At 43.5% G+C, this 144,179-nt stretch overlaps 1 protein-coding gene across 4 annotated transcripts; it reads right to left on the bottom strand.

Moving 5' to 3' along the window:
• Positions 1–31,543: 31,543 nt before the first annotated feature.
• Positions 31,544–69,916, bottom strand: MRAS (muscle RAS oncogene homolog). 4 transcript variants are annotated; one of them, XM_041408810.1, is made up of 7 exons: positions 69,522–69,916; positions 67,791–67,949; positions 48,980–49,193; positions 40,220–40,373; positions 36,876–36,975; positions 35,506–35,585; positions 31,544–32,497 (listed from the first exon to the last, which is right to left on the bottom strand). In XM_041408810.1, the coding sequence occupies exons 3-7, from the start codon at positions 49,170–49,172 to the stop codon at positions 32,398–32,400; spliced, it is 627 nt and encodes a 208-aa protein (XP_041264744.1). In that variant the 5' UTR covers positions 49,173–49,193; positions 67,791–67,949; positions 69,522–69,916; the 3' UTR covers positions 31,544–32,397. The 4 variants fall into 4 exon arrangements, with proteins under 4 accessions (XP_041264744.1, XP_041264737.1, XP_041264720.1 ...); XM_041408803.1 differs by having other exon boundaries at positions 48,980–49,190; XM_041408786.1 differs by lacking the exon at positions 67,791–67,949.
• Positions 69,917–144,179: the final 74,263 nt, after the last annotated feature.

Here is a 144,179-nt window from a genome sequence, read left to right as displayed (position 1 = left end):
AGAATGGTTTCAAAACTCATCCCAGATTCCATCTCCATTTCCTCTGCTTGAGGAACATCTGTTCAAGGGGAAGTGCCTTACAATGATTTAAAAAGTTCTCTCACTTTACTCATCCTTAATGCACACATGGCCACCTCACTCCTCCTACTGACCCCTGGGTTATTTTACCTGTGCCCCACGCCAGTGGCTCCTGCCCTGCAGCACCTTCTCCTGGGCTCTGTACCACACATGCCCATTTCCATCAGCTGCCAGCCAGCCCTGGGCACCACTGTTCCAAAAACAGGCAGCAGTTGCAAAGGTCGTTCTTAACTTCCACCTCTTGGAGGGTTTCACATGGCACTGCTGGAAAAAGCACCAGCAGCTCAGGTAATCCTTGGCACATTTTCCAGTGCTTTATGGTCCAGGCAACAGGAAAAGATGTCCCTGCACTTCCCAGCTAGTGAGTGAGAGGTTTGGCATGGGCATTGACTGGTGCATGTGATGAGAGAGTGGAGCAGATCACAAGCTGACAGAAAACAGCATGGGCTTAGCCCTGTCAGTTCTCCAGGGGTGGTTTCATATTGTCACCCTCATTGGCAGCACCTTATGCACTGAAACAATTAAGGAATGTGGAGGAGGCCACAGGGTTTTCTATCTGACAATTATTCTTAGGAGAAAGGCTTAAGCTTGGTACCAGAGAATCCCCTGATGGCACGGAGGGAGAAAGGGCAGCTGACAGAATGCCCATCTCTTGCTATTTTTCATCCACCAAAGCTGAATCTGATCCAGTTCCCTGTGAAGAGCTGTTGGACAGGCACTCGTGACTAATTTTCACTCACCTCTTCCCAAGTGACCTTCTCCTTCCAAAGAGGATGAGGAAATCGTCTGTCTCAGCAGCACTCTCTGGAAATATCTTTTGCAAACTTTAATTTATCTTCATTGAAATGAATTGTTTTCATTTGAATTTAGCTTCAAACTTGGCTGTGTGACTGGGAAGAGATTCACCGTAGTGCACAACAAACATTGTATCCTGTGCCTCTTCCATCTTTTAATATCTGCACAATAGCAGGACCTGGAAAGCAGAAACACTGAATCATCTTGGTCCAGGAGTGTCACTTGCTTCTCTAAGAGCAGCCTGCGGCATCACACATATCATGTAAGAAGTGAGCCCATTCTTGAGTGCACAGATCGCACACCATGGCTCATTTAACTTGCAAGCTCAATGCTTCATAAATGATACTTTCCTCCAGGGGCCGTTGCAGGAAGACATCAGAGCAGAGCGCTGTGTTTCAGGCCTCTGTTTTCTAAAGCTTTGTGCTAACCCAGAGAGTGTCCTCTCTTCCCAAGTACAAACAATAGCTCACTATAAATGTGTTCTTTACGGTTTTGTACCTGTTTAGATTTTATGGGAAATACCTCTGTTTGACACATGATGGTAAATGGTTTGTAGGGAATACTTCTGATTTTGCACAGTACTCTGGGAGTCATTATCTTTACTCTGGGAAAATAAAGAGCTTACTCTGGGAAGCCAAAAGAACTCAGGTTTATATTAGACATAAGGAAGAAATTCTTCACTGTGAGGGTGATGAGGCACTGGAACAGGTTGCCCAGAGAAGCTGGGGATGCCCCATCCCTAGAAATATTCAAGGCTGGTTTGGAATGGGGCTCTGAGCAGCCTGGTCTAGTAGAAGGTGGAGAGGTTGGAAAGAGATGATCTTTAAGGTCTCTTTCAACCCAAACCATTTGATGATTCTGTGATTAGAAAGTTCATTCAACAGCTAGTATTGAAAGCATTGGAATAGCATATTAGATATCCTAAAAATGCCCTCTAGGTTTAAGAGAGCAAAACATCAACACATTCTGTCTAAACAGAATTATACAAAGAGTCATGAATAAGTCAAAAATTAAAACCCCCTCCTCCTGATGCTATCCTGCTGCTCTGTGTTACTGTTCCTTGCTTGCACAGTGCACCTGCATAGCTGAGAGCAGGTAATGTTATCCACTTTGAAGGGCAGTCGGTAACTATGTGTAGGAGCAGAACAGGCATGAAGCCCTAGTTCTGTTTGTTTTATGAAGGCACTGTACATTTTAAGGACAAATTCTGAAGCAGAGAGTGCTGTGTTCTCTCACAGAAGTCACAACATCATGCTTTTGTGTGTACTTTCCTGGAAAGTCTAATTGTTATTTGGAGAAAATCCCAGGTACAGGAGGTCCTACAAACTGCCATGCTGGGAGTTGCTTGCGAAACACCACGGTGCTTCTGACCTGTAGTGTCTGTCCCCTTAGGTCCTCCAGCCTACTGCCCTCCAAGGGAAGGACTGACACAAAAATGTGGTTTGGAGGAGCATACTTGGAAATGCACACTGTGCACATCCCACTTTGATTGCCACCATCCCAAAAGATTCTTGATCCTGATAAATTTGCATTGCTATAACCTGAGCAGTGCACACAGGATGATGTGCTCTGTCTCTAGTATGGAGGATCAGGACAATTCTGCTGTCATCTTGGCCTTAAATTTGGATCCTTCTGGGCTTCTTTAAGTACCTTTTGGGTGTTACTTGATAAATAACTGAACTGGACTTAGCTCTCATGAAAATATTTGAGAACCTCTTAAGTGTATCTCTCTCTGATTAAAAATTTCCCAGCTTCATCAAGGGTCTAAGAGTAGAGATAATTTTTTAATAGAGAAGGATTCTGCAGTTCTGATAAAATAGCAGGTAAACATTGCAAAGAGAGAACAAAGTGACCTCCCTTCTGTTTTTCCTTGCAGCTTAGAGAGTAACATGTCTCATTCCACTTGCTGCTGAGAACCTCCCTCATGGACTAGCCACTTGATCACACCACATCCCACATGCACGAAATCTTCTCTCAGCACTGACAGAGGAGGAGGAGGAGGAGAAACACACCCAACATTTCTTTACCAGCCTATTTCCAATCCCAAATTAATCCTGCCTGGACATCCCAACAACTAATCAGATTTTCTGACTCAGCTTTAACAAAACCTTGAGTGGATGAGTATCCACTCCATTAATCCTCTGCTTGATGTCCCAGTGCACAGTCCTTATAAGCAAGAAGGGGCAGGCACACTTTGAAGGCATTAAGCTACAAGCCGTTTGCAAACAGATTTTCTCTCTTCCCCTAAACAGACAAGTGCTGAGGGCTGCTCAGCATCCCAATTCAGGATAATTATAGTGACCTCCCAGCTGTCACCGACAGAAGTGCGGCAAGGCGGATTATGCACATGAAGTCCTCTGCAGCTAAAGCTACCATATGTGCAGGTTTCACTGGGCATGTTTCACAAAGCCAACTTTCTCCAGGCTGAAAAAAGACTTTGGCCATTTGTCCTGAACTCGTTTGTGGCTGGAACCCCTCCCAGGCTGGCTGACATTTGGACTGGATCCATGAAGCACGCTCAAATCCCCTGCATATGCTGGCTTCAGATATGCTGGAATCACCATGTTTGTGCTGCCCATCTGCTGGAGCTGAGCCTGAGGGGCCTTGAAAAGTCAAAGAGAAAGGGAGCTTAAATCTTAGTGATGACAATTTTCATAAAGAGAGGGAAGTGAGAGCTCTCTCCTGCCTGCAGCTCCTGCAAGAGCTCCTGGCATGGGCAGGAGTGATTTGGGGCAAGAGGTAGAGCCTGAGCTCTTTGACAGGAGGCTCTTTCTCCAGACAGGAGCTATGTCCTGCATCACTGCTGCAAGGAGTGCTTCTGGCAAGCTGTGCCTGCACAGCCTCTCTGCACAGCTGCTACTGTGCTGAATGCCCCATGTGAGGGCCTGGCAGCCACAAAGATCTGGAGAACCGCAGTTTATTACAGCATCAGCTACATCTTGACTAGCAAATACCTTCTGCAATACACTGCCTGTAGCTCAGCTACAGATTCAAGAAGGTTTTTGACTGTAACTCTTGGGGTTTAAAAGGCCAACTGTATTCTTTCACCTCCCAGAGATTCATAGATGTCCTGCAGACATCTTAGCATAAAATGAAATCACCTCCCCTTGTCATGTCTTCATTGAAAGATTCAGGTTGGTGAGTCTTAACAAGTTTAATTCACCAGGAACTTTTTGAATGCTGACCCTGAAGAAATATTTGCTTAAGCTTTTATAAAAAAAAAAAATAAACCTATGCCAAGGAAACTGAGAAGAAAACAAACAATTAGAACATGCAGAGCTTGACTTTTTCCCTCCAGTGAAACAACACAGACATTTTAATAATTAAGCACCTTCATAATGTTTGTAGAGGGAAACAAAAGCTTATTGCTTTTGCTATTTCTATAAAGGCACAGGGCAAAGTGTAGGGGCTTGCAGAGGAGAAGACTTAGGGAAGGAAAAAAGTGATGATGCTGTAAGGTGAAAGAACAAATCTCTAAATCCCTAGGTAATATTTACAGTACTGCAGTGGGAATTCAGTTAAGAAACATGTGAGTCAGGGTTTGGGGCCTCATTTGGTAAACCAGTATTTTTGCACATGAGGAACTTGAGTGAGTGTGTGGTTTAAAGGAGATTCTTTAGGCCTAGCCCAATGAAAATTGGGTTGTGCAATTCTGACTCATATTTCAGGATCACTCATGCTCTAATTTAAACCAATGGGAATTTTTTATTGACTTGAATGAGAACAAGATTAAGCTTTTATTCCATTGTGATTCCTTCAGAGAATGTGGGACTAAGCTAAAATTAGCTGATTGTCACTAGAAGTATCAAAATCAAGTGATTACATCTTTCCTCAGAAAACATATGAATTGGGAGAAACACATTTTTAAAATTTCTTTAGACAGATGTACCCTTGAATTAAACTCCCTCAAAGTTAGGAAGATTATTCTGCTTTTGTATCTATGCAAGAGAAAGGCCGAATTGATTCAAGACATACAAAGCTAAGAAATTTAAACTCTGCCAGATCCTACATAGTGCTGAAATTGATACAGTATGTCTGGAATTGATTTTTCCTTGGATGCTTGCAGACAGATCTCAGAGATGTGTTGGTGCCTGCTCTGTAAATGAAGGAATGGCTGTAAGTTTACAGATACCTGGTTTGTACTTGCAGCATTTGGGAACAAAGAGAGGGAAAGAAATCCAAAGCATAAGCAGCAGATAATATGAAAAACAGGAAAAACACAGAGTAGCAACTGACAATTATAAAGCAAATGTAAGAGCCTGCTCCTGAAGGGTAGGAAACCACACTGCTCAACATCAAATTGACTGAAATAATACACAGCATGGTTGGGGAAGTTGAAGGAAATAAAATCAGCTAGATCCCAAGACAGACTGTTAATGGTGGAAATTTCAAATTTTTCTAGTTTTGTTTTTCTGATATAATTTCAAGGTTTTGTGTTTTTTTTTTTTTTTTTTTTTTTTTTTTTTTAATATAGTATGATGGAGCAGCTATTGCTGAAATAAATATTTCATTTCCAGCAAAAGAGATGACAGATCTCAACAAATCACATTTCAGATACAGAACTGCTTTACTTGTGCCCTCATTCCTGCACTGACTTTCTTGTACTTCTGTGAAGGATTTGTCTTGTCTGGGGGCATTGACCATAGAACTCCTGGGGCAGGGTCAGGTGTGGAAGTGCTGATGGACATCTGTCTTGTGACTTGGTGCCACTGAATGCAGTTGTGAATGGGCACAGTGGGAAAAGTTGAGCTGAGTCCTTAGATCCTCTCATATTCCTCTGATTCATTCTGTGCTTGGCAGAGTAACTTCCTATGTGCACATTCTGGTCTGGAAATAAATATACTTTATTGTACAGTAGGAAGCATGGGACTAAACCCTAATTTAGTAGCAACATAAGAGTAAACCCTAATTTAACAGAAGTTTGATCAGCCTTTCTTCCATCCAAAACATACAAAATGACATCAAATTACTTTTTTTTTTTTTTTTTTTTTGTGGTGGTAGTGGTAATTGTTTTTAAAGTCCAGGCTTCACTGTGTGTGCATTAGTATTTTATAGCGTAGTGTAAGAGGAACTCTTACTTGCTTGGCAAGAGTAGTTGAATCTCTGTGATGTGCTGCATTACAGTTTCCCAGAAGCCAATCCACTTTAAAAAAGTTTGAGGGCATAACCACAGGAAAAAGTTAAGTTAGCACACCTGAATGGGGTGAAGCACCTGTAGGTGGGGGCTTGAACTCATACAAACTTCTTGGACAGGCTTTGCTGCCAGAGCAATCCTGATGGGAAACCATCCCCTCAGTAGCAGAAGAGCCTTGTCACAGGGGCAATGAACTTTCTGCTGTGAAACATGATGAGGTGACAAAGCTGTAGGGAAACACAGATGTGCTTGCCTTGCAGCCTCAGTAAGTGAGATCCTGCTTTGACTGTAGTGCCAGATGTCAAAGCAATGGTGAATTACCAACCCAAGCTAACTAATGTCAGGGGGTGGGGGAGGAAGTGTGGAGTGCTGGCATGTAAGCATTATATAAAATGCACTTGCTCTGTAAAGGATAGGTCCCCAAAGGCCCATAGCAAATGCATGTACCTGCTTGGACAACATGGTCTGTGCAAGGATGCACACACTTGTTCAGACACTTCATCTTGTAGGAGGGGACCTGCAGTGAAAGAGTGTTTGGAGTATTTCTGTTTTAAGCATTGAAATACCTTTGGGATTGGAGTGAACAGAGGTGGTAAATGAGGGTTGCTCGCAATGTTCCTGGTGTTTATGCTTCTCTGGGGTAGGAAAAGGAGGAAAGAGTTGCTACTGCTGACAGGGGAAGAAAGTGGAGGAACAGAAACCCAGATGAACACATTCACTTGTTCGTGGTCCCATCAATGATCTGTGGAAATAATAGAGATTATAGCCCACATTAGGAGGATACCTTCTCAACTAAAATGTTAATTGGGGTGGGAAGAAAGCCATGCACAGAGACATCAAAGCCTGAGCGATGAAACCACAGACATGTTGTTCCTGAGGGTTCATGTACAGGCAGAGTTCCAGCATGGACCCTCCTAGATCTAGGAAGGGTCATCTCCATCCCAGCCTTCCCTTCCCCACCACAGCAAGCTGAGGTCCTTAATAGCATTTGTCTTCTGCCCTTATTTAATGAAATATGTGGGCACTACATAACATTTCAGATTCTATTTTCATCCCCTATCACTTGGTTTAAATTTGGGTGATACAGCTGATTGTGATAGGACTGGGAGAAGAAGGTGACAGTGTTGTTGCATAAGACTGTTTTCAAATGGTAACATGGCTGAAAACTGAGCAATCTGGTGTTTTGTATTGTCAGTTACAAAAGGCACCATCAAATCTCTGCCAATGAGGAGCACTACAAGGTGTTGAAATTGTCCATGTTTTTATCATAACAAATATCAATATAATAAAGTAGCCACTCTAGTGTGAGTGACTTTTGGTTGTTTAATTTAGATATCAGCATAGTTTTTACATAGGGGAGGATTGAGTTAATTATTAAAGCAGGTTCCCTTGCTGCATGTTCACCTTAGCAGAGAGATTATTGCAAAAATACTGGAGAAAAATTTTGAAGCCTGACCACCACCCTATTTTTTACGCCCTAATTATCTGGTTAAAAATCCTACTTTCCACTGAGTCAGTCTTTGAGATTAGTGGAAATGCTTTTGGTTTACAGTGAGATACGAATTATCCAGAATGTGCCCCAAGGACAGAGAGTGAATGCTATTTAATATCATTAAAAATAAGAAAGAGAAACTCAAATAGCTTTTGTCAGTGGCATAATGCTGTTCCCAAAGAGTTGTGACATCTCTGTATTTCCCAGGGCTACAAAGGCACAGTGTTTTTATATTTTGTCCTTCAGCTCCCCTTCCCCACTAACAACCTTTTTTCTGGGTTATAATAGCTCCAGATCCACTTCAAATTAGTTGAGACCTACTGAAAGGCAAAGCACTCAGTAGGGACATGGAATCTTTAAAGCTCCTCCTTCATCAGCAACCTGGGGATCCTGGCAGTGCAGGGGTTAACCTGAGGCCAGGGAAAGTGCTGGGAAGAGACAAACTGGGGAAGCCTTGAATGCCTGGAAAAGCCACAGCACAGAGAAGAGGAAAGCAGCAGCAGTGTGGGCAGGGTAAGGGTGCCTCACCACGAAGCAGCAGTACCAGCCCTGAGTGAGAGCAGCTCTGACAGAACCCTGACAGAGCCCTGATAGCTCTGACCCCTGGGCATCTGACAGTGTTACCAGCCTTCTGCCAGAAACTGTGAGGAATTCAAGCACAGACACAAGGCTTCCCATTTCAGTGCCAGTTGCTGGGATATGTTACTCCTTTCAACCAAATGGCAAATGAAGAAATAAGAAATCTGAATGTCGTGGCTAAAAGAGAAACACCAATTCCTAGAAAAGTTCCCAAGATTTTTCTGATTATCATTTGCTTGGGTCTGCTCCCCTCATAAATTGGGTAACAGCTGAGCAATTGGGGAAGAGAATGGAAACTTAGATTACACAGAAATTTGCCTTGAGGACTCTGATTCGAGATGTACTTTAACCCAGCCTTTCCCCTTACTTCATTTGCTTTCCCTGGTCCCTTTAAGCAGGTTGCCTTACCAATGCAGCCAGAACAAGGGACTTGCAGTGGGTTGAGAGGCTCCTGTTTTTTCCCTCTTTTGGAAATATCTCACAGCAACCATCTGTCAGTTCCCACCAGCCTGGAGAGCTGTTCTGAGAGCAGATACACGCAGCATCTCCCTGCTCAGCACTGGCACTGTGAGAGGAGGGGATGAGGGAAGCGTTGTGCAGGGCTTGGGAGCAGAGCTGAGGATTGCAGCTGGTGTGAGAGCTTTTTGCTGAAGTGAAAACCCACCAAATGGCTTTTCTCTTCCACATGCACCTGAAATGGCTTGTCTGCTACAGTCAATGAGTAGAGATTTCATTTACTGCTTTCTGTGAAGAAGGGAAGGGTGGTATGGCTGTCTGACAGCTACCTGTGCAGATTTGGTGAGATCTCCAGGGTTCATTGGAACGCCTCTCAAGTGAGCAGCATGCTGTAGGAAAGGGGCTGGTGGTGGCTGCCTCAGTGGTGAACTGACAAGAGATGAGAATCACAGGTTAATTATTTCTTGCATCCTAATGGGTTTTAGGTGAGAGTTTGCCAGAAAAGTGGATAAATAACATAACAGCAAAAAGCCAGTACCAAAGCCAATAAGCAGCAAAACATGATGAGTTTCTGCCGTGTTTATGAGGCACATGAACAGTGAGTCTGCTGTGCAGGAGTGAATGCCACTGCTGCACATGAAATGTCAGAAAACAAATCCTTTAGCAGTTTATGTAAGTATTTGTTCTAGAGGAGTTGTTGTAGTTATTCACTCAGGAAATGGAAATCTATCTTGCATTTTCTCTCTATCCCATAAAACTGCTTTTGAAGTTTGTAGCAATATGCTAATGGAGTACAATACGTCCAAAATTTGGTTACCAATAATTTACCAACAGCTTTACCTAATGCCAACAACAGGTTGGACATAAAAACCCCTCATGTTTTATATTTCAAACATTCCCCTCTAAAGTTTTAGCCAAACTCTACACTCTAAAGATTACACTAAGCCTTTATGCATTTTCCCTCCTGCCTGGAAGGTGATACCCATTTCCCTCCTTGGCTTCACATTCCCTGCTCCAACTGCTGTGTGAACAAATACAGTCTACAGCCGCTCATTTAACACAATCCAAGTCCTGCATCCAGACTAACAAAATTATCCTGAATTATCTTTGGCTCTAGGCTGCAAACAGTCAGCTGGCACTGGCTACCACTTGTTGGTGCTTTCGGTCTAGGGCTTGCACAGGTAAAGTCAGAGTGGATATTGCTGTGCCCAGGTGCTATAGATGCCACAATTGAAGCCCAGATAGCTTTTTTTCCAGTATGAGCTGAGAATACACATGCATTTCATGTGGCAATATGACTGCATATGGTCAGAGGCTCTAGGTTAATGCAATTTTTAAATCACTTTCTTTTTAGTGAAACTAATGCTGTGGAAATCCATGGAGGAAATAGAGTAAAAAGATCATACTAGATACAAGAAAAGCTCACTGATGTTTGATCTGTCTCTTGTAGCCTTTGGAAGCAGATATATTTATTTGCAGCACAATCTCAGCTCCACTGAAGTCAGCAGGAAGTCTGCCACCATCTTCACAGGCAGCAGGCTGTGCCTCGCAGGGCTGATGGGCTGAGCACGCTCCCCTGCCCTCTGCAGAACGAGCCACTAATGCGTGCCCTGGGCTGCCTGCTGTGCTAAACACATTTATCTGAACCATGGCAGCAGAAGAAGCAGTTTTAGTGATTAACCCCCTTTTACTGCTATAAAACTAATCAAGCTGCTTCTTTTTATTTACTGGTGGAGTCTGTTTTAAGTTCCCAGATGCTCAGTTGAAGTGGGGGAAAGTAAGTTTTGCATGTTTAAAATGGAGTATTGTATTCATTTAGGGAACAGGAGGGGAAGGGAGCCGCAAGTGATCTTTTCCCTGCCTGACGACTGACAGCCTGGCAGCCCCCAAAACAGAAAAGCCTTTGTTAGCTCATTCATGGCCACAGTGCCCACAGCTGTCAGGTCCAGTGCTCCCATACTGGCCAGCTCCTAATATTAGGAAAAACCACTGTATCCAAACTGTCAGGGACAAGCTGAGCAGATCCATCAAAACAGAGCACAGAGACAAGCCAACAGGCTTTCAGGCTGTTGAAATCAGGCAGCTGAATTCTTGAGATGGGAGACCCTGAAAATCCAGGAGGGTTAAGATGTTCAACACATCTGTAAGGCTGTGGAACAAATCTTCAAGGGAAATAACAATTTAGGAAAGCTCTCAGATGTTATGGAGGAGGATGATTGGAAGGTACTGCTTCTCTTTGAAGTGTGTTAGCAGAATTAAACATGCACTTTAAAAATCCTTTAATATCTGAAACAGTAACAGAACTCACTTCCAACTGTCCTTTGCTGTCTGGGGGACATGAGCAGCTGCTCCCTCCAGCAAACTGTGTGTGGATGGAAGGAGAGGTTGGGAGGTGAGGAAGTCCTAAACCATGTGCTTAATGTTTGTGTGAAAAAGTCCCAAGAGGTGCCAAGCTGAGTTACCCCTGCTGCACTGACAAACAAGAAGCAGAGCTCTTCAAGTTTCAATAATAAGAGGCCCTTAAAACACAACAGATCCTACCTATCCTCTGGATTTCTAGCAAGAGCAGTTCAGATGAGCACCCATGGGAACTCACAGCTCCCTTAGGGCCACAGGGCCCACCTTCCCCCCGCTTTGTAGCCCAGAAGAACACTGGTATTTCCTCTTGGCTGTAGGTGTGGTCTGCTGGAGGGGTTAAAGCTCTTTCCTCAGCTCTGGTTCCAAGCAGAACCTTGAGCCAGCATCTAAACAAAAGAGCTTTGCCTACAGCTCCCCTCAGCCAACTCCAAACTGCAGCTTACACAAACAGTCCCTGGCAGCGCCGCGAGCAGCGCCGCTCCCGGGCACGCAACCAGGACCTGCCCTGTGCCTTGCCAGCTGCCAGCTCAGTTAGTTGTGGAGTCCCCCTGCTTGCTCCTCATGTTTTCTAAAACACAGGGCACTTCTCCTGCCTCCCTTACCCCGTAGGAACCACGACAAACATCTATAGAAATACCAGTGAGACTTAACTCGCCAGAGCTGCCCCACTGCACTTGCTGCCCCTCAAGCATTCACCAGAGCATTTGTAGCAGCCCTGCTGCTCCTGTATTCCAGCTGGGTAACCATGTGCAAAACCAGTCTATCAAATACTGTCTTGAAAGCATTAAGGTCATTCCCAAGATTGGGACCTTTCAGAAAGACCCCAGCAAGCAAGCTGAGGGCAAAGATTTGCCTTGCAGTGGGCCAGTTGGCAAGAGCTCAGGCAGTAAGGTAAGCCCTGACCACAAATGCTGGCCTAGAGCGAGCCATTTGGAGTGCTTGCTAATAAAATAAAATGAAATAGAATAAAGTGAAATAAAATAAAATAATCAATAAAGTGGCACAAAGGGGAAGTTAATAGCCTTCCTGTATTTTAAACTCTGGAAATATGGAAGACAACTGATTTAGACCCTCTGTTGTTCTGTCCCCATTAGCTGCAAGTGTCAGCAAAACTGATGAAGATGGCAGTGGGAAAGCAGCTTTGTGTGTAACAGAAATTGGTTCTGAATTGCTTGACAATTCTGATATCTTTCAGCTGACTTGGACAAAGGGCCAAGTTATGGACACTACAGCAACACTGAAGTGAGATAAGGCAGTATGAAAAGGTGACAAATATATTATCAACCTTCTGAATGAAGAAAGCCCTACCATCACTTTCATAACCTTTCTGAGATGTCAAGCTGGTGCCCACAGCAGGGGTGAGAGGTCTGAGAAGCCCTGGTAGCACTCAGGAATTCCTTCCAGGAGCCACGGGCAAGGTTTCAGAAAGAGTTTGCCTAAAAGCAGCCGGCACATTGCTTGCTTTTGGGCTTTGAGGCCAGGTAGAGGCTAATGAGGTCTATCAATCTTCCACAAGAAGCAAACCCATTGGGAGTTCGTGGTCCATGCTCCTGCCCTGTCCCCTGCATTAGTCCATCTCTTTGTTGCTGCTCCCTGGGACATCCCAAAAAGCATACCCTGCTCCTCACGCCTCTCTGTGATATTTTCCCCATGTTTTTCTCTCATTTTTCTCATTTGTTCTTGTCTTTCACTCCATGATACAGCTTCTAAGCCAACTTCCCAGCTGCCTCCTTGCCCTCCATCATGTATTTTTCCTCTTGCCATGTCAAAAGGCATTGTGGGATTTGGCTGATCTTAAGCTACACAGGGCTAGCTGGCAATCAGCCATCAGCAAGCGGAGGGATGGCCCTCAATTTTCCCTCAGTAGAGTCATTAATAATTTTATCTTCTCTCCAGCCATAGATTTCTACATTGAGCTTATGGAAATCTCTCTTGGAAGCCTCAATTTGTCTGCCTAATGTGTTTATATGGACCAGAAATTCAGATCACCACAGGCAGGCAGAGGGACTGCATGGATACAGTTGTCTTAGGAAGCTGTGTTAAAAAGCTAGGATGTTATATTTATGTATGACTGAAAGAAAAAAAAAATTGTAATAAAATGCAGTCTTTACTAGCTTCAAAAGAAAGATTTCTGGCAGGTGGAAGAAAGATTGAAAAGAAAGATTGCTGACAGGTAACAAATAGCTTTATATGCATTGTCTAATATCTGGCAGGTGCCCCTAGAGAACAAAGTCCACATTTCTACGTGCTCTGTTCATTCTTTGGGAGACACTTCTTCCTCAGACTGACATTTTGGTTACTTTCATTCCCTGAGGCATTTTACAGGAAAACACAGGAGCATATTTGATTGTTCAGGAGGTATGGAACTTTACACAGATGAAATTTGGAAACACAGAGAGCTCACGCCTGGGAGTTCCAACTGCTCTGAAAGAAGCAACACTGCTGGGCTCAATTATTTAGAAATGTAAATTTGGGATGACAGTAATACCAAAACAGGGAGAGAAGTCAGCACTACTGGGTTACACTAACCTTGGCTGCAAAGCGTACTGGAATTTCACAGTAAAGTGCTAAAAATGAATGTTAGAGAAGATTTTTGTGGCAAAAGCCCACGTGAGGAAGGCGACCTTTCTTTGGGTGTATGAAGCCAAACTCCGAGAGTGCCATTGGGAAAACATCCTAATGAAGGTGAAATGCAAATGTTATAGGAAACCCAGGGCATTTCCAAGGTCCCAGTCCCAACAACAAAAATTAAAGTCATGCATTTTGGATCATGCCTTGGTTTAGCTGGCTGAGCTGGAGCAGAGTTTGAGGGAAGCACAGGCGCAGATACTTTGCCACTTGTTAGTCTCTGCAGAAGCATGAGTGTGAAGGAGAGGGGATCCAAATAACTTTTCACAGGTGAGAAGATGTGCCCAGTCAGCCTCTGTCCTGTGCTCAGCATTGTCAAACCACAGAAGAGCAGCAGGCAAATAATATCTTGTGCTGCCAACAGAAAAGACAAGCACACGCCCTGCAAAATGCAGTCACAGGAGAGCTACAGTGGCACAGGGAACTGGGCAAGCCAAAATCCCAAACCTGGGAGCAGCCCCAGAGATGTTTCATATTGTTGGGGTGAGTGGCCCCAAGGGGGGCTCAGTGCTACTGAAGAGAGGCAGCTCTGTGGTCAGAGGAAGGTGGAGGTTCCAGGGGAGACGCACCCTCCAGCCCCCAGAGGAGAAGGAGCAGCTGCACAAGCTGGCCAGCTTTGTCCAGGAGATGGGCCATGACCCAGGAAAAGAGCTGGATCATCATCACCCTGCACTTGCTTAAATGATCACTTGGGTTTCACCTGCTTCAGGCAAAGCTGCAGCCTGAAAAAAGGCACAGGCTGCTGGCCAGCATGAAAGGTTTTATTTGTGCCCAGTTTGTTCCAGTGGCCAGCAAATGCTGACAATTTGGCTCCATCACCTGCATTTACCCTGTCAGACCTGGCATGAATGGGAAGGCATAACACAGTACCATGAATTTACAGAAACTGGGGACAGAGGAGGGAGTCTCAAATGTAAAATCAAGATAGGGCATGTCTTTGTAAAATACACGTTTCTCACTTGCACACGCACGCACACATCCATATGGTCTCTCTCATTGCATCTCCCAATATATTCTTCTCCCCAGTAAAATCTCACCTCCCTTCTCCCCAGCCTGAGTGCAAATGGGTTTGTGAACTTTAGTACATCATTTAGAGCTGCTGTAAATCTGGAGCAATGTACACTATCAGATGTGCAGGTTTCATTTATAAAGCAGGATTTATGGTTTCACTCCTTAGATCTGCAGATGGGTTTTATTGTGATTTATGCCTGTGTCATGAAGGACCATATATAAGAATTACCTGATATTATCGAGGGACCTATTGTTTTTGGCCCTTATCTTTCTTCTGAAAGCAGAGACTACTTAATCACTGTTAGCTATATACTGAGTACAGTGTCCTTTGTGAATTATCGATATCCCTGTTCCCAGTATTATTAGCTTGTGATGTTAGGACTAACCCAATGAAATAGTCACAACAGATGCTGAATTGCAACTATATATACAATTTATAAATGGCTCTTTGGTGACTGTGTTGGTAAATTTAATTACAGTCTTTTTAAAAAAGACATTACATCAACATTAACTGAATGCCAGCCTCAAACTGAGGTATGAAAAAGGCTCTTTCAGTCCTCTGAGCAAAATATTTAGGTTTCTACTATTATTGTCAGAGGCTACACTGCAATAGCATAAATCATAGGGAAAATTTCTCATTTCTGAGAAAGGTGGAGACCAGATTTCTGAAAACATTCAGCCATCTCACCACCAGTGATTTTTAAGAGCATTGTAACACTCCAGGGCATCTTGCCTGAAGAAGGAGAGTGACACCTAGTAGAGTTTCACAATATCCCCTTTATTAGGCTCCCATGGTTTTTACCAGACCTGGAGACCCGAGGGTACCTTGTCCAAATGCCACTTAGGTTTCCACGTGCTGCTTCCAGTGCTAACACACCCCCAGAAATCAGACTGATAACGTGTTTTTCTTTGAAAGCTAGTAAGTCAGAAGAGATATTTTGATGTCTTACACTCACTAGAATCACCTCTGATGGCCTAGGTCTAACAGCATAAAAAGGATAACCTATGCCCCTTAGGTGGGTTTGAAATATCTGCAGCAGTTGCCAGAAGATGCTGCAGTATTTAAACAGATCTGTTTACTCTCAGTTATGCTAACAGCCAGGTGAAGGCCCTAAACATGAAGCTCCAGCATTCTGTCTAATTCTGTAAGTGCTCCTTGGCCATATAGGCCTGATAGTCCTTTTCTCTGCTGTTGATCCAGGAGAGATGGGAAATTTCTCCACTCAAAAATTCCTATAAATCTGGAACAAGGCGTTGCCTTGATAAGAGGTCTTTGAATCTCCTTTGGATCCTGCTTCTTGCTGATCCCAACATTAGGAAACTATACAAAATGTGGCATTGCTGCTGCCTTTCTAGCAGCTATAGTTATGTGTGAGAAGGGCTCAGGCATGTCTGTGACCCCTGCTGCAGAAACAGCTCTTGACAGGGCTTGAGCTCTCTGTTGGCCCTGACTGGTGAGAGCAGCAGCTCTTTGCAGTGCTGCCCCATTCCAGGGAAGGCATTAAAGTGATCTCAAGAAGCATTTTCCTCCCTTTGTCCCCCAGGATGTTTGTGAGAGCAGTGAGATAAGGATTGTAGGGAGCACCTTCTTATTAGCACCTACCAAAAGCTTTTTGCCTTGCTGGAAAATAACTTACCAGGCATTCATCCCTGTTCTTGCCTTGCCTGCTATGATGGTAGCTTCTTCTTCAACCATGTAGGAAAAGCCCCTGAACTCTGGAAACAAAATTTGAGAATTTGGATCAATCTAAGAGATTGTAGAGAGAATGTCAACATCTGATGGAATGGTTCATTTAAGTGAATTCAGCTTCAGGAAATGACTCTCATGATTTGAGTCCTGAGGGCTTTTTAACATCCACGTGAAAGTACGCGATGTGCCAAGACTTTGATCTCAAGAGCTGGCACAGGACCCACAGATGGTGGAACATCAGGCACTGGGCTTCACTTGCTGTGTTCCATGTGTGGATGCAACCTTTAGGAGGAAGTCTTTGTAGGAGCTCAGGAGTGGTCTAAGCTGCTCCCCTTTGTCTGAGGTATTCTTAGTGCTTGCCTACCAGGCTGAGCCTGTGCAACGAACTGGGGAAAAAATGCTAAATTTCTGGATCCCAAAGAGCTGTAGATTCACATGACATTCCTGAGCAGCTCAGCCTGGATAGGGTGGGAGCACTTTTGAGACCCAGAGATCAAAATGACTGTAAACATCTGGAGAGCTTTAAACAGGGAGGTACCTTTGGAGTTCATACACACTGAAAGTCTGGCAAAGGCTGCCTTCAGCATCACAGTATTAGATTTAGGCACCCACATCCCACTTCAGCTTTAAATCCTTAAGTAGCTCTAGTTCACAACACTCAAATTTCCTTAAAGAATTTTCTTATTCTGTGTGCAACTTCACAGTGACTGTTTCATTTGCTTTCAGGTTGACAGCCTAAAGCACCCCAGTTTAGATACTTAGCTGCTAAGTAATACATATTTTTCATCAAAGCAAGGAGAAAAGTTAAATGAGATATATAGATTCTTACCAAAAATTCAGCTTCCAGCAGTCATTGTTTCATCCATTAAAAAAAAAAGTGTAGGCAAAAGTTTTTAAAAGTGCAGAAGCTAATTTCTTCTTCAGATTCAAACAGCAATTTTAGAACTACATGACCCATTTTTTATACTTTCTATTACATCTCCCTATTTTTTCTCACACACAAAAATTTAAAAGCTAAAGTCTCAGCCCCAGAGGAGCATCCCACATAGCACAAGCACATGAAAATAAGAGACCTTGATGCTCGGTGTTTTGTAGCTTTCTAAATGGGCCTAGAAACATTTACAGCCTTAGCTAATCACATTACATTTGCTTAATTAATGGGAAGAGCCTATGCTCTCAAGCTGACAGGCTTTGATAGATGAATACAGCTGCCCTGGCTTTCAGCAGCATGTGTGACTGCTTAATGGGAAGAGGGTGGGGGACAGCAGGGGGGGCAAAGCAATGGAATAACTGTTCTGCATGCATACTCTTCGTGCTTACTCTGCACCTGAGATGGAGAGGTAGCTCCAGCCCCCGTTTGGGTTAGCTGTACCTGAGACACACCTCCCTGCCTGAGGAGGCAGCCCATTCCCTGGCACAGCCCAGACCCATCCTCGTGGGTCACCAGTCCCTCAGGGTGCTCCCACCCAATTTACATTGTTTTAGGCAGCTTGGGGCAGCCTTACTGTGAGAAAGAGATTTCTGTAAATGAGAGCTAGAGGATGGGGAGAACATCAGTGCTTTCCTAAGCAGAGAAAGAGAAATCCTGCTCTAGGTGGCCCAGGAAATCATCTGCCTTTTTCAGAACTTCTCCTGTACTTAAATCGGAAAACCATCCTTGTCTCCTGAATTATCTACTCCATTCCTGTCCAAGTGACTCGTCGTGTGCTTGCGTTGCAGTACACGAGCCCGAAACACATGATATAAGCAGCTGCCAGGCCAACTGCTCAGATGATAATTGAGCCAGTTGTACACACTTTTGTACATCATACCCCATTGCATCCAACTCTTACTCACCCTGTTGCCAACTGCTTCTTGTCTATTTTCTCCAGGAAACAGACTTCATCAGTGTAATTTGCAGGAAACCCTCCCAATCCCAGCTGGAAAGTCACACTCTCTCCCACCTCCCTTCCACCACTTTCTTCAGGGCTCTAAGTTGCTCAGCAGGGCCAATTAGGAATTCAAACCAGGTAGAAAGTAAATATAAAGTAGTGATAAGAGTCAGTGGCATGATTGATGATGCTTATACATATGCTTCTGGCTTGAAAAGCAGTGTCTGGGTTGATTCCAGGAGTTGGGTCTAATTTCAAAAGGATTTTCTGACAGAAAAAAAAAAAAAAAAGGGTTAGCAGCACATGCTATGGAAAGCAACTTCCACAGATTATTCCATCCCTAAAATATCAACCAATTACTAAGAGCAAAACTTGAGAGAGCTAACAAGAACTTTTACTCATACTGATCCTCCTGCACATTTACTGAAATAGAGCTGAGACTGTTTTTTCCTGTGGGTTTCCCAACATTCAGAGCTGAAGTGGTCTAAGGTTTTAAACTTACTTTGTTACATGTGTTAGGAATAAAGGCTTAAAATTTTGAAAACCTGGATAGCTATTAATCACAGTAAAAAAGCAAACACTGAATTTCCCACTGGATTTAAATAAATCTGTGCAATTTTTGGAGACAAGAGATTTTTGTATCAGCCTCTGATTTTTACTGACATTTGCTTGCAATGCCTGTGGGTCTGTGTTTGTGCACAGCTTTGACATAGTTAAACCAAAAACCCTCATTCCCTGCCTGTCCTTCCTCATCAGTCAATGGCTCTTCAGTACTGTCCTGGCACATCCCCTTCTGCCAGCCATGGCAGGAAGGGAACAGAAATCCTATGGAAAGATGTTGACCCAGATTTACCCTGGAAGCTGCCAAGCCCAGGAGCAACAGAAAATGAATGCAGGGCGAACGTCGAGGAAGTGTGTGGACCTGCCAGCTCCACAGTGGCACAGGCAGTGAGCTAGTGGATATCTGGATATTTGCCAGGCAGGCTGCTGGGCATCCAGACATCCTGGGAGAGGCAGAGGCACAAGAGGCTTGTGTTCCATGCACAGCAAGCCCAGTGCATTGGGATGCATCAGCCTTCTTCTATATGTGCAGAGGCTATTCAGAGCAAACTAGTTTGGGATGCTTTAAAACATGCTTCTGGGCCCAAAGGGGTGGTTAGAGTTGTACAGGCTGTGGAGGACTGGGAGAGCCCCAGAGGGCCAGTGCACAGCATTGGAAAAGTGGTCAAAAATGGACAAGGGAGCTGGAGGTCTCCACTAGTACCTGGTGCTGTGATGTGTATTTGCACAGCCCAAGCTGAGGCATTTAAATGAGGTGTCTGATTTTGGACTGTGGTCTCCAGAGCTCCTGTACATTCCTTGGAGAGTGGTAGACTTTCCTGCAGCATGATCTGCAGCAGTCTGTGTTACATGGCAGAGGAGCTCATCTCACCCAGCAGCTGCAGAGGGAGCCGTGGTAGTTTGGACCCTTCCCTTGCACACCTAAGCCAAACACAGAGTAAATGCTGTGACCAGCATGTCTGTCCAAGAGGGAAAGCTATAGTGTTGATGTGTTTAAGCAGGTATCTGGATGGGACAGGACATCCTTTGTCCTAGATGTAAGACCTGTAACCCTCACTGAACTGTATCCTCGTGCTCCAACAAGAATCACTTCCCTCTGGGTCACACCAGCAGGACTGCTGCTCCTGGCCTTGTTCTAGCTCTTGCCAGCAGGGTAAAACATGGTTTTCATATAGTCAGGTGTCTGAATCATCCTGGGATCTGACTGGCACTTATTACCCTCAGTCTGTGTGTGCTGCAGCTGGTCCAAGGCTCAGATGTGGGAGTTTCATCCTGCTGAGAAATGTTAACCACAGTAAGATGTCCCACCTCTCTAAAGGTGTTTGCTCCTTTGGTGACCTCTACTTCTTTGCCTTTAAAATGGGACTATCCTCAGCATCAGTAGACCTCTTCAAGTAGGTTTAGAGTTTTCAGGGTGCTGCCTGTTCTTTTATTTTGTAATCACTGAGCCACAGTCAGATGGATAATCACCAGTGCTTCGTTTAAGGCATTGTTGCATGTGGCAATTCATTAAGAAGCCCCAGGGAACAAGAATGAGTTGTTTTTTTTTAATTTTAAAAGCTATTATCTCTGGGGCATGCACAATATTCTCTCCCAACCCAGATTTGTCACAGCTGGCTGCTATGAAGTGCCATTCTCTGCTGTAAGCCATCTTCAATGTATTGTCATTATAATACACTACAGATTTTTTTCTTCAAGTGACACTCAAGGAGGATTGGAGGATGACAGCACATAGCAGAGTAAATATAGTTAGGGAAACATAGGAAGAGCTGCCTTTTCGCAGAGAGGCTGTGGCTGTCAGGCAGGAGTTTCTTTTTTTGTGTCTGAAATGGGATTAAGCCAAAAGGCTCATGGGTTTACTGCCATTCGTGCTCTGGTTCAAAACAAGTAAAACTGTCTATTTTCAATACACTAGATTAAGATCTGAGTTCACATTTTGCAGGGTTTGGGCATCAGAGCAAGTCCCTGGCAGGGCCTGGTGTGCACAGAAGGATTTGAGAGGCTGGGGAGAGGTGCCCACGCTGCTGCCCTGGGCTTTCTGCTGTGGTTATCAAGGACCACTGTCCCTTTCCAGACTGCTACATTTGTATGAAGGGGAGAGTCTCCAAATTTGGTTTTGGGGTTTAAACAATCACCCCCTGCCACTTATATTTCAGGCAAGAAGCATTAAGTTCTTCTGTGTAATTGCTGCCTGTCCTTCATGTGAAAGGCCCCTCTAACTCATCCAGCTGACTGAGACCCCTCCTGCCTTCAGAAAAAGCCCCTGCTCTGGTGCCACCTTACAGGCACAGCCCTGAGCAGGGCTGCAGTTTAGATACTACATTCAAAAGGCTTCAGCAAAGAAAAAACATTAAATGCCAGTAAATATTAAAGAAATGGAGAATCAGTGGCAAAACTACAACAGAGTACTCCAAAGTACTCCAGAAATGTGATGCAATGAATAAAGGCTCTTCTACCCACCATGATGGATAACATGGATAGAAGATGGAAAGGTAACAGCTGGAGGAGTAAAAGCAACAGCTAAGAGAAAGGCTGATTAGGAGAAAGAAAGTATGAAAGGAAAATTATCTGAGTGCTGATTTGTGGAGGCTCTTCTCTGTTTGAAAGTACCCTGCAGCAGCAATGCCAAGCATTTTTTGTGTAATGCATGCATTGGTGAGCACTCTGGATTATGTTGTAATGGCCTGCCCTAAGTCTCTTAAGGGTAACTTAGTGTACATTTAACTGTAAAGATTTTATGAGGGTGGCAGGTCAGGTGGACTACAGCCCCTCTGCAAACCAAGCTTCTTACAGTACTAAGCAGATACTACTTGTCCTGACATTGCTGTGGTCTTAGAGATTAAATACATCTCTGTTGAGTTTTGGATGGCACAAATGCAGAAAGCTCTTTTTATAGGCTACCTCTGCATGTCACTGTCATATGTATGTGGTCTGGTATTGCTGACCCAGTGAAGACAGGCTCTGTGAGTGAGCACAACACTATGCAAAGGAAACAAAAAGGTGATTCTTGAAGCACAAGAAATGACAAGATTCAGAGTACAGGCAAATAATAATAGCAAACCCCTCTTCTGTTTAAGAAAACTCACACTCATAAATAGACAGGTGATAAATTTACCTGCGTAAGTGTCTGCCTGGTTTTCAGGAAGATATTGCCAGATGAAGACAGGAATAAATCTTGTAGCAGAATTGAATCTTTTATGGAGAGGTCATTTCTTAATTGAAATTGTCCAGAAAGAAGAATGGCTATGAGTTAAGGTGTAATTTCAGGGCCACATGCCTTTTGTATGAATAAAGAAGCTGGTCACAGCTTTTCTGTCAAAATGATTACTGACTTGAAAATTATTGGTGAAGTTGGCATTTTTTGTGGAGTGTGTCTCCTTATACATAAGCATTCTCCATTTCTGTTGCTAGAAGCCTAAACCAGTGCAAGGTCTTAGACACTTCTTTCCCTTATGATGTCTAACTGAATCATATCTGATTTCTATTTTGTTGAAAATATGCTTGTTGAAAAGTCAATGTTTTTTCTGCATTTCTCTCCATTGATCTTGCCTGCTCACTGCTTATGAAGGGAGAAGCTGAGAAATAAAGGAGCTACAGAATGGAGCCTCCCAGTACCTCTGAATGGACAATGTGCTTTAGCAGTGACTGAGGGCTCCTTTGAAACGAACAATAAAAGCGTCTTTTCTGTCGAGGAGTACAAGGCTCACAGAGGCAAGAGACTTTAATGACACCATTATCTTTCAGGCAATTAGGACTCACTGGCACAATCCAGCACTGGTACAGGCACTGTTTTGATTGCACTGCAATGGCTCGGTGAAATGTAGACTGCTGAGACTTAGCAACACCGTAAATCTCTTTTAATCTCAAGCCACCATGGATCAAAATGTACTAACACAGGCATAATCAGAATTCACAGGCATATTTTCTCTTTTAAAAGCATATGCCTGGGAACAGAGGCCTCCCCTGCTCCCGTCAGCTCCCCACACACAGGCTGTGTGATGCTGATCCTCGCGCTTCTCTCCCGACGTGCTCGCCGCAGAAACGGGTCTGAGCCTGCCAGCTGTGGCCGTGCTTGTTGTCCCTTGTGGATTATATTTTAATGACATACCCTAAGCCTCTTAAACTTGAACAAATGTGCATTTAACTGTCTGTGCATTTGTGCCAGTTTATAAGGTAGAGGGTCAGCCAGCTTACCCCCCAGCTTCTCTGTGAGGGCACTGTTCAAGAATTTTAATGGAGATTTCAAAAGCCTCCTGTTATGCAAGGTGCCTTAATAGAGAGTCCTCCTGCCTCTGAAAGTTCCCTCTTGTTGCTAGACACAATGAAAGGCAAACCATAGTCTCTGTGGAGAGTGCCCAGATTTTTTCCAGTCGCAGTGTGTAGCTGGGATGCAAAGCACAGCTTGCTCTGCTCCCCTGCCACAACCAGGGGGATTCATTTCATTAGTTTGGAAAGCTATTTTAGAGCAAAGGGAGGTTATGTAGGTCATCAATTCATCCCTGCTGCCTTGAAAAAAGAATTCATTATGAAATTTCACTTTAATTAATGCAATGCACCAGCTTGTAATAGTATTTCATCAGGACATCTGGTAAAAGCACATTAGCTACAGTTTAATGTTAAGACATAATTGAACAGAGCTCCTGTTGGAGCTTGGCTTTTGCAATATGTTTTACTTCTGCTTCTCCTGCAAGCTGCCAAATAAAGAAATTGTGGGACTCCCTCATCAGAGGGTGATGGATCCTGACCCAAAGCCTGTTTGACATAACAGAAAGGCTCCAGCTAACATTTGCAGGCTCTGAAGTGCATCCCTGAGGAACAGATCCAGCATCTATCCTGTATTTACATTCCAGGTACTACTGGTACCTCCACTGATCTATAATCCCACTGATCTGTAATCCCAGCCTTGGTGTTTTGTTCCAGTTCTGTTTGAAAGGCCATGATCAAATGGTCTTTATAAACCATTTTCTATTGGTTTAACTTAGAATCTTTTCCTGTTCTAATTATATGTCTGCATAATTATTTGTTTTAATACTTATTTGATTATCTCAAATTAGTGTCAGTGCAGCAGCTTTCCAAATGCCGCATTAAATATTCACATCCAAATGGGATTTCTTTCTGCCCTTTGTTTTGCAGTGATCTGGACTATAAATGTGAGCTCTCAAAAGACTGTAGTTATTTAGTAAGTACTAGGTCATGATTATTTAAATCTAACTAACAGGCTAAAGAGTGTTTGGAAGATTAATATATTTTGAAAAAGTTTGTGGAGTGTTTGAAATCTGTTTGATTTGAGGCTGCTGTCTCCACTTCTCCTTTTCTTTTTTTGGGTAAGTGTTTGAGTAGCCAATAACAGTAATAAAAAACATCCACCACAGCACAAGTGCACATTGTAGTTTCTCTGTTACACTCTCCCCCTTCAGCATTTTAATCATTGTGTCTGGGACAGTTTTACTCCCAGCCCTCACTGAGAAGAGACACAAATACTAAGATGTTAGGGAAGCTTTCTTTGTCTGCTCCTTAGTTGCTCTTTGGGTTATTTTCTGTACCAATAGGCAAGAGAGGGAGGCAGGACTGATCTGGAAAAGCACAATGTGTCCTAACTAAAGACCCCAGTGCACTCCAAGTGGTGCTGAGCAGTCCTGCTGCCAGCACCTGCACTGCACACACATGAAGGGGTCCTGGGCTGTATTGACTTCCCTGCTCATGACAGATGCCCCCCACCCCGTGTGTGTGTTTGCTGCTGAACATTTTTGCAAGGGGCAGATGACTGACAGACTGGGCTGGGACAAGGCCAGTCCACATCTGGTAAGGTCATCTGTCATCGTAGATGCTCTCCTCAGGTTTAATCTATAGATAAACCACTTAATTCTGATACCACCTGAAAACATAGACAAATTCTTCCTGCCCTCAGCTGGTCAATGCAGATAATTAATTTCTTGTAAACAGCCAAATTGCCCCAAAGAGATGCTAAGATCCCCTTAATGATAGAGGCATGCAGCAGACACAAGCCCAGGCCCACACAATCAAATTCAAGGCACTTACCTCTCTCCAGGGAGCAGCAGCAGCTCTGTCCCACCTTTACAAAGCCTTTGGTAAAAGGCTGTTGCAGACAAGAGGCAGCTGGGCAGTAACAAAATGTTGTGCTGTGGCTAGACTGACTTTCCAGTGATTTTTCAGTGCTACAAGTCCCATACGAGTCATAGTAAGAGGAAATCCATCTTGGACTGTTGGTACACCTGACTAAGCCTGCAGTTTGGCATTAGTTGGCAATACAACATAAACAAATAGGCAGCAGCCTGGAGCATTGGTCAGGCTGGTGCTAAATCCTATCTCAGGAAGCAGAGGCAGTTTTTGCCACACAGGCATCAGTACCATTATTTACATGGCCAGGTCTGGTGGCCCTCTGGCTGCTGGGAGGAACAGTCCCTGGCATTAGATAGTGCCATCTCTTTGTTGTTGTCTTAGGACAACGTTATCACAGGACCTGTCATTTTAAAACTAAGCACTAGCCTCCAACCTTTGGCAACCCAAACCAGCAACTTATCTGTGGGCTCACACAGCTTCCACGTGGTGCTCACAGGCTTGGTTTCCTCAGGCAGCCCATCCTTGATCCTGTCACTGGTATTGAGGGCTCCATGGGACCAGCAGGAGTTAAGCTTTTGTTCTCTAAGAAAAACAAAAGCATGTAAAAAAGTCCAAAGGCATTTTACAAAGGGTATTTTTTTCCTCTAAATAAAGCAGAACTTGTGACCTTTTCCAGTTTTAGTTTATCTCTATGATGTGATAAGATGAATCCTAAATTAGGAAGGAAATAGATTGCTTAGGGGGGAAAAATAATTTGAAAATACTGAGAAAATGCCACTTATGAAAGCAGCCTATATCTAGTAGGTATTTACAGATTTTATCAGGGGCTGAAGCTCTTGAGATAGCTGGCCTTAGACCTCTTCTTTTTATATTTAATATTTATCTTCAGCTAAGTCTATGTTAATTTTAGTTTTGCAGCTTGAAGCAAACTGGTCACAAGTCCCAGCAGTGTTTGATGTTTGGGCATCTCACTGTCCCCTGTTCTTTGTCTACATTTCAGAAGTATGTGCTCTTGTTTCTTCAGCCTATGGAACAGGAACTGCTGCTTCTAAGAGTCCTGACTGTGAAAGGTTGCATTGTTTCTTGAATGCTTTAAGACCCTGAAGTGAAAAATCATTAGTTCTCTACTTCTTTCAATAGTTCTAGTTCTCTATTTTCTATTCTTTTATGGTAGCAGGTGTCACGTGAATTTTCCCAGAACAATTTTTATGTGCTAAAGTAAAACTAACAGGTGAGTTGCTGAGTGCCACCTTTGCCTTTAAGAGTTTTATGCTTTGCTTTCTCCATCTCCTGCTGAACCTCCTCTTCCCCACAAAGCACCTTCTGCCAAAGGCTGCCCAGACACCCCCAGCACCACTCTAACTGTGCTGCCCAGAGGGTGCTAGAGGGGACAAAGAGACTTCACCAAGCCAAGCAAAGAGACCATGGGAATGAATCTTTGTGACCAGCTCTGTGGGAAACTCAATGCCAGAAACCAGCACAAGCTTTTATGAAAGTTTGGAGACTGGGATGAGACAAGGCAAGGCAGGAAGCTCCCAGGGGAGGGTGAGTAGCACCCTGTCCCCAGCTCACATCATTGTGCTTTGTTCAACCTCAACAATTGTGTGAGCAAAGCCCGGAGCATCAGCCTTAACTTTGAATTTCCTGCTTGCTGTCGGCTCCATCCCAGGCACTGTTGTTTGAAACACAGCTCTTATTATGGAGCTGGCAGAAAAGAACTGCTTTATGGGGACATGGGCTATTGAGCTGCAAGAAGCATGCCCAGTATCTGCCTGGGTCTGGGCTGGTTGGGCCTGACCACTGTAGTGAGAGGAGCCCCAGGATAACCACCTCTGTGTGTGGCAGCCCCAGGAGCAGCTCGTGACTGGTTCAGCTGGGCTGACTTCTCAGCTGAGATTGTCTTAATCACCAGCTGTACAATAGCTCTTGCCCAGATTTGCAGAGGATTTGGCTTTATAGAACAAGGTCCTGATTCACAAAGCTCCTTCCTTTACCTCTTACTCTTGCTCTCCTATTGACCAAATCCAGGATGTTGCCTGAGTCCCTCTCTTTGGCTCCTGAATCTGACCACATGCCCAGTCTGAGCTCTCAGACAATGTTGTGCATGTCCTGGTCTGTATGAGAGAGACCTGGGAGGAGGGATGGAAACCAGAAGAGTAGTAATGCTTGTGACAAGTCAGACTGCTGTGTTTGGCTTGGCATGATGTTGCTGGTCCCCCAGGACTGGGCAAAGGGGTCCCTGAATTCAAAAGAATTAAAAAAGCTGTCCCAGAACTGCCAGGATTAGGGGATTTTGTCTGTCTCTCCGCACTCAGCACTGCTGAACATCCCCCTCCTGTCATTAGCAGTAACCCCTGCACTCACCCACCTGCCAGGTCCCACTGCTGGGTGTGTCTTCCTTCCCTGTCCCCTCCCTTTGGCACAGCAGGGACACAGTGCCAGCACATTTCTCCTGCCTCAGGAAGTCTTGACCTGCCTGACCTGCTGGCCACTCATGAGTGACTTCTTGGAGCTGGAGAGAAGAACCAGTGATTTATCACAGACCAGAGCCTACCTCTGTGCTGTATCTCCTCGTGCCGCCCCATCATGGGATCCAGCACATGCAGGCATCTCTCTCCCCACTCTCTTCTGCTGCAAACAAGTCCTGTGTCATCCCAGAAACCATCTGTGAGATCATCTATGAAATATTTCTTTCCCTTGCATGCAAGAGAAAAGGAAGCAAAAGGCCTGCATAATATTGATGGAATCCCTGATAGCCAAATATTGAATTATTTACAGCCTAATTGTGCAACTGATACTCATGAGATTGCCTGGATTGCCTGATATCCACTGACTTCTTTCAGAGCACTGCTGTGAAATAGAAGGGGGTTCTCAGAGCACCTACTGGCTGCCCCAAGGTACACATGTGGAGCCATTTTAGGTGCTCAGGTGAATCCTTGCCTGGATGGTGGCTGCTGTTCCAGAAGGGCCCAGATTTCCCATAGGTCTTGTGTTACAGCTGAAACTCACAGGTAAATGCCCTGGATACCCCCAGGCACCTTCAGATGTCATTAAATACATAAATGCAAGACACTCAATTTAGCCTATGTGACCACTGGAGACCTCCCAGCACAGGGAGCAGTGAGCAAGAACAGCAACACTTCCCATGCCACAGCATCCTTCCTCTCCTTTTCACTGTGATGTTTGCTGTGCACTGTAATGCAGTCCTTAATAAATGCACTAAAGCTCCTCCTTCCTGCCCAGCCTACAGCAGATAGAATAGGTTGGCCACTGAACCCAGCTCACAGAAAGCAGATTTCCAGACACAGAGTTCTTCTGTCCATTCCACGGTACATAGGTGATGTGACAGTTGTCACAGGGCCTTGGCTATTTCTCTAATGCCAAACTTCTCTCAAGCCCTCTCTCTCCCTCATTAATAAATATCTGAACTCTGACATCTGGAGTAGACCATAAGTCATGTCTCTTAAAGTATCTTCTGTATTCCCCATTATATTCTACTCTTAGCAGAGCTTTGAGGGGGATCACCTTCTTCCCAAGCACTTCAGCAGCATTTAGGGATCATCCCTTGAAATCACTGGAGCTGAATAAGCCTCTGGGCAGTCCATTTTGGCCTGAGGATGGGTAACAAGCTAAAAGAAAAAATCTGACCCAGCATTACAATGCTGTCCTCTCTGTGCCCAATAATGCTCATTTCCTCTCCAGACAAGACACACCATGTATGTCTAATCCCCTCAGCCTGTCCTAATTTGCAAATTCTAGTACAGCTGTAGGTTAAAAGAGCCAGCCAAAATTAATTATTGTAGATTGAGGAACCGAGCAACAAATGGCAATGGCCTCTTGTTAAACTGAAACATCTGATCCAAACCAAGCAATTTCAGCCCCTTGTTAAATGCTTGCTTCTCTTTTTCACCATCTCCAGTGTTTTGCTGCTGAGCACCATCATCTGAACATGGTTTATTTATATGTACCCAGGCTATCATAGGGCAGCTTTGCCAGGGACAGCACTGGCCTTGGCTGAGGCAGCCACAAAGCAGGTTTGTAGGTGGCCACCACCTGCAGGCCTCCTCAGCTGTGGGGTGGTGTTGCTTGCTTGCTGTTATCAGGCTTTTGTGCCATTTAGAGTTGGGAGGCAGTCAGGGACAATTGAACTCTGCTCATCCCAAAGGAACGTGTATTTAAACCAGGTACTTCTCCTTTTCTTCCTTCCCACCCCCCTTTTGAGAGACATGAGGTCAACAGACAAACAGGTGACTTGGCTTATACAATAAATATCCTGCACCTCAGAAGCTGGTAAGAAAACAAAGCCAGTGGCTGCCTTATAGGCAGGACCAGAGAGAGGAAACAGTAACATGATTTACCTGATGGCAGTGGTACAGATGCTGTGGGATCCCAGGTCAGGGAGGTGATGACACCTTTGCAAAGCCAAAACTTTGGTGGCTTAATACTTTTTGTTTGTTGTTTTACAAATATTATTCAGTGTCTAAAATAGAAAAGGAGGTTATATAGTTATTAAATACCAATAAATCTATAAGGTTTTACCCCTCTTTTTATTTTGTTTGAAACTCTGTGTTGAAAGCAAGGCCAGCTCTAACATCAGGTGATGTTAGGCTGCTTGGACCATCAGCTCTTTGGCAATGAGCCCCATTTGTGCCCTTACAGGATCCTTCTCAGACTACCCCTGACCACAACAAAAATGTCCCTATCCACTGGATGCTCCATAGACAAATATATAATATATACAAATTACAAATATAAGCCACCCAAAGCACAGCTGTTGCTCTCTGCAGTGTGTCACCAACTGGTGTCTCCCTACCAGGTCTGTAGGTGCTGTACACGGCAGGGAAGCTGCTCTCCATTTCCCAACAGCCCTGAATATGACAGGGTGGGTTAAGTGGCAGAAGGCTTTGTATACCTTGCTATTTTCAGCACCCTAGAATTGTCAAAGACGCAATCCTTGATGGAAAACACTCCTTGCTATAAACAAGTTGATGAATGTAGAAGAAAACAGCCATGCCTTCCCCACTGGCCACTACTCCATATTCTGTTGTTAATCTGCTCCTTTCCCCTCCTCCTCCTGTCCATTATTCTGCAAGAGCTGCTAGTTGCTAAAGGAACTGTAGAAACAATTAAGAAGCTTTAGAAAAAGCAGATAATTTCTCACATGCAGTGCTGAGTACGCAGCAGATGTGACTCAAGAGACACACATGCTGTTTTCAGGCAAGCATTCCCAAGGGTTTAGATAAAAATAATAAGGATGAGGTGTTTCAGCAGAAATCAAGTTATTTTTAAGTGGAAGAGCTCTAGGGGGCATTAAAAGAGCTCCCTGAAAACGCCATAATCTTCTGTGTGGGATCCCGTAGCATTAGTAGTGTATAATTAAAACTATTAAGCCAGCAGTCAGGCTAGACAGGGATTCTGGTAGGGAAGTGGTTACAGGGGTGATGGTGAAATGGGGTGGTTGCAAAGATCATCAGACAATTTCTCATTTACTAGAGGTTTTCAAAGCAGAACAAATGAAATGCCTAAAGGGAGATCTTCCAGAAGGCAGAGGCAAGTCTCAAGGACTGGAATTTGAAGTGAATGGCTTCAGTTGCTGCAGGTCTGTTCAGCCAGCACTGAAACAGAATGGCTTCAGTTGCTGCAGGTCTGTTCAGCCAGCACTGAGAGAAACGCTGCCCTGCTGGGGAGCCACATCTCAGCTGACACAGCACGTTGCTGCTTCACTGAAGTGTATGGCCCACATCCAACCCAAGAGTCCGTGAGAGACACTTCCTTCCAATATCCCTCTGCTTAATCCATCCCCAGCATCTGTCACCACACCAAAGGGGACAGAGGCAGCAGAGCCAGCATTACCCCAAGCAGCTTGCTGAGCCAGCCACAGGCCTTTGCCATCTTCTGGCTGTGATGAGGACTGGACAAATTAAGAACGTGTTTCCATTACCCTCATTCACCTGAAAAATAATCAGCAGCCAACTCACTTCTAAAAAGTGGCCTGGCACAGAGTCAAGAAATGAAATCTGGTGGCATATATACAAGTATAGACAACTAAATTTGTGATGATCCATCATCTTGGATGGATCTTCAATATCCAATACCAGGATTTTGTGTGCTCAGACACATAAATCTCAGGCATTCATACTCTGCCAATATTTTAAGTCATGCCCGCAAAGCATATTTGAATAGGATTCAAGCTGATGAAAAGCAAGTTGCTACTTTAAACAGATTTGGTGACCGTGTGAACGGAGCCAATGGATTCAATCCAGCACATGACATACCATTAAAGACAAATTTGCTACTGCAGTTCTTACTGCCAGGAAAGGTGTGAAAGAACACGTGGCTCCTCCAGGATGTGCACAGCCATATTTCTGGTGCTACAGATGGCATCTTGAATGCTTGCAGGTTTTTTGCCTTGTCTTTTCATAAGGCATATTTAGTCCTTGCTGTTTTCAGGGAGACATTTTAGATACAGTCAGCTTATGAAGAGACCCATCCCACTTGAATCATTTTAAAAACACCTCTTCCTTTCAAGTCACCAACTTGGCGAAGGAGGGAGAAGAAACATTGAGCCAAACTCCATAAACAGATTTTGTTTCCTGTGTGTGTGAGATGAGCCTGGGAAAAGCAAAACAATTAATCTACCCACTAGTGGCTTTGCAGGGAAAGGTTAAGGAATAATAGAGTGATTTAGATCGCACCACTTTACATGCATTTATGAGGGAGAAATTCAACACCCAAATAACAAATCCAGTTCAGATTTTACTTCCTTTCTCCCTTCCCCTCCACCCCCCTCCCCCAAAAATGACATACCCTTCCATTTGTAAATTACTTTAATTTAAATACTTCCAGGTTAACAAAATGTCTTAAGTTTGACATGTCCAAAGTTACAAAACAGAAACAAAACCTCTTGACAAAGGGTAAGAAAAAAAATACATAATCCAAGCCCAAACCTCCTTTCCTAAACTGGAGTTTATGGTCTGTGAGCTGGCAACCCTCCAGAGTCTGACACAATGTCTGGAGCACCCAGAGCAGCTGGAATTAATTTTCTTCCTCCAAATCTATGCACTTTCATATGAAGTTGTGTTTTGGCACTGCTGCCCAAGAGAGAGTCCAGTGCAAAAAATGTAAGCCTGGCCGTTGTTTCTTTGCAACCCAACACTTGCTGAGCAAACAACAAAAAGGAAGAACAGGACAAAAAAAATTAGGAGAAAGAAAAACCCTTTCCCTTCCCCCACACATACACAGACAACTGTACCAAACAGGGGGGCTATTCACGGCTGTTCAGAAATGGGTCACAAAGAGAAATGTTTGCAGATAAAACCAACATTTTTTTTAAACTTCTGCCTTGTTTTTTTTTTTTTTTGTTTGTTTGTTTTTATAAACATGATGGAGGCCCCTGGAAGGTGCTGGAGATGTTTGAGAGTTGAGGTCCTGCTGATCCCTTCTGCCTCCCATTGACACAGCTCCCAGGCTGGCCCTGATGTGCAGCCCCTCTCCGGGGGTCCGGACCCTTTGGAGCCGCCTGCTCCGAGTCTGAGCCACCGTGGGGAGCCCGGGGGCCACGGGGCCGTGTGGGCATCAGCACCGAGCTGCAGCTCCTCGCCCGGGCTGCCAGGGGGTCAGGAGGGCAGCAGGGAGGCATCCAAGGCACTCCCAGGGTGTCCTGTCACAAAATCACACACTGGAGTTTGTGGGAGCCCGTGGCTCTGTCCCCTCGCCATTTGGTCTTTTTCTTCTTCTTCTGGCTTTTCTCTGGGATCTGTTGCCTGTTTTGGGAGACAGAGAAGAAAGCAGGCAGGTGAGACATAAGGCTGGGTTGGATCCAGAGCCCTGGGCAGCCCGTAGAGCAGCATCTTGGTGTGCATGTGCATATTTGTATACGTATCTCCATATACCCTTCCAGCACGGCATGGCTTTTCATGCCACACAGCTGGGCCTGGCCAGCATTCTTCAGGAATGAGGAAAGAAGCCATTAAGGCTAATGGCAGGGATGTATGTCCTGCCAGGGCACTATGCCTCCAGCTGCCCATGCTGAACTGCTGCCTCCTCCCCTGACAGGGGGCTGCTCTGGGAAACAGGGATGCTCTAAGCGATGCAACATCATCCATTACACTGCTGACACTCAGTAGGGAAGAGGTTGAGAGAGATACAGAGAGCACAGAGAAATACACTCTTCTGCCTTTCAGCTGGCATTGCCCTTAGCCAGCTGCACTGATGCCGACTTGGTGATGGAGGGGAGCTAAAAAATAATAAACAAAAAATTGAGTTTTCTGCCAAAGGGACTCTGGCTTCCTCTGATGTTGCGAAGAGCACCGGTGCACAGAGAATGAGCTGACCCCAGCAAGATGTCCTTGGCTGTCTGAAGTCACAGCCACCAGGAATACACAGCTGAGAGCCCTCCTGCAGTGTGCCCTGGAGCTGTGAGCAGCCTCTGAAGCATTCTGTTGAGGGCTTCTCCCTGTCCAGTAAGATGAGGCACTGCCCAAATGCCTGTTGCAGCTGCACCCAACTGCAGCAGCTACTCTGGCAGCCCAGCAGTGCAAATCCAGCGAAGGCTCTGTATCTCAAACACCTGACAGGCAGCCTGTAGATGCAGATTATGGTGTAAGATAAAACATACAGACACCAGCAGCTTCCATAGATTCAAACCTGAGAGTCTGAATAGTTCAAAAGCAGCCTCTTTGTCATGTGATATGCCAGGCGTTAAACCAAGTGTTCATACCAAGTAATCCAGACCAGGATGAGACATCACTGGGGCATAAATCACTATGGCTTTAGCTGGGGTTTCTCTTACAGCCTCAGCTTCCAAATTCTTGCAACCACCTGAAAAATTCAGCCTTGACTAGTAAGACTTTTTCTAAGTGAATATGAAGGCTGGAGGCATGAAAAATATAAAACTTTAAAGCCCAAAACTACAAAGATGAAATTCAGAAAATACTTTAAATCTGGATAAACACTAAGTGACCACAAGCTGTTCACACTCTTCTGGATCTGTTTTAGAGATCCAAAACCCACACCCTGGGTCTGCTCAAGGCTTCTGCTCTGTCAGTTCCTGTGTGTGCACTGCTGCAGCATAAAAGGGGCATAAGGAAATTTAAAACATCTATTGAGTGGACTCAATCAACCCACTCCTTTATGGATTACTTCCAGACAACAGTTTCTTCCATGAAGCTAAATAAACTAGGAATCAGACAAGTGCAAGGAGCTCAAACAGTGCAACCCTGAACAAGCATCCTCACCCTGAAAGCTCACAAGGGCTCTGAGGAAGCCCTTCATTTGCAAAGTACTCAGTCAATGACAGTTATCAGGGAGCTGAAATTTACATTTTGTTTGAAAAATCTTATTTGAAAACGAGAAAAACAATACTTGATGGGTGATGCTACCCTTGACTGTGGACAGTTTCTAATGTCCAAAAACCAAGCAAAGCTGCTTTGTGGCCAATGACCATCCAGATCACAGCATCTCCCTGCTCTCTGACTTAACCCAAGTTCCAGCTCATGTGAATGTTTCTGGTGGCCTTGACATCACAGGCTGGAAGGACTTTCACAGTAGCTACTCAGGAAACTGAGGTGTACCACTTATTTTTGAGGTTACAGAGTGCATTTTCAGGGCTTGAAATTAGTAATGCCTCATTACAATACGCCTTTCAGCCTGCCTGGAGCTGTGTTACGTGGAGAAAGCAAACAAAGCCTTTCCATCTTATTCTGGCTGTTTTTCTTTCCTGCAGAGCAGAGTAGATGGTGGTAAGAGCTTGCTGCAACACAAAAGTAATATCTAGCCAGCTAATACTGAGAACAGTTGGGAAAGAGACTGGGACACTTCCAACTCTGTTCTCCAAAGACTTTCTGCCCTCTGCTTTTGAGACATGTGGGAAGAGTGGGCAGTACCATCTGGTTTTGATGGAGGCTGGCTTGAGGCTCTGCTAGGATATTCACAAGTACAGATATGCTGTGAATAAATGCCTTGTGGTTTAATTGCCGGGCGAGGCACTTTGACTGCACGGCAGGGAGGAGCATGATTTCAGCTCAGCGCCCTCCCAAAACATGAAAAATGAGGGCCCAGAAAATCTGGCAGACAGCTAGTGCCAGAAAAACAAATCTTCTCAGAGAGAACGGAGGTTATCAGCTGAGATGCTGGGATGTGTGTGCAGCTCTTTTCCTGCAGGAGAGCCGGGCTTTGGGAAGGCAGTCCCTCCCTGCTGGCAGCCAGAGCAGGGGTTCACCCGGAGAGCGCGCGTTTGCCAAAACGAGCAAAGGCAGCTCATGCCAAAACTGGGAACAAACCTCTGCAGTCTGAGGAAACCTGGGACTTAGCCATTAGGTCATGCAGTTTCTCATACAAAATGGCTTAATTTTTTCCATTTAGTGAGCAGAAAATGTTAGAAGTCACCTACAGCATTAGAATTTTGTAGAATTTTTTGCCAGTCCTTTTTAACTTCTGGCAAGGCAAGACCCTGAGAGGACAAAACTATGAAAACCCAAATTACTGGTCCAGAGCTGATCATTACATCAGGCTTTGCACTATTCACTGATTAAAATTTTTTTATTATGACCACAGCTACTTCTTAATAGGCCTGGTACTGATGCCCTGCACGAGCAGCTAAGTGCTAGTAACAGACCTAAGCTGACATAGGACAAGAAAGTTAATAAACATCAGAAATATCCCACCCTCAAGAAAACCTGGCTCCCCAGAATCTGGCTCCTGACTCTCTGGGCCATGACTTCTGCATGTTCCCATCCATGGGCAGTAAAGAAGGGAGGAGTTTGCAGCTTACCTAATTACCCTCACAAGATCATGGAAGGCCTTGTCCACGTTCAGAGGTGGGTCCTTGGCACTCGTTTCTATATAAGGAATCTGGAGGAGAGAAGTGTGTCATGGAAGAGATCAGTGATGATACCAGTTTCAAAATGAAAAGCCTAAAGGCTGGAGAAATGGGCTGCTAATACCACGGAAATACAGGTAAACTAAATGTTGCCATGACACTGCTACCAACGCCCTTAAGCTTGCAGCAAGGTCAACGACTGCTTACAAAAGGTCTGGAATGGGCACCAGGCTAAACAGCTGCTATGGAGCTCTGGGTTTGGGGGAGAATAATGCCAGACTTCAGGCCATCAGATGTTCTCTCCCTCTGAGCTGTGCTCACAGACATGAAAATAGCCGAAGGTTGTTGAAAGACCAGCACTTGCCAAAAATTCTTGCTTGCCACATTTTATTGGGACTACTGCATGAATATTTCATGACTACAATTCCCCTTCAGTGTAAAATGATCTTCCCCTTCAAAGTCTGACAGGCAGATGGGGCCTCCTAGAGTGCTTGTCCAGCACACTGGCAGATTTATAAAACTGCCTCTGATAAGGTATTTTCATGCATGGCCTTTTCCAAGGCCTGTGTATACAGATGGATACAACATGCTGTGCTGCAGTTTAGGTGTCCTGGCTCTGACAGAAACCAGATTCCTTGGGGAGGGGGGGAGTGAACCTGCCCTGCCAAACTCCCACCGAGGTTTGCTCAGAAACCACCACACAGCTTTTCCTTTAGCTGCCAAGAGGTCTCAGGCTTGCTTGCCTTTAACCTTTCCTTCAGTTCCACCTCCTAAGGGAGCTGTTGTCTCCCTCTGGGTATTCAGGGCTGCTGGCATTTAGAGGTGATTAGTGGAGCAGCATGTGATCTACACCCATCTAAGACAAATTTCTCAGGCTAAACTCACAGCATGAATAATGCAGAGCTAAGATGGTGGGCCAGATTTAGATAGGTTTAACAACCCTGTTAACTTCATTATCTCGAACAAGCTCAGGCACCTGGATATACCTCCTAATGCCTGACTCTGCCTTTTCACTACAGGGAGGTGCACTTTCTTTCCTCATCCTGAACACTTCTCACCACTTTCAGACACCTTGTACATAAGTCTTAGTGATGGCCACAGCTCTGCTACAGCCTGGTGCACAGCAGAGGCTCTGGTTTCAGTGATGAATTGGTCCTACTGAAAGGAAACTGCAGAGCTGCTACTTTGTAGTAGTCAAAAAACCTATTTACAAATGTTTCATTGTAAGCTTTAATTCAGCTCCTAACGAGCACAGCTTTCGATTCTGAATGCCTGTAATAGGACTAATTTCAATAACCCATTAAATAATCCTGTAAACTTACGTTATGTTTTGTTGCCATTTCTCTCCCCTGTTCTCTTGTAATTTTCCGTAAGTGCATTAGATCAACTTTGTTTGCCACCAAAATCATTGGAAAAGACTCCCTGGAAAAAATCAAAACCACCATCCAATTACTACCACACTACAACAAAAATTATGAGCATAAATTTAACTTTTTCATGATGACATCATCTAACATTTTCAGCTACAGACATACCACTTATGTGCAAAGAAATAAAAAGAAAACCCACAGGCTGTGTTATACATATGTTCATATTGTAAAAATTTACTTGACAAGTTGCATGCGTGCACACATTCCTTTTTATTTGTAGGGACTTCAGGAACTTATTGTCACCATTTCTGCAATGCCTGATGATAACTAAACCTGAAGATCCAGCTAGGTGAAGAAAGGTCTAGAGAATTAGCCAGAAAATCAACTGAGACATAAAGACAGATCTTGAACAGGAGACTGGGACTTTTTTGTAGCAGTTAAGGCATCTCAGTAACTGCATATCTTGGCAAGATACTGAGGGGATGATGGAAGAATTGGAGTAATTTAGTTCCTGGTCATCCATTGAGAGCAACTGTAAGGGAAAGAAAGATGGACTCTGGGAGCTGGTACTTAGAGGGGAATCAAATGGTGGAGTAAATCAGCAGGAGCAAAGAGATGCCCATCAGCTATTACTCCAAGACAAACTGGGCTTGGCAGTGGTAGCTGGAAGGAGGCTGGAAGGAACCAAAGAGATTTGTTAAGCTTCCGATGCTATTACCTACCATCTCCTGTTCCTAATCCCAGAAAAAAACACCAAACCCATCTCCCTCTGTAATAATACTCAGTATTTCCTGAACTACCAGGCATGTGACTGCCTTCAGCCACCACCTGAGAAGAGATCCATTTATCCACAGCACATCCTGTGCAAGGCTCTCCCCCTCTCCCCCTGCAGAAAGCTCCGCTGTTCCAGAGATAAAGAGAACCAAGGTTTGTAGCCATGGGAGGTGCTGGCAGTGCCACTCTGGCTTCATGAGACAGAGCAATCAGCTGCTGCAGGGCCTCTTAGCCACTGCTGGGAGGGAGGAGGTCCCTTCTGATCACTGACAGTTACTGCAGTATTGTTGTCTCATACTTAACTTTAAGCCCTCCTAAATGATCCCAGTGTTCTCTGCTGTAACAGAGCTGATTTTACTGGGGTAAGGAGCAGCTGGACATACTCATTTCTGTATAAAACACTTCCCTGGTAACTCTGGATTTTTAAACAGCGTTTCTGGATCATTTTTCTTCGAGATGGTAAGAGCTCCATCTTCCCTCTGGCATGTTGCCCCATTGCTCTGGCTGGAAAAATACTGTACTGCACTCTGCATTTTAAATGAGTCTTAGAGTTATTCATTCTGATAATGTGACTGTGATTTAATGTTAATACCTGAGCACTGATATATCTTGACTCTGATCCTTCTGGAACAAAATATTTGCTTGTCTGGATTATTTGATTGCTTTTTGGCTTGCAGCACCTTGATTAGAAATGGATTACTTTTGGATGCTATCTCATTTGCCTTGTTTACATCAGGCATAAAACTCTATGGGGACTTTGTTCCCTATTGTAAGCAGTACAACTGCTAATTGGACAAAGCTGCTACAGTTGAAATTTTATTATAATGAAAGTTGTGGAAAGAAAATGGGAGGAAGGCTTTGAACAGCCCTGCTAGCTCAGCAGTCTGCAATTGTTTTGGATTTTAAGTTCCAAAACTGCCTGCCAGACTGAAAACCAGGGTGATGCTCTGCTCCCAGTTACGTGTGGGTTTAGCAGGAGGGCTTTTTGACTCATGCTGTTCCCACTGCTGTGATTTTCTGCCTGAGCCCAGGTTTTGGATGAAGCATTAATACACTCCTCACGCTCGGAGTGGCGCTGAGCGGGGAAACACAAACAACCTCGCCAGCCTGTTTCACTTCCTGCCTCTCACACACTGCTGCAGCATTTGCACAGCATGTATGGAGGGTAAAAGTTTCAGTCCAGGGCAAACAGTGAACACCACATCTTATTTTCACCAAGTTAAATTAGATAAAATCAGATTGGGGCAGGTTACAGGAAATTCTGTCCCGTCTCCAGCTTTTAGAAACACATTTACTCTTATTTTCACCAAGTTAAATTAGATAAAATCAGCATCAGATTGGGGCAGGTTACAGGAAATTCTGTCGCGTCTCCTTCAGGTTTTAGAAACACATTTATTTTGCCCCAAGCTAAGCCAGCAGTGCTTAGACTGCTGTGATCTGAGAGGCTGACTGAGGGACTGACATTCTTCTTCATTTAAATGAAATCAGAGGGTGTTTCTTCCTTTACTTTTCACTCTTGTGGGCTACGCTTTGGATGCTTTACTGGAAGAGCTGTCAGCTGTGAACCTCACATGATAGGAGTCCACCCTTCCTGTGGGGAAGTTATTCAGAGCTGTGAAAGGAAGCCAGCAACGAGGCCCAAACCCTCTGGTGACTTTTCTTGATGACTTCCATAATTAAAAGTCATTATGAACGGAAGAACTAAGTGTTTCAAAGCTGCAGACATATAAGGGCTTAATTCACACCCCACCCAGTGAGAATGGATCCATTGCCTCTTGAACCAGGATGGGAAGAGGGAGTTATCTTGTAGATAAACCAGCAGCTTCCCCTCACTGTGCCAGGACACATTTATTTACCATGATTAAATTCCCAGTGCTACCTTCTCCCCAGCACATGCAAAGAGGAGAGAGGCGACCTGTCTTGCTGTCTCCCCAGGCACAGACAGATGTTTTATTCTGTGTAATTGTTTGTTGCAGAGCACAGTGCATTAACTACATTACATCCCTGGTTAGAAATACAGTTCCTTCCAGCACAAGTTTTTTCCCCTTCAAAACACTTGTTCAAACCCCCAAATAATGCAGGGCCTTTGAAGGTGTGTTTGGCACAAGCCAGGGACAGGAAGATGGCACCAGGACACACAAAATAATTAGGGCTGAAATGCTTGCTGACTCCCTGCTGGTGATCCCAAGTGCCTGCACTGCACACAGAGCATCCTTCCCTCTCTTCAGAGCTGAGCTGGTTACCTTCAAAGGTGTCTGATCTCTCTTTCTCACATTGCTCTGGCAAAAGTTGCTCCCTTCCAGATGCATTTTCACTCCATTGTAACACCACTGACCCTTTCCACGCTGAAAGCACTTCATGCTTATCGAAGTAAACCACTTCTTATTCACCACACTGAGGTCCACAAATCCCACCTAAGGATTTGTCTCAGGACACCCAGAAGGCAGGAGCTGGGGTCAGATGTGCAGCCATGCCCCCAGGAGGTTCGGGAGCCTGGCGGCTCAGGGAGTGCTGGCACCCACCTGTCCTTGACTCTGAGGATCAGCTGGTGGAACCGGTCCACGTGCTCGAAGCTGGCCTTGTCTGTCACCGAGTAGACGATGAGGAAACCATCTCCAGTCCTCATGTACTGCTCCCTCATTGCACTGAACTCCTCTTGGCCTGCAGTATCCAGAACTAGGACAGAAGAGACAAAGGTTTTTAATTACTGTGGGGGACCTGCAGCTGCTGGCACCACTATATGTCCTGTGGCCTTTCTGCCTCTGCTGGGCTTCCTCAAAGACAGCAAGATGTGATGAAATCAAGTTGGATTGACAAGGGAGTTTCTGTCCCAGACCTCACTCATCCTTGCATGCCTAAGCTGGGAGCAGGGGAAGATGACTATGTGGATTTCATTTTCCTTTTCCTGTACCAAACACAGATCACTAAACTTGGAGAGTTGCTCCTCTGGCAAGATATGGCTCAAAGGATTTCACAACCCTCCCAACTTTTCCCTCTCCCAGAAAAGAAAACCCAAGACTGGAAGATTAGCTAAAAGCAGTTTAAATGTCAGGGATAACCTACAAAATGCATGGTGAAGCAGAGCCGGGACACAACACAAAGTAACAGCTACAAGCATTTTCCTTTTCTCAACACCTGAATATTGTTTCTAGACAATTTTGTCCTTTCAGAGCCTTGGGGAACTCCCCTTAAATATTTAGTCCCAAATGGTGTGCTGATACTAAGGAGGTAACTAAAACAGTTGGAAAAGCTTTAAGTGCCTTGCACATCCAATACAGTGATCACATTTTGGTGAATAAATCCATGCTCAAATCCCCTAAAACACCTCAGTTGTGACAGCCACTCAGATGCCGTTCCTCACTAGATTAAACTTAATGGAATCATAACCCACTGTCTTGTAGGGGGTCCCATCACTTGTGGAACAAGCTACCCCAGCCTTCTGGGTAAACACCACATACTGATACACAGATCAGTGCTAGTTCCTGAGCCCCAGCTTTGTGCACAGCCAGGATTTTGACTGGCAGGAGGAGGGTGCAAGAGGAGTTCATCAGTTTAGGCTATGCCAGTACCAACATGGGGTGCACTCAAAGTGCATCAGCTGCTCAGAAGTACTAATCCTAATGCATCGTTGTACCCCAGAGGCAAACATGGGACCTTCATGATGACTGGGAGCATTTTCACATCCCAGTCGACTGGGCTGGGTGGGAAAACTGTTTTACATCTGCTGTATAGCCATAGTGTAAACATCTGCTGCCCACAAGTAATGGGGAAAGCCCAGGGTAGCCATGGATGGAGACAGTGGCAGGAGCATACTGCTGACAGAGCAGCAGGCTTGATACAGGTTTGTCTAGTCTGAATGGGCCCACAGACCCAGCAAGGTGTTCCCTGTAGGGGGAAGTGCTCAGGCTGCCCCAGTTTCCAGGTGGGGCCATGATAAAGACCACTTTGCTGCATCAGCACAGGTGGACATGCTGCATGTCACAGCACAGCCCACAAGCCAGCCACACACCTCCACTGCATGTCTGGAGGAGAGACAGCTACACTGGAAGACCTGGAGACCTTCTTTGGTGCTGGCAGGCCCTTTAAAGCCTTCAGCCTCATTTGTTCTCCTGCCTTAGCTGGTGTGGAATGTCTGTTTTCATGAGATCTTAAGGTAAAAGGAGCTTCCAGGCTCTTGCAAAGACCCTGAGATTTAGGCTTATTTGTCAAGATTGTTGGAAAGTCACCTGAATCTCTTCATAGCCTTTTATCCTGCTCCTCCCCTATAAATCTAGGAAAGAAGGGTCTCAGCTCAAACGCATTTCAGCTATCAAGGACTGCACAAAAAAAAAAAAAAAAAAAAAAAAAAAAAAAAAAAAAACCAANNNCAAAAACCACCAGACAAAAAAAGAAAAAAAAAAAAAAAAAAAAAAAAAAAAAAAAAAAAGGAAATAGAAGACCCAAAGAGACTGCATGTGCTGGTAAATTTCTATGCCCTGGGCAGAACTGCTACCATGGAATAAGGCCAGGGCTCTGGAGCTGGGACAGAAGAGGAAATTAATCTCTCCTACCTGCCCAACCTGTATGGAGAGGCTGGGCTGCCCTCATATGACTCCCGCAGCAGCTAGACATGGTGTCAGAGCAGGGCTGAGAGCTGACAGCCAGCACACAAACCCTACTTGTGGTGGAGTGGGAGAGCTCCACGCTGAGAGCTCAGCTCTCCTGCCCTCCCTCCCCCTGAGACAGGGCAGGTGCCCCAGCACAGGCTGTGGGCAGGAAGGTGGAGATGGATGTGCTGTATCCTGCATGGTAATTTGCTTAGGGACTTCCCCTTGCTCCGGCACATTTGCAAACTTCTCATGAAACACAAAAGAAGCATCCAGCTCTGCCTTTGCAGCCATCAACCCATCCCCTGCTGCTGCCCCTCCAAAGCTCTGCATCCCCTGGGAGAGGGGGCAAGCCCTGGTGGGGGCTGTGGGGATACCCCATTGCATGGGGCTCTCCTACCTTGCCTGGATCTTGGCCATCACACTAAACACAGGCAGAGCTGCTGTGTCAGCAGCTGCTATTTAAAGGGAATTCACTTGCAGCATTGATAAAAAGGTGAGCAAGTCCAGGCAGCATTTAAAATGGCAATTTGAAAGTGGAAGTAAAAGACACACAGCAGTGAAGGTTAAGCTCACACAAAGTTAAGAATTGTGTATATGGCCAGAGAAAGTCTTAACTTTAAATGTGCTCTTCATCAAGGCAAAACCTCATCCTAACATTTCTGTGCTTTGTGAATTGTAAACAACAGAGGAGAGGGATCTTGATCTTTTGTAGGCAGGAAAGGACCCCATCCTGAAAGGCATCAACACTGAAAAGGGCCAGATGTAAGTGGCTTTGCTTGTGGTACCTTTGCTTGTGGTATCTTCAAGATAACTCCTACCTATAGAAATAGGACAGAGCAAGGAGAAACCTTAGGAAGGGGTAGCTCAGATGGTGACTGGCTTCCCAAAGGGATGAGAAGATTTAGCATGTTAGCCAGCATTCACCTTCTTTTAAAATTCCTGTTTCTATAGACAGGATGCCAGAAGACAGAAAGAACCATGAGTAGAGAACTGTACACTTTAAACCACCAGCTGCCCCACTGGCAGCACCTAACTGCCAGCATGGAAACAAGGACCAAAGCACAGTGGGTTTCTCCTACCTCATTCTTCCAAGAACTGAAATCAGACTCATAGGCTGCACATAGTCAGAGACTTCCAATAGAAAACTTCGTGAATTTCTCACAAATTTGACCAAAGAAGCAAGGAGGAGCAATTATGAAAGCATTTGGGTAAGCTGAAGGAGAGAGAAGCCAAGGATGATGCATGATGTAGAAGCAGACATCCAAAGAGGGCAGAGCCATTTAGAGCTATCATGAGACCAGCTGGAGACTAAACTAAGAGCAATTAGGCCGTGAGAGCCCAGCAGGGAGGTCTCCTTCTTTGCAGGTAAGAGGTTGCTGAGTGAAGAGATGGCGTTTTCGACTTTCCAGTGGATGTGACCCCCAGCTGCTGTGATGAACTCCCTGCTAATTGAATCCCTCCCCTTTAGAGCTCTCCACACCATTTTTCTGTGAATCCTGATGGGTTATGCAAGAGTGCAGTTGCCTAGAGAGCACTTCTGAGCAGGCACAGGAGCCCAGGAATACAAGGGAATCGGTGGTCCAAAATAGAAGCCCTTGGTGCTTCAAGGTGTACCGTGTGGCAATGTCTCTGCAACTGACAGTGCTCCAAGTGCCCATCCAGGGACAAAGGCACTTGGTGAATCTAATCCAAGGGCAGAGACACACTGTGAACTCTAAGTCAGCAATAGCATTGCTTTTTCTGGAGCCTAGGCTGGATTCAGTTCAAACACACCATTCCCAGCCTTTGAGGAGCTCAGATCTGGTTGTGCAGGTGAGCTCTTCTCTTTTCAAATCTAGGCAAAATTTCCTCCTACATCTTCAGCTTGCCAGGCAGCTGGGTGTACAGGTCACCTCAAGAGAGTTTTTCCGCTGTCCATGGCATCTAGAGGGGATAAAGATGAACTGACAGGCACGTCAACCCATTTTGTGTCCTTCAGCCTTTGGGTTTCACTGCCCTGCAGCTTGACACCTAAGCTCATGGGAAAACTGAACTTGAATTGCCAAGTCAAACTAACAAGCCTCAGGCTGAGGAACGCCACCTCCACAGTCTGTGTCTTCCATCAGCAGCACCGTGGGAGAGGGCACTCCGATCAGCCAGTGGCTTCAGCTGAGGAATTGGTATTCTGGGCACTGCACAGATGGGGTACTGGGGTCACAGCTCCTATTCAGTATCCCCACAGCCCAAGTCACCTTGAAGAGGTGCCCTTGCCATGTGCAAAGCAAGGCAGATATTTCACTCGGTCACTCTGATGCTTCTGCTCCTTCTCAGACACAGCCATGCTGCCTCTGGCATGACAGCTTTCCTCAGCAAAAAACACATGATAGGAAAACACTGGGGCTTTTATGAGCCCTTCTTCTGTGCCCTATCTAAATACACCGATATTATAATATAGAAAACTCAAGTATTTGAATTCTTGCCCTTTCTTTAAGCAAAAAGAAGACTGGCTTCCACATCAATAAACAGACTAAAGATGCAAGCCCTTAAAGGAGCCCTTTCTCTAACAAAGGGCAAGTATTCAAAGCCTTGTGTTTTCCATGTTGCAACACCAAAATTTTCCTGGCAGGAAAAAAATCCAACTCAAGACAACTCGACAAAACCCCCTCTTTCACTGTTGCAAAATCCCAGCAATTAAGGGAGAGGAAATACTGTACACACAAATAAAATAATGCAAGTACAAATTTAACTTGAATTTAAATACTCTCAGTGATGCTACTCTAAATTAACAAAAACAAGAAGAAAGTAAGCCACAAACAAACCCTTCTGCCTGCAAATCTGAAGTGACCTTTGATCTCCCTCTGGCCTCATGGCTGAGTTGATCTCAAGTTTCCCCAGAAGAAAAGCAGACAGTGTGCCCAGGGATGACTAGCAGCAAAAACCTTCAACAAAAAGGGATGCAAGGGGTAGACAGGTGGGAAGGGCAGATAGAGTGTGGGGGAAGGAACAGAGCTTGGTGTGAGTGCACAGGAGTGCACACCAGGCTGTGCAGGTCCAGCCCAGCACAAGGATGCCCCAGGATTAGGAGGAGGTCTTGGGAAGAGAACTAGAAGGGAAACTGAAACTCAAGAGCAGAGAGACAATTTCTAGGCTGTGAGAGTTTCATCAAAATCATACCAGGGAAAGAAAAGGGAAGAGAAGGGAGAGCACAGCTTCCTTTCATCCCACACAATTCCTTGTTTGGCTCATACCAATTGGCACAGCCCTACTGACAGCTAAGAGTTCAGCCCAATTCCCCAACAAGACCAAGCCATGTACTTGTGGTCATCTCTTCATCTCCCTTTGCTTGCCACCTTTTTATCTGTGTGATGTATGAGCCATAAGGAATTCTGAACCATAAGGAACTTTTTGCCATATTAAGGTATTCCATTTTTGGCTTCATGCCCAGGTTAATTCCAGACTGGCATTTTGCAGCCACACCAAAAGAAATCCTCTGCTACTTGCTAAGTTAGCCTGCACACAGAAAGGAGTGTGCAAAATTAATCACAGCAATGCAATTGAAGCAAGAGCTAATCAAAGCAGATTAACCCTGGCCCTCACTTAATTCTGACCTCATGTCTGTACAGCACCTATGTGCATTTCACCAAGCACAGCACTGTGCTGATTTCAGCACAACCAGCAGGGAATAAACTGAGATAACATATGCAGAGAAAATTGGAAGCTGGTCCTAAAGTCTCTTTAGAGTGGCAGCAACCAAAAAATGGGCGACCCACAAATCGCCTGTGTATCTTTCATTCAGGTTAAGTCCCTCTTCCACTCTACAACACTTGTCTTCCGAACGCTGCGTTGATGGTCTTCCAAAGCTGGCATAAGGTCAACAATAAAGTGGTTTTGTGTAGTGTGGAACAAGAACACAACAAACACAGGTCCCACAGTCTTCTGGGAGGCAGGGAACTATCACAGACAGCTCTTGGTGAGAAAAATAGAGATGTGCCCAAGCCAAAGAACAAACAAGTAAAAGAAGATTTTGAATGTAGCTTTTCCTCCAAGATCTAAAATAAACCCCTATTCAATTTCAGTCTACTTTCATTGAGAGATTTCAGCAAAAGAAAAAATACAAGTCAAACATTTCATCATGCAGGCAGTAAGTGCTCTTGAATAAATGTGGGTGAAGGTCTTCATGGAGGGAAGCCAAATGCTTTATGCAAGCTGGCTAGCAAAAGGGTTTTTTTTTACAACATAATGCTGGTGCAGTTACAAAATGCTTGAGATGCTTTGTACAGAACTGCTCAGGCAACAGCCTGGAAAAGGGCTGTTTCCTTTTTTTAAAAGTTTTTTTTTAAATAATCACTGTTTCTGAAAATTTCAAAATTTATAGAGCCCCTCATGCTATATCCTTATTTGGTTGTTCATGTTCCAAAACTAGTTCCTATTTTGGGGATGGGCAGCTGCTTCTGCCCACCAAGCACTGCATGAAACCTCAGCTTGTAAAGGCTTTGGTCATAAAGAACAACTGGAAAGTCTAGGATTTATCATGATGCATCTTGACCCTACCTATCATGTTTGTCCCTAATTTTATACCAGAAGTGATTCATGTAGCCACAGCAAGAGCAGCTGTCCCAGGATATGGTGACCTCTGAGAATAGCCTAGATCCAAACCCTGTGACAGAGAGCTGAGGCAAATGACACAGGTGTTAGTCAGTCCTGGTGCCCTGTTTCTTCTGGGCAGATGGAGAAGGGTCACATCCTTTTTCAGGCAAGAATATTGCCTTTCTTCCAAAATTGTGATTGTTCAAAATCTCAAGTGGTAGGAAAGAGAAACAGCTGCAGTTTCACTTCTCTGGCTGTGAAGCATCTGTGGGCACACAAGCCCTGGAAGTCAGGGATTCCCAACATGCCATTCAAGGCCACAGCTGAATTCTGTTCAGCCCAAGTACAGCCACTAAGCTCCATCTGAGCAAAAGAAAGGCTTTTTCATTAAAACAAAGGGTTAAGTTTCTGCTCATTGGAAAACAATTTCTTTCACCACTCCCACTTAGATCAGGTTAGGTTGGGTTTTTTGTTGAAGTTTTGTTTGTTTGTTTTGTCTGAACAAAAATTCCAAATATTCAGTAAAAGATGCCTTTTCTACTTTTCAGTAATTTGCAAAGCCAAGGCTGTTTCAGCCAACACCCACAGGTACAGCAGCTGGTGTGTATATATATGTATGTATATATATATATATATATATATCAGAACATGGGGCATACCAGTGAAGATAAAGGTCACTCATTTTACAGGGCTGGATTCTGGACTCAAGATAATAAATTTAATTTACAGCAGGACTGGATTTTTCTTTTATACAGGATTGGTATTTAAAAAATAAAGGTACATGTATACGTTATGAGATGAGCAGATATCTCTAACGCAGATGACAAGAAGAGACATCTCAGCACCAATTTCACAAATACTGCCTCATATCAACTGTTAACATATTCAAATGAGCAAATGTTGGCAAGATTAACTTGTTTTGTTGTTTGTTAGTTTTGGGTTTTTTTTAATATTGAATAAAAGCTGTTCTTTTAAGGACTTTGTGGCCATTTTACTGACTAAATTGTATCTGATAAATTCTTAAGATTTATCAACTAAGATCTCAAGTTTCCAGACCAAGCTAACAGTCTTCATAGCAAACCCCAGCAGCACCCATATTCCACTACTCATGACAATCCCCCAGCTTTCTGTCCCCACACACCAGTGACACTTATGCAGAGACACCAAAGATCTTGCGCACCTTTGTGACAAGAGGGTGGAGGCAGAACTTGGCCCAAGTGAAGCTAAATTGAGTTCAGTTATGTTAGTGGCCACATACATGAACTTGGGTAATTAAGACACAAAATACTTGCTTGCTTTTAAGTACAACCTAATTATTCTATAAAGCAAAACAAAACTTAGAATATTTAAGAGCCAGATTCCCTTTGTAGCTGTGGTTAGTCTGCCTCATGCAGCACAACTGAACAAGCTGCAACTTTAGGTAATACAGGGCTTTCTCCTCACCTGCTAATCATGGTGGTTGTCTTTTTTTTTTTGTTGTTGTTTGTTTTTTGGTTTTTTTTTTGTTTTTTTTTGGGGTTTCGTTTTGGGTTTTTTTGTTTGTTTGTTTTTGTCTGTGTGTTTCATTAAAAAAAAAGTTTTTTTTCAAAGAACTGAAAACTCTCGGTTACATCAGAACTCCAATTTCCTACATATATTTAAATGAAACAGGTAATTAAACATGAAAACATCACCCTGAATGACTGGATTTAAGAGCTGTAATGATTCTCCACTGTCAGTGGACAACAGTTTTGATTAAATATTCTTTCTGGTTATAACCCTCACTCAGTTCCCCACTCACTGTTATTTCCCAGGGGATAAGTTCAGCCTCAATGAAGTATCATTAGCAATAGCCACCTGGCAGGGCTGTAATTCACTGACAGCAGAAGCCTGCTCCAAATGCAAGTGAGGATCTGTAGGTTTTCACAGGCCTGCAAGAAACATTTCTGTGCAGAACTGGAACCAATGCAACTGGAAGCAGAAGCTTTGCTGGAGACCAGCTGCAGACCATGCACTGCAGCTCCAGATCCTGCCAGCCCACAGCAGAGCAGGAGGGACAGAGACACAACATGCTGTGGGAGACACTGAGGTATATTTGCATTGTGCTCAGCTAGAAGGGAAAGGGGATCATGAAAGCAGCTTGCTTACCATCAAGAATTGCCCACTGCCCATCTATTTCCGTGTGCTTCAGGTAGGAGTCTTCAATAGTTGGGTCATAGTCTGGCACAAAAATCTTCTGGAAGAACTGAATAGTGAGAGCACTCTTGCCCACACCACCATCTCCAACAACCACCAGCTTGTACGTGGGGAGGTTTTCGCTGGGAACAGCGCTTGTAGCCATGCTTCCAGTGTGCTGAACCTGCTGGAGGAAGAGATCATCTCCAGTCACTCAGCAGCAACAAGAGGGCAATATGCACTAGGCAGCTTTCCCCTGCTGCCTAAGAAGTGAGAGTGAAGGCAGCTGTGACATCCAAAATTCTTTTGGAAAGGAGCAGCAGCACCAACCCTGCCCAACAGCCCTACTCCAAACTCAGACCTGGCACGTCAAGTGCAGACATCTCCACCACTGTGCCTTGTTTGTCTGCAAGCACTGCTAATTGTCACCAAATGCTCATGCAACACCTATGCCATTGAATACCTTTCCTACAGGGGCTGGGTCCACACAGCTATGACAAAAATCACCCTAGCTCAGTGCACCTATCAAGATCCCAACAGTTTCCTGTTGCCAGGAAATCCCATTGATAAGTCAGAGTTGTGCTATTCCTCACTGCTTAACCCAAGGTATAGCAAACATTTAATGGTATGTTACATCCTAGGGCCAGATCTGCAGGCAGAGCTGCTAGTGATGGCTAAAACTGGAGGTAAAGGTCCAATCCTGGCTCAGCCAGCAGACAAAAATGCAGTTAGCTGCTTTCTTCTCTCTCACTTTCAATTTTGAGAAATAAAAACAAGAAGGCAGCAGGCCAGGAACAACAGGTGGTTTTTGTTTTGCTTTTTTTTTTTTTTTAACCCCTCAACCCTGCTGTGGCAGGAAGGCTGGTTCCCAGCAGCATGGTCACACTGCTCCCCTCACCTCAGAGCTGCGTCCTAAAAGAAAGATGAAAAAAATCCCCTGGCTGAAACTTGGCAACAGCACAGGTATGTGGAAAAGGGAGAAGAGGCAGCCATTGCTGACTGGCCCATTTGAACACTCAGCAGAGGAAACTGCTCATTTAAAGAGAGGGCAGACCGGAGGTTCTGTGCATGTAAGTGCCCTCCACCCACCCTTGGGCAGCAGTGATACTGACTCAGATCTCAGAGGAAACAGGTGGCGACCTCCCAGATCTGAATGACCGTTGCATTTTCTGGGAGGTCTTTCACACACTTAAAGAGAAAATTTAAAAAATTTATCCTAACGATAAGGCTGAAAACAAGGCAGTTGATTTTCTTGGTATCGGTTTTCTTGAAAATACTGTTCAGTGCAGCAGCAGTGGTGGCACTTTCTGCAGGCACCTGCTACCAGACATTCTGGTTTTGCTGGTGCCCTTTGGGCTGCAGGCACTGGCTGGAGTCAGCACTGAGGTGGGACCAGGACTGCTCTGAGGGAACCTCCATAAACTGTTGGCTCCCAACCTGTATCCCCACCAACCCACACAAGCTTTTGGAGGCTTTCCCTATAACCCTAAGGATTTCTTTTTCATTAAAAAGACAACTTTAACTTTTTGATTCTCAGAAACCACCAAGCAAGTCTGATGTGCTTTGTGCACAGAAGCTGATTGTGCTCTTGTCAAAACACAAGAACATAATCTCCTACTCCATGTTAGTTTCTGATTTCTCTAGTCCCTTTCTCCATAATCATTACTTCAGTTCAATCCAAAATATTGAATCATAAAAGCACTTTTTACCTGGCAAACCTGGGGGTCTCATGTTCTTTCAGTACACTGGAGACCCCATACCACCTCTAAAAAGAAAAGCCCATAAGGCAACAGAGGATGAGATTGCTGAGTCTAAGAACAGCAAAGGCCTCTTGTCCAAGTTGAGACCAGCCAACATTTTCAGAGCAAGAAGCATGATCAAGTCTGCTTGTTTCTAAACCACCTTTGGAGGAAATTCTTGAGAATAGCAAGAATTTCCACTGCAAGCAACACCTGCTAGATGGGGAGAAGACCAAACCAGCTGAGGTTTCAAACAGTCTCACTGCATTTCCTCACAATAACCCCAAGGAAAAGTTTCTATCTTTGAATAAGCCACTTTCTCATATTTATGAGACCACACATCAATACACAGCAGGCTGGGCTACTGAAAATCCAATGAATTTCAACTAAATGCCTTATTTTTGCTTGAAAGACCAAGTTTTATTTCTGTGTAGTTCTTCTTGGGTCAGAGGATCCTCACAGACTTTTTGAGACACAGACCCTGTCTAAAGCTCTGCCCCTCCTTCCAACACATTTAATGACAATTTTTTGCTTTGCCCATGGCCAAGATTTCACCCCATCCTTCTTTACACACAGAGCAGCTCCAGCCAGGCAGAATGAAAGACTGATTGTTACTGACATGGCGGGGGACAGTCTGTGGATGTGAAAAACATACTCCGTTTGTGCACGATTTTTGACCTCCTCACAAAACCACAAGCTGCTGCTTGGCAACAAGTATTACATTTTTACTGACATTTTGTGCCAGCCCTTTAACCGACTCCTAAGAAGCCTCAAGCTTATCTTGCATGAAATGCTCCCCAAAGTGCTAGGATAATGTTTAGCCCGTTGTACAAACTGTGTCTCTGCCCAGCATGCTTATCGCCTGAATCGAGGCATTTGCTTCCCGTTGTTTCCAGAAGTTTGGTCATGCTGTGTGTCTGAACCACCAGACTGAGTGCTACGTAGCCTGGGGAAAACAGCAAGAACTGAACTGAAAAAAACCACTTGAAAAAGAAGTCAAGAACTGTAGGCTGGCTTGTTGAGCACAATTCCCTGTATTTTAGGTGATGCTAGCACAACAGATGAAAACTTCAGAGTGTCAAAAGGCAGCCAGTTTAGATGTTTCTGCAGGATTGTTTCTGCTGCTCATGGAAACACTCCTCTTTCTACTGAGCTGTCAGGTCCCATGCTCCAGCCATGCACGTACATAACGAAAACCTTCCGAAAGTCAAGCGCTTCCATCCCTCTGCCCCTCCATCTGCCCTAATAACCAAAGCATGAAGACAACTCATGCCTTGACAAGATTATGAACTTAACCAGCTCATGATTCAAACCTTTAAAACAACATATATCATTTCCTGGAAAAGACTAAACACTCCCCCAGTGTGCACAGAGCTACAGGCAAGTGCAAAAGACTTGGGCTAATTTTCATGTGTTTTTGGCAAGAGTACTGACACAGTCCTCCTCAGATGGGAGCAAGAATAAGCGTGTTTGCTGTAGATCTGACTGAGAACAGTGAAGCACAAATGTTTTTATCTATTGTCTGAATACAAAGCAGCATGTGGTAATACACTAATAAGGTCTGATGATAATCATCTTACAATTTATATAGTTGTTTATTTTGAAGGAGCCAAGAGAAGGATCCATACCCTACGCTGGCAAATGATGTCAGGGCTCTGGTTTAGTCACTGGAAGGAGGCTGATTTATACAGCCATTTATACAACCATCTTCATACACACTGGCAAGACTGGCGGCCTGACAGCACAAGCCAGTAATGCCGAGAAAATCAGAACTGTGGCTACTTCTGAGGTAGGTGGATGGGAAGAAAAAAGAAACATTGGTTCAAGGGTGCCACTGAAGCTGAGCCTCCTCAGCAAAAATTATTTTCTTTTAGGAAACTGTATAAAACCCCATTTACCTGTCTGGACATGGAGGTGGAGTGGAAGGGCTGAGCTATCCCCTTGGAGCAGCCAAGCTACATAAAAACACCAAATTCATCTTAGTTTGTATGACAGGCCCACAAAATGTAGGTAGTGTATCTAATCCCCACCCTCATTACAAAACTTGCCCTGAACGCAAGTGGGTCCAAGCACAGCTTCTGAGCAGAATTGTGGCCACATAAGACAATAATAAAAAATAAAATGGACCCCAGATAGTTGGTATTTGATGTGCTGGCATGCCTTTTCCTGGTTTCTGCTCTGCTGTCCTGGAGGCTGAGCTCCCAGGGTGAGGCCTTTACAGAAGGTCAGCAGGCTCAGAACCCAGCCCTGGATTTGTAGGGGAGGTTAAAGACACCAGCTCCCTGACTGAGAAGACCAGCATGACAGTGATTTACAGTCTCCATGGCAACATGCAACACAAATTGCTTAATTCTGTTATGAAACCTCCAAGAAAAGCTACAGCAGGGCCTGTGTGGGAACTACCAAGCTCCCTCCTCCTCTGCTGCAGCTCTCCAAAGCAGAAAACTTTAGGGAGCTGATGTCCAGCGTGCCACAATTTAGCACATACTAATGTATAGGCACTGATGCTGATGATTCCATCAACCCATGGCCAAGGCAATTTTCCTATCATCAGCTTGTTTTGGTCCATGGCTCCTCACCCATGCCTGACAGAGCTCTGCATACCTGAGGACACCAATCTCACCTGAGGAAGACTATCAGCCACCGAGGCTGCGAGGCTGCCAACTACTCCTACAGTTGCAATTAAGAACTCTTCTTCTGCCCACAGCTCACTCGATTACAGCCTTTTACCCAGCCACTTTGTAAGCATTAGCAGCTCCACGCAGTGCCTGCAGGGCTGAAACTCTACAAAATCTGAACACTTCCCTCTCTGTTCCTCTTGCAGACTGCTTGCTGCAGCCACACAACCACCATGACACACCCAGAGACGCTAGCCAGGTACCAAAATAGTTCAGCCTGATGTGTTGTAGGCAATCCCTTGGGCTGGGAACTACCAAGAATCCTTGAAAGAGAGGACATGCCCTTTTACGAGGCTGCTACTTCCCTTGAGTCATGCTGATCAGGACTGAATGAACTTCAGGAATTTCTCCCACAAGTAGGCATGACCATGTCCCAAGCCATCAAGAGCCAAAGGACTCGTAGGTGTATGAAAAAAACCTGCCAATTATTATTAAATAAAGATAAGTAACTTTTAGCCAAGTTTTCTCCAGTCTGTCAGATTTCCTTCCCAGTCAATGCCTCTGAAAGGGCACACTGAACAAAAGCTGGACTGTGTTCCAGTCTTCAGTGGGAAGTCAGCATGGAACAGATCTGTCATGTGGGAAGCCAGAGTCTGATGCCCTTTGTAGCTCTGACATTAGGTTTTTCAAAACACAAGTGAAATTTCAAGTCTCTGAGGTTTTCTGAGAAGGCAGATTCTAACAGGTGCTCCCAGCTCCCATCAGCTTCTGGATCTGATGGAGCCCAGCACCTGGTAAGACCTGCACAGGAAATTACAGGCATTTCCTTTTGGAGTAGTGATCAAAGCACTATCAGATTGCTACTAAAAAGGAGCAAAAAAAAAAAAAAAGGAAAGACTTAAACCAACTGTTGTTTAAAAATAAATTCCTCTACACCAAGCAATAAAGAGCTGCAATTGGCTGGGCTTTGAATGTGGGGGGATGTAACTGTGGGTCCTGGAAGTGGCCTCACCAATTCTCCTCCTGTGCAAAAAGATGCTGTACCCCAAGTGTTGTGTTCCCTGAACTGCTCACTGGCTTCCTGTGCCAGCCAGACCTTTTCTCCCTCTCAACCCAAAATTGCATCACCTCCCCCACCACACAGATGCTGCTCAGATTTACTGTAGGAGAACGAAAATGCACCGGGGGAGTAATGAAGCACTTGAGATTCACACAAAAGGCAGCTAAAGGCAGGAGCTGCCTGATGAATACTTGGTAGTTATTTCAGGAAACACAGAATTATAGCCTGAACAAATAATAATAATAAAAAGCAACGTCACTGGAAGTGGCTTAGGTAGTAGGCGGTCCCCCACCTTCCCCCTCTGCAAATCCCTAAGTGATGTAAGGAGGAGCCCTTGCTGTGGAACTGAGCAGCAGCTTTCCCTGGCCAGGCTGGGTGCAGGGACTCACTTGTTTTTACTGGGAAGCACGTGCTTGTCAGTGTCCCAGTCTGTATGTAAGAGCAGCACAGCATGAGTCAATCACATTGACAAATGTCATCCAAAACCAATTCTGTTTCCCTCTCCCAACTCCTCCTCCACCTCCCACAACAGCTCCATTAATCTTCAGCCTGTTTCCCTTGGTGACGTAGTGCCCTTTTCAAAATACGTAAGAGTTCTGTCACTGACAAACCAGCAGTCAGGTGCAGATGCCAGATTTTTTTTCTGTTATTACTAAAAGCAATACTTCAGTCAGATTTGGGTCATTTGTACAGTTACAGCTCTGCCACTACCAGTTCTGTAGAAGAATCCAGTTATGCAACCAGAAAGCAGCTACACAGGATCCATTCCTTTATCTCTAAGAACTCAAATAAAACTGTATTGTTGCCAGTTTAGAGGTGTCCACTGGAGGCTGATCCAAGCCTTTTGCCAAGGTATGAAATGAGAGCATCCTACTCAGTAACTGGGGTCTGGCTCAGCGACTCTGACTTCCATTACTTCTTGTGTGTTTAAATCCACCATCCCTTTCCTTACTCATTTGTTTCTTAAACCCTCAGGAGACATCAGGGGATGACAGATTCCTGTATTACTATTGCAAATTCTTTGCTAGTGAGGCCAGGAAGGCCTCTCCTATGTTATCATGGAGCCAGTGAAGCTGACCTAAACATACTGCAGCAAAAAAGCAGATTGCCAAGATGTTCCCCTGCCCAGCCCAGGCAGAGATAACACAGCGAGAACAAATTTAGTGGAGGAAGCTGCTTCGAATTCCAATAGCTGCCCTTCCTGCGCGCACAATCCCTGGAAATGGGCAGCTTCCCTCCTAAACATCCCAGCCTGCTGACACACCAATAGAAAAGACCCCAAATTCACTGCCCTGGGTGGTTTTGCTGCTCTTAATACTGCTCAGTGAGGTTTCTGAAGCAATAGCCCAGTGCTTCAGCAACATCCCGTTTGCAGCCCAGATGTTCTGCTGCCTGCCTGTGGCACTGATGCTGACAATGCAGACAGATGTACATAGCACAGCCAGATGTGCACAGCACAGCCCTCCCAGCCTCAACCAGCAGCCCCTTGGGCAGGTGGAAGTGATCCAGGCAACAAATTCCTGTGCTGCATCATGGAGCTGTGAGGGGATCCTGAGCAGCACCAAGGACTGCCCAGCATGGACCTCCTCACTGCTCCACTCTGCCTTTCCCACATCAGCCCCAAAGCCCCTGCCAAAACAAGGGGTGCATCCACCCCTCTGCCCAGCTCCTGGAAGGGTCATTGCCCTGCAGCCTCATGGGCACCATGCTGTCCATGGCTGCTCCAAGGCACAGACTTCATGGCACCTATGGATGGTTTGGAGATGATTAATGGATAGAAAGGGTACAGGGCCACTTCATTCCAGTCACCGTCCTGCAAATCAATCAATGCATTTGGCTCCACATTTGTCTTCCAGTCAGGTTCAATTCAGTATTTAATGCTTTTTACATCTCCAGTGTTGCTACCGGATGTCTTTCAGGATTTAAATGGCTTTTTAAAGACTCCCTTCCCTCCTGGCAAACACACTTTGCATCTCTTAGACAGCTGCAAAGAGCTGAAGGCTGTGAAGTTCCCTGGTAATAGCATTTCCACCAGGGGATGGGTGAATCCTACCAAGTCCAAGGGACAGATAAAGGAAGGAGAGGAGAGTAGGGATCTCCAGGCAATTCACAAATTCTGTCCTCTACCTGCAAATCTTTTCCAAAATTGACTCATGTCTATGTCCTTCCTAGGCAAAAACACTATTGTCGTATATATCCTATGGAAAAAAAGACACATTGCCTGTTCACTTTGCATCACAAGGTTCCCAGAAATTATCTGTGAGCTATGGGGCAGCACTGATGTTTCCGCATCGTTCTACACCCCAAGGCACAGGGCAGGCTTGAAGGGCTCTCTATAAAATTTCCCAGGGTCTTGGATCAAGGACAACCCTCCCAGTTCCCCACAACACATCTAATACTCACAGGTACAGAAGAAGAGAGTATACTGATCTGTAATGTTGGAGATTTAGCAGAGCTTCACCAGCATGGACTTCAGAAGAGGAAGGAACAGCTATCTCCCAAATTTACCCAAATAGGCACATGGCCTATTTTACTTAGAATCTAATGACGCTAAATCCCAGAACTGTGTGGAAGGCTATTCCAGGCATTTCCCAGGTCCATGTCATTACTCTGTCACTTGGAAGACTCCAAGATCTCATCACTGGGCCAGGACCCACAACAGTAATTTTTTCCAGGCTCGTTACAGTGTCTGCCAAGAGCATAAGCCTCTTATTTACGAACAGCATGCTGGGGAGGTGACTCCATACTTGGCAAATCCAACTGCTTGTCTCAAAGAGGAGAGTGGGCAGAACTTGGGGCTGGGTACAGAGATGAGGGGTGGATGCATGGGCCCCTCCTCTGCCTCACACATGGTGATGCAGGGTTTTGCAAAGCCACAGCATTCCACTGAACCTGCCCGAGGACAGGGTACATGCACACTGCCAGCATCCCAGCCATGTGCCAGGCCAGCCCTGCTGCCTCTTTCTAGCCCCTCTCTTTGGCAAACCTCTTGGCTGTCCCTGTCTAGCTCTTTCCCTGCTATTCTCCTTCAGTTCTGTGCCAGCCTGGACACAAACACACACCTTGACACACAAACCAGTGGGCAACTGGCCAAACCACCCGTGAGGAACAGAGTTTACCCTTGCATGACTCAAGTCTACTCTCCTATCAAGTGCCTTCAGCATGCCAGCACTGGAGAGAAGCATGTCATGAGAATACCCCTCAGAAGAGAGGTACCAGGGCCTCAGCTGGTGCTGTTCAGTACCTGCACTTTGTTGTTGAATGCCCAAGGTGAATCTCAGGTGTTGTGACTGGATGAATCCACAGAGCAGCAGCTGAAAATCAACACATCTTAGAAAGCACCCTGTTAGTCAGCTGGCCCAATCCTGTGGCCACCCCTCATCCCCCAGTTTCAGCAGAGATCTGCATCAGGATACCCTAATTCTGGTTCCTTCTACACTCAGCCTAAATGCTCTGCCTTGACTCTTAAGTCATTCAACTTGCAGCCGTGTGGGAGGGTATCTATGTACATTCATTAACACTTCCATTATGCCCCGTGGTTTGGCAGGTGGTGCTGCATTATGGATTTAAACAGTGCCAGCAAGTGAATCTACAGCACTTCACTGGATTTGCATGTGATGGGAAATCATACCTCAAAAGTGTTCTGCACTCTCGTGAAGCAGCTCCGATGAACAAGGCAACAGCAGGGCTCCAACCACCACTACACTGTGCAATCACATCAGTAATTCACCCACAACTTCAGGGAAAGATAAACCCCCTCAAAACTCAATTACCATTGCATGGCAAAAAAAAAAAAAAAACAAAAAAGGGAAAAAGAAAAGAAGAAAGCAACAGCAGATTCTCTTGCCAGTTAAAGGAAAAGAGAGGCACACCCGCTTCTGCCACAAAGCATCTTTCACACACACACCAAACAAGAACAGCTGCTTTTGCCCTATAAACTGTTTTCACATGGGAGAAACACTACACTTGGTTATACTCATTTCAGAAGTCAGCTTTCAAGGTAGTCAGCGCTCCATGCCCAGTGTTATGCCTCCTTCAGTCTTATCAGGCTGACACTGACAGATGTGCAGAAACTGCACAGTCAGATTCCCTGAGGGGATGCTGTCCCAGAGGAATGAGAAGATGTACTGGGCTACAGAGCAATACAGGCAGTGAACACACCACTGAGTCTTGGCAACGGGGCAGGTAAGGACCTTGGATGGGATAAGAGAATAAAGCATCAGTTCAACACTGGTATTGCCACACTGCTTGTCATTTTCTGGGGCTGGAGCACACTCGCCTTTCCTTAACTGTGAGTGGTACTACAGTGCCACTGGACACTGCAGCTGTGGCTGAGTGGTACAGAGCTCCTACCAGTGTACAGAACTTGTGCTTTACCTGAGCAGTAGGAAGGTCACTTCACAGGTAAGGCCACGCATGAACCAAATAAAGCAAAGTAACTGGACAAAGTTTCTGTGTCTAGGCTACTGAGGTAAATCAAGAGCTACCTTCAGAGAAGAATCCCTGGTCCTTCATTAGCTCTTCCAAATCATTGCTTTGGTTCAATTACCCTGCTCTCCTTCTCCTGTTTGAAACTCAGGAGAATCTGAGCAAGGAAACATGTTCATTTTCCTAAAGACCTCGGCTGAAAAATTCCAAAGAAATGTTTAGGTTTTGCTATAAGACCCATTTTTAATTTTCATCCACCACACAGCTCTGAAGTACAGCTACCCTGCTGCAACGAAGAGACACAAAGGTCTCTTCTCAAAACCAGTGGGATGTAGCATTATGTTGCTCTAGCCTTAGGGCAGACCTCATATGCCATTCCTATGCATGTACAGTGGCATTATTTTTAAACACCAAGCAAAGAGATTATGGATTTAGCCTTAGTCTTGGCAATCCATGTAAATCTCTGATTTGCATCATATTTTACATACCAGACTCACAGAAACAGCAAAAAATTTGGATTTGACCCTTCTTTGTACTGCAAAGTTCTCTGCAAGGGACACAGACCCTTACACAGAGTTATCTTCTTTTGCTTCAGCACCTTCAATGACAATTTGGACTTCAAATTTTAAATAAAACACAATTGTAGATATTGGGTTATTTTTTATTTCGACCTAGTGAGTGATAATACAACATGGGGTGACTTACTCTGAAGGCATCTTGACACATGTCTGCATATAAAAATATTTCTATTAAAATCACAGATAGAGACAGCATGGATGGCAGCCACTTGAAAAAAATAAAATAAATGAAGCCCCAAAGCATTAAGGCCTTGTAAGGGACAAGATTACTTTCATCCTGCCACAGCATGTTTCAATTTAACCACTGCATCTCTCAGCACTTTTGGTTCATATTCTTTTAACCACACAGAGACACAAGTTTGGTATACGCCCAGCCTTAGGAAGGGGAAATGGTATTTTGGGTCACCAGTTCCACCCACTCTTCCACTCAACAAGGCTTTTGAAGTGCACCAGTCCCAAACAGGAGCCAGAATACATTAGCCTGGGGTCAGGAGGGCTTGGAGGGCCTGGGGTTGGGAAATATTTAAGGAGTTTTTTGGGTCTAAGTGGCTTTGTCAGCAAGTCCCTCACCTCCTGCTGCCCACCAGGACACCCTGCCCAGGGCTGCTGGCATGTCTGGCCCAACCATGGACACTAGCAGGCATTTCCTCAGCCCTTTTGTCATTGCCTTGAAGGTGGCAGACCTCCAATCACTGACAGAGTTCAGCAGTTCTTCACTGCTCTGGCTGAGACAACTCCTCTTTGTCCCTTCTCACCTCTCAGCTATGCCAGTTCCTCTCCGCCAGTCTTCCCAAGCCCACATGAACTGCAGCTCCTGTTACTTTGCTCTATTCTCTTTTACCCCAAATCAGAGAACTGCTCCCGAAGTTTTGTGCAGTAGAAGGATTTATTCTTATGCTGCACAAAACCAAACAGATGCTTCGACACAGGATATGCCTGAAAACACAGTTTTTCTGCTTTGCTTCGACAGCCTAGCATTTATTTCCATATTCTTGTGAGGCTGGTATGTAAACAACGGAGAGTAACTTGCTGTGCTCAGGAGACCTTAAAATAAGAGTCCTATTTCTCTGTCCTCCTGGATCCAGTAAGTCATCCTCCTGAGGTTCAAAGAGTTTCTGGAACTCATAATTCAAAAATCCATGGAATAAAACCAGGGTTGCTGGAGATCTTTACCAACAGAAAAGTAGGTTGAAACTGTTCTCTTATTTAATAATTCAAATCCCAGTTGCCTAATTAAACAGGCTTGCTACATTGCAAAAAGAATAAGGAATTATATATTCTCTTAGCTAACTTTGCTGATTAACATGAAAGCCTTTTCATGCTCCACAGGCGTTTGGTCCAAGTAAAGCTTTTGAAAACAGACTTAATACTCCACAAGTAAATTTCATGTAACAAAACCCTTGCTGCTCACAGGACTAGGGTGATGCAGCAGCTTGTCAGCATTCTTGTGCTTCCTGGAGCTATTTTGCAGGATGCACAGAAGAAGTGATGCCCAGCAGAGCATCTTAAGGGAGCATTCAGTATCTCTTTGGACCTGCCCAAAGCTCAAGAAAAGCAAATGGTCTGCACAGTTCCTCAAGCCTGACATATTCCCTGTTTGCAGATTAGATGTGAAAGCATCCACAGCATGTGGAGAAAACAGAAGTCTCTCAAAGCACTCTGCCCTTGAGCTACAGACTATTTTCTTAGGGAAGTGCTGCAAGTACCTATTCAAGTCCACCTTGTCCTACAGCTGATCACAACCTCTGGATGCTTGAATTCCAAGCTATGATCCTTCACCAGCTACCACCAAGGTCTCTTCAGGTGAAGTGCACACAGTGGGCTCGGGCAATACCTGCCTTGTTCTCCAAGGGCAGCTGTGTCAGATTTAGCAGGTACCTTAACAGCAAGATCATGCACTATTCTGAGAGCTACAACAGCAGTGTTTGACCTTGCACTGTTGCACCAAAACAATTCACAACAGCTGAGGGTTTTTCCAGAGCACTGGGGCATGTCTCCTCCTGTTCCAAGGTTAGTTAGGGATTCTTGTCCCTACGAAACACCAGCAGCCACCAAACCAGCCTCAGTCTGCAACTGGAGCCAGCAGCAAGCACTACTGAGCCAAAGGGATTCCTTCAATGATCTCCCCCATCCCAGTTCATCACCCTGCAGCACAAGCTCTATGGATGCCCTTATGGCTCTTTCTGGGATTGAATACTTGGGTATTGAATAACTTCCTCCAAAGAGTCCTGCTTTACAGACATATGTTCCCCACCCAGCAAGTGTTGCACTTAGGCTGGTGACACCAATACTTCCATAGCAAGTATTACACAAGACATCAGTAACATATTTTCTGAAGATCACAATCTCTACTAAACTGCCAGCTGTCTATGCAGACCACTCAAGAGCTATCTGGGTATGCCAAGTACAGATGACAGACCCGATAATAGTGTCTGAATGTGTCCAAGAGATTAAACTCCATCTGCATCCTGTTACTTTTGTCATTTGGTACCCCTTCAGAGTGAGTGTTTCAACAGCCAACTGGTAAAGAGCTTGTATCACAAGATCACAAGTTTACAGGAAAAAAAATCCTTTAAATGCTCTCTTGGAATCACCAGGTACCTGAAGACATGATACAGTGGTGTTTTAGTAGTTCTTTAAGTGGGAAGGCCAGTTCAAGAAAAAAGTGGCTGTGATTCCCTCTACACTGATGCCCATTAACATCCTTTTAACATCTTATATTTGCAAGATGAACAAGTATTTGTTTCCATAAACCAGAGCATGCATTGCACTGGAAAACAGAACAGGCTGCAATAGTGTACCACTCAAAACTATATCCAAGGAAGATTAAACACATTCATTTTCATACTGATATGACCAATTCTTAAATAAAAACCAAACAGAAAAAAAAACCCACAATAAAATAAAATAAAGTCCAATAAAGCTGAAGATTTCACTTTAATGATTATTTTTTGCTCACTTCAAAACCTCCTCCTTCCAATAAGTGGATTATACAGAGGATCTGCGGAGCCTCTGGCTGTTGCCAAATCTGCATTTTTGGACACATGGTGCTGTCAGGGTTTGTTCACAGAGTCCCTCTCCATACTCCATTGTTGGCTCATCCACCACTGAAATCCTGATCCCAGTCCTTCCTATAGCTGTGACAGGAGCTGAGGCATGCTGGCAAGCAGACGCTTGGACAGCTGAATTCATTGGCGCTCTCAATCAGATCGCAATTTCATTAAAGAACTTTTAAATAAAACAAACTCCAACATTTGCACTTCATAATTAAGTGGAAGCCAACTGAATTAGTGTCAAGACATGGCATAAGTGAAAGCATCCGAACCCTGGCACCCCTGTGACCCTAGCCAGCTCTGAAAGGAAAGCTCCAGCAGCCTGTACCACAGCAGACCCTGACACTGCATCTCCTTGGGAGCGCAGGAGAAGCCGAGACACGCCAGGCTCTGCCTGCTCCCACTCAGGGCACAGGTACCTGCTCCTGTGGCGCTGCAGGCATGGCCTGGGAGGCACAGCAACATGCCTGCCCTGGCAGCAAGCCAGGAGTGACTTTCCAGTGGCAGAGTAATAACCACTGGGAGCAAGTCAAGCTCCTGCCCGAGCCCAGGGAATCTGACAGCACTGAGCGCTCCCAGGTTTCCCAAGAGGAATATTTCACTGTAACCCACACACAGTACATGACATGGGCCCTGAGCAAGGCACTGCATGACTTACAGCTGACTTCAGCAGGCTTTAGTTTGATCCATAAATCCTCTAGACACTTCACAAGAATGTTGCTCAACTCCCACTGCCTTCAGCCTCACAAGAGGTAGACATAAATACTTAGCATTAGCATAGCTCCCCATGACTCATTTTTTCTCCTTTTTAAATATAGCATCCTATAAATGTGGATACATTCTGAGCAATAAAACTCACATTGTTACTGTTCATCATGCAACCATAACAAAAAAATTCCTCCTGCCAGCTTTGGACAACTTCCTTCATCAAACTCCAAACACTGCTGACCCTCACATGGCTGAGATGCAGCAGTGGAATCTCTGCTCCGTCAGGGAACCCAGGCAGCACAGGGACTCAGCACTGTGGCAGCAGGTGTGGAGCTGGGCAGGAAGCTCCATCATCAACAGCCACTCATATCAACTTTATAAAGAGGAGTAGAGCTGGCTCTGGGCACAGGAAGAGCAGGGATTTGCCAGAGAGGAACATCGTTTCGGTAGCTGAGAAGCAGCCTGTGCCAGCCTTGGGGAAGGCACTCACTGAAGAAGTGGTGGTGGAGGCATCTCTAGCTGGGGGATGTTCCCCACTCTTCATCTTTCCCAGACACAGATCACCTCCCTCCCTCAATCACCAGGCTTGAGCTTTCTTCCTTAGAAAAGTCAAACCCACATTGCCTAACAAGCAAATGCCACAAGCTGCTTCAGAAGCCCCAAGGAAGAAACAGATGGGAAAAGCATGGATCAGAGCTTGTTAATTTTCTCGGGAATTAAGACCCAGTTTCAGCACCCTCCTGTCTGTCCTGCTGCAGACTTTCTTGTGTGATCAATCCCTCATGCTGTGTTTACCTTTACTGAAAACTTCAGTTCCCTAGCTGTACAAATGAGATAAATAGCAGGTCCCTATCTCACAGGTATGTTGCAAAATAAATAGTTTTCACATTACAAGTGTTACAGGAATGCTTTAAAACTTGCACAAGTATCAAGAGTAATCCATCACTGCTCATAAAGAACCCTAGGACTGATAGCAAATTAAAATCTTACCTACACAAACATTAGAGTATGCAAGACTGTTTTCTTAGTTTATCTGTTTCTGCTGATAACCATGTTTGCCCCAGTGACTTGAACTGTTCTAGTCACAAGCTGTTTAAGTGCACCAAATCCTGTCTAAAGAAATACATGCTGTGCTCTGTCTGCAACAACAGCTGAGACATCAGTCATCCTCTCAGCTGTCCTAAAGACACAGCTGAAAATGCATGCCCATAACAATCCTGCTGCCAGGTGACTGAAAAGTACACTTTTACCTCTTGGACCTCTCTAGTAAGATTACCTATGAGAATTTATTTATCACAGTATTTTCCTAATTGTTTCTCCAGCACTCTTATTTAATATCTGAAATAAGTGGAGTGGCAGAGCCGCCACTCTCATCCTAGAAACTGGCATTTTAAAGACAAGATAAACAGAAGCCTTTACTTAAAATTTCCAGGAGTGTGTGTAGCTTAAAAAGCTAATTCCTTTTTAAAATAATGACTAAGACTCTGAGGAATCTAACTCCCAAAGTCACACAGGTAGTTTTGAATATGTTACCCTTTCAGAGTAATTATGCCATCAAAGTTCCAGTCAAAAGCTGATGAGCGTTACTAATATATGCTGATGAGAGAGCCTGAATGTAAAAGACCTTCTTGGTTTATTTACACTTCAGTAAATCAGAAAGCACACCAAGACTTATTTTCACATAGAAGAGTAACAGAGCTGACCACAAGGGACATTTAAGGAGGTTAACCCACAGCCCAGAGAGTAGGTTTACAGTAAACTGTCTGCAAGCTGATGCTGTTGTACTTGTGTTCACTGGAGATGATAGAAACTTGGAGCAGCTGTTTGGACTTCGGTGGACTAGCAGAAGTCACTACATAAAACAGTGGTCTGGCCCATCACCTGAATCATTACAAGTCACCATTCAGATGCTAAATAGTCCCCAGGCAGTCCTCAGTGACATTTATCTCTAGACCAAGAACCAGGCAGATGCAGTCAAGAGCTGGGATGAAGAAAGAATAAACCATTTTTACCACCTTGCATAAAGTTATATATTTGGTACAACATTCTTTGCAGAAGCAGACCTTCTCAAAGAGAAGGCAAGGCAGGCATTGTGTTATTTAAAGGGAGAAGGTGAAAGAGTGCCAGGAACATTTTAAGCTGCTCTATAGTAGAAGAAAGCACCAGAAAGTAGTTAAAGATTTTACTCTTGAGCCTATCAATGTCAAACAAATTCCAAGGTTAACAAAATTTAGCCAAAAATTAATATGTAAATTGTACAAGCACTGAACATTTCTGCTGTCCAGTTCTAGCCAGAAGAGAAGTATAAGGGGAATCCCATCCAAGACTGTCTCAGATACTTAGATGCCTTCTGAAGTATCTCAGCTATATTTATGCACCCAGCACACCCCACAAAGAAATAACTTCTACTACTTCATTTTAGAAAGAAAAGTAGATTCAGTGAGAGGCAGGTTCATTGGCACCTGTAGGAGTCGCTGACCTTAGCCTACCCACCTTTGGCCAGGTTGTGACAAAGAAAGTACCTGGGGGCAGTTTCCCATCCCTTCACCTAGCTCCAGCAATTGGGCTGGTGTCTCAGATGGAATCTATCTGCCTGTGCAACACAAAGCACCACTCATGGAAAAGCAGTGTCTGAAGCAGTAAAATTGCAGGAGAGTCAGTAATGAGTACTATAAGTAGAGCAAACTACTCAAAAATATTGCTAGCCTCCCCCAACGCTGTCCCTACCCCTTCGCTCAACTGTGATTTCAGGAGATACATTTTTGTACAATTATTTCATTATCTAATGGCAAACTGGCTGCCTATTCTATCTCTATGCAAGATTTCCATATATATTACTCCTCCACTGACATCTTCTCACACATACACAGATCAGCAATTGCTCCACTACATTCTCAAACAGAGAATAAAAGAGTCATAAATCTCAAAAAAACACATGAGTATGCCAAAAAATTCAGCATCTGAAGTTACAGCTGTTCATTTATCCTCTCTGCTCAGAAAGAGCCAGTCTTGGCTTATTGCAGATATTTTTGAAGTAGACAGTGTCGCTCTAGATTTACTTTGGATACAGGCAGTCAGGATGTGACCCACTGGAGCACTGGAACTTTGTTTCCCCACAGAGAAAAATACAGCCAGTGACACTCAAGTAGAACACAAAGGCTTTTCTTCCCTCCCCAGTAAGTATCTTCTCTCAAGCACCGCTGTAAGCAACAACAGGAGAAAGAAGCAACAACTCCACCAAGGAGTGGGCTAATGTTCCTCCCATCTGCCAGTCCCACGCTCATTCTGTTTTCACTTGGACCAAGTCCTCCCAAGCCTTCTGCTTTATACCTCGTTAAATTGGGTGCTTCATACAACAAAAATAACGTCATCCATCTTTGCAAGGTTACTTTCAAGGCACATTTCCATATCTTTTAACAGCACTTCTCTTCCTCAGCCCTGCCTTGGAAGCCTGAAAATGAACTCCCTAATTTTTCACATTGAATCTGTCCCCTGAATCCCAATCTACTTATTTATGACAGTAAAAGCCTATGCAAACACCTCCACGATGCAAAAACACTTCCCTCTTCATTCCTGTGGATTCATGTTGTTACTGTCCACCTCCAGAGTCTGAAGTACTCCCTGTATTGAGAGCTGCACTTTCTCATGCTGAGGGGCAATCCCCCTTAACTCCCCCTGTGCAGGTACGAGGTAAAGGGATGAGTAATCATGGAAAAGTTACAATGCTGAGGCAAAAGCTGCTCCACAAAGTGCAGGGACACTGACTGAAGACCCTGTATGGCTCCAAAGGCTGAGCAAGTCTGAAGTGAGGAGCCACCAGAAACGGCAGCTTAGCTGAAGCAGTGACAAACAAATAAACCAGACAAACCAAACTATTAAGAATGGTCAAGCTGAAGTCTGGAGCCTAAAACTTTTACAGGGCACACTGATTCATCCTAATGAACTGACTCACCTGGAGCCAGTAGAGATGCCAGGCTTGGCAGCTGTGGGTAGAGGTTCTTGGCTAGAATCCAGCTACATAAAGGACTTCACACCCAAGGAAGGAAGATAAAAATGAAAGGGCAGAAATGAATAAAGCTGAACATTTTTGCTCAAGTAGCCTTCTAGAAATAAGAGAAGGGAGTAGAGTTCCTGCTCAAATGTTGTCAGCCCTGAAACACCACTAGGAGCACATGGTGCAGCTAATGGGCCAGGGAGGACTTGAGTACAGGACACTGCAGTTAAAGAAGAGCCTAAGAAACCCCAGCACAATGACAACAATAATGAATCATCACATCTATTTTCCCTATATCCACCTGCCTTACATTGCCTTGGCTAATGACAACACCAGCTCACATGCAGGACTCATCCTCCTCCTTCTAGACCCCAAATGCCATTTCTCCACCAGTGCCAAAAAAATGGGTGGGGAGAAGGAAGAAAGTCCTTTCTAACCACCTTCTGATACAATGTTATTCCTCCCTGGCGTTAACCTCAGTCCCAGGATCAACCAGGTTAATCCAAGGCAACACATACCAAAAGTTCCCCCCAAAAGAAGGCAAGTTTAGTTTCTGCAATGCTTAGCATTCTCTGCAAAAAATTTTGACCTTGTGAAAATACCCACCAAAAACTTTAATAAACAGAACTTCCTCTCAGATAACTTCTGAGAAGAGGTGCTGGGCCAGCTCTGACCCTAGTGCAGCTGTTCTGGTTCAGGAGTGATGCTGGTGGGGTGTTTGGCCCTCTGCAATCTGGATATGCACTGTATCACATCGGATATCTCCTGGAATGGAGGAGCAAAATCAAAGAAAGACAAACAAATTGATGCAGAACTACAATATGAAGCTATTCATACCTATTTTCTACATACACTATTATTTTTAAGGAGATGCTGTCAGCTTAGCATTTTCAGACTTAAATACATAGAAAGAAATCCTACCTCTCTTAGGCAGTCTAAAGCTCTGCTACAGAGAGTTCTTCTTTAAAGCTGTTACTTTGTAATTTCCTTGCCACACCCCTTGTTCTTTCTCTTATCTTTCTCCTAGCCTTACTTAAGTTAATAGACCCTGTCTTTGCAAATCTGTTTTAACAGATTCAGAGCAAGAGACAAGTACCTTTCATAAAGAAAAGTAACAGTTTAAGGCATTTGAAATGAATCTGTCTTATGCAAAAAGAGCCTGGAGCTAACGAGGTAATTTCAGAGTGAAAACTCAGAAAGCACATTTACAGCTGATACAACTATAAAGTTGATTCACTCTTCTTAATATCAACTCTTGTATGAACAACAGTTCATTCCAGGTAAGACATACATAAACATTTCCAGTCAATAGCATCTCTTTAAGCCTGCCGACAAAACCCGAATTTAGATGATTTAAGCTACCTCAGGAGCTGGCAGCTTAGATTTTCATATTTCTGTGGCATTACTGGAGATCAGTGCCAGCTGACAGCGCTGAAGGGCTGCAGCTCCCTGTGCTGGGAAAAAGCCCCATGCCAGGGTCAAGGCTCCCCCGTGCGCTTTGCTCTTCCTAAGAAAAGCCCTGTCTCCACTCCGACCTGCCGGTGTGAGGTCCCAATTTGTTGCACGACGTGACCAGCTCGACAAGGGGAGTCACTGGAGCACAGCAATGCAGGATGCTTGAGAGTGAGCCACTCGAGGTCTAACACAACTTGCTCCTCAGCTTGAAGCCAGCGTGGCTTTATCTTAGTTTCTCTGTCTAGGAAGCAGGGCTTCATACGTTGTTTCTAGGGCTCTTGAGCCATTGATTAAAGTAAATAAACAAACAAAAAACCTACAAGTTTTCTTTCTAATCCCCAGCAATCCAAATCACAAGGTCTGAAAAATCCTTGTCCTATCTGTGGTTGTTTGTTTTCTTAAAGCAGAGAGTAAACAAGCAAAGTAAAAGTAACGTAAAACCAGAAAAAAAACCAAACCAAAACAACCAAACCCAAACCCGTACCTCCTCCTCTCCTTGTTTCTCTGTAATTGAAGAGAGCATCTCCAGCCTTCTAAAAGTTATGGAAGCTTATACAAAGTACTCAGTGATCCAAGAGCAATTTTAATGTAAGACAAGAATCCTCGCCATGCCCAGATCACATCCAAACACACCCGGAGTAGGAAAGTAAAATAATACCGTGGCTCTGAATCTGTAGCGGGGGGAATAACCCCTGTCAAAAGCAAAACCCAACAAACCCTCAGCTTACAAACATCTTCCATTACACCGCGTAACTCAGCGCACACCCCGGAGAAGACACGGACCGCACGGCGTTCCGACCATTACGCCATACATTCCCTTTTCCCGGCGGGGCAGGGACCCCGAGCCCCCCGCAGCCCACCCGCCGCACGAAGCCCCCGTACCGTCTGTCCCTTGCCCGGCGTCCGGCGCTGCCGCGAGCGGCGGCTCCGCGGCGACAGTCGGCGACAGCGCTTTCTTCCCGACACCGAGCTGCGGCCAGGGAAAGCGGCGGTGCCCGGGGCGCGCTGCTCCCGCCGGGGGGGCTCATGCCAGCGTGGGGCGCCGCATTTCAGCAGGAATCGCTGTGGGGAGAGGAAAGAAGCAGAGGGGGAAGCCCCGCCGCGGTTACCGCCGGGTGTCACGGCGGTCCCGCCCCTCCCGCGGGCTTGTCACGCGTGGAGCGCCGAAAGTGCGCCGCGCTGTCCCGCGCCCCGCGGGGGACGGGCAGAACGCGCCCGGGTTATTGTTTGTTCGGCCGCGTCCCCCGGCCCCGCTCACAGAACGGAGCGGCACCGCTCCGAGCTCCCGGGGGCCCGGGCCCGCCGACCCCCGGCGCGGCAATGGGCCCGTCCGCCGCCGCCGCGCGTTAAGGTGGAGCGGAGCGGAGCGGGGCGGCGGCACCTTAAACCGCTCGGGCCGCTCTCCCCGCCCGGCAGCCCGGGCCCCACGGGGCTGTGGCTGAAGGGGAGAGGACCGACCCTCCGGCCGCGGGGCTTGTGCAGCCGCCAGCAAACGAGGAGGAGGGGGAGAGTAAACAGCTGGTTCTGTCTGATGGACGGGGCAGCAGCCGGAGGCACGGACTGCTACCAGCGCCGTTCACGCCGCATGAGCGCGGCACACACCGAGCCTTTGAGTACCAGCTACTGTGCGCACACAACTCCCCTTCTCCCCCTCTCCCCTATATATACGTTCATACTTAATACGAGGAAGCCTCATCAGCTTTAATCCCAATAAGAGAATTCATGTTTAATTCACCAGAGCTCATCCTGTATAGCACTCGGGGAACGCACGGGCAGTGGTTACTTTTCTTACCTCTCATTTGTGTCCTTGACTGGCACTGGAAGGCAGAACCAAAGCAGCACTTCCCATGCCACCTGCAGGCTCCTTTGCCACCTCACACCTTGCACCTGACGCCAGCAAAAGCTCTGCTCCTGCACCTACACACACTCACTGACACACGCTGCCCTCACAGAGGATGCTAGTGATGGCTGTGTGAGAATAATCCATGGCAGGAAGGATGTGTCCTAGCACAGGAGCACCTTGGGCACAACCCTGGGTGGTGCTCAGGTACAGACTGAGTGCCTACAGCATTTCGGGGTACATTTAGGCACCTGCTGATTTACCGTGCTGGGTCAGGGCTTACCTCCCTGGTGGTGTGCAAAGCAGAGGTATAGGAACTCAAAATGGTTCTTAAACCCAAGTGAACAGACCCAACTCTCATCCTGTGCTGAATTAGCATTTCATACACTCCAGTAGTCCCCAGAAAGATCTACCCAAGGAGTCTGGCACAAGACAGCCTCCATGCTATCTTTCCCACACGTGCAAGAGGCAGAGAGAAATGCACTGCCATTTTACAAACAAGATACATATCTGCCTCAAAACCTGCATTGGTCCAGCAGCATGGAAGAGGTGAGAGGGAGCAGACCAGGATGAACCCCACAGGTTTTCCCAACCAAACCCTGGGACAGATGTGTTTTGTTCACTTCAATTGACAGCTGAGTTTGTAAAATATGCATTTGTCAAAAGAACTCACGTGTTTACACCTGAATTTGATGTGAAACAGTTTCTCTGTTGGTTACAAATTTTCCCTCTAGGACAAAACAGTCTCCTCATCTTCCCAGGGTAGACTGCAGTACAGTGATGGAGCCAACTGGCTACGAGGAATCTGGTTTTTGCTACCAGCACATCTTGCCACCAGGGAGGGCAGAATTGGCAAAGCTGCAAACAGTAGGTCATTTATACACCCTCAGAGGTGTGGAAATGCTGTCACTAAATGCTGGTGACACAGCAGTCCTGGCACTGGTAGGCCAAAGATTTCAGGTTTAGATCTTTAAATCTGAGCATCCAGCTTTCTATTTGGCCATCTTAAACAGATCACCCTTCAGAGCTGCACATTTTTGCTTCTGTGGAGATAGCTGCATTTGTCAACCAAGCCCAATATTCAGACACCTAAACCTGAAAATCTCTGATGCATTTCATACCAAAGTCAGTAACACTTGACAGGAAAAGCCTGTGGCCTGGCTCCTGTATGTCAGGTATCCGGGTTATTGCTCGGTTCTCAGTAGCCTTCCTACCATAAGAAAGACTAAAATTATGGATGGAGGAAAGCTAAAAAGTCCTCTTTCAATTCCATCCAGTATCTGGAGCAGCGTTAAATTTCTTGTAGTGCGTATTAGTTAACAACATTGCTAAAGGGGAATTGCTGCTGTGGTTGAGCACTTATACAATCCAACTCCTATTTAAGTGCATTTTTTTATCCTGCTGATTCACCCCAAGGAGACCTCAAACAAAACATCATGTTCAGTTTGACAGCAAAGGCTGTAGCATGAGGAGCCTCCCCTTACCAGCCCTCCCTGGGGGGATGTGAGTGCAGGATGGGCGACACTTCAAACCTTGGAACAAAACAGAAAGCTAAAAGAGAAGAGTGCCTTAAAATTTCAGCCAACATTTCCCCCATACAGATTTAAGCACATGACATTTCCAGTCTGTTTCAGCTTCAGTGAATAGATTAAAGTGACCATACAACTTCTGAACTCCTCAAGTCAGATTATACTTCAGGCAAGCTCTCACTAAATCAGAGGATGCATTATGTAGGTAACATAGTATTTCACTATTAGGTCTAGATGAATGTGGCTGTTTATTATCCCATATTAAAGCTGGGTGGGTTAGTGCAGCATGAGCCTCTTGGCTTGTTTTGTTGGCAGCTGCCTTTTGCGCTGCTGGGGACACTTCCCTTGCCCAGGCTCTGCAGCAGGAGGTTGCAAACATGAGGGTTTGCTCAGCACCACAGCAAGGCAGAGACTATTTGCCCAAAAGGAAAAAAAAAAAAAAAAGAAAGAAGTTTTCCTTGCAGGAACTGTGCAATGGGTAAGATTTTTGCCAGTACAAGTTCCTGCTGGTGCCACATAGCCAGGGATAAGAGGTCACTTCAGGGAAGTCAGAGGATGGAGATGGGGTTTGAGGGGATGCAGTGGCCCTCCCAAGAACTAACCCAAGGTGCTGCTGGCATCACTGTCTAGAGAACAGGCAGGTTGTGCTGGAGCAGGGAGCTGGACCTGTCTGCACCATGTGGGGATAAAAGCACCATCCTGCACCAGATTGGATCCTGCTAGAGCAGAGCCCTGCAGGCTTGACCCTCGGTGTTGAATTTGGAGAAGAGCACAAAGAGACCACAGCCTGAACCCTGCCAGATGGCACAATCTCAAATGAGCTGCAAAGGAAACAGCTGAGGTGTTCCTACACTGCCAGTAGAATCCAAATCTGCATGAAGCCAGTGCAGTAACTTTGCTGCCACTGTGAATCCAGTAGGTCAGAGAAAGCAGATCACACCTTTGGGCTATGGATGAACAATATTGCTCTGCTTCTATGGACTAGGAACGATGAAGCCATAACATAGTTCAAACAACTGAGATTGATTTCACCAGATTTCTCTGATGCTTGGCACAGACCATGGTGAAGCTACTTAGCAGTAGAGGACATCTAGTGATATTCACATGCAACTACAAAAACTACATAAACCGATAAAATTTCTCACGTGACTAACTCAGAGTCAGCATGGCTGGAGATGGGACACAGTGTGGCTGTGACAGCTGCAGGAGGGCTGGGAAGGCTGACCATATGCACCCTCTGTAAACGGGCCACAAAGAAAAAACCTCCTGAGAGGCTTAGGGAACACACAGGTAGGAAGCTCAGGGGAGCTGGTGGTGCTGCATCTTTTAAGGAAATATTACAGGAGAGTGCCGAGCTTTTATTTCAACAGCAAAGACCATGTAAACTGGGATACAGAGATTAAAATAGGTCGTTTTCTTTCAGGAATCTTTGCTCTTATCTCAATTTGCCTTTCACGTGACTCATCCTGAGCACATGCTGCAAACATCAGCCTCAAGATCAAGATTTTTTTTCTCTAGTACAAGAGATCAACCCTTTCTCCATGCCCTTTACAGCCTGCTGCTCTTTGTTCTGGGAAGGATACAAAGAATACTTCCCTCCTCCAGGTTATTTATAACAGGGGATTCTGTAGAAATGTTTTTCCAGACACACTCCAGGCCTAGGATCAGGAATTTGGCTGTGAAACAAAGAGACTGCCAATTTGGTTTCTAAAAAAGCGAGGATTGGCAGAGCTTTATAAAAGAACACACTTCCCTAAGGAAATAGACTCATTTTATCTGACACTTCCTTTGAATGGAATTATTCCCATTAAGATCACCATTAATTTAGGAGTAAGGGCTTCACATTTGAGGTCTCACCATCTTGTACTTACTTCCATGTCAGATGCACTCAGTTTACAAGGAAAGGTGGGACTTTTATTACTGCTAATAAAACACAAGGAAAATAAGTTTCTGCTGGCCAGATTAGGTCCTTGGAAATAGCTGTGCAAAGCTACAATACCTACTCAGAATGCAAAGGGTGATGTTGAAAGGCGTCAGTGACACGGGTGAAAGAACAGAGGAAAAGGCTGCATTAGCACCTGCAACAACTGTTGATTTTGTGCCCTTCATACATTTCTGTTATTTATCAATGGACTATATTTAGCAATCATAAGACCAGAGCGTAGAGCAGCCCCAGGTCTTTGCTCTGCTCTCCAGAGGGCAGCTGGTGGCTAGCAGAGACTGGCACAGCTCTGAGAGATCCACAGTAGCTGCTCATACGAGGCAGGAGTAATTTCTGCAGCACACTGAGTCATTGTAGGAAGGAGACTGAATCTTACCCAATTTCCGAAAGCAGAAGAGCTCTAAGCTCTCTTGTGATGAAACAAAAGCTGGCAGAGCACATGTTGTTATGTGGCAGGCAGGGAGGCCACTTGAGACACATTCAGGAGGTCTTCATGTGAGCAGCAGTGAAGGACACTTCAGAGGCTGAAAGCTGCTGGTGTTGAGCAGCGAAGGCACAGTGCAGCTGCTTCAGTACCAGAGAGCCAGAAATTAATGTGTGATGTGAGTTTCAAGGCAGAGGAGATGAGGAAATCAATGACCCAGACAGAAGGAGAGATAGTGCCAGATGAAGCCCGATGACGACATTTCCAGGCAAATTGTTCACGCTGCTGGGTGAGCTGCCTGGGGAGAGATGGAACAGATTAGAGATGACTGCATATACTTTGCCCAAGAGCAAGACTGTGAGATTCACAGTAGCAAGGGCCTTGGTGGCTGTGCTGCCTCCACGCAGAAATATTAATAACTGCTTCTCTTAACTACCAGAGCATTAGCTCCAGCTGATTTTACTTTTGTGCATGTAAAAAAGCAATTACTTTTCCTCTTGGGGATTTCATCCATGGGTTGTACAATGTTGGACAATTATGTGTTCACTCACAAATACAGTTTGGTGAAAAAGGCAGGCTCTCAGGGGAATTTGAACCTGACAGGACACATGTCAATCAGAACTGTAGCAAAATTTAGCTATGAAAATCATGTTCTAAGGAATGTAGTAAATTCCATTTTACAGGGAAAAAAGTGACACGGGCATCTTATGTTGCACTGGCAGTTCCAGGGCATTAACCTGCAGAAATCTGACCTTGAACGGGAAGAAAAATTAGCTAATCTGACTAATGAATATATTTGGTGGTTGCTCAGGTTTCTGGCTGGACTTTCACCACACATCAGGAGCTCAGGCAACAGAGTTAAGTGCAGGGGAAAGACAAATGGTCACGCAGACTGGCTGTGTGCTGCAAGGCATGAAGACATGACATGGCAAGTGGAAAGTGAGGTAACTTTCAGCAGTTTCCATTTTAATGGTCTCAGTTGCACACATAGAAGTGAGTTTAACTTTTGGGACTGCTTGAGCTTGGGGCAGGTCTGTTCCTCACCACATGTGAAATGCAGCAGTGTGGTGTGCCCTGGAACACAGTGTCAGCCTGTGACTCCGGGTACACAGCAGGGAGCACACTCTGAGACATATTATACTGGGAGAGTTGAAACAGCTGCAGTTGGTCGTGCCTCTGTCCTGCTGCTCTCTAGAACCTCCCTACAAATATTTTTTATTCTTAAGCTCATTTCAGTCATCTTATGCAGTGATCTTATGCATCTTTTGGGCTGCTTCCATGCGGTTAGAACATAGGACAGATGATCCCCCAAGAGAAGACACAAGACAGGCTTAGCAAGAAGACTAAGAAAGACAGGCCCAGGATTTCCCAGATCTCTGTCCTTGCACCTGGAGCTTATTTCTGCTTGTGCTGCAGGCAGACCATAACTGTATGCACAAGTGCTGTGTGTGGGTGACTCTGCCCACATGCTCTGGAATTGGCAGGGCTAATCTGCCCTGCCAGTTACTGAGGGCAATACCTTAATAAAGCAGTTGAACTTGTAGTGGCTGTCAAACCTACACTGGGACAGGGAACCTGCTCTTGTCCCTCTTTGCTTGTATACAGAGCAGAGTGCTGTAAACAGAGCTATAAATACTCCTGTGCCCACTGAATGCTTGAGGTCAGAGAAGATCAGCATAGCAATTCCTTCTGCTTTTGAAAATAAGCTATGAATCAATGCATTCATTGCAGGCTGAGTATCCCTGGAATGAGGCTGATAGTGCTGCTCCAAAACATTGACATTCTGGGCAAGAGCACTGCAGAGAAAAAATTACAGGGTAGCAAACCACACAAGGGGCACAAAGCAGCCAGGTCCCCTAAAACCTACCTTTGGCAAGAAGTAATTCATCAGGACACCTGGATGCCAAACCTGGAAATACCTGGTGGCTCAAGGAAATATTTATAGCTTTCTGAATGGCAGTGATTTTTGTTTATAACCCTTTGAATGGCATTCAGTTACATTTTGGATCTCCCTGCTGCATCTCAGACTCCATGCTCTCCACATGAAACTCACTTTATCAGCTTGTAGTTGAGGAAGCAGGACAGGTGAGAAGATGGGAATTGACCTGGAGGTAGAAAGCCAGACCTCAGCCCTAGGCAGGACAGCACATCAGTTACCAGCCTGCATACCCAGAGAACATACTCAGGAAGGCAGGACACATCCTACTCAATATTGCCAAGAGCAAAACCTAATGCTCTTCAAATCCCTTCAAGGCCAAACTCCTTACACTGGGTAAAGGTTTTAGGTCCAGAACCCAGCTGTAGATTAATCTTTCTTGAGCCAAGCATGTAAATGAAGGTCCAGCCTCACTACATCCTTTATGGGAAATCCCTGTAGTTACAGCTAGAAGTGATGCACCCTCTGAATCCACCTTGGATGTCTCCTGCAGGGAGACAGTTCTCTGATTTCTGGAAGACAGTTTTATGTGGAAAGAACAACCACATTAAAAATTCTCCAGTAAGTTCTTGATGCTGCTGGCCCAAAGACTACAGTCACCATGGGAGCTGGTAAAAGGCCTGGAGCTCAAGTCCTGTGAGAAGCATTTGAGGGAGCTGGAGGTGATTAGCCTGGATTAAAGGAGGCTCAGGGGTAACATTTTTGCCCTCTATAACTCCCTGAAGAGAGGTTCTAGCCAGGTGAGGGTCAGTCTGTTCTCCCAGGCAGCCAGGGACAGGATAGGAGAAAATGTCCTCAAGACCAGGGAAGGTTAAGACTGGATGTTTGTTAGACAAAAAATATTCACTGTTAGGGTGGTCAGGTCTTGGTTAGGCTGCCCTTGAAGTGGTGGAGTCATCAGCCCCGGAGGTGTTTAAAAGAGGTTTAGATGTGGCACTTAGGAACTACCATGGTTTAGTGGTGGCCTTGGAAGTTCTGTATTAATGGCTGGACTTGATGACCTTAGAGAGCTTTTCCAATGTAAACCCTTCTATGATTTTTGTGGAAAAACATTTCAGAGAGACTCTCCCTTGAATTCTCTTTCTGATTAATATTGTTCTTCTCCCCCTCCTTGCCAACTTAACAAACACTTCTGTGTCTAAATAGCATTTTTGGTCCACTGCCTGTTGCAATCAAAAGAACCTTCTTATTGACTTCTGGGACAGTCAGGCCCAGCTATTAGTGAAACATAAAAGCATTCGAGCCCCACACTACTGGGACAGCGTGTGTAAATGGCATTACTTGCCTCCTCCTGTGGTTGTTCATGAGATCAGGACACAAAGCCTTGTCTTTTGGGAGCCGTCTTTCCTTCAGAAGCCTGTTTGCCTTTCTATCTCATAATGACAGTGAGAAATCCTTAAGGGTTTTCTAACTCCCATTCCCCAGCAGAGAGCCCCAGCAGGCAAAGGCTTTGTCAGGCAGCATATTAATGAAACAGAAAACATGACCTGAATTTTTATAGCTTGTACTTAGCAGGTCATTTACTTGTCATGAAAAGGGACATTTTGCATTGGTTGCCAATAATAGCTTCAGAAAAGGAGCACTTAGCTCTCATGTTTAATTCCCATGAGGATGAAGGGTGAGAGGAAGAGCCCCCCAGCTGCTCCCTTACCCCCACCCCACGCTGGGATATTCAAACTATGCTGAGCACTCCTCTAAAATTCTGTTGCAGGAGCAGGGGTCTTGTGTGACCCTGGTAGTGAAGCCCACACACAGGGCCGGGCTGTGTCCCAGATCTCATCCTGGAAGGATTTCTTATCCTTGCATCCCACGCAGCAGCAGCAGCCCAGCTAAGCAGCTCCTTGCAGAGCTGATCTTGCCAATTTCCTCTCAGCCCAGCAGGGTTCTGGCTGGTCAAGTTGTCTCTCCCAGTTGGGGCTGGGTCACTAGACCCAGGCAAAAAATTTGATGCAAAAGTGGGGTAATTTTCACAAGCTGTGGGGGGATTTTCACAAGCTGTGGGGGGATTTTCACAAGCTGGAGGGTCAGGCTTTCCTCATTGTGCAAGGATGACAGTGAGGCATGCAAATTCCCTCAGAGACAAGGAAGATGTTCATAACTGGGCTCTGAATCCAAACTAGCATATGTATCAGCTACAAGATACATGAACTGAACATTCTAGACCTGTGCCAAACTTGAACCATTATCTAAACTGTTGATAAGTGCCTTAAGTCTCTTCAGAAGGGACAAAAAGGCCCATTTCTCTCTTCTCCCCTCCCAGGTAACAACAGACAGGACAGAGGAAATGGCTTCAAATTGCAACAGGGAGAGTTCGTATTGGATATTAGGAAAATCTTCTTCACTGGAGGGATTGTTAAGCATTGGAACAGGCTGCACAAGGAAGTGGTTGAATCACTGTTCCTGGAGGTATTTAAAAAATGTAGTACTTGGGGACATGGTTTAGTGGTGGCCTTGGTAGTGCTGGGTTAATGGTTTGACTCAATGATCTGAAAGCTCTTTTTCAACCTAAACAATTCTATGATGACATAAGCTTCAAATAATAAAAAGGGTTGGCATGGATCTCCTCACAGGACCTTTGAGTTCCTTTAGGGGCAACAGCAGTGTCCAAGAGCTGACACTTTCTCAGTGATTTCACATATTGCATTTTGAGCTGTACAATATTCTTTGTGTCTCATGGAGAAACCATGAGACACAAAGAATCTGAGGCCAAAAATATTTATGGGTCCCACTCTTTAAATGGGGAAAACTTCAGACTTCCATAGAAAGCTGTAGGGACCTGGAAATACCTGTAGCTTTGCTCTCCACTGAGTATCTCAGCGTTTTGTCTCAGCCTTGCCCTGCTTGATGCCCCTGTTGCCATAAGTCTCTTCAGCACTTCCTTGATGTCTTCAATTAGCTCAGTCCCTTCCAAAGAAGGATACTAAAGACCAATGAAGGAAAAGAAACCAACACCATAATATTGTTTCCAGATCTGTAATGATTCCCTGTGTGTATATCCAATAGCTTCTCCCCATCCTTAGACCCCTTTCTTTCTCAGTGGAGTGTGAATGTTCATGTGTTGTACAACAGGACAGGACTCCCAGGCAGGGTCACAGACTCCTGGAAAGGCTTGTTGGGAGGGACCTGTGGAGGTCTGCAGTACAGCTTCCTGCTCGGACTGGAAGTTTCTGCCAAGAGCAGACCAGCAGCTGTGGGTTTGAGCCTGCACACAACAGTAGTGTGTTCATTTCCTGCACTCTCCTGTACGTGAGCTATGTGACTGTTGGTCAATGGCAACAGAATTGGTTCAGGATATTGCTCCATTCATGTCTTCTGTTCCTAAGCTTACTTCTAAGTCCTGCTGTCATCTATACTATAAATAAACTAAGATAATTTTCTGGAGGGCAATGAAGCTAAAGGCTGGTGGATTCATGCCCTAATCAATCAGTTGCGCTAATCACTGATTAGTGGTTCATCACGGATTGTTGAATAGCCCTTCACTCTGAAAGAGCCAGGTGTCAGGAAACCATCCTTGCCAAGAGGTGGACCCTGTCCTCAAGAGCTGAAGGAGACCAAGCATTGGTGAGGACACATGGCTGCACGAGGTAGGAGCCAGGAGTACTGACACTGCTCTAACTCGTGTAGTTCCACACACTTCATAACATATTTATGTGTCTGAGGAACAAATCCACAAATCTGTCAGATTCACAATGAGCCATCAGACTGCCAAATGTGCCCCTGTGCAGGGTCTCTAAGAACCTGGTGTCCAACCCTGGTCCAGGCAGGATCACTGAATTACTGAATGCACTCAGTACAGGAGATTTAATAAGGGCATGGAAAAGCTACTGAGAAACAGATATCATGGCCGTGCTTCTGCTAAGCCAGTTTCATTTTAAAATAAATATTTCTAAAGAAAAATTTGAAGGGACTTACAAACAAGTCTGGCATGGCTCATCAGATTAATTACAGGACAGAGTGCATTTCAGATATTGATCTGGGTCTGGAAAGGCTTTAATACAATTAGTTAGCAGTTACTAGCACAAGATAGAGATATTCATCTGGTTCATAACTTTGCTGAAGTCAGGGTACTTAGACTAGGCAGAAGTGCAAATCTTTGAAATCCCCAAGGAGAAACTACCACGTGCTTTACAAACATCAGTAAAACAAGCCCCACTGGGAAATGGGAAAACAGGCTCTTTGACCCACTGTTTTACAGGCAATTGATGGAAAACCTTCAAACAAAGCAAATTTGAGCAACCTTGCAGCTCAGTGAATGTGGCAGGCATTAGATCAGGTCGCAGACAAACTGAAACTCCTTACTCAAAGAAGGACTGTCTTGGAATGGAAAGTCACTAAAATTGCCATAATGGTTGGTACAAGTCCACTCTTTTTCAGTGCTTCCTCAAGGGGAGTTGAGTTTGGAACAGCTTCAAAGGCAGAGTAATGCTTTCAGCCTGAAGAGACACTGCTTGCCTGGCACCCATGCCCCACATGGACACCTCATGGAGATGCTGCTGGGATTGTGCTGCTCTTCAGACTTCTGCTTGCTGCCAAGTTTTAATAAAAGTGAACTCTTTCTTTTCAGAAAGAAATTAATGATAGGTTGCCTGAGTGAGGAAGGACTAAGCCCTTCACACCCCCATCCCCTCACTCACCAGGACTGGGTGGTGTTTATGGAAGGCCAGACATTTCCACAACTATCTCTTGGCAAGAAGCAAAGCTGATCTGAGGCTTTCAGTGGATGATGAAGGATTCTGATGCTTGAAGAGCCTCTGCTTGAATATGGTTGGGTGGGCACATGCAAAGCTGCTTGCAGTGCTGAGGTTCACCTCACCCTCAGTATATTGCCACTCCAAAGTCCATTTGGACAAAGGATGCTGTTGTTTGCACAGGTCTGTATATCCAACAATATAATCTTTTGAATTCTGCAACGGTTCAGGTTCCAAAGGAATAATCCAAATGGTTTGAACACATGGGGGTGGTTTGCACTTACAAGAGGTTAATTTGATCTAAAGAGATGTTTCATCATGCTGCAGTAATTCAGATTGCATGCTAATTCTATCCTTGGCTTCTTCTCTGTTAAGAATGTGTCACCAAAATTTCCAGTATTCCATATCAACCACATACCTTTAGAAAATAGAAATTGCCAGTTCATTTCAAAACCAGCTGTCAAGTAATGTCAGTTTTTACTCAGACATCAGCCAAGACCCAAATCAGTGAGATTAACAATAAAAGGTTCTGAAGTGGGCTACTAGCTGGGAACAATCCATTCTCCCTCAGCTATGCAAAGATCATGAACAGTTAAATAACTTGAGTACCTGAGCACTGTTTCTGAAGCAGAGAAGCCACAGAGAAGAGGAGTCCAAGTGCCGTGACTTGAGACACTTAAGGAATCACCATAAAATTGTATGAGGACAATTCAGTGACTTGCAGAAAGAAAATCCAGGACACAAAGGCCGAAGGACCTAGCTCAACCACGGATTGTGAAAAGTGATCTGGGCCATTCATGACAGATTTCACCACTGGTAGATGGCATGAGCAATCAAGTGCATTGATCATTGCCTAGAAGTAGAGTAGAAAAATCCAAAACTTAAGAGAAGATGGTGTGGTTGTGTGATGGTATGTAGTTACTGAGTTTTAAAATGCTGTAGTTAAAAGGAGAACCTCTGAGGAAAATGGGAAGTGACACAGCAGACTGAAAACAAAAGACTTGGATGAGTGCAGATTCAGACACAGAATAAAGGGATTTGAGGGGCTGACATATCACGTGCACTTAAGTGATCAGAAAAAACCTACAAATAAAAGTAAGCATTCCTTTATAACTTTTACTTTTCTTTGGGAGTAAGGACAGAAAAGAAGCCTGACTCTCAATTGCACCGGGGGAAAAAAAACCCATCTGATTGTGTTTCCCTCTTAAGAAATTAAGCTAACAAGGGATTTAGATTTGAAAGGAAGAAAGACAATCCTCTTTACTTTCAGATTAAATACCTAACAATGCCACTTCTGCCCATAGTGCTTAAAATCTAAGGAAGTGCTCAAATGTGCACTAAATCCAGAGGAGTTAGGTATTGGAGGGTGAGACTGCACAGGCCTGGTGAACACCATCAGTCTGGCTCCCCCTCCTCCTCCAAATCTCTCTCCTCCCACTTGCCTTTTCTGCTTTGATGTGAAATCACCATTTTTAGGATGTATTCTTGGAAGCTGGCAATCTGATTTTGGGGGAAATCCTCCCTCCATGATAAGCTGTTTCCATGGGGATTAAATATTTCATTTTCAGTTTTGTGCTGGGAGCTTCTATAGAAGATTTACTTGTCAGTTTTCATGCTGCTAAAAAGATAAGGAAAATATCACCATGACAGAGGTCAGTCTGTACTCCCCCTGTGTAGAAGACACTGGCTGGGATAAAGTATGGCATATTAAAGCTGCTTGATTCTGTATGAAAAAATCCAAACCTTTTCTCATTATGGAATAGTCTCAATACATAAATGAATGAGAAATATCAAGGTTCAAGTTTCCCAGTCCCTATTAGCATTCCAGAAGAGCCAGTAGAAAAAACACCCCCCTAAACCAAATCAGTCTGGAGAGCAATCTGTGAAAACAGATACTAATATCTGTTATACACCTATACACCTAACCATTTCTCATTTGCTTTTTGTTGTAGTAATGATAACTACACCCAGCCTGTATTCTGCAGGTATGCAAGATCCCCAGTGAAGCCACCAAGCATGAACCAGGGCAGGGGGAGTGAAGCCTATCAGTTGCACCTTTGATATCTGGTGTCACTCCAGCTGTGCCTGGGAAGGCTGAAGGACCTGGGCCTTATCCTTTAACACTGACAGAAAGCCCCAACTTGTACATAACCTTGCAGTGTGACTTTACTGTTAAAAAGTACATCTTTGATGAAGTTTCTCGTCTGCTTACTAGAATACAAGATCACTGATAAAAGCAGTATGTCCCATAGACTAATTAGTCATATCTCCTGACTACAAACCAGATATTTGTCTGGTTCCATATCTGCTTATTTGCTCAAGCCTGAATCGAGAGTAAATTCTCATCTCTTGGGCATCTCCTTCACATGTTTCAAACCTGGTCATTGAGAGCAGTTGTGAGGTCTGTGGGGTAAAGTCTCCTTTGCTGTTTTTTCCTCAGATGGGCCATCTGAGAAGTCTAATTAGCATCCTGCTCTCGGAGGATTCTTCCTGTTGGGAAGAATGGATCCAAACACTTCAACAGCAGAGACAGAGCAGACACAAGCCAGCACAGTAAGAGCAGGCAACTGAGCCCTGCAACAACTTGAAGAAGAACAGTTTTGGTGCAAGTGATGCCCAAATGTGTCCTTCTTCAACTGTGCAATGCAAGTGCTGTTGCTTGTGTAATATCTGGATGGGCCCTATTTAAAAATAAAGAGGTAGGATTCCATCAGACTATAATCATAATCTGAAGGATTTGTCATCATCCTGGAGCTGATCAAACAGTGGGCAGAAAAGTTTGGGTTCTTTCCTCCAGAAGTACCATTTTCTGTTGAAAAAGTGTGTTTGGGTGGGAACCCTTAAACCAGGTTTCGTCAAGAATTCTCCTGCTTTCACTAGAAACCTCCAGCACTTTTAACCTCAACATTTTCCAGAAGTAAAAACCCACAAAAGTTGACAACAACACCTAATGAGACCCACCCCTGGCTGTCTTTCTTCCCTCTTTCACATTAAGAATGGGAAAATATTGGAAGGTGCATTTCAGACAGCTGTGATGGTGAGTAACACACAAGGAATATAGGACTTGAACAGAGAAAAGACTTGTTATCTTATCCCCTCCCTGTATCTGCCTCTCTGGGAAGCACAGAGGTGTCTGTCCACCTTTCTGCTGTCAGATAACACCAGCTCTAAGGCAGTCAGGCAGATGCTGGGATTGGACATGAAGAGTAAATAAGCGCTGCATGAGCTAATTGCAGTGTGGAGGAGAAGGGAAGGGAAGATCCTGGCTTCCAGCTGTTCTGTTGTGTGTTGTCTCGTTCATTTAGTGATTTATAATTTGTTGCTGGTGAAGAAAACCAGAGCTGCTGCCCATCACTGCCTCATGAAGAGCAATGGGGAAAAACTCCCTCTTTGGTCTGAGTGTGACACAGACCTTCCCTTTGCTGCTTCTTGGGTCATTGAAGCCGTTCAATAACTAACAAGAACATTTGCAACACACTGCTTAAAGGCTGAATTTGACACTGCCTTTCCTTTTAAAGAAGCTTTAAAGCCACTTCTTTCTAGTTAGCAAGTATTACTACTTTGAAGAATTTGGTTATTATATTCAGCTTGTAAAATTAATCTCACCATTTCCCTCAATCCCTGTTACCAGCTGGAGTAAAACATCCACACTGTTTTCTTGATTAAAAGATTGTTGTAATCAGCAATGAATGAACAACTGTTCATGAGGGTAAAATTGAAATGATCCCTGATGTGAGCACATGAGCTGTTACAAATTTTTCCATGCTGAGCTTTCAAAACAATAATAGTAACCCTGCATAATTTGGCCTAGTTTTTATTGTATTCCACATCAAACTAAACCCAATAACAGTTATTCTTAAAATAGCAGTAATTCCTTCAGTAGAGCTCACCCAAATACAATCAGTTCCTGCAAAGAAAGTGCATTTTCTGCGAAGAAATACTGCACAGAAAATTGGCTCATGGATGCAGTTCTCTCTGGTGCCATGAATAAAAGGCTTTGCTGTCAGAGATTCACCTTGTTAAAGATAGTGGGTATTTCACACCTAATACATCAGTGACAGCCCAAACCCTTCAGTTGCTCTAGGCCTATACCTTGGAGAAACAAATGCTGCTGTTTTTTCAGTTTTGTTCTCTATCTTGCAAAAAAATCAGATCTGCAATCCACCTCCCAGAAGCCTCAAGGTGGATCCTAACAATTCACAAGGAAAAGGATCAGGTTAGAGTCCTGTGTCCTGATATTTGTCAGGACAAAAAAAAAAAAAAAAAAGGAATCAAGAATTATATAGCAAAGGAGAATTATGCTGGATTTAAATAGACATAAAATATTGCCAGATACAATTGGTCAAGGTAATGTTCCATTGGACAAAAGTCAGAAGCCCTAGAAAATAATTAAGAGACTTTGGACTGATGAGTATTGAGTTTGGGGAACAGGAATGAGAACTGAAGGAGATAATCCTCTTATTATCCCCCAGAACTGTTGGTGGAATTACTGGGTGAAAGTCCAACTCATGAATTGATGCCATGAATATTTACCATTAACAGGAGATTTTATCCCTCTGAAGTTTACCCTAGCAGCGATTGGCAGTACTTGAACAACCTGCTGCAAACTTAAGCTAGAAATGTTTCACAAAAGAAATAGGGCAAGACAGTTCTTATCATTGGAACAAATCCCTGGTGGAAAGACTGGATTGTCTCACATTTATGCTTTAGTATGGAGAAAATATCTGAAAAAACCCTACAGGTTTTCACCTTAAAATAGGAGAACTGGGTAAAAGGAGGATAATATGAAATACAATGTTGTTCCTTCCTGAAAGACTTCAGTTTTGGAACAGGTTTTTGTCTTCTACCAGCTACAGAATTGAAACTTTCAGGGCTCCAGACTCCCAAGTAGAGAAAGATTCCTGAAACAATTATTATGGCAAAGCCCAGGGCTGCTCAGCAATGTGGTTCAATCCTCCCCTGTCCAAGCTGGTGGAAACCTTTGGAGCAGGTGCATTGTTCTGTCCACTCCTTGTTGTCATAATATAAAAGCTGCAAAGACATTTCTTGAAGCTGAGCAGTACTTATCATACTAAAGTTATAAAATTAGTTATAAATTCTTTCATTACATTTAGTAAAATAATTTCCATTATGAAGGGATCCATTTCAGGAATTGGGCAAAGAGGAGGTGTGAAGAGATTCCCCTGCAATTCCACGTGTCCTGTGAGGTGCAGGTGATTGCAGCACATGAGCTGGTCTGCACAGACCATATTCTCCCCAGCTTGAGACATCCAGGGAATGAGATTTTATTAGAAGCTAGTTGAACTTTAAAGGTAGTAATATGAGCTTAACAGAGACAGCTGTGAAAACTCAGTCAGGATTTTCCTCCAGTCTGAAATACACACAGAGGTCTATGGGATGTTTCCCAGTTGGATTGTTTAGCTATCAGTGAACAGGCGGGGAAGAATTACCTTCAGCATGAACCACACACTGGTGCTTTATAGAATCATGACTCAAAATGAGACCAATACCTTCTGTGCAGTAACCAGTTAGCAGACGTGGTGCGAAGGCGCTCACACTTACCGCGGTGAGACAGACATGCTGTCTGGATCGGGAGGGATTCCCGGGGATTTTCAGCTCTGTATCCGACCCTACAGGTCAGTCTGCCATGCTCCGCAGGCTTCGAGGAGCCAGGACAAGCCCCTGAATGTGGATTACAATGTCTACACAGTGTGGGTTCCATCCTGAAGCCATTCAAACCCGAGAGGCATCAGGAGAGATGCTGCAACCTCAAGGTGCTCACTCAGGGCCTGGGGACGACTGAATTTTTCAGATTAATTAGTGTCGTAAAAATGCGGGTAAACTCGGGTCTTCTTGCTTTTCAGCTCCTGTCCTTCCCGAAACGAGAGCCCTTCCTTTTCCTCGTTGATCCAAAAGCAGGTGAGCGAGGACGCGAAGTGGAGAGTCCCGTAACAGCAGCTTGCAGCCGGCTCCCGGCACAGGGGAGCTCCCCTTGCCGGGAGACCAGGGCAAAAGCGAGGTTTTAGTGGTCGCTGGAGCTGTCTGTGGCCAGACCTAACAGCAAAATATTCACACACATGGCGGTGGCACCCCTGGCCTCCAGACGTGCACACTGAGGTGCTGCTCAAGTTCTGTACAGCATAAATGACACAGCCTGGTCCCTGTGCCAGGCAGTGGGAGAGTCACAGCCCTTGTTCTTCCACGCTCCCACATGTGTTTCTTCATGCCAGCTTGGATAGTTTAATATTTTAGTTTATTCAGTGTGACTCTGCTGGTTTTGGCTGAGAAGGAGTTAATTTTTTTCACAGTAGCTGGTATGGGGCTATGGTTTTGCTTTGTGCTGCCAGTATGACAATTTAAGGATGTTTTCCTAGAATAGTAGACTCATGAAGGCTGGAAGAGATCATAAGTCCAGCTGTGAAGCCAGCACTACCACTGTAACCCCTACACCACTAAATCTTATCTCCCAGCTGCAGATCCAGATGCCTCCTCAACACCTTTTAACACCTCTTGCTCCTATTGAGAAGTGCTTACACAGTGCCAAGACCTTTTCTGCTCCCCACCCCACCACTGAGGAGGCTGGGGCAAGGGTAGAAGCTGGAAAGAGACACTGCTGGGACAGAGGACACCAGCTGGCCACAGGGATATCCTGTATGGCCACATGCTCAGCATAAAGCTGGGGGGAGAAGGAAAGGGAGTGTTCAGTGTGATGGTGTTTGTTTTCTTCAGTTGCTCTTACACTGGAGATGGCTGAACACCTGCTTGACCATGGGAAGTGATGAATGCATTTTTTAGTTTGCTTGTGGAGTGCCATCATTTATGAGTGGTGAGGATCATTATGCTGTTGCCAGGGGAAAATTATTTTTTTCCACCTTCTTGTGGTGGGACTATGAAATACCTTGGGACTTGCAGCAGTCAGGGGGGAAAAGATTGTTCCCTGGTAACTGGAGGAAAGGGATATTGTAGAAGAATGTGCAATAGTTTACTTAATTACTCTGAAAAAACCTACCTGACATCTATATTTGATACCAGAAAGCTGATGCCTGACATTTTTTAAAGAACTGACCAAAGTATCTTAGATAATAATATGTACATAATCTAATCTAATACCATAATCTATTTTCTTATCCAAGTTTTTTTGACTCCTTTATTGCACCATCTGTTTTCACTGCAAGCTGTAACAAATTCTTTGCAATCTTTCTGCCACAGAACAGAGATACCATGAGAGATAGAATAATAACAGTCTCAGACTAAACCAAAGGCTCTTCTCTCACAGAAACAATTTTTCCCAAGGCTATTATCATGTTTGCAAACTCTGCTAACCGTGTTGAAATTAGATTGCAAATGACATTCTTTTTGCAGAAAGAGATCTCTGTAGCACAAAGGGTATTTGCAACAATGCTACTAAAAATAAGAGCATGGTCTGACAGAGCATTCAATTATTCATGTGCTCACAAGTACAGGGCCAGCAGGCTCACAGAGCTGCATCAAACACATCTCCAGTGCTGCCTGGCTCTGTGTCCAGTGCAGTGTGTGCTGGATGCACAGCACCCTTCTGCTAAGAAAGGGTTGTATTTAAAGAAAAGCAATGGAACTCCAAGGGGGAAGATCCTCCAAGAAAGCTGTCTCAGCTATCAGAGACTTCATGGCTTGCTCCCGCAGGCCCTGAGACTGCCACCACCATGCCAGCTCCTTCGTCTCAGGGAGGAGTCTCTTAGGAGACTCATGAAACATTTATTCTGCATCCATGCCATCCTGTGCACTTTTCTGTCCCACGCTATAAAAAATGCAGCATGCCTCCCTGCCTGCAGTTAAAGGGAATGGTTTTGCAGTCAGCTGGTTAACCTTTTGTTCCCCGCCCTTCTCTTGAAGAAATCTCCCTGCAACTTTACCTTAGCTCAGAAGGAACCCAAGTGTTTAAGGCCACTTGCAGTATAAAAGCACTTCTGTTGGGTGAACTTCCTTCAGAAATGACCGGGATAGCAGGGGTTTCTGTGGGCAGTGGAGCAGTGGCAGGGACATTAAAGGCTTCAACTGAAGCCTGTGGCATACCTGGTCTTTTGGAATGTGTTTGGGAGAATCTGAGGGAAGGTAGAGATGTCTTCTCTTGGGCCTCTGAAACGTTCTTCATCTTGTATCCATCTTGCCATCAGTAAGATGAAGAACCAAGTTTTGTCATTCTGCATTTCCCGTCTTAAAAGAAGATTAATTGAAGAACCTAAGAGGACCTACAGGGAGCTGCTAGGTGTGATGTGGACAGGTCTTCCGGGACCCACTAGGGCAGCATGAACCTCTGCAGACAGAAAGCAGGTCCTGGTAGTTTGCAAGGCTGTAGTTCAACAGCTGAAGGCTGAGTGATTGTGCAGTAAAATGCAAGATTAGTTTACAGACTATCCAGTGTTAGCAAGATAATTTTTATGGTTAAGAAAGCTTACATAAATTCTGATTTGCCAATTACTCATCTATCTGGAAGTTTCTATTCTAATATTTAAGGTCTCATCTTTGAATGGAGTAAAATATTAATTAGTGAGCCTCAATGGAAAGGAAATTACCAGGTGCTGCAAACATGCAGAGCACAGGAGCTGTCCCTGTCAGGAATATATTTGAAATGGAACTGCCCTGGTCAAGGACAATCTGGTATTGTATGACTGCATGCCAGTAAAGACCATCCATGCCTCTGTCACAGCTACTAACTCATAATGGCAGTAAAGAATAAGAACATAAGATTAAAATGTAATAGTCCCTGGATAACCATAGCCAGTTAGTCCCATTAGTGCCCTGCCTTTGAGCAGCTCTGAAACTGCAGAAGAGAAACTGAGTGTTTGTAAAGTAGGAGCCAAGTAGTGAGCAAACATCCCCTGGCTGCCAGAATCAGCCAGCAAAAAGTGGTGGTGTCCTTCAGGTATGAGCTAGAAAGTCAAGAGATCCATCTTCATTGTGTTATATATTTAAAAGGTGAAAGTGAGACTGATATGATTTGTAGCACTCAGACTTGTTCTTCTTTAGGAATTATGTGGTTTTGGTCCAACCAGTTTCCAACCAATAGTTCATTAACTATTTGGACTGTTTGGAACTATCAAGTGCTTATTTACACGTTAATATAACTTAACTCTTAATTTACTGGTAATGATTATGGTACTTTTGCAGCTCTCTCAACCCATGAACACAAACTACAGGCAAAACCCAAAAGGTTAAAGATCTTAGGACTGTTTGAGAAACAACCTCCCCCTACTCCGCCCTATAATATATAGGCTTTAAAATATATAGACTTAAAACATACAGACTTTAAAATAGGTACAGCAAAACTTCCTGAGAGCTGTGGTGGTGAAACAGCAGATTCAGCTCCTATTTTGAAAGGCAATGTCTGCAGTAGAGACTACAGCTGGTTGCATTCATTTGGTGGAGTGCCGCTCAGGAGGGCTGGATGCTAGGGTAGAATGAAAACTCAGATTCCTTGGGTGGATTTGTTGAGGTGGAAGTGATCCAGCCATGTTTTGTGTTAAGGAATCTGCAATTCAAACAGGAAGGAAAATTCTCTTTCATCACTAGCTTCAAAGTAATTTCCAGTAGTCTCTTTGACTGGCTTATTTATTCTGCCTTTTGTTCACAGAGAGGAAAAAAAGTCCAAGAGACATTGCTTGCCTTAAGAAACAAAAGGCTGTACTGTGATTTAAATTCCCTGTGATTATTCATTACTTGGAAGCTTATTGCAAAGCACCTCTTCAGCTATTTTATATGCCTTCATTTCTAATATTGTCCATGATTATCCTGTAAGGTCCTGATCTCCTAATGCAAAGCTTCTTCTGTGCAACAGAACACAAAGGAACCTTTCTGTGTGTCTTAAACGTTTTACAAGCATACTCTGATAGGTGTCTGCAAGTTCCAGGTACTCCATGCCAATTCTTGCTGCATCCCATGACCTTTCATGCAGCCTGGGGGTATGTGCAGAGCATGGAAAAATTGTGCTGTGCAGTGTACAGGGAAGACCACAGATGTCCTTCTCTCCTCATACTCTGCAGCATGTCTCAAACTCTACCAGATACCCAACAGCAGATTCACTGTTATGCTGCCCCTCAAATGCAACAGAGATGTATCTAGGAGCAGGAAAGTCCCAAAACATTAAATTCAGGCGCCTAAGCTTGGTAATATTTGGTGTAATTTTTTTGGAAAGAAAAAAAGTACTCTGGAAAGTTTTAATCTCAAATTAATGGACGGCAGGTTTAACAGCAAACTGGCAAGCTTCTGAACTGGCAATCACTTCTGTGCAGGGCAGCATTCAGAGCATGTGGATGAGTGCAGAGCCCTGGCAAGTGGCAGCAACTGAGATGGGGAACAGCTGCTGAAATAACTTTGCCCATATTTATTGGAGTTTAGCACCACCTAATGTGTGAGTGCTTCACGTTCAAGCACTTCCCAGCACGGCCAGGATGAAACAGCCTAAGTGGAGCTAGAGAAAGCCGCTGTCATCAGAAAGCATTGAAATTTAATCCCTTAGGTACTCGGGTCCTTGTTGTTCCCTTACTAGGGGAGAAGAACCTAGGAGCAGGCAGCTCTGCTGTGAGCAGACCTGGAACAGTCAGGAGGCAGAAGAGCCAGGAGAACAGGGACACCAGGGACGCCAATAGTGACAGTCCGCAGGTGAGATAAACAGGCAAAGGCTGTTTTTCACACAGTCGACAGACACAGCTGGGAAGAGTTTGCAGCCTCCTCCTGGTTGTTTTCATCCTGGCTACATGACATTTGTAGGCTTAAAATTGACAGATGGCCACTCCAGCCGTTTTGGGAACTGCAGATGTCAAGGGGACCTGTAAAGGATTTCAGGACTGCTCTGAGTCTGGGATCAATTTGGACTGTCCAAAAGTTGCAGGAATTGCCTTAGAAACAGCTTTGCAGGGATTGAGAAATGAAAAAAGTACTTACACTTCTAAATTAAAGCTGCATGATTTACAGCACCCTGCAGGAGTATGGGGCTATTTTAGCACAAGTAATTCAGTTGAGCTCTAGTGATATTTCTATGCTTCTAACTTCTTTAGCCTCCAAAGAGTTATGATTGTGAGAATATTGTCTACAGTAATACTTGGGAAATCAAAATGCATGTGCTGATAAACTGTATCCTCCTTCCCCCAATTTTAAAAATTTGTGGTTACAGTTAGGATATGCAGAATATGGGGCTAAATGATAAATCCAGCAAAAGAAGATAACAGAAAGGCTTTGGGTTTCTGACACATTTGGATCTAAATAAACAGAAGAAGAGAGGGGCTGAAGTGCTGCCAGGTTTGCCAAGGGTCCCTGGCAAAGTCATCACTGAAGAGCCACCTACAGCAGCCACTTCCTCTCACACACAACAGCTGGAACATCTCATCACACCTGTCTTACAGAGCACGAACTCTTCATGTACCCATACTTTGAGCTGTTGGACATTGCTTAAAGCTTAGCACTTGGCCCACATATGGGGCAGGCAAATGTTTTGTCCTCTGGCCTGGCTAGGAGCCACCCTTGGCTACAGAAGCCATTGTGTTCTCAACATCCTGTATCTAAAAAGAGAAGAAGCCCAAACCTTCCACCTGCTTCTCTCCTGAAACAGAGAGAGGACACAAAATAGAGAGAAGACACAAAAAAGATGACAGCTGCTTTTCAAAAGACCACACAAGGAATGATGTCAGGGTGAGGAAATAAATCCCTCCGGCAAAAATCCACCAGGGTGTCAGGAAAATGGTGAGGCCACATCCTGTCCAGCCTGCACTGATTTTTCAGAATAACCCATTTGGAAGGCAAGTCTGGCAATATCCAGGCATACTCTCAGTTTTTCCCTGAGGGTAGACATCCCTCAGGACATCAGAATGCTGTTTTCAGTATCAAAAACAAGATTATGAAAGCACACAAACCAGAGCTTCCTCCCTGCTCCGAGTAATTTGTTTCTGCTCACTGCTTGTGTTTCACACAGGGGCCTGGGCAGCTCGACACAGCCAAAGGCACATCTGGAGCACCTGGAGATGGTTCCTACCCAGAGCCTCTTCCAGAAAGAGGGATTCCCCAGCTCCACTGCAAAAGTGATATCCTTTGGCCTCCCCAAAGTGGCACATCAGCCGTTCTATGAGCTAGTTAGAAATAGGCTCTGGGTTTAGTGGGGGTTGAGAGAGAATAAAGAATGGAGTTCCAAAAAGTGTTGAAAGTCTCAGCCATACCAGGGTCATTCTAAATCTACCAGGGTCATTCTCGGCTTAACAGAGCCTGAATAACCCCCCTAAGAGCACCATCCTCCCTCCACCAAGTGCACTTGCTGGCAAGGTGACTCAGATATATAATGTGTGCTTCAAAAGAATTGTAAATTAAGGGCTTACAAGACTGTGACTTGTAGCATCTGCATTACTTCTTAAGAACTAGTGAATTGAATTTGAGATGTTTTTCTCCCCAGAATCATTAAGTTTGGAGTAATCAGAAACTTTAAAATTACATGACCTCTTAGAGTATATGCTGAAAAAATAAAATATGTCTATTATATTAGTGCTAATGCTGCAGAATATATGGAGTTGTAACAAATGAAAAGGAAGTTTCATCTTTGTTAAGTCCAAAGTCAAGTGATTTTTAGCAGGCAGAAATTAATTAACATCCTTAGAGATAATTATCTGTGTGCAGTTATGGTTCCCTGTATTCCTACCTCTTAAAAAAGCTTGATCCAATCTAATAGCAGACAATTCAGAAGTCCCTCAGCCCTTTAGATCTTGACAGCTCATGATTTTCAGCTAGATTCTTATAAATGTTTTGGTGTTTAAAGCAGCTAATCAATTATGATTCACAGTAAGATTGTAAGGGACTTTGTAAACCACTTTCAGGGACAGGGCTCTCTTGAGATGCAATGCTCTGGACATTTTAAGTAATTGATTTTAATCACCTTACCAAAGTACATGAGAAAAATTTCTGTGACTATGTAGAGCTCATTGTAACCATAAATAATTTTGTTAAGGGAGTAGTAATACATAGGAGAAGGCTTCAGCATTTCTCATTTATGTACAGGAAAACCATAATGAAGTTTCATCCTGGTTGAATTTCTCCCCCTTTGTAAAATAAAAAAACTAACTACAAGTGAGCCTACTTACTTAAAAACACCCTTTTTTAAGCCTACATCATTTACAGAAGTTTGGTTGCCCAGAAACAAACCACTGTAGTTTTGTTAGTCTTTTCAATAAAGAGACTCTTAGGTTATTACTCTTAAAAGCCAGGATTGTAGAACATCACTCAACCATATCAGTATTATAGCCGGAACCAAATAAATTGATGGATTTATAATACAGTACTAGAAAAGCAGTTAATAAAACTATCAGACTGAAAAACACTGGGAAAATTCAGGGAGCCCAAGAGTAGTTTTTACAAATCATTGGAGCATCTTAAAGCACATTCTGCTCACCAGACTAAGACAGCAGACGAGTCTGAAATTCACTGAAGCTTCACCTTGTCAAAGCCTTTAGTGAAATATTAAACCAGCTCTCAAGAAATACATTAAAACTAAGGAGTTACAGGGCACATCAATAATTTGGGGCTCAGGGTTTGCATACCAACTCTGCTTACATTTCCCAGCTGGCAGGCTCCAAACCAGCTCTGGTTCAAAGCCCTGTAAAAGACTTCCATCTGTGCATCTTTCCCTGGCCACAGAGTCTACAACTTTTTAAAACTTACTTGTACAGGAGTGTGTGCACTCTCTGAAGATGCCATTATAAGCCTCCTTTTTTTTCACCTCAGCCATCACAATCCTAACAACACTGTCACAGCGATCAGTACCTCTTGCTCCAACAGCATCCTCTGAAGCCCAGGACCTTCCAGCATGTTCTGCCAAGATCCTCTCCCAACAAAGCTAAAAACCAAGAGAGAACAACAGTAAGATAAGCATAATCTACATTCTACAGAGAATATAACACACACCTTTGTCCTCAAACACTGTCTCCTACAGACACACAGGACCATTTGCCTCCAGAAGCTCATTTACCCCATCAAGCTCCTTCCTGTTCAGTCCTCCCTGTGTATGGCAACTTCCAAGAGGAGCACAAGGGAGATGCAATGGTCTATTAAGCCCTCTTTAATTAGCATGGGGTTACAGAACTCGTGAAAAGAACTTCATTAAATGGCGCAAATGAGACGGTCACTTTGGAGAAGCACATGACCTCACTATATTTCTACTTTGAGAAAAAAAGAGAGGAATAGCATAAGAACTGGATTAATTTCTCTTTCACCCAGAGCATATTGACAGTTCTTCTTTAGAATGAGACAGAGCTCTCCAAAGTCAGAGTGAAGGGGAAGCTCATGCCAGATGTAATGAAGCTGTACAGGAACAGGACTATCACTGAGTATCTGCTCCAATTTAAATGTACTCCAGACCAACTTTCCAAAAGTTTGAAATTCTGGCTCCAACACTCTGAAACCCAAGTATTCTCCTTAAAGAAAAAAACCCAAGTGTTTTTTTTTTTTTTTTTTTTTTTTTTGGTAAGGCTTTTGTAATTCTCATCTTGTATCAAAATACAGCCTGGAATGGAGGTGACACTTTCCATTTAGGCTGTGGCAGTAGATGTATTTGGAGATGGAATTATGCAGGTACAAAACTATGCTCATTTCAGTCTCTGTACAAGAGAATGGGATGCAAAATAAGGTTAACCCCCTGTAAGACCAGCTACTCTGAGTGCTGTTCAACTCAACTGATCTTTGAAATAGAAGTTTTTTCTGCAGCAACTATCAAATCAGAAGGAATTGAAACTTCAGAATAATCCTAAGGAAATTGCAGCAGCGTGTTGCAGAACACCACTGCCTTTAACCATGGTGTGGTGGGTCTGCTTATTGCTGGCAGTGGCTGGAAATCTCGTTGGTTCTCTGCATTTCCACAGCCTGGTGCGTCCTGAGAGAGACATGCCCATTTCTGTCCCTGTGGCTTGATCAGGTGGACAGCAAATGCTGATGGCTCTGGCAATTATTTCCTTGACATTGTGGCTAACATTACCTGGAATCATTTAATATATTTGGCATATGGCTAATGGTACCAGAATAAGCCTATTCTAATCCTGCCTTTAGTCAAACTTCCTATCACTGAATTTTGGGGCTGGAAGGTTTAACTGCAGGCAGAAGCTGGCTTTGTTTTTATGTAAGTGAAATGCTTCAAGGGTGTATTTCTCCCTCCATGTCTTTTTTTTTTTTTTTTTTTTTTTTTGCACTTCTATTTTTAAAGAAACCAGTTAATAGAGGTTTCTCGTTTCATTGTTAATTCTGTATTCAAAACTCATCATTCCAGTAAAAACATAAACTTCCCCTGCTCAAGAAGATCGTGAACTCAAATCCTATGTAAACACAAGACATTTTAAGTCATTGATATCCAAAGGGTTTTTTTTCTTTTTAATGCACTTCTCACGTAACACACTATTAAATTCTGATTTAGTAACTCCATTGCTGCACCTCCAGTAATGAGGCAGAACCACACCATGCCAGATGCTGTGCAAAGAGAAAATAATTCCTGGTTTAAATAAGTATGAAGTGCAGTTTAAGTAAGATATTTCATGTCCCCTTTCCTGACGGTGGCCATAAGATGCCAGGAGTCGGCAGCAGAGCCTGGAGCAGCCCCAGCAGCCCCCACTTCCCCTCTGCCAACTGCTGCAGCAAATGCTGCTTTTGCCTGAAAGGGCTCTTGTCTTCCAGGGCTGCTGCTCGCTCACTGCTCAGCAGTGACAGCCACGGTGAGTTTTACAGCATGAACCAGAGGATTGTTCTGTGCTGAATATTGACATATGATGATGGTGCATTTTAAAGCGTAAACCAGAGGATTGTTCCGTGCTGAGTATTAGCATATGGCTTTTGACATCTGGTCCTCTAAGAGCAATAAACTGCCAATCAGGAGGCACATTGGGTACGAGCATATTTTTTATCACTACCCGTACTAATCACCAAGATTAGTCCCTGCTTGGCAGTTGTGACTGACAAACACACCAAACCTATTCAAATATCCTCATCCATATTCATTTCCTTTAAAACAAATTAAATTCTCATGTAAAATAATCCTCAAATTCTCAAAAAAGCTGTTTGTTTTTTTTTTACATAGGTGGCATGAGTTCAAAGACATCTGGTTAAATATGCATAATTTCTTAAGAGCAAAAATTACACCTTTTAATGGTGTTTGCCTTCCACTTCATGAAAATCTCTTTTAATGTCACTAGAGATCTGTGTAGCCTGGACAGAAGTTTCATTTTCTAGCCCAGAGGGGTAGAAATGTCATCATTTTCAGAGCACAGCTGCTTTGTCAAGACAGTGGCACAGACAATTTGAATAACAAATACTGAATTCCTGCAAGCATTTCTAAATCTCCTTTGATTGAAAATAACCCCAAACCCTCAAATCTAAAACAACAAGCTATAAAGGAAGAGGACAGGATATGGATTATCATCCATTCATCCTGAATCTTTAGACTTTTGGGGAAGGAAATAGGTTTTTCACAAAGTGACCTTCAACAGCCAGTAAATACACACCAGAGAAGCCGCTTTTCAGTGGTTGTCTCTCAGAGGTGAGAGAGAAGGACATGAATTTTAAGCAGAGATTAATCTAATGAGCCATTGTTTTAATAATAAGAAAAAATCTTCAAGCTAAACTGAATTGTTTCAGGGAGTCAAAGGCAGCTGAAATTGAGAAGATGAAATAAAGCTAAAAGTGAAAAGTAGTTAAGATAGAGCTGACTGAATTGCTATTTGTCATGGACTCCTTAGCCTCTCATCACTTGGAAAAAATAAAGAGAGAACAGAGACTCCAAGAAAAACTTCATGAAGACAATTAGTGCAGGAAGGAAGAGTCTAAAGGAGCCAAGGGGAACAGGTATAGCTGTATAGGTGTAACCTAGTTTGGCTTGCACATAGCATGGGCACGTGCTTCCTGTTGTACCATGGGTCTCAAACCTATGATTCAAAACAGCTGAATATATAAAAGCAGAGCAATCAAAATGGTGCAGAATTATTTGATACAGTTGGCTCCTTTTCCATCTTCTAGTAATATGTCACCTGTCTCTCATGTGTGGTTTTGTTCATGACCTTTTTTGGAACACTTTCTTTTGAATTGATTTAAGGATTTTCCCACTATCTATAGGTAATTTAAATTTTTATTCTAAAATTATTTTGTTTGGTTTACTGTGACAACTCACTCAGAGGACTGTATTTCATTAGAAACATGGATCTCTGCATTTAGCCTTACATGAAATAATTTTATAGTACAAATTATTTATCTGGAAGAATTCTTTCTTTGTATATTTATAAGAATATAAATATTCCTGAGAAGCAAATATTGGATTATAGATTTTCAGGGTCTGTGCTTTCTTGCTACAATAAACTGTAAAAAAGGAATGATAATGGAATCCTCTAGATCAAAAGGCAGCCCAGATGCCATTTTAACAATATCAGAGTATTGCCATGACCTTATAAAACGACTCGTTAGGAAATTGCAGCAGTGTGAGAACCACTTGTGATGTTCACTTTATGTTGCTTTGTCTCTGCATGCATAGGGGAGAATAATATGTCATTTTTCAAGTAGTATATCAAAAGCAGACAGTGATTCTATGGACTTATGTCTTCCAGCTGCTCTCTCAGTGCATACTTTGATGTCTAATCAAGGGTCAGTTTATGCTCCACTCTTTATTCTGGGTAAAAGCTCTACTAGAGTCTCTGTGATCTTTTCTTATTTTTGCAAAATGTATGGGAATTTCAGGTCTTTGAAACTTCCACTGTGTCAAACAAATTCAAACTGAAGGGAAGAATGGTAGAGATACTTACAGTCCTGCAAACTTTGCTGCTATAGAAAATCAGGATAATGAGACAGATTATTCCCTGTCAGAACCTACTGGAAAATATACTAGAATGCCATTAGACATGTATTTTCTACAGTCTCTAACCTCACTGCATAGCAAGAAGCACTAGAAAAAGTTTTTTTCAGAATTTAGCAGAAGCCAACCAAGACAGAGCGCAGGAGACAGCTGTGTGCCCTATGAGCCTGATGTTGTCAATGGACCTGACAAGGGCTGATCACTTCATGGTGTAAAGAATGCTTAAAACCAATACTGCTTCTTCCCTGTATCTTTCCCAAATCCAAGTGCAGATAGCTCTATAGAAAAAAGCATGAATCCCCATGTTGCTTCTTTTGGGAGTCAGGACAGGCTAGTCCTCTAAGCAAATCCCACCATCCTCTTCCTTGGCCACTGACTAATTTCTCTGTGGGAGCTTTTGATGGTCCGTGGGAAGCCTCGGTTCAGCAGCTTTTCCCAGGGCCGAGGGCAGGCTGGGGGGCAGCAGGGATGGATGGGGACTGTGTGCAGCCGGGCTGGCTCGGGGCAGCTGCGGGTGCGGTGGCAGTGCCGCAGCCGCACCGCGCGGTGGCACACGGCGCACGCGGATGCGGCCGCAGCCTCCTGCAGGGCAGCGAACGCAGCAGGGAACCGCCCGCCCCCTCCCTGCTGCAGCTGCACAGCTTTTTGGGCTGCCGAGGGGATGAGACTGGTGAAAACCGGGAAGAAATTCAATCTCCCTAACCGGGAAAGGAGGAATACCACTAAGCCTGTTGGAGAGGTGGGGAGCATCAGTTACTGCGTGTTGCACATCACAAATGGCTAACAAGCATATTCTGGACTTAAAAAAACCCAAACAAGCAAACAAACAAAACCAAAAAAAAAACCAAAAAAAACCCAAAACACAAAGCTGAAATCAATAACAGCATTTTTGACCCCTCTTTTACAAGGATAAATCTTGGGAGGCTAAATTGAGCCTTCCCTCCATTACACCGTCTATTTATGAGAGAATTTGCTACATAAATGACTGTTTGGTTGTTAAGGCAGAGAGGCTTGATTGACAACAAGCAGTCAATCAAGCATTACATTAATCCTGTCAGTCTATTAATAGGTAGACAGACAAAAAGACAGAAAGAAGAAGGGAGAAAAGTGCAGATATTTATCATGGTTTAACCCCTGTCAGCAATTAAGCACCACAGTAGGGTGAGGGACAGAATTGGAAGAATAAATGTGAGGAAACTCCAGGGTCAAAGTAAAGGCAGCTTAATAGGCAAAGCAAAAGTCCTGCACATGAGGACACCAAACCAAGGAATTCATACACCACTTCCCATAGGAAGGGACATGTTCAGCCATTCCCAGGACAGCCAGACTCCATCACATGTAATGATGACTTGGGAATACAACTTCCGTCACTCTGGACATCTCCCTCTCCTTCCCCCAGCTCTATGTGCTGAGCATGATGCCATATGGGATGGGATATCCCAGTGGTCAGCTGGGATCAGCTGTCCTGGCTGTGTCCCCTCCCAGCTTCTTGTGCACGCCCAGCCTCCTCACTGTGGGGTATGGAGCAGAAAAGGCCTTTGCGCAAGTGCTGCTCAGCAATAATGGAAACATCCCTAAATTATCACCATTACCAGCACACATAAAAAAGCCCCAGAGTATTAATGATGGCAAAATAACTAGAAAGAGATGTAGAACATTCAACAAGGAAGTCTCAAAATGCTCTTGCTTTTACTCATGATTTTTTTTTTTTTAACTTGTGGAGAGCAAGGGCAGAGGGCAGCTGTCATTATTTAGATTTATCTCTGGGCATCAGGCAACAACACAAGAAGAGTAATTTCACCTACCTCCTCACTAATCCTAGAATGATCAAGTCACCTTCAGTGGTCCTGACTTCTTAGAGACAAGTTCTGCACATCAAAGATGGCCTTGCTGGCTAATTCTTAGTAAGATATCAATTATTATAAGATGATCAAGGGGAAATATTGAATACTAAGTAAAATGCAAGATTGTTTTTTGTTACTCATGTAATAATGTATTCCTGAAGCTTCTAAACATTTAGAGAAGGGCATCTTTTACTTCATGATTTTTGTGAAGGACTCATATTTCATCAGGAAGTTAAATTGGGATTCAGAATCAATTGTTTCTTGATCATTTCAGTCTAATTAACTAGATACAAGGGATTGAGGCAAACTCTGGAGAAAACAGGTGCTCTGATGACCTTATGATTTCAGAAGTTCTCCTAGGCCCCAGGCAAAGCCGATATTATTTTTCATCCTATAGCGTACTATTTTTTGCATTTTCAAAGCACTCTGAAATGACACAGCAAGGATTCCTGTTTGTAGGGTGCATAATTTTTCAGAGTGTAGTTTTCCTTCCATGTTCCTGAAGATTTACTGAGCGATCAGTGAGGAGCAGCATGAAGCTCCTGCAGCTGGCACTGTGACAGCAGGGAAGGCAGCTCTGTTGGTGCTGCTGATCTCGAAGCTGTGTGTGTACCCAGCCCACTGCTCCACTACCACTTTCCATATGTGAAGAGCTGTGGTGCTGCATGTTCTCTCCCTGGGAGATGAGACTTGTTACTCATGGTAACCTTTATCTCTGTGAGGCATTTGAGCTGTGAGGAGAGGATGGAAACCCTTTCATTCCTGCGCTTGCGCCTTTCCTTGGCAAAGAGTCACACAGCTCTGGGTTGTGCTGCTTCTGCTGCAGCTCTGGCATACTTCACAGGAGGCACAGAACTACAAGGTTTACAGGATGCTTTATCACTGCAGACAGTCTTTTCCTGTGCCAGTGCCAGTATTCCTCTCCAGTTAGAATAAAAGCGAGCAGAAGGTCCTATCTGCTTCTGCTGGGCATGCGACTGATCCCCTCACCTTGCACTCCTTAAATTCCTCAGTGACCTTGATTTCACACAGAAGATCACTAAAGCTGTTGTTTTCTGTTTTAAGACTTGTCTACCTATTTATACCAGGACCGAAAAACTTTCAGTCTTTTCCTTTTTACTAAGTACCACTCTACTTTGTAAAATAAAATCGATTTAAAGTAATTTTATTAAGGGATTATATCATACAGGTATTAGCAGGGGACTAAACTTTGTCATTTAGGAAGTTCTTTTACTCTTACATTTCTGTTAAGATGATAAATCTTTGTCAAGCTGCATTGGACTTGTGCCTTCATCCTGAATCTGAAATTTGCTTCATCCAAAGTACAATGAACTAATTTTGAGTTCTTGGGCCCTTCACATCATACACAGGTTTTCATTCTGTTACACAGGATGAAAACTCATCTGAACCTGTGTGAAAGCTAATATGGCTGGCTCAGATTCTGAATGGGAAAACATCGTGAAACTTTGTGTTGAAAAGAAAGCTTTAAATAAAGTTACAAGAAATGGATAGCATGCTTCTTTTACCTCTGCATCCCTCTAATGTGTGTCTATACATGTCTGAAATGCAAGGATTTTGGTAGGAAAGGCAAGGATTTTTTTCCTTCCCAGGAAGTCCTGAGAAGAGTAAATGTGGTAAAAATACACACATTCTGGTTTGTTCTTCCTGACACATGCCAGACAGCAAACCTGTCCCTGGAAATTATATTTAATTAAGAGATTTAGATTTCCTTGAAGGTGGAGCTCAGATGCAAGTAGCTGATACAATGAATGTTCCTGAGCAAATCCATAGTAAGAAAAAAAGAGCATTAACAGTCCAACTCAGCTGGTACTACTCACATTTTGGATTTGAGTCTTGAAATACTTTTATTTTAAAGCCTCCACACTTGAACCCAGTGAGCTTCAGTATTCGCTTGTTTTTAAAGTTCATTTTTACAACTCTAAAGAGAGGATGTATGAATGTGATCAAATACTACCTAAAAGTTACAAATCAAAGTAAAATGCAGTCCTGGAGACTGTAAGCTTTCACAAAGGTCTGCAATGTCAGTCTTAAAACTTTGAGTGAGCAGATGTGTCCACTGCAGCACGTGGCAGTCCGGCACCTCTGCAGAGCAGGAGCAAGGTGTGCAAGCAGGGCTGCAAACAGCCCCAGACTCCAGTGCACATTGAGCCTCTGAGTGGTTGCACCTGGAAAACTTCCACGCCATTGCTGTAGCAGCAGTCTCTGCCTCCTTCCCACCTCCTGCAGTGTGAGGCATCTCTGCAGAGCTGTGCTGCCAAGGAATATTGCCATGTTGTTCTCAGCCTCAGGCCAGCGTTGTAAAGGTCAATGTAAATAGCTCCTTAGTTACCCCTCAAAGACTCCAGTAAAGCACTGCAATAATGAAGTTGGACCAGACTGCCCTAGAACACAAATGCCACTGACACCTGGCAAAACTGATGATCTTCATCATTCTAAACAAATTCTAAGTCATTCCAGCGACCTGTACTCATAGCCTCTGTCTTGATTCCCCTTCCTTCCAAAGAAAAGGGAAATATAATTTCGTGTAAGATATTATAAAATCTGGATTTCTTGAGGAAATAACCACCCTTTTCACACAGGGGAAGTGCAGCAGGGTCAGGAAAGGCTCTCTTGGCAAGGGAAAGCCAACAGTTGCATACTATATTGGGTTGCTGTGCTGAGTTCTACTTTCCTCTTGAATAGCTCTGAGGGATTTTTTTTAAGTTTCAGTGGTGGGATTTCTGTATTTGTGATCCAATCAGTAACTATGACCCATTAAACCAATATCCAGCACTAGTCACTGAAAGAAACCTGGGAAGTTAATCACAAAGCAGTTAAAGGGAACTGATGGAAGGCTCAGACAGTTCACCAGGTAGAGCTCTAAAGTATCTTTCCCCCCTGTCCCTTTTTTTCCTGAATCTTTCTGTCTGGTAATTATGTAGGAATAAAAATGTCTTATTTTGTAAAGCATGAGGAGTGGGGAAGGGATTTAAGGCTGCCTGAGTGAGGGAATGCCACACTGGAGATACTTCAGTCTTTGGTTCTTAAAAAATTCAAACTGATTGACCTCAGGCCCAACATAGACATTTAACATTTTATAACTGGAGACCAAATACAGAAACTATGTTTATGTAGGATTAGCACTTTTGAAATGAGCAACTGATCCGTTTTCATGCTGTGGGGAATGGGAAAACTCTAAGGAAAGGCTGCTGTGCTTGAGAAAGATTTGGGTACCTCATACAGAAGGCTGGTATGTATTAATGTGAATAGATACTTATCAAGTCTAACTGAAAAACTGGCTCTTTTATATCACTGGGTATTCCTACTTTCAACTTCAAAGATTTAGTGGAAGACATATTTTTCAAGGTATTTTAGATACTGCCAATTCTAATCCGTGCCAGAAAACAGAACAGGAGATATATGGGGGAACAAAAAGCATCAAAAGTATAAAATAGTGTACCATTAGAAGTGTTGCTTTAAAATTTAAAATGCTCAGGAAATGCAATATAGTGGTTTTGTCAACATTTCACCAAAAAAAGGAATAACATTTTAAGGAAAATAAAATCATCTTTTCTGTGGCTCTGTATAGAATTAAATTTATCATGTTGGACCTGTACAGTCTGCTAAATAAAACCGTTTTAGTGCAGCCTATAAATAGAATAATACATTAGTCTGCTAACACCCTCCTGCAGCCCCCCAGATGTGGAGATCCAAGTGCATAAAAGTATCCAAGACAGCCTGGGAGGGAACTGGAGGTAAAGTCCATGTGCATTGGAGACCACTGGAGTGACCTTTGTGCCTCTGAGTCAATATCTCTACATCAGACCTGGCTCCTGGGTGAGTCCTGTTAGGGATTTGGGACACTGCTGCTCAGGTGACACCTCTGTCTCATGCAGGGTAGAGTGTAGCAAGTGAAGAGAAGGAGTTGGACTCTCTGTAGTTTCCCCTTCAATCTCCAATCCTCCTCACTTTCTAATTCTTAGGTCCTTTTGTCATCAAACTCAAAACCTTTCAAAATGCTTCCAAATTTTCTTTGAATTTATGTTTCAAAATCTCATAGGAAAATGTTGACCTCACCTAAAATTTGATAGTACTGAGGGATAAATTTCAAGATGATTGTAATTCCACAAAAGTTAATAATGAGATCAATTAGTCCTAAATCTCTGAAAGTGCTGTTAAAATAGGCTTAATTAACATTATTAACTGTGATTAATTGTAATAAAGGTAATGAGGTTTATTTACTTCAATGTATGTAATATTATTTGTAGGCATCCCAAACAGAAGTATGATCATGGTATCTAACAGCATTTAATATGTGTAAAGTGATTAAAAAACCTTTGAAATATCTTTAAGGAAGGAAGAGAAGATGAACGATCTAGTTTAAGTAAAAAAGAAGGAAATGAGAACAAGTAAGTGGAGCTGAGTAAATAATTCAGAATTAATACTTTATTTCATATATACAGCCCTACTTTTTTTGCTCATGGGATCCACTGAAATGAAGAGATTTCCTCAAACCTATTTATCATAGGAACTTGATAGTTTAAAGAAAGCCTACACAGCAATGGGACCAGGAGCATTAGAAGCTCAGGCTGCATTTTGAAGGTGTGAATGGCTGGGGAAATCAGATTGTGTTACTTCTGTTCTCTCCTTAACTAAACAGACAAAGATTCCAGCACCAGTAATTCTCAATTTGGCAGGTAAATGCCAAGTATTATCAATACATATTGTCAACCCTAAAGAAACCCCTCTGGCTGCAGCTGGAGCCTACTGCTCCAGGGTATTTACAAATACATGACAGAAACACTGTATTTGTCTTCAAGGCTGTCTACAGTGCCGAGGTCAATCCTAGGATGCCATTAAACCTATACCCTGGTGCACTGAAACACATCCAGTAAATGCCTTTTCTCCCTAGCTCAATCCCTCTTTTGAATTCTCATTCTGTTTAGTTGTTGCCCAATGAATGTGGCAGCATATCTGCAGCTTTCACCCATTTTCAAGCCTCCAGCTCAAGCAGGACACTGCCTGCAATGCCAGAACTCCCTGTTTTGATTTCAGATTTACAGTTCATTTTCTAAATATGCTAGGGTTAAGTTATGGTCTTCTAGAAGAAAAGTCAAATAAATATGCAGGCTGATCCTTTGAACAGCTTTTCAAGCCAATCTGAGATACATTTTGCAGTATTTGAGGTAAGGAAAACAAAAAGAATCTGTAAAACCCTTCGGGGAATAACTTAAAAATCAACTCTAAATATGAATACAAATTCAGAGTCGACCTGAAAAAGTACTAACCCTCTGCTTTAGGGTGACCTTTAGGGTGATAGCCCTTATGGCTATGCCAGTTTTCTTGATTGAAATATGTTATGGCAACAAATACCTGCAAATAGGGTACCAGGCTCAATAGATGTACAAAGAGTGAGGGAAAACAAGGAAGCTCTTGTAAATACTCATCCATACAAACTGGAAATTCACTTGTTAAAATGCACATGGGCATAAAAGTGGCCACATATGGCATGAGGTTGTAAAAGGTACACATGAGAGTGAAAGTGAGTAATGGAAAAGGAACGCTGTGTTTGCTGCAAGGACTACACTTACAGCTAATTTGTGATTACCAGCAAAGGGTGAAGTGGTCTGTTTGGAAAAAGGGAACTAGAACAATGTAAACTGAAAACAACAGCAATCATCAAGACTTAGTTGCATCAAAAAATTGCCTGTTTCATTCTAAACTATTATCTGCCAAACAAATATTAAAGCAGTCAGAAATGTTTTACTTTGGTCTGAATTACACAACTCAGCTTCCTGAGATGGGTGCTTTTTTTATAATATAAATCAGAGCGCATTGAAAACAATTCTCTCAGCTTCAAGGAAAGCAGGGCTTAATTCCTGTTATTAAAGAAAGTGCTTCATTTGCTCTGCACCCCATCTCTGCACTGTAGGATTGCTGGTCAATTGACCTCAGATGCCTGGCTGCTTCTTTCCTTGCACACAACTTATCTTCCTTGCCAAGGGATAGTGTAAATCAGTCAGTTCTTCAGGTCATGTCTCAAACTTCTGAAATTGCCCTGGTAGCTACCAGTTCCCTCTAAATCCTATTAGTTCTTGCCTGGAGCACAATCAGCTTAATAATAAAGGAGGTGGGAAAAAAATCTGAGTTTCTCCTCCCTATGGACAGTTGAGTTTTGAATCAAATTCAGTCATAGTGAAAAATGTTTGTTTTTTGTGGGAAAATCTAAAAAAAGTCCTGTAGGGAATGCAGGACATTTCCATCCCCAGCCCCAGGCTGTGACTCTGAGACCAACACGGGTGATGGAAGAGAACAGGTTGGTAAGGATTATGAAGAATCCCCATGTCTGGAGGCTCACTGTGAGATTTCTACAGTAATCCAGGCTTGCACTGGCCCAAAGTGTGATAAACCAGTCACAGTATGGTGGTACCCAAAGAAAGACAAGAAAATCAAAGCACAGGAATGCTAAGTCATTGTTTTCCTGCCTTTTTGGACCCTTTGGGATCTATTTCCTGCTAATCCATCCAAAGCATTATTAAATCTATAATTTTAAAATCTAGGAATTTTTGATGCAGACCTGGGCCACCCTTGCACTGGAGGCCCTGCCACCCTCTATAGCAAGGCATTTTTTCAAGGGTCCCTGGCTCTAAGCCCATTCTCCTTTTATATCTTCTCCAACAAAACAATGTTGGAGGTCATTGTGAAAGGAACTGGTCAGAACAGGGCATGCTTAATAACAGATTTCAGAAAAACAGGCTGAAGTTTTTAAAAAGCAATCCAAGATCTGATTGATTTATCAGAGCCTGTCAGCAAGCTTCTGCCTACCATGAATCTTTGCTAAAACAGGCCTCCCATAATTTAGGGGCATTGGCTGTGGGCAGCTCTTGAGATAGCAATAAGAAATTCTTGGTCACTATAGGCAGGGATTTTCTTCTTGTTTGTTTTGTTGGGGTTTTATTGTTAGTTTTGGTTTTTTTAGTTCTTTTGTTTGTTTTTTTGAGGTTGAATTAGGAATTTCCCACTCTCTGCTGGTGGCAAAGACCTACAGCAAAACCACTCATGACCCAGATGTGCAGAACACCCATGCCATGGGCATTAATACTAATCCTGCAGTAATTCCCCAGTAGGAAGCCTGCTGCTCTCAGCACTGTCAGCTGTGCTGTTTTCATGGCTTCTTGAATGAGGTTTAACTCTGAAATGCAGCATTTCATCTGGTGAAATGTGCAGCAAAACCACCTCATTGTGGTTACACAGATACTCCTCAAGTAATTTACGTTAACTTAATCTTGCTAAACTCTTAGAAGATCCCACAGACTGCACCATGGGGGACTCCTCTGCTGTTAGCCTTTTATATTAAAAATACATCCTTACAGAAAGCCCTTCATTTGAATCCTTAATCCCATTTAAATTCTTTATTTTTTTAGCAGTGCTGTGAGGCAGTATAGAAGCCTCTTGTCCATACCTAACCTTGCAGCTCAGCAGAGGCACGGTGCAGCCTGTGCATCTGTGTGCTTCTTGCTGGAGGATGGGTTTCATGTCATGACAGTTCATTGTGAGGAATCAAAGGGACAGCACATATTTCAGGAGCTAGAAAAGTTCTTATCAGAGCCCTTGAAACCCCCAGCAACTTGGAAGAAAATCTTGTTCGCTTTATTGCCCTTGTCACTTGACTTTTTTAACTGCTATAGCCAAACAGAAAGGTAAAAGGTATCTTAGTATTTGTAGTAAAAAGTTTCTAACTGAACAGAAAAATGATGTCTCATTATGCTAAGTGAAACCCTTCTGGTTGGGTACAACCTTTTGCTAATTTTGGAAAGGGAGAAATGAATCCTAGGTGCATTTCAGTAGCACAGTGAAGTCTTGAAAGGTTTGGGACCTTCACCTGCATGTGGATTTTCAGAGACACTCAGATAAGCATCTCCCTTGTGATGCTTTTAGGCAAGTACTCAGAAGAGCAGCTTGCTGGGCTGCACCCAAACCATGCTGATTTGGCAGTGTGTATGGTTGATATGTTTTGATCTGGCTCTAGTGGTTGATACTGAGCTCCTGAATACTTGGCCTCCTGTGACTTGCCCAAGGTCACAGTGGAGGTCAGTGCCAGAGTTGAAAAGCAGACTCAGATTTTGAAATAATTTCATTCTGGCTGTTAACTCAAAAAATACACCCTCTCTCATTAGCCACACAGTATTGAAGCCACAGGAGGCACCTGAGATAGAAAGCCCTATTTGGATCTGGTGATCTCTACTAGGAAATGAAATGGACACATATATAAAACATCTCCTATTTCCTCTTAAGGTTTCAACTGATTAAATGAAAGCACTGTGAGAAAACCTGCCGTAGGCCACAACGTCTTTTAGGGCTCTGAAAGGAAAAAACCTTATAGCTTTTAATGAGCTCATGAGATTTTACACTCTGTAACCACTAAATCCATCACTTTGCAACAATGAAGGTAATTTATGATTGCCTCAATTGTTTCTTTTATTTATGGGACATTTTTAGTATGGAATTTAATCAAAGAGATTAAATGTCACACTACCTATTACCTTGCTGTTAAGATATTAATCCTATAGAAAGACATACCAAACTCTGGATTAATCATAAAAGAAAAGTAGTACGATGGCAATGCAGTTGCCTTAGGATTCATGATTTTTAAACTTATTTAATGGGGGCAGAAGTTGAGATGTCACTGCCTCTTGTAGCATACTTGTTTTTCAGAATTAGAAAGGCATATGAAAACAACTAGAGTTAGGCCTTGGTTTAACAAAGTGCTTAGCACACACTTAGCTTTAATGTGCTTGCCTTGACTCCAGTGAGACTTATGCCTGTGGTTAAGAACTGTATAAGGCAGGATTAAATCACATGCTTAATTTTAAGCATCCACTTGAGTGCCTCTTGGTAGGTAGGGCTACAGTAAGTTAAGTTACATATTTGACACGTTTGCCAGCTTAATAGGATAATTTCAAAACTAAGAAAAGGGAATGAATATGCTGCCTTTATTTATGCTACACATTCTATACAAAATGGTTTCTCAAAGCCCTTTATGAACCATAAACTGAACTACATTTCAGCAGTTGATTCCAAAGCCTTTTCTACTGCAAAAGCAAGCACCAAGAAACCTGGTGAGAGAGCACAAAGTTTGATAGACACTTGCAGGAGATGTTGTATATCAAGGGGGAAATCTGAGACCACAGTAACATGGTGTTAATTTGTAGTTTTAATCTGTTGATGCACTTTTGAAAAGACCTGTATCGAGTTCAGCACTGCTCCTGCAGAAGCTATTTACCGTCACAGAAAGTAATGGTGACCTCTGTGTCATCAGGAGTAAAGATTCACTTCCATTCTAAGTGCCATGTTCTTGTCACTGGGTGAACACTACAGTGCCCAAGCCACGAGCCAATGCAGTCCATTGGCATTTACTGCTGACTGCACCAGGGATGCACTTTCTGGGCAGGCCTCCTTTTCAGTGCTCAGATCAGCCAACTTCCAGAAGTGTCCCATGGCTGGCTACACCTCCTTTTCAGAAGTTTTTGGGTGGGTTAGTTTTTACCAGAACTCCCCTCACTTCTATGCTTTGCTTCTCCCCAGGTAAGCCCTTTTCACCCGTGCTGACCTAGCCTCGGGCCAGTGTGGCCTCTCAGGGACCTTGCACAAAGAGCTTGGTCAGTAGCACCTTCAGAAAACAAGAAATCTGACATCTACTGGAGCTGTAACCTATGGCTTAATATTTGCCTGAAGGAATAGGTATCTAAAGTAAGCTTTGTATGTGTATAAATTTGATTTATAAAACCAATTAGTCACTCCTGACATCAGCTAGGTTGAGCCTGGCTGGACTGAAATCAAACAAGCAATGAACAAGGGCTCCCTGTTTGCAGCTACCTTTGTTCCTCCCTGCACAGATCCTACAAAGAAAAGGTTTCTAGGACACAACCCCTGTCAGTGTCTGGCTTTACCTTGGCCTTCCAGCTTCATTAGGACAAGGAGCACGGGGATTATATTGCTATGTCATTCAGAAAATACACAAAAAGCCTCAACAAAAAACATCATCTGGTAATAATGAAATATTCAAACAGGTTTGCAGATGACAGTGCCTGATTCTGACAGGAGAATATTGTTTGGGAGAAGTTATTTGCACAAACCAGTGAATGATTGATGCAAGGACAATGAAAGATTGATGTGTGAAAACACAAAACACATCTGCCCTAATTGAAAGTCCTGAGTTCCTCAGAATTATGGGAGGGAAGAAAAATTCCTGCCTATGAGATTCACCCTGTCATCCCATCCTCCAGAAATTTTCTAATCACTCATCCTACCTCTTTCTTTCATACTGATTTCTCCTTGATGCCTCAATCAAAATTATCATGGAGTGACAAAACTGTGCAAACATAGAGGACTTGGTAGGAAGTCAGGTTGGAAGCAGAGTAGTTGTGGAGAAGGAAACCAGCAAAGTGAGGGGAACTGCCAGGGAAAACCAGAGCTTCTGCCCAGTCCTCTAGCACCCAGCCTACCAGACAGCATCACAGATGCCATGAAGATCCATTCTGGTGCTTTGGTTTATGACCAACACTAAATTACATAGATTCAGGAGATACTCTTATTATAACCACATATGGTCCTTGCTTCCCCTTGTAGTTAACACTACAAAAACTTAAAAAATTCTGAAAAATACCTTGAAAATCATGTGTATGCATATGCGATTCAGACAAGACAAAATGGCATCAGGCACTTTATTCCTGGGAAATAGTTTGTAAGGGCAAAAAGATATAATGCATGGACTTATCAAATAGTGAAAGGCCAGCCTGGGTATCCATTTGCAAATCAGAAGGCTGAATGTTTTGGAGGTTTAGTTGTACAGAGTTTGTAAGCTTCACAGCCAAATCTCAGTGGCAATATAGCCAGGACATGGCAAATTGAACCTTGCTCTGAATGTCATGCCCAGGATGTGCTTTTTGGTACACACCGGCACATAACAGAATATTAAGCAAGGGTATATTTTCAGTCTCCTCTTACAACAGTGCAAACTTCTCCCTTCAGTGCTTTCACTCTTTGACCTCCTCAAACAGACACCAACACTGCCCTTTCCAGTGCATGGATTATCTGGCACCTGCAAGGCCAGGAGCACTGTTAGGAAACACCAGGGAACCTGCCCAAAAGCATGAAATGGCAGGCATTAACTCTCAGCCAGGGTTCACTGGTAGTTCACAGAGTTTCTTGCAGCCAGGAGCTAACTAAAGAGAGTAGAGTGCATTTGATATATTTTAAATGTCATTGTTTTCCTACTAGCCTTGCTGGTGGCACAGAGCACCAGCAACTATGAAGGTAATGATGGCTCAACAATGGGCACCAGCTGAATTGTTAGAAAGCTTCAGTCTCACCCAAGAATTCCCTTGCTAATATTACCAACATTGCCTTCTCCTCAGAGCTGTAGTACGGTAGATGGCAAGAAACGGAGTTCTGTAGCCTGGAAAGTATCTAAACAGTGACAGAGAGGTGGTGCAAGGAGACTGGACTTCCCTCAGCCTTGCAGATTTTAAGACAGCAATAAAAAATAAAGACAGAAATAGTCACATACCTGATTTTCTGCAGTCAATCTCACATAATCAGTTTTTTGAAAATTACTGGGAGACATTCCTATATCATTATTTAATTTCCAGTTATGCCTGGGAGCTCTGTATTTGAACTCTCCCTTCTCAGAGCAGACTCTGAACAAGCACAGAACAAAAAGTTATCTGGTCCCAGTGATCTATCACAGGACAAGCTCTGCCAGACTGCATCAAAACTTCAATGTTTACTAGTTTTCCCCAAAGAACATCACCCAGGGTTGAAAACAGAGTGTTTTAAGGCATTATTACACGCCTTAAAGCAACTGTTAATTTCTGTTCTATTAGCAAAGTAAAAAGGAAGTGGGTGGAGGGTTGCAAATGGACAAGAGAAAGCTTAAACATTTCTAGCTTATCTGTTACATGCTCATTGCACTGTGATCCAGTGAGAAAGTTTCTATTCAGGCACTTTGGGGTGGCAGGTCTGTCACTGATCTGGTTGATTCGGGCACTGAGCAAGCACTGCAATATTCTTGAGTGTAACTTATTTGCACAGACCATTAATAGAAAGTGACTTTATTCCTTCTGCTGGCCCTGCTTTGAGCAGGTATTGGTCAGAGTACTTTTCCAACCATAATGATTCCACCCATGGCAAATGCCCTGTCTCTCATCGTTAAAATAGGCTTCCCTTTCCCAACACCTTCTGGACCCCTATAGCTTTATCTTTGTCTCGAGGAAGCTCAGCCTTTGATTTTCCTGTGCTTCTAATCTCTAATTTCACAGGTCAAAACCAGGGATTTTATCTTGAATGCCCCTGTATTTGAAGAGGCTTGGGGGTATCTGAGTGGTTGCTGTTGCAAAGGCTATGCTTATAAAAATACTTCTGGGAAACATGAGCTACCCCACCTCTCCCATTAGGAGAAGACAACAGTTCTGGTTTAGGACTAAAAAGTGTTGTTTTTACACAGCAACAAAAAAAAGGGCTGTCATTGCAACATCTGCTCCTGATATTGTACTGTGATGAAGTGTAAATCCAAGCTGAGCAGGCTATAAATTGCATTATACCATTGCACCTCCTGACCCTCTAGTCAGACAAGTTTTCTATTATGAAGACCCCATATTCAGGAGTTTATACCCTGGCTGTAAAAGTTTAGTTTAAGCTGAAAGTTGGTATAAAATACCATAACTCCAAAGCGAATCTCTTTTGTAAGCTTGATAACAGCTTGTAATACACTTCAATAACCTCTTTCACAGAAAGAGGATGGACTGTTTAAAATTCACTGCACCCCCCATGGAAGCATTTACCAGTGGAATCACCTTTGGAACAGGCAGGGTAAAATATTGCTTCTCGTTTAATCTGCAGAGGGAAAGGCTGAGTTTTGATACCTCTTTTGGTAAACTGGGGAGGAAAGCAGCAGATTCTTTTTTTCTCTGTAAAAGACTAGTCCAGTCATTATAAACTACTTTTAAAGATTTTTTAAGTTCTAAGTTACTTCTAACTTTAGTTACCAATACTATAAATACTAGAAGCTTGAAAACTAGAAAAAGAAATCTGTTTCTATTTTTCAAACACTGGGTAAGAAATAAAGATATTTGAATATTTTTCCCTTCTTACTTGCAGGTTTTCAGTCTTTGAGTTTTAGCTTAGTTCAAACATTTAAGTCAAATATCTTTCCTCTGCAATCTTGATTTTTACTTCAGTTTATTTGATCCCTTAAATCCCATATTATTGTCCCTGTTCTCTGCACAGATTAGCATCGCTTGAAGCACCAGCAGATGAATACAAGAATTCAACTGATAACCCATAAAGAGCAGACACAACTCAATCTCTTCTGGACAGAAATAGATTCTCAGGAGCATTTGCTATGAAAAAGGATCAAAATCTGATCAATATATGACTGAGGGTGAATCACAGCTGTTGCTTTGCATGGGAAAGTCCAGTTCCCAACAGTTTCACAGTAAATAACTCCAAGCACAAAGTGGGCTCAGATTGGAAGAAATCCAACCCAGGACAGTCTCAGCGGCTTTGCATTTGAGTGAGACATTATTTCAGCACTAAACAGAAGAGTTTTGATTAAGGCATTTTGAAGTTCTCGCCCCAAAGCTCCTGGGATGGAAAGCCTCCTTGGGGAAGCAGTCTGGGACACAAAGCTGCGGTCACTTAAGTGAGAGGGATGCCAAGGGACACCAGGTTTCCCTGCCTCCTGCTTATATTAGTGGAAGATCTTGTGGAAGAGCTGTATGTACAGCTGTCAAGATAATGCCCCATAAAAGCCTCCTAACCTGATAAACGTCCTCCTCTCCCAGCAGGATGTGTTGTTCCTTTGCTGTTTTGGACTAATGAGTGTTGATTGTGATACAGATCTTAACACGACCTAGTCACCAGTCAGGTGAAACTTGTGTCAATTTTTCCATGTACATGCAGAATTAAAATCTTCCTGAGACCTAATGATCCACGAGGTAAGTGGGAGGAAAGGGGAGGAGGAGTGATTAATCTCCCACTGTTTAGCACTGCTTCATTCTTTACAGAGGAACACCTCTTTGCATGAGAGTTTTATAGATTGTATCATCATCCAACACCGCACTAGGCACATCCCTGGTCCCTAGGGGGAAATCTAAGGTTTCTTACTCAGAAAAAATCTCCTGAAGTTTTCCTCCCCACAGCATGCAGAGCTGTTTCACACAGTATTCCACCTGGGCTGACGCAGCTCCATGCAGGCTCCAGGCTGGCAGCACAGCAAGATGAGCTTAAGAAACCCCCACAAGGGATTTGAACTCCCTTCTCTGAGCTCTGTTGGGGGGCCCCAGCTTGGTTTTCATCAAGCTGCTATTGGTGCTGGGGATGTAGATGGCTCAGCAGCACTGAGTGAGGCAGTGCCTTATGGGGCAGCCCAGCTGGCTCTCCTTATGGAACACACAGTCTGCTACACTCCCTGATACTCTGCAAGGCTGACAAGCACTGGTAGCCATTTGGCATACAAAGTATGGAAAGGGAGGAGATCTCACTGTTTCCTGACTCTTCAGTGTCTGTAGATACTTATTTTTTTCGGAGTACTTCTGTCTTTAGTCTCTTCCCAAGATAAAAAATAAAGCTTGCATCAAATGGCATCTCCTTTCTGCAGCATAAGCTTTAAAACACACAGGGAACAAACTTCTTCCAAAGAATAGAGTATTTCATTATTTACTTAAAAAGAGCTCTTTGCTCTGATGTTTTTCCTCTTCCATTAATCAGAATTCTTTCTGTACGTCATCTCAAACTTAAGGGCATACCTATACTGCTAAAGAGAACATGGTGCAGCCTTTTTTTCAGGTGGGAATGACTGAGGAAACCAGAAACACATACTTTGTCTCTCAGGCTGGGTAGAGGGACACAGGAAATCAGCTAAACCACTGTTGGCATTCCCACTGCAGAGGGGCTCTGGATACACCCAGAGACAGGTCCCCAGGCCAGGGGTTTCAGAACTCCTGCCTGTGATTCCCCTGCATCTTTAGACAAGGATCAAAGATTGATCCACAGCAAGAACAACCCACTGCTGTCCTTGGCTACCTGCCCTGACTGCATTCACTGACTGCTGAGTAAGAGGTGGTGTGGACACCCTTTCTGGTCCTTGAGGGGTAAGGAAGGCACAAGTAGTTCCACAATTTCCTTCTGTCCATCCTGTGGGATGAGGACTACCAAATACTTCTTTTCCTCACTGCAGCATACAAGGATAAGTTTTCTTCCTTGTCCACTCACTTTCGTGGCAGCTCCTCCAGTGTTCCCTGAGCTGCTGTAGTCGCTCCCTCCTCCCCACTTCTCTTTTGTCATCAGGGAGCAGCAAAAGCAGAAAGCAACAGAAGGGAAGAGGAGAGCTGAGGAAGACCACAGCATTGGAGGTAACAGGGTCTATCAACAATGCCAGAAAAACAAAAGGCAACACAAGTCCAGAATCCATGCAAAGAATGTACACAGCAGCAAAAGAAGACAGAGACAAGGCTGCAACTTTGGTCCAAGCACCATCCATGAGACAGGGCTGGAAAGATGCAACCTACAGCCCTGGGCCGGGTCTGAAAAGAGCATCTGCAGCAGGGCTGAGAACAGGTACATGCACAGCACAGCTTGGGAAGGGCTGAACCCCCTGGCCTTTGCTTAAGTGGGATCCTCAGACCCAGGGGCAGGGTGTGGATGTGGGTCCCAGCTGAGGCTGGTTAGGGTCATTTGAGGCCTATTAATGCCCTCACACCTAATTACATTTTCCACACAGTCCTTCTCCATCTTCTATGGCCTGGGGTCCCAACCCTGCCTGGGACCTGATGGTGTTTTTGCAATGCAAATAACACAGCAGTTGATCCGTGATGTGAATTAAATTCATGTCAAGTTCTACTTGAAGGGTGCCCACACAACCTGCCAGGAGGAGTGTAAGTGCTAATTAGCACCCATGTTGGCTGTCGGGTGAGGACATGAAATGTGTGAATGGAATACAGAGAATAAACTACCCACGCTGGGAAACTGCAAGTTGACACAGCCTTTTCTATGCCAGATTTTCGGTGCTCTAATAACAGATATCATCAAAAGGAAAGGGAACTCATAGGGTTGAAGCATTTCAGACACAGGAGACTGAGAACCAAGATTTTGGATACAAATAATATTGAACTTTACAGACAAGGGTGCCTTAAGAGATAGGTGTAAACTACAGTGAAACCCTTAGTGCTGTTTTAAAAAGGTAAGATAAGTAAAAAGAAATGGAAACTAAACTGTTTTGGTTTCTCTATGTCTCTGCTGGCAATATGGGTAGTTTCCCAGCTTCTAACCATATTGATTTTCTTCGCAGAAAAAGCCTAAGGTTATCTAAACAGTTTAGTTTCTTGATTCTTTGTGTTGAATTCATTATTTTCTTTCTGCCTGGATATGCTACTCTGTGTTGCACATGGTGCAGCAATCTATAACCTGAGCAGAAATTGTTCACAGAGCTGGCCAACAATGGAGGCGGGTGTGTGCTCTGGTGATTAACACATCAACACTCCATCACCGGCCAAGATTTCCATTAGGACTCCTCAAAGGGACAATGGGCCAATTACTGGTGGTGTCAGTGGATGCAGTTCCCAAATTTGATGTGTTTCCTTATTTCCTGAGCTGTGTTCAGACTTGCAGCACCAGCAAAAGGGACCCTTTGAAGGTATTTCCCACCAGGGCAGCTGGTACTGACTTTGCTGAAATGCTCTCATTGATTTCATCCCAAATGCAGAACAAAGAGAAACAAGAGGAGTTTCCAGGTCAAGAATGTAATCATTTGCATACTAGGTCATCCCATCCCTGTCGAATCCCTCTTGTATCTGAGATTTCAGAGGCAGGTGAAAGTCTCTTACTAGGGCTGGTACACACAGAAAACCTGGCAAGTAACACAGGAATGAGATGTGATTCCTCTCCAGCTCATGGCCACCATAAATCATTGGCCATGCTCCTGCCTTGGAAAAGTCACTCAGGGCAGAGTAAATCCATTTGTCTGGGTAGGAGCTGTGCTGGAGCAGCAGAGGACGGGATGCTCCTGCAGGAAGAAGTGTTTCAAAATCCTTGAACCCTGTGCAACCACTCCATCCCTGCATCCCTTTTTTGTCTGGGCTGGAACCAGGATCATTGGCAAAGCAGGTATTGTAGCTGAAGGCCTCATAGTACAGAGCACAGGTGGGATTTGACTGCTAAGCAATGCACATAGCCATGAGAAGCTTCTCTTCCTTGAGGAGGAAGCTGAAACCTCTTCAAATCACTCCAACAGTTCATCTAGGTTCCCTATCCACTGTAAACCCCTGTGCTCCTCCCACTGACCAGCCAGACTGTTGCATGGCTTGTGCCAAAGCATGAATGGAGGGGATTGATCATGCCTGGGTGCTGCTTGTCACCCCACTTCATGGTCTGTGACCTGTTTCTGATTGAACACCAGCAAGCAGCCCCTCCATCTCAACATGACTCAGCCACCCCTCCAGTGCTGCTAGTGCCAGCTGTAATTGTCATGGAAAAAGCCCTTGGAAGCAGTGTTTTATGGAAGGACAAATAGATTCTAGATTAATGACCAAGGTCCTGCAAGGCTGGGGAAGACTCACCACAGGTTGTATGTGGTGTGCTGGGACGGGCTGTACCATGGCTGCTGGTACAGGTGACTCTGCTTTTTTTTGTGTTATATTCAGGAAGATATTAAACAGCTCTCTTACAGCATTGTTACAGATGCTGCTCTGATCTGCTGCATTAAGTAATTTGTGCTTCTCCCCCAGAAAAGAATTTATTTCCTCACTGTGCTGGTGACAATGCTAATATTAGCGAGTGTTACTGAACCATTTCACATCTGCTCCAACAGCAGCTGCTCTGCAGGAGGGTGACTTGACAAGGGGACAGGGCACAGGAGAAAAGTCAGGCTAGGTGCTCAAAAGAAGGGGCAGGAGGGAAGGGCTGGAGACTGAGGGCAGCTGGAGAGGGCCATGCAGCACTCAGCAGCTCAGGTATGCAAAGAAGGATATAAATACAATATAAATCTCTTCCCAACCAGATGCATGTTTGAGTGGTGTGAAATGCCCCACATGAGAGGGGTCTGTTGCATAATTGTCACCAGGGAGGCCTGTGAGGATGTGTCAAATTAGCTCTGCTCAAAACCTGCCGGGGAAGCAGTCTGGCAAAGAAAATAACAATTTGTAAATTTTCTTTTCTCTTGTGTTAGCAAAAATCAGGCTCAGACCATCCTGATTCTGAGGAAAATATGTTGAAGTTCATGTTTGTACTTCAGCAAAGTAAAGGCAGCCAGCAGCTCTGCAATCAGGTGGTCTTTCTCCTAGAGGGGTCAAACCAAACTGGGGAGCATCTCTGATGGACAACAGGGTGAGACAGAGCCCTGGTGGTAGGAGGCAGTGCAGCTCTGTTCTCTTACTGGGTTACAGATTTTGCAGCTGGAACAGTCCCCACACTGACGTTTCCCTGCACAGGGGATGCTGTGTAGCTGACTGTGGGAACCAGGCTTCTAACTCATTTTAGTGAATTTAAAGGAATATGACCCCTGGCTTAAACTCTTGCTGCATTTCAGTAGGTGAGCAGGTCGGATCTGGATCTGTGGAGATGAAATGGAAAGCCATTTGGTCAACATATCAAGGACTAAATTGGAAAATTCAAGAATTTACGAGTGTAATTATATTTTTGTGGTCCACCCTATAGAGCCAGTCAGGGCTGGGGCTGGAATGCCTCTCTAGTCCAGGGAGAAGGCAGACCAATGGAAAGCAACGCGGCAATCTACATCCAGCCGGGAAGGGGGATTCAGGTTTCTTAAAAAAAGTAGATATTTTTTTTTTTTTCTTCCCAAATAGCAGGGATTTGCAAACCTTCCCTCTTCCCACAGAGTTACGGTCCCTTCCGTGACTCTGGGACAGAAGGGCTCCGCGGGGAGCGAGGGCTCCCGCAGAAAGCGCACTTCGCAAACCTTCCTGATGCCAAAACAGGTTTTCCTTCTGTGCAGGGCTGAGACCAAGACACAGTGAGAAACCGGCAGCACTAAACCCTGCATGTAAGCGCATTTCATGGTTGTAAATCCCGGGAAGGTGCCAGCTCCGGGCTGCACTGATCGCCGCCGGGACGAGCCCGTCCTTGGCCGGCTGCTGCGGGGGGAGCTGGAGATCGCTCTGCCGCCGCCCTGATAATTTTTTTTTTTCTTCCCAAATAGCAGGGATTTGCAAACCTTCCCTCTTCCCACAGAGTTACGGTCCCTTCCGTGACTCTGGGACAGAAGGGCTCCGCGGGGAGCGAGGGCTCCCGCAGAAAGCGCACTTCGCAAACCTTCCTGATGCCAAAACAGGTTTTCCTTCTGTGCAGGGCTGAGACCAAGACACAGTGAGAAACCGGCAGCACTAAACCCTGCATGTAAGCGCATTTCATGGTTGTAAATCCCGGGAAGGTGCCAGCTCCGGGCTGCACTGATCGCCGCCGGGACGAGCCCGTCCTTGGCCGGCTGCTGCGGGGCCAACTGGAGATCGCTCTGCCGCCGCCCTCGCCAGCGCCCTGTGCTGCGGGCTCGTTCACATCTGAAGAGATCTATTCGTGTTGTAAAACTATCTGCTGCTGAATGGATGAGAAGAAATATGTGAGGGAAACCATAATCATTTAATACTTATTCCGTTTATTTTCTATTAATTTAGCAATGGTGGCATTCTCATTATAATTAAAGGGAGATGGGTGGCCTTCTAATGCTTTTCCACATGTGTTCCTTCCTTCCCTTTGAAAGTGCTTGGCAGATTTGGGTCATATATTTTCTTCCTATCGTTCAGCAAGGGGAAGAGGGGAAAAAATTCCCAGCACCAATCTTTTCTAATACTTCTACATTATTTCAATCCAGCAGAGGTTTGCTCTGCCTCAAGCTAAAGAAAATCTATTAGGCTCTTTAAAGAAGTAAGTCAAAGGGGATGCATCCAGGATAAGGTCAGGCAAAGATGTGTACAGCAGAGAATGATAATACTCAATATCATTGCTTTGTCTGCCTGGAAAAGTTCACCCCACAGGATGACAAACTCCACTTAAACTTGTCTCTTGTCTTCAAATGTCTGCAAGCTGGAGGCAAGCACTTTACAGTTTTTCCTGGCACTTGCCTGAGGTAGATGGGAAACAAAAATTCAGAGGGCAGGACCAGATGCCCTTTTCCCCGCAGTGCAAACTGAGAAGGGGCTGAAGCTGGAACTGCCCAAAGGTCGTGTTGCTGCTATCTTCTGGCCATTTTAGAGCATGCTTAATAATGCTCATGTTAAACAGCTAGTGCTTGTAAAAATTGTTACTGGTAGCTTTTTACTTAAAAAACAGCACGCGCATCTCTCAGGGCACATATTTAAGCAGACGATTTATGGTTAAGTTAGGCCTCTGTAAACCTGTATTGTTGCACACACTGCTGCAGATTTTTTGTTCAGGGTGTGAGATAGGGACAGATCTGCTGGAGGTTCCTGCCACACTCCCAGACAGTTGCACATGGAACAGTTTCAGAAATTAGGAGTGTGACTCAACCCGCACAAGACACTGTGTCTGTGGAAGGTCCCGTCTGTGCTGCTGAGTGTAGCAGGGCATGAGGGTGACAGCTCAGTTAGACACCTCATGTCAGAGGGAATGAATACAGAAAGAGCTGCTGAACTGCATCTTGTCTGCTGTTTTTGGAGTTTGGCAGTTAATGAGGGCTCAGCATCAACCTTGGTGCATCTCTGGTTCTGTGACAGTCAGGTACCAGTAGCTGCTCCTGCCTTGGTTTTGATAGATCCCCAAGGAAAGAAACAGTCTTTTTGTCTATCTGGAAAATGAAACAAAGAGGGAGATGGGAATGTGTAACTTTCTGCCATTTCTCCCTCTAATCCAACTCCACAGCAGTTTCAAAATACCCTCAGCTTTGGCAAGCAATGTCTTCGCTCCTACTCCTTTCCTTTGGCTGTCTCTTCCCTCTCCAAATCCTGGAACCCTCACACTGTTTTCTTGTTGACTCTTTAACCTCCTCTGTATTGCAGGTGTTGTCCATGCACTTCTAAAGCACCACAGCCAGAGAGGAAAGGGGAAAACTAGTTTCATTTTGAAATCCTGGTCTGTAAAACCTTTTATATAGCAGCGTGCCAGGAGAGAAAATACAACTCTGAAGTGGCAGGATGTTTTAGAAGCAATTTCACTTTCCCCACTTCAGCAGCTCTGGAGTGCTGAAAAGAGGATGCTGCAGGAAGAAGGATAACCCTGGTGCCATGGTGCTGCCTGGCATTTTCCTATCAGCATGAGGTTGAACACAAGCTTGGAGTGCACACTGAACTCTGCATGGCCATTCTGGACCAGCAAATTAAAGGCAGTGGCCAAGAATACCATAAGCAATGGTGACTGAGGGGTCTGGCACCAGTAATTTAAAATGTCACAAATTGGAATTTCCAAAACCCTAATCTCTGAAGTACTGAAGTTGCCAGGAAGTTTTTGCAATGGCTGTTGGTTGGGCAGCCCTGACAGCTGCCTCTAAACACTCTGCCAATCTCCTGCCAGGAGCATCCCCAGCCAAGGCTTAGGGAGCTGTGGAGAGCAGCTCTGAGATGTACACAGGGTCTGCTCCTCCACAGCCTGAGCGTGGCCCTGCTCATTATTGCTGCTGCTAATTGTTCTCCAGAGGAGTCCCACAGCCATGGGGTGTGCTCTGCTAAGATAAGGCACTTACACTGCCTGGCAGCAAACAACCATCATGATGGCTATCAATCCTCATGCTCAGACTCAACAGTTTTAGGCTAGGGATGAGCCTGTGAGAACTATTCCCCACAAAAACAAAGGCATGCAGAATTCACTTGCTTGCTTACAGAGTCTGAAGCCCAGATTTGGCCTGTTAAATTGTTTGGGTTTTGGGGCACAGGAAGAAGGTTAAGCCAAATCCCACCACAACCAAACCCCCAGAGCTCCCTGTTTCCCTGTGTTTCCTGTGATGGGGCATCAGGAATGGTTGCGGAGTTGAATGGGTTTTGGTTTGCAGCCCTGGTCTTGCCTGGGAGTGAAATGCATATGAAGGAGGAGCTCTCTGCAGATAGAAATGGAAGAGTCAGAATGTTGACTGGCAGCACTTCTGCCCCTCTCACCTCTCCAGCTCAGCTCATAAAATAAAAAATTTCCATTGAATCATGTCAACACAGAGGATATCCCAATTGCCTTTGCTTCCACCCAGCAGTTTTTATTCCAACATGACATCTCCCAGCAGCTAATTCCAGTGTTGCTTTAGCTAATAAACTACAGAGAAATCCCAGTACCTTTTAAAAATCCTTTCTTTGGAGATAGCTGTATCTGATTCTCTAATAAAGATTCTATTAAGAGAAGCCTCTGCTGTGCTTTGTTAAGGAATTGATGCAATTTGATTTTTATTACATGAACAGACTAACATGGATACTAGTTGTCTCTGATACAAAGAGTCACTGGAAAAAGTATTGTGCTTCCTCATGCACACCAAGATAAAGTAATTAACTTTATATTAAAAAAAAATCTCTGCTGAGATCTGTTCTGCATAATTCAACACCTTGTGCCAATTAAAGGGAACTTCTTTGGGAAATGGTTTGGCTGTAATTTTATAAGTCTTTAGATTTGTGTGCAAATATGCATGGCTTTATGGATGTTTTGATGAGTGTAATTTTTCTAGTAGAGTTTACACATTTCTTTCCTTTATTTATAAAGTGAGACTTTGTAGAAGAGCTCCTGGATCACGCCTAAATCTCAAACTTGATGCCCCTGTCAGGGACAGAAGAATTCTGCCCAAGATAAGAAAACTCACTGAAGCATCCCCTCCTCTGCCCTCCTCCCACCCCTCCCGCCCTTCCCAGCCCCTCAACACTGACCTGTGCTTTGGATGGCAGGACCAGGGTGGGGAAATCAGCCCAGAGACTCTAGTGGTTCACCAGGGTGTTCTATGGACCAGCTGGGAATTGTCTGAGAATGACTGAGGACAATCCAGCACCTCTCTCTGGTGGGCAGTCCCTGTGTGCTATTCCTCTGGGAAGGTGGTGTCTTCAGGCCCATTGGGGCATTAGGGTGAATCCTGCACTGGCCTCCTCTCCACCCCTGTGGGGAGCAGAGCCTAGGTGGTTGAGAAAAGTCCTGAGAGAAACGTGCAGGGTAGGTAGGAGTTGCCTGTCACCACTGAGAGCCCACACTAATGCTGTGAACAGCTTGTGCTGCTCCCCCATGACACAGAGAACCATCTCAGTGCCCCTCTGACTTTAATTCGTGGGAGGGCTCAAAATAGCTTAAAAATATACAGTCAGAACAAAGCATTTCTTGTTATCCTGGGACGCAGCAAATCAGAATGGTTGCTTGATTGATGTGGTTTTCTGAGAAGATGCAGTGAGAGTGACTGTGATAAATACAGACAGTCCAGTATTGGCACCAGTAACAAAAATCCATGGCATGGATGGATTAGACCGACATCAAGAGATTAGGTGGTGTGCAATCAACTATTGAATAGGATAAATACCTTACACATTAGGGCTACATTTTAAAGAAGAAAGTGCTAAATGAAGGTCAAATGAGATGCAGAGTTTTGCTCTCAATAGCCTGTCTACTTACCTGGACTGATAAGCTCCACATGAGGGTGATTCTATTAAGAGGATAATAATTAACAATCCCCCAAAGCAGACAAACTCTGTCACTGAGCCAGTCAAGAGTCTCATTCCCCCTTTCATATCCTCAGCTTGCAAGTGCTATAAGTCACTTATACCAGCATTAGGAAGTTCAGGTAAAGCAGCAGCCAAGGTGTTTTAGCTGACATGAAGCAGCTTGAATTGATGTGATTAACATCTGGAGGCTGCCCAGCTGGACTTCAGTGTGGTGGTTCCCAGTGCCACAGACGGAGATTCTGAGACTCAGTACTTTAATCCAGCATTTGGGATTCCAATACTCAGAAAAGTGCCCCCTTTTCTATCTAGGTACCCGTCATCTACATCTAAACTTTGTCTATATCCACATCTCTTTGCACCTATATCTGCCCAGACACAGCTAGTCTATGGTGAAGGTTTTTCCTAGTATTAATTTTTCTATTATCATAATATTGCTAAGCAGCCCTGATAAAGTAAGATCCAAAAAATACACTAGCTTCCATTAGATTTATCTACTGTTTCTTTGGGTGTTTGTTAGACATTCATGTTTCACTCAGTAAATTTTACTTTGAACCCATGACCACTGATTCATCCAGGGTGCATCTTTTGAGTTTACTTCAACAGCTCTAAAAAATTTAAATGGGGTGGAGGCCAGTATATCACTTCACCAGCTTTTTCCAAGCACCTATCACTGTGCCCAGGTTGCTCAGCACAAAGCATATGTAGATACACACATGCTCACTTTAAGTAAAAGACTCTGACCCAAAGAAACTATATATTTAGACAAGTAAGACATGCAGTGGGTGGAAGAATATTAAACTCTTCTTCGCTCTGAGTTGGAGAAAAGAGGGAGAGATCTGAAGCACAAGTATTAAATAATATTAGATCATCTTTTTATGGCACAAAATATGAAGTTGCTTTCAAAATTCTAGTATAAATACGGCATAGCACCATAATAGTAGAGTCATGTATATCTGTATTAAGGTACCTGTAGTAATAGATCTTATATCTGTCCAGAAAGGGCAATATACTACCCAGCTACTAAGAACTTTTACACTGATACAATTTATAAAATGGTATTGATTTTCTCTTGCAGTAGAAAGACATGTTCCCTGCAAGTGAAACAATGTACTGGTAAAATTATTCTGGGTAGTGGTCTGTAGGAGAGCTTGAAACTTTTAACACTTGGAACACTCTTCCCTAGATATAGGAAACACATAATTTGGCACTTCAGTTTTTTTTTTTTTTTTTTTTTTTTCCCACTTTAGATTTTAATATTTAGGAAGGAATCTGCAGAAAAATCAACCTACCAGTGAGTTCATTTGGGAAGAAATAGGGATTGTTAAAACTAATGCTATGTTATTTTAAGCCATCTATATGATCCAAATACAACTGTAAATGTCATGCACAAAGGCTTCTTACTAGAATGTCATTATTTTCTCTTCCTGTTATTATCCAGTTCAGTAATCCCACAAAACCAGCTTGTTTCAGTTTGGCCAGAGTCAATAAAGGAAAAATCGTCACCTGCAAAACAGATGCAACTTCTCCTCTACCCTACCAGCTTCTTTTGGTCGAATATTTGCTATTTGTCTTGGGCCCAATAGGTTTTTTCAAATATTTTTTTTTTTTGGGTTTTTTTTTTTTTTTTTTTTTTGTTTTTTGTTTTTTTTTGTTTCTAAACCAGCCTGTTTGTTTTTTTTTGGGTTTTTTTTTTTTATTTTTTTTTGTTTTGTTTCTAAACCAGCCTGTTTTGTCCCTATTAGAAAGAGGGTGAAATTCTGGCTACAGCTGCAGCTTGCAAGTCAGTAAAACTAAAACTAAATTTTGCCTCTGACTCTTCAACAGTCTATTTGCATCCTTGAATTTTATTATATTTGTTAAATACTTTTATTTTTCTTAATACAGAATAATCCTTGTGCTACAGCCTTTAGTGAGAATTAAGATAAAGGTACAATCACTCCAATGTTATTGTATTATTAGTCCTACATATTTCTCCTTGTCTCTGTTGGAATTTGAATTGCTTTATCTGTCCCAGTATAATAGCCTGGTCCATGAGCATCCTGCCTAATGAAGAGAGTCTGTTGTGGATTTGTGTCTCATATCCCTGGAGCTCCACTGCAGTAATAGATTGAGTGCTGAGACCTATAATTTTTTCCCCATAAAATTATTTGAGCATCTGTGAGGTCTCTTTTGCTATGCCAAAATGGTTTAGAATTCTTCACAGATTGAGAGTTGTGGGTTGCAAGGACAATATGGAGCATGCAGACAGCATGATTACATTGCCTTTTCCTCCTCTGACATCTGTGCTAAGACAGAACAACATCTTGGGGCCATATCCATGGGATTAAGAGCTTAGAGATTCACTGGGCACAATCCTTCACTGCTGTGAAGGTCAGTCAGTGTGCCCATGGAAGGTCCTTCAGCCCTAACAATACCAAACAATCTATCAAATCCATCAGTAATCTATCAAAAACCACTTCACATGAGTAGGAATCCAAGCTCTGAATTGATTGCCTTTGATGCCAGCTTTGTGATCTCTTCTTGGGAGAACGTGGTGAAAAGAGTTCTGTACTGCAGAGGGATGTTTCTAGGGATACATGTTGGAGTTATGTTAATTATCCAAAGCACCTGGAGTTCCTAGGAGAGAAACTGTTAAAGAAATGTAAAGCATCATTTTTATACTGAGAATTAGGGAACTGCCAAGGTTTTCTTGTCAAACAGGAATAGCAAGGTTTTGATTCTGAACTTTTTAAAGTAGCCTTTAATAAGCAAATACTTTAAAATGCGAAGGCTATTGACTTAGGAATATTTGTAATCCTCTCTCTATCTGGGGAGAGCTGTAAGCCTCTTCATGCAAATGATATGATGAATAGTCTAAAGCCATCGATGGAATGCACCAGGGTAAGCTTTTTAATGCCAGAAGCACCAATGAGCTCGTGAAACACATCTTCAATCTTTTTTTTTTTTTTTTCAAAAAATGGATTAGTTGTCTTTTGTTATTTTTAAGCCTTTTCTAGAGATCAGCTGGTGGCACTGATAAATTATCCATGGAGCTAGACAATCTCTGCTTATTCAAAGCCCCCTTTTCCATCAAGGAGATTGGTCTGAATGGAATGTGTTACTTTCCATTGACATGATTTTATGAAAGATTTCTTTATGGCAACACTTGCTTCACTTACAATGTATTACTTTAAAATAGCATGTCATGGTGATGGAAAAGAGCATATCCAGGGATGTCAGCCCAGGGATGGAATGCAGGGAGAAAAAATAAATACATGGGACTTCCTACCTAATGTACACCCCTCTATGGTGCACTCTCCATACTCTTATAAACATGAGAACTGGTGTATTTTGAATGCTAATACTGAGACAGAACTGAGTCTACCTTCTGTCCTGTTACAGAAGTCAACTGGATTACCTCAAGGATTGCATGTTAGCAAACAAACCTAGCACAAAATATTTAGAGAGTTATCAAACTGTCATTACTATATTAAGCATATTAGAATTAATTTTGACACCTCAAAACATACTTCTACTTTATGAAAGGTGTCAATTTCTAATGTAAAAATTAGTACTGCCTGAGCAGACTGTAATCCCAGTCTGTTCATAAATTCTGTCTCTAGCAAAGGCTGATACAACCTGCAAACACAGTGCAAGAAACCCCACAGTATTTAATTATGGAGAAGATTGCCCACAAAATCTGCTTTAACCTCTGGTAGTTAGAGGCTGCGTTAAAGCCTGAGGCCTGTGGGTTTGTGGGCTTATATCCCTTTCAAGAATTCTGTGTTTAGTAAAATACTTCTCAGAGGATTTTCTGGAAACTGATGATTTTCTTACCCATCGAATGTCCATTCTATGCTAATACTGACATTATTAACTTCAGGGAAAAAGCCTTTCAGGATGCCCATGTGTGAATAAGAAAATTCCTTCCTTCATGTGAATAGTTAAAACTGTAATGCTTCCTGAGAAAAAACCCATGAATATATATATGGTATATATATAGAGCACTCATGAAATGTTTATTTTTAAGTTAAGAGAACATTAAAGATAACTTGCTTTCATTTAATTTTACATGTGTCAGAAAATTTGATATGTTATATGGTGATCAATGAAATAATTTTTTTGATGGTAAAAGATCCTGGATTATTTTTGCTGATGTCTTTATTATCTGATATCCTCCTCAGGGAAAATCTTGAGCTCTGAGCAACCTTGGATTTTTGTTTTTCTCTTAGGGAGGTCAGCTGAGCCAAAGCAGTAAAGATGAGTACTGACTCAAGAAGTAATTTTGCAGTGCTGTACAGCAGAAAAGGTAAGTCATATTTCCAAAGGCTGCACTCAGGTAACTCTGATTTGGCTTGAGATTCTCATCATCCACTTTACAGCCCAGTTATATCTTGGTTTAATTAGCCCAGAAATCAGTTGCATATGAGCATTTTTATCACTATAACCATGTTTCCAATAAATATTCTGCCACACAAAAGGGGATGATTTATGGCAAGTAATGGGGAAGAGCAGCAGCTCATCATCTTACTTTTCCTTGTAGGGAAAGGCAGAAATAAAAATCTATGCAAAAGATAGAGGTGCAAGCATATCCCCATGAATATGCAGTGATTCTTCTGCCTGTGGTCTTCAAAGAAAAAAAAAACCCAACATTTTAAAAATGGCAAAATAAATCTAGATAGATTTCTACTACCCACTTCTTGATCTGTATTCCCACTTTTTTCATACGTAACACTCCCCATAATTCTTGAAACAAGCAATTGCATGGGTTCTGCAAATGATTTCATGGCAACTTGAAACTGCAAACACGTAGGGAACCTAGCAAGTAAAGAGTTAACCCTGCAAGGATTTGATATTACAGCAAAACAGCAGCAGGAAATTGCACCTGGATTTTCTTTCATTATTCTGAACCCTTTAACCTGAAGGGCTATAATGCACTAGTCTGATAAAGCACAACGTGCATGACTTTAACACCACTGTTATTCTCTTATCCACAAAATGCATTGCCCATGTAAAACAAGGTATCAGTGCTAATTACTTTTGCTAGGGCTTATATTTTCATGGTAACTTAATACAGCTAATATCCAGGGTAATTCACCAGGTTCCAAATACAAATACAAATTAAGGCCAGATTTTACATTTTTCTTTATAGTGCCAAAGCTACTGGAATTATGTAAGAACAAACAATACCAGCTGTGACATTTAGGCTCTTTCTCAAATGATTTACACAGTATCTCTTTGAAGTCCATAATACAGTGCCTGAGTGAGCTGCAAGTTTTGCTCCCTGGTGCACACAGCTCTTGCTAAGAGCTGGTGTGATAGCTACTTGTTCTGTATTTTCCTGATTTTTTAAAATAATTGTAATGACTATAAAATAGGATTTTTCATCATCTTTATGGTAGAGTTCTTGGCATTTCAAGGGCCAATGAAGCAATGTCTGCCAAATCATGAAACATCAACATTTTGCTTTGCAGGAGTTGCCATTCACAGCAACCATGTTCCTCCTCGTGTCTTGTGGCCAGGATCCCAAGTGGGATTTAATTTTCCAGGGTGGCTGGACCCACTGTGGGAGGCAGTTCACCATGAGAGACACCTTGTTGTGGTAATGCAGATTCAGCTCTCTCCACAAATACCATTTAAAGGAATCCCAGGAAAGTGGACAGAGAATGACCAAAGCTTTTAAGGCTATAAGATCTGGGGACATGACTTGTCTAGTCAGAAGGAAAAGAGAGTGAAGATGAAGGCACAAGAATAGCTATGGTATTTAATTTAGATTTTTTTTCTATATTGGCATAAAGCAAAAAATATCAGCCTGACAAGGCCATCAGGGATGTAGTTCAGTTAGACCTCAAGGGACAAAAAATTATTGTAGCACTAACAAATAGGGAGGTCTCATAGCCTCTACTGCTGGGGTCGCTTAAGAACAGCTTAGTTGAATATTGGCTGGTTCAAAGCAAAAATGTACTGAAACTGTTTTAGGGTACATGAATAGGCTTCTTGGGCCCCTTAATATTAACTTTTTGAGAAAAATAGACAGTTTAACACATAGCTACCTTGGAAATACCTGGTCCAATGGGCATTAAAAAAAAAAAAAAAAAAAAAAAAAGAGGAGCTGGTTTCTGACCTGTTTGGGTGGCAGAAGCAGTCCCCTTATGTAGCCTGCCTGAGCAGACTTCTTTATGAAATCTTTGTACATTTGTACCACTTTATATTTAGTTTAATAATTCATCAATGGTTAATATTTCAAAAGAGTAAAGTAGAAAATCAGATAAAATTTTTATACCTGCTATTAAAAGTTGAATGGGGCATTGAGAGATAATCCAGGCAATCATCCCCCCAAACCTACCCACTGAATCAGCCTGGCTTGGAGACAAAGGGAATCCTGACACTTTATTTTGTGCTCAGCATGAGGGTGTGTGTTTGTGTGTGAGTTTTCCCCACGGTGATGGTGACCCCTCCCAGACACACACATTCTGCTGGTCACCAGCTCCTGCCAGGTCACTGTTAAAAAGACCCCAAAACCTGTCTCTTGATTCCTTACTGGCGCTTTTTCCTGCTTAGGTACCTGATATATCGAAGGAGTGATCTTTCAGCTGCTGTAATGCTGACTCATGCATTTAAAGTCTTTGCTGCTACTAATATCGATGGCACTGAACTGATTTGTAATATTTTTACTTCTTTGATATGTCATGGCATAACTGACTGAGAAATCAATAAGCTAGGTGGCCATCACCTTGTATGGAAACTGTTGCTCCTAACAGTAATACACAAAATAAATTAAAAAGAAAGGAAGAAAAATAGAAAATAATAATAAAAAAAAAACCTGCTTAAACATTAACTCAGGTGGTATTAAAATAGATTTTAAGAAATTTGAGGGGCTTTTTGTTCGGAATTTTTTTGCTTACTCAATAAAAATGGCAGGAGTAATCTAATAAGCTGTATGGTATTTTATAGCAGCTTTAATGCAGTCTAAGTCCATTAAGGGACCTTTCCTCTGCTTTCTTGAAAAAGGTCTTTCAATTTTCTTTTTCAAGGGAAACACAGTTCACTTTTTTTTCAGGTTTACAGCTTAATGCACTGAGTCAAGCACAAGGTGGAGAGTACCTTTCTTAGGAAGTCAATAGGCTCTTACTACAATAAGTCAAAGCAAATTTGTCGGTTTTGGTGGTAACAGAAGCAGGGCAAAGACAAAACTACTACTGCATGCACCTGTGGCTGAAGAGGAGTACAGAACTGTGGGCTGCTAAACAGGAGAGTATCCTCCTCCATTTTCATAGGAAGGAAAAGAAAAGAAATCAAAACTTGCTCACCCTGAGTCTTCGAGAAGCCCTTGTGCCTCTCAATGCCCATACAGCCAAAGGCAATGCATCCTGCAGGAATAACAAAGGAGATGGCTGAATCGCTGTCCTATCAGTGACAACGAATTCCCTTTGTCCCTGGCCACTCTAATAATACAAGCACTTATTCAGTAAAGAGATAACCTAAACCCCTTTGATGTTAAAAGGTCTGTTTCTATTGACTGCAGCAAGTTTTGCAATGGGCTGTGCAGATTTTATTTCTGCTTGCTTAACTGGTCAAACAGGGTTTCTTATTACGTGCCTTTGAGGTAAAATATGCCATCTTCCCACTAGAGCAGATACTACATTCAATTTCTCATGTTTAATTATTTACTAGTGACGTGTTTAAATAGCCAAAACCTAAGGCTATCAAAAAGCTCCATCTGAAATAGTATATCAGTTGGAGAATATTTGTTTGAAAAAATCACATTCCATATACTTCAGAATAGCAACCAAAACTTATATCTATCAGAAAGAAAACAAGAATTATAAGGACAGCACATTTGTATTGATTTAGCATTCATCATTATTTTGTATTGTTAACTTTTCTAACTTGAAAAAAAATAGTTTATTTATTTTTAATGCCCATTATGCGATATATTTTGTTTTAGTGAACTATTTTTTTTACTGAAACCTTACAGCTATTATCCAGTCTACTTAAAATATTTATGCATTATAGATGATGGAGAAAAATATGTTCTCATAATCTGTTCGGATTAAGAAAATTTTCACAAATGGACAATAAGAAAGGCTTAATTTTTTCTAGACTTAGCTAAGAATAACATAAAATGCTACAGTGTCAAATCCCCAAGTGATAAAGTAATGTGAGGTTATAGTGGTATCATAAAGAAATGGGATTAGTGCCTGGGATATTGTTTAGTTTGAACAAGATAGAGGAGCATACTTATTCCCCAGGAAGGGAAGGAGCATGTGTGCTGCCCACAGCAGCTGGCATTTATTGATTCCACTGGACTCAATACCTGAACCCTGGGGTAAGAAACTCTGAGGCCTCATCTTGTACTGATGTATCAAAGGGTGGAGAGGAGAAATGGAAAGACCCTGGGGGTTTTATCAGCATTGAAGGGGAATGCAGCTCCATCCACCTGAAGATGAAAGGGCTCCCCTCACTGAGAAAAGCCACCTGAGAATGGTGTTAGCCACAGCAGAGGGCCCCTACAACCTTCCTGGGGAAATACCTGGAGACATGAGGTCCCTAAAGGTCTGATGAGGAGGAGTGGCAGCGAGGTCACCCCGAGGGCAGAGTGCAGGTTTGGTCTCTTGCTGCTGCCTCCTGTCACACCACAGCTGGTGGCTCCTCCTTGCCTGGAGGCTTTACAGCTGTGGGTAAAAGGCATCATCAACCTGAGCAGCTCTGCCTGAGGATGCAAGCATCACTGTAGCTGGTGATGCTTGGGGTCCATGTAAGATCCTCTTCCTCATCTGTGTTAGCAAGTAACTCAGGGTGGGCTGTCAGCCTTGGCACAGAGACCAGGCAAAACGATAAAGCCAGGCCCAAAAGAGTCCTTCTCTGGGATTTTCTTTTGCCTGTTGGGTATATTTCACTCCTTGACACACACAGTTTAACTTATTTGTAGTTAAATATTATTTTTTTTTCTCTTGGTAATACTCTCAGTTCAATTCCTCATTTAGACATTTGGTATGATTAATGTTTTTGCTGCTGGGTTAAAATTTTTTTTTCAATAGACTCCACAACTGTTGACATAATTTAGCAATGTACAAATTGCATGTAACAAATTTTCTTAGGACATATGTAGGACTGAAGACCCCTTTTGAAGGAATGACCTTTTTGCTGTAAATAACATTTTCTTTCCCAGCATTAGCACTAATTTACTGTTTATGTAGCAACAAGTTGCAATTATAAATGTCTGGACATTTTAGGTAGCAGCTCTGGAATGATGAAAAGTCAGATTGCTGGCCATTGCTGCATGTATTGATCACTATTACTCGAGGTGCAGAGTACCTTTAATCATGCTATTTACAGTGATACCAAAGGCCAAGACTATTCAATGTGTAAATGTGTAACACGCAAAACTTTGTGGTGTTCAGAGGATATTAAATCTCACAATTCTGGAAAGAGGAGGGCAGCAAACTTGCTTCTTCCTTCCTAGTGTTTTTTCTTGCATTCTTTTGCCTATGGTGTTTATTTCTCCCTGGTGAGACTAAGCCACAGCCAGAAACACTCTCCTGCAATACTGATTCTCAGGCAGGTGCTTGAAATACCTGACTTTGTTCTCATTTATATATTGAAGCCCTGTTGCACTGCCAGAAGCATGTACATCACAGCAACCCATTTTTGACTACTAGTTTTGATGTAAATTGCTGCACAATAAGCAAGAAATGAGCTAAAGGCTACAAAGCAGGTTCAAAGAAAGTCCTCTGAGAGACATTTTAAATTTTATGTTATCCAGAAAACACATGTCCCTTTTACCAAATCCCCAGCTGTGACAACTGATATGGTAATCTGGGAAAGAAGGAAGACGGGTTCTATGCCATGAATACCTGTAGGTATTTAGAAGCTGGCAAAAAAATTTGCACGTGGGACTCTAATTTCGCATCATCTACGCCTCAAGTTGTATGCCTGTATGAACATTTGATTTCACCACATTGCCAGGGCTAGAGATGACAAGAAGGGAGGTTGTGCTTGGACTATGGAACCTAAATGTCTTCTCGTTGTTTTGGTCCCTGTTTTATTGGAGGAGGGTGGGGAAAGGCTCTTCGGTAGATGATGAGCTCTCCAGAGCTCTGCATACATGGATTCATTTTCTGCATACCGAACTGGTAGCAATTTCTCTGCAGTTTCTTCCATTGTTGCCAGTGGAAAAAAAAAAAAAAAAGACAGGTTCTCCATGAACCTGGGGAAGCTATCAGTGCAGTTTGGAAGAGTCTGCTAGGACACACTGCTCAGAGCCAAATTTAGCCTAGGTATCTTCACAGCACTGGCTATGAAGAAAAAGAAGCTGCATGTATAGTGGTTTCCTCACAAGGGAGAAGGAAATGCTAGCTGTAAGCTAAAAGAAAGAGACAAAGAGCTTCCTCCAAACTGTGAAAGAAAACTCAGCAGCAAAAATGAAAACTTGTCTGTTAGCTGCTCCATAACAATAGGAGGAGGCGGAGGAGGCCATACAGGTTCATCCACTACACAGAGAGACTCTTATTTGTTGTCAGTATGCATTCAGCTAATTCCATGTTTCCTATGCACAAACTTTCTCTGTCCTCGGCTCATGAATACAGCATTTTTCTCCTTACCTCCTAGCTGTAGGGCTTTCTCCCTTGATCTCTTTGCAGAGGCTCCAAGTGCTGCTCATCAGCATCCTTCCTTCTGACCTTATAGTGGTGATTTCTTCCTCTGTCTCCTCATAGCCCTCGGCACTTGATAAGAAGGGACTATTATCATGATTAGAAGCTAATAATGATATTCTTAACCCGTGTCACTGTCAAACATAGAGGACTAAACCCCACAGACTATACTGTCTGGCTAAGAGCAGACACAGTGTTTACATTGTGAATGAAATCAGTTCTGAACAGTGGCAAAAATGTTAGGCTTTAATGCTCTCACACTTTGCAAACCCCAGTCAGCCAGCACAGGAAGGACAGAAGATCAGGGCATTGTTTTTTAGGAATCTGGGACAGTGTAATTTAGTGTCTTAAGCAACGTGTTTATCCCATTATCTAAAACTGTGACTACAAGTCTGGTGATATTAACAGAGCCAACACTCCCACTACCAGAACTTTCCTTGTGTAAAATGGAAAGGCTTTACCTTTCAATCCAGAACTGCAGGAACCCTAATGGCTGTAGAAATCCAGCTTGAGTTCAGTGTAAATCTCAAGTACAATTGAGTTTTGAATCTGGTCTGAACTTTGTGGAAGTTGTGCAACTAATCTGGCATATCCCTTGGTTTGAATTTGTTCACCTTTGGTTTGTCTGAAGGTATCAAATGGTTCATGTGAACATCTACAGGCTTGGTCAGAGCTGGTTTGCCAAGATCCTAAGTCAGGTTCCACTGCAAACATCTTCTCCTGCTCCTCCATTTTCTGCAATGTTGAGATGCTGCAGCTATTTAATATTAAACTTAAAGGCAAACAATTTGTATTCATCTCTCAAAGGAGAAGGAAGAATAAGCAAATGCTCTATTATGATTGTGTGCATTTATATTTGATAAAAATGGTTGCAATTTATATGCAAATGAAGCGTGACTCAGCCTCCTGGCAATTTGTCAGTGGGACCCTCAGCATCACAAACCATTTATGTCTCTACCTAAGCAGCCCTGGGGCTGTCTGGAGGCATTTTAGTGAAGACAAGCTAAATTCTGCTTTAAGGGGTAGTAAACATGTTCAAACTACGTGTTTATACCGGTACAAGCCTGGCTTACCACCTCTCCCCAAATCACTGAATCCTCTTTGCTCATTCCTAAAGGTGTTTTCTTGTGTAGTGCTGCTTTTCATAACCTCTCCTTTCACACAGAGGCTCAGTGGTAAACGTGTCTTGGCTTTAAAGCACAGACCTCCACAACTTCTTTGGGATGCTCACAGTGAACTTGAAAGCTCTTTTTAGTCCATGTAAGAGTACTTATTATGACCTTTTTTCTACCACATATTACTACTACATGTTACTACCTCCCTCAGTGCTTAACAGCCTTGGAAGGAGGCAGCAGAAGCATGAGCACCACTTCTCACACCCACTGGAAAACACACTTGGCTACCATCCTGACTTAACCTGCTCTTCCTTCACTTTTTTCTGATGGTTTCCTGCCATTTCCCTATTACTTCCCTTATCTCTCCCATTTTTTTATCTTCCTTCAACAGCGAGAAACGAGGACCACAAGATCTGTCTAGTGTCTTTCCTCCCCGACTTTCCTGCCATGTCAGCTGGACACTTCATAATTTTTCTGGGGAAAGAACCAATTCTTGTGTCTGCATGCCCTCCCTTAACCCTCACTGTGGAGAGGTACATTTAGGGATACAGAAAAAGTACATCATGTAATTCCACAGCCCTCTGCCTGGTGCTGATGTGCATCAAGGCATGTACATACACCATGGAGAGGAGCAGGCCACCCCTACTGGCAAAACAGAGACTTGTGCCAGACAGCTGACCCACACGTGGGCTCAGGAGGGGCTCTCAGGAGGCATCACAGGGAAAAAGCAGTCATGGAAGCCAAAAATCCCAAGGAGGAAAGACAAACAAGGCCAGCTCCAGGGAAGCCCCAGTGTGAGAGTCCATAATGCAATACTGTCAGTAACAAATAACACATCTAAACATTCCAAGAAACAGATGTACAAGGAGAACTGATAACAGAGCTCTTCTCTGTACTAGATTTAATTTTGTTAAAGGATGGCTGGAATTAACTCTGGTTAGATAATGCATTTGTAAATGCTAGTATAGACAGTCTGCAAACATTTATTCCCAGAGATGAATGTTTGTGGCTTACTGAACTGGCTGGCTAACACAAGTTAACTGGCAATCAATTACAGCAGTGACACACCACAACAGGGGAATCTAAACCACCCGTGACTCAGTTTGCTGCTTGTGATTGTTAATGGATTAAAAAGTGAGCTTTTAAAGAGAAGATGAAAAAATATGCATGTGCTTTAGACCTGTTATTTGATGGCCTTTGCATTCTCAATAGCTTTCAAGCACAGGCAGAAGTAATCTTTGCTTTGTATGTATGAGGAAATCAGAGGAGGAAATTAGTTTTTATTATTGGTATTGTCACACCATAAAAACAGGGTCACTGAATAAGCCAGTGGACATTTTTCAGATCACCTTATCTTGCCAAGGAAGAAAAAAGCTATTAATGAAAGAGAAATTAAAAAAATAAATCAACATATATAGAGAATCCTGTAAAAAAATATAATTATGGCATGTCATTTATGATGGGAATGAAAGTTTGCAGCTGTAGAATTCAGTAGTGCCAGTGCAAACATTTCAAAGTCAGCTGCAAGGTATTATTTATTGGATTGTTTCATTTGAATTAAACTCACTTTAAAGTTCCAGAAAGAATGCTCACACTTACATTTTTCATTCAAGTTTTGACAATTCTGGGTGACATTCTCCTTCTCTTCTCCCATTCTCTCTACCCTCCCAGAGATGAGAGGCTAATCCTATGCAGAGCCACTGTAGATATTATTGAACTCCAGGGTGCCAGAGCAGTGCTGCTTTGACATGAATTCCATATAAAGGTGTTGCTGTCACTCTACAGCATTTGTGCTGTGGATTTTAGTAGTGATTTACAATATTGATTGATTACTATCTATCTTCCTTGCTTTGCATTCCACTTCAGAGAGGCTGAATTAATCTCTGACAAGGCTAGCAGTCTTAAAAGTATATCATGAAAGCACATTGTTTTATTAGGCATATATTCTGGCAACACATTGTTTATAAAAATAGCATTTCCCCTAGGATCTGAGCAGTAAAACTCAGGGACTCCTGGACAAACTAAGAAGAAAACAAACAAACCAGCAAACAAAAAAACAAACAGAACCCCCCTATATATTAAAATTTAGTCCATCTGAACCAATTTTTCTCTACTAAATTAATTATTTTTGAAAAATATCCTCTCATATGTACCCTAAATAGAGCTGCTATATTCTGAATCATTCTTCTATAATTTTAGAAATGTCATTTTAAAACTTTTTTTCCAGCTGAAAATACTTGTTATGTTTTATGAATAGCTTCAGCCTCACAGGTGCATTTTAGGTGTATTTTGACAATCTAGTTTGAAGGAACTCAACTATTAGAAATAATTTAAGAATTTTTTATAGATAACATGCTGGTCCTTTGAAAAGGCACATCATGTGGATTTTCTCTGTCCTTGTGAAAACACCCTGGCTGATTAGTGGCACTCGTTCAATAAAACCTGTATAAATTAAAGAAATACTTGTTACAGCTACACATGCTGGTGGTAACCCACTACAAGCCAGAAGCTCAGTGAGATTCAGATCAGGATAATTGCTTGAACTCGTGTAGTGGTGTTGAGAAAGGGGAGTTTATGGACTGCTTGGCACCACCAATAACAAAACCCTGCAGTGTCCTGCTCTTCATCTTTCTCTCACATTCTTTTGTTCCCGGTTAGTTTGTTGTTGCATTGTGGAAGGTTTCTGGAATGGAGTGAATGATGATAAACAGGCAGGCTGCTTCTCAAAGTGAGGAAATGCCCTTTTCTAACCTGTCCCACTACTTTTCTCCCTGCATTTAATTTGTACAGGCTGCACGGGGTCAAACAGCCTTTGATGTCAGCAGAGCTGGGGCTGTACCCTTGAAGGGTGGGACAGTTTTTCCTCCTGATGCATTTCCATCATAAAGGCTGTGATTGTGAGACAGAGACTTTGGAATAAAAAGTAGTTTGTAATCAAAGCAGCAGATCAATCTTTGTCAGGCAATGTCTAAACCATCAAATTCTCTACAATGTCTTGTGCTAGCACACCTTTGTGCAAATAAGCAGGATACCCTCAATGAAGTTCAGAAGGGGTTGAAAAATGCAGCTTGGGGAGGCAGAAGATGTCTGGGCTATTGTCATTTTTGTTGACTGATGCTTAGTTGTCAAACACCTCAAGCATGTTCCTGAAAAGCAGCATGCTCTAAGCTGTTCTTGCAGTTCTGTTTGGCCAGTAGAATTTCAGGGTGTCCTTATCCCTGAAAAAGCAGGTAAACATCTCTGAAGTGCTCATTTTGCAGCAATGAGTGGTTAAGAGGAAATGATGGGCATAATTACAGAATGTGCTTTGTGCTATTAAGCCAGACAGCCAGTTAGTTGACTGTGTGCCCCAGGGCCAGTTTCTAAGTTATCTCTACCAAAGTGGAAACCAAACTTCAGTTTAATTTTATTTGACTTGTAGGATCTGGTGTGCACATAATTTGGAAAGAGCTAATTTGCTGGTAAGCAGCTTTTAACATTTCACATTAGATTAGAAAAGGATAAGCTCTGGAGATTTTGGATGATTATTCACTAAACAAACAAGCAAACAAAAATCTGTAGCATCTAGAGCTGAACTGCTGCAAAGAAAATTAGATTTAAGAGAAAGGAAAGGGAGAATTAAAGAGAAGACAAGACTGCTGGAGGACTGTGTGTGAAACAAATACATGGGGCATATAAGTAAATGCAATTTCCATCTATTTTTATATTGATTCTCTAGTCATTTTGGCAGGCAAAAGTTTGGCAGACCTGTCTCAGTATGCACTATTTTTGTGATGTGCCTCAACATTTATCCCAAGAGCTGAAGACAGCTGGGATGGAATTTGGAAAACATTTGCTCAGGACACATTGCATTTACTTAAGTGAGGCTGTGTTCCTGAACATCTTGTGTTAAAATTTAATATATCAAGGTAATTTATTATATAACTTGGAGTTATCAGAAGTGCCACAGGCTCCAAAGTCACCTGTGAATTGGTCATTGCACTACTCTGTTATTTCTCCCATTCCCACGGTGTTTGAAACATCCACTCACATTCTTCAATCCTTTTTATGGCTCTTTTTCATCTCACTGTAGGAAATATTTTACTCAATAGCCATTCCCCATAAAGCTTCATGTCAATCTCACCCCCACACTGCCTCCAGCTCCTGTTACTGCCTGATTTCTGCCTCAGTTATTTCCATGCAAGTGGTTTATTTTTGTAAATTTGATCTTTCATTTTTTATTGTGTTGAAATGGCTATTCCCAAAGTCTCAGATGTCTTTCTGACCTCATTTCAGTCCTTCTGGTCACCTAAATCCTCTCTATCTTCTCAACTGGTTTTGCTAGTCCCTCCATAACAATACATTTTCAAGACTTTTGAGGTTTCTCCAGCCTCTCAGGGTGCCTCCCCACCTGAGGCATCAGAGTTCTCCCACTTAAACTTGTTCAATTGCTATTTTCATGGAAATGATTCCAATATCTTCTCACTCCTAGCAACCAAATCTCCTTTCTTTTGTATTGCAGGTTTTCCTCTGTCAAATGCTTCAGGATTGAATGAAACAAGCAAGAAACCTCCTTTCACTCTCTGGGATCTTACCCAGCCAGTGTTGCTCTGCTCTGTCACAGCTGGGACAGCCACTACACACAGAGCGTCACCACACAATTCCAGAAATCTTCAACCCATACAGAGCAACACCAGACTACTTCAGAAAGCTTCAAGCATCTGCCCTTCTTGTTCTGTAGCCCATCCTTTTATCCCCCTCATGTTGATGCACTGCCCCTGTGTGCTCTCTGCTCCCTTTGGTGGTTGCTCAGTGCCCCTGGGCCCCCCATGGCTCATTGCTGTCAGTGCTGCTCACAGCTGTGCCCACTGGGGATGAGGCTGGGCCACAGCCCCACTCCAGTCACCACAAACTGTGTGCCTACACAGTTCCTACTTCACTTTTCCAAAACCCAGTCAGATCAGAGAGTATGTGCATGTATGTGCACATCTGAGCTTCCTCCCACGTGGATAAGATCTGGATCACAATATCTGTTAAGCAACTGAGATAATCTTTTTCTGCAGCCGTTTTCAAATACTGGTTTACCAACTCTGGAAAATACAAGAGAAAATTTTCAAAAGAAAGGAAGAGGCAGTTCAACAACTCAGGGGAGTATAACTGATTATATAAACAATTTAGACTTTTCCCTTTGAGTTTTGCAAGCTTATTTTTACCTGTGTTTTATTACAAAGCCTTTCCTATTACTTGACTATTTGTACAGCTTAGATTCAATATATGAAATCCGCAGCCTCTCTTCATAGATAACATCACTGACAGCTCAATATATTCTTCCCCTTTGGTGGAAAAATGAAATGAGGCAAACCCTGGAGTTAATGAAGAAAACACAATGGATATTGAACAATGCACTGCTTTTATAAATTAAAAGTTTTTTCTTGGAGGAAGGATAATAGCATACACACAGTTCTTTCCTCATTTTAAATGGTCATAGGACTTTCTTGAGGACTCCCATAAGTTGTTATTCATAATCCTAGCAGCAATGATTTAATGTACTTTTATGGAGTCAGGCTGCCTCTGCTGAGGCAGTGATGCCTGATCAGATCACTATAGTTTATTGTTACAGTAAATAAAGGGCTTATATATATATATATATATATATATATATATATATATATATATATATAGATATATATATACACACATATATACAAAGATATATATAAAAATGATTTTTCAGCCATGGAATAATAACAGGTTATCTGTGCTTGAGGAATTACAGTGACCTTTGGGTCAGTGGAATCTGTTGTAAATCACACTGGCAGGATGATTATGTTATCCCTAAATTGTTTCTCATAGATGAGCATCATTTGGCTGCACTACTGGAAAAGATGAACCCACAAAGCTGCCACCAAGTCTTTCAGTTATTGCTGGTGTGGAAAATAGTGGTCCTAGTCATGCTGAGCATATTGTAAGGCTTGGAATTTCTCACAACATAAGTTATCTCTGCTCCATTGCACACCTTTGTTTAAGATCAAATCTGTTATATTTTCATTTTCCCCTTTTGACTATGTTGCTGCTCAGGCCTTGTGACTTCTGACAGGTGAGAAATGCAAGAACCAATGCAGGATCTGTGGCAGCTTTTGGAGGACACTGTAAGGAGATGTGAACTGAGGTGCTGATGTCATCATTTCCCAGAGCTGTTAATGCAGCCTGCCAGGATCCAAGCTTTTGAAAAGGCCTGGATCAACTTTTTCACTCATCAGCTTGTAGAGCTCAGACTTTCTCCAGAGATTTCCTGGTGTTTGGAAATAGCCTCAGGGAAATAATTATGTTACGGAAATACTAAAATTATTGTGTTTGATTATAAGAGATGCTTCAAAGACTGGACATAGACTGCCCAATCTGCATTCCCAATCTGAGCTAACTACACTCAGACAGCTAAAATGAACTACAATTTTGAGATCATTTTGAGTTTGTTACTTGAGCCTTGCTCAGATTCTACAATCAAAAAACCCTTTAATTCTTGCTCCTTGGATCTACATTTTTTGCATTTTTTCCCCATGGTCACAGAAATTAGTGCAGCTGTTGTTCATATGTTGGATGTATTTGATGCTCTCAGTCTAACTCACTGTTAACAAAACACATAAAGCAACACATAGCTCTGCAAGCCTTCCTCCAGACTAGAGGCAAAGGCCAACCTCTCTTTGCAACAAGGCAATTTTCTACTCCCCACCCAGTAAATCCACAACGTTAAGTGGCTTTCCACTGACAGAGTCTTGTAAAAGAGGCATTATAGTAAAACCAATAATTCCCAAAATATACTAAAAATTGCTGCATCAAGCTGACACAAGAAGCCCCTTATGATGAGAAACAAATACTGCTTCTCTGAAAAAATAAGTCAAGACCCTGAAATGCTATGATTTCTTGAGCACTCCTGCTGTGACTTTATCTATTAACATACCCACTTACACAGCATGGTGCAGCATTAACCAGGACACCTCTGACATTTCTGCACAGTTTTTCTCAAGATTATGGTCATGGGTCAGTTGGATGTTCATTCATGGCTATATCACCCTTAAATATAATATCCTTTCCCCAGCACTGGCAGCAACATTAAATGCACTATATGTGCCCAAGTTTTGGGATGCTCTTTGGACCCTCCCAATGCCAAGAGGATTAAGGAATTTCTTGGCCACCTCTGTCTCCTGCTATGGGGCTCTCTGGAAAGCTGATATTTCCAGACATTTCTGCTGGTGTCCCTGCACGAGTCTGAAAAACAAGTGCATGGTCACTATTGCTTGTGAACCTGGTATTGAGGTACAGAGGGCACATGGATTGAACAGTTCAGTTTAAGCCCTTACTGAGCAGAGATTACGTTCTGTAAAAAAGGTACAGGCTGAAGCATGTGGTCAGTCTGCATATGAAGTGGCTGTTTTCACTCTTCTAGGTCATAGCAATTTAGGAAAAGAATACTGAAGCTGAAACACTTAAGAGTGTAACAAGCCTGGGGCTTTGTGCCTGAATGTTAACTTTGCTATAGGCAGAATTTTAGAGAAAAATTACTAAGGGCTGTTGGTCATATAGGTATGTAGGGAGAGAGAGAGAAAGCTAGAAAGTGAGAAAAAGTGCAGTCAACCTTGTTCCCTTCCTCTAAAGGAGAATTTTTAGGGTCAATTTCTGAAGTAAAACCCTTACTCTAAAAGTACTCTTGTTAGTCCTAAGTGACCCAGTACAGTGAGTGGCCCTCCCAGAGGCATTTACCTTTGCTAATTCTGTCAAAATCTACACTGAAAGGAGTTTCAGTATTGACTGGTAACTCAAGATACTTTTCTTTCCCCCAAGATTTTCAGCCACTTTCATCTTTATGTGTTCTTATTTTCTGCTTGTGATTTTAATTTGAAAGACCAGTCCTGTGAGAGGATGCTTAATTGAGAATAGTAGTAAGATAATGAAAGAAGCCATTTGTTTTATCTCTTGTTGCTTGGTTGTGGCTTCCCTTGGTGAGTTTGCCTAGGGAGCAGACAGGCTGCCCTTATTCCATGATATTTCAGCTCTGCTCGTGAGGAAAACTACAGTCACCAGAACTGTACATTGTCCTGATAGGAGAACGTGGTTGCTTTTCCTGACACCAGATGAAGGA

This window comes from Onychostruthus taczanowskii, unplaced genomic scaffold (genome assembly GCF_017590055.1).
Source record: "Onychostruthus taczanowskii isolate IOZ18803 unplaced genomic scaffold, ASM1759005v1 scaffold10, whole genome shotgun sequence".
NCBI classification, from domain to species: Eukaryota; Metazoa; Chordata; class Aves; order Passeriformes; family Passeridae; genus Onychostruthus; species Onychostruthus taczanowskii.
Note: the sequence above shows the minus strand (reverse complement) of the source record. Positions and strands in the feature narration are given on the sequence as shown.

Coding starts and splice junctions, on each gene's coding strand:
- MRAS (XM_041408810.1), bottom strand. CDS start 49,172: ATGGCTACAAGCGCTGTTCCCAGCGAAAACCTCCCCACGTACAAGCTG. Junction 40,374..48,979: donor GCAGTGGGCAATTCTTGATG/GTAAGCAAGCTG, acceptor CTTCTGTCCTAG/TTCTGGATACTGCAGGCCAA. Junction 36,976..40,219: donor ATCCTCAGAGTCAAGGACAG/GTGGGTGCCAGC, acceptor GATTTTTTCCAG/GGAGTCTTTTCCAATGATTT.